The sequence below is a fragment of the Caloenas nicobarica genome, chromosome 4 (genome assembly GCF_036013445.1).
Source record: "Caloenas nicobarica isolate bCalNic1 chromosome 4, bCalNic1.hap1, whole genome shotgun sequence".
Lineage (NCBI taxonomy): Eukaryota > Metazoa > Chordata > Aves > Columbiformes > Columbidae > Caloenas > Caloenas nicobarica.
Genome location: NC_088248.1, coordinates 72,315,786 through 72,459,964, shown reverse-complemented (window position 1 = coordinate 72,459,964; position 144,179 = coordinate 72,315,786). Strand labels below are relative to the sequence as shown.

Below are 144,179 nucleotides of genomic sequence, written 5' to 3'. Positions count from 1 at the left end.
AACAGCATTTAATTTCAACTTTTAAAGGCTACTAGTATGCAAAGTAAAAAAATTCAAAATAAAAACATGCTTCATAATAAAAAGCTAGTGGGATCCATTTCTAAATCTCAAAATGGAAATTTATAACTGTTTTCTAACATTTTAATGATTTTCTTCTGATAGGCACTTGATTGACTGTCCTTTGTGAAATGTACTAATTTTGGAATCTATTTCAACTTAATTTTATTTCTTCAAAATTTCTCTGATCAATTTTCTTCTAGTAAAAGCTGTGTTAATTATGCATATCTGGAAAGTGTTTTGCATGGACAATGCTTTTCATTAATGGTGAAGAGCGTCACAGGCTGAAAATAATTAACAACATAATTGAAGACCTATTTTTATTGGATATGGCATTAAATATGGCACACGGCTAACTTCAAACACAGAATTAGCATCACAAATTTAATGCGACTAACCAGACCCTTTTCCATTATAAAATGAGGCAGCATATGCTAAATGCTTTATTGAGTTGCAACATCAGACCAGAGGCTCAGAAGATCTGGTCTGTGCTTCTACCTCTGCCATAAATGTGACAGGTAACTTTTTTATGTACGAGTGCTACAGAGATGCACAGCATCAAACCAAGTTTAAATACATGAATAATAACAAAGATTTTCAATTCATAAATGTTCTTTAGAGAAGAGGTTTGAGCACATCCACACAAGGCAAGTAGCTCACTAGACAGAGAATAACCTCCAGTTCAGTAGCTGCTTATAAGGAATATTAACACCCCAAATGAGTGTTATGGTAGTTAAAACTGCTTGCTGACCTGTTAAGAGAGAATATTATCTGGGAAATGATGGATCCAAATGATGATCCTGTGCTGAGCCTCAGTCAGTCCAGAACAGTTTTTTAATTATTATTTTTTACAATAAGTTGCTGATTTTGACTTGTAATAATATCTCCAAACTTAGAGTGGGTTTAGTCAGGTTAGACTGATACAACAAAGCACGGTAAGTGAAATCCTGGCATGATCTATATAAGACTCTTTTTAACATACATTTTCCATGCACGGGCTTATATTACGGAACAGCTAATCAATGGAAACATTGTGCTGGCATCTGTGGGTAAAATCTAGACCTTGATGTTGACACCTTTCAAATATTTACAGTGGCTATTGTATCAACATCCTAGTGATCTTTCAGCCAAGTTATACACACGTGCCCACATCTTCAAAAAGCAGTCTTTTGAACAGCGTATTTTTTTGCTGTGGGCTGCTGGGTGTATCAGATTTATAATAAGAATATAGTTGTGCAACTGTTCACCTCAACTTCAGATTCGCTGTGCATGAATAAAACTGCTGTGCACAACATTTGGCTGCAAACATCAAAAGCATAGGTCCTAATTTGACATAAGTGTTTCAAACTACAATGACAGGACTTTTCAGGATGTCTGAGCTCATAGTCCAACTTAACTCGGTGTTTTCCCTCATCTGCACCACGTCAGAGCAAATGCAGGCTATGTTTAGACCACAGGGCAACATCTCCAAGCCAGCACTGCTCCAGGACATCTCTCCACAGCGACAGCACAGCTCATCCTAGCAGTTCATAGAATCATAGAATGTCCTGAGTTGGGAGGGACCCACAAGGATCATTGAGGCCAACTCCTGTTCCTGCATATGACAACCCCAAAATTCACACCACGTGTCTGAGGGTGTTGTCTTCTTGAACACCGACAGGCTTGGGGCCGTAACCGCCTCCCTGGGAGTTTCTCAGTGTCGTGCCAGCACAGCTGCACAAGGAACCATGCAAACCTTCTTCTGCCTCCTCTCGCCTGCCCTGGGGCTCCCCAGCATACAGCATCACAGCTTGAACACATGGTCTGGGAACCAGCAAGTGCTAAACGTAACCCCAAGAGAAGGTGCTGGGTGGGCTTTGCCTTCATCCCCTGCACATGAGGTGCTGGATGTGCTGGCCATCTCCTGCAGTAGGGTGGGATGAGCGGGACAGGAGAGGAATAACTCACCCTCTGGAGGCGTCTCCCTCATGCTCTGCACTGCACAGCAAACCTGGATAACACGGTCAAGCTGGAAATGGAGCCTGCAGAGAGACAAGGCTACAAGCCCATCTGGCCCATGCTGCAGTCACCTGGCTCTGGTTTGTGTTTGCACCCCAGATTGGTCACAGCCTTTTGCTGTCGCCTGGGACAAACTGTTCTCTCTGCCTCAGTTACCACTCATAAAACACAAAGGTAGCGCTCGTCTCCTACCAGCTTTTCCTATCTATTTAACTTGAAAATCCTATTTAGCAGATGCATATTTTGGTCTTTTGCTGGTGTGACTGTGCTACAAACCATATATTACTCCAAAGCCAGGAAGCTTCTCTTGATCACAGACCGGAACATGGAAAAAGAGATATTACAGTCCCCTTGACAAGACCTCATTTGTCAGTTAAAGTCCGCTTCCATTGATTTATTTACTTTTCTACCAGACAGCAAGATTAATAAGGATCTGATATTCAGCATTCTTTGCTTGTTTGAATTTGTAAAGTCTAGAAACATCCCAGGCAGACACATGGAAAACTGCTTCTATGACACTGGTCCAACACTTTTCAAAGTGCTATGAATATTTAATTAGAGTAGGCACTTTCAAAGTACGAACACTTCCATGGGCATTTTGCTTCTGAGCTATAGTTTCTTCCTATTCATATGTAGAAATCAGATGAGTATCCCATTCACTGCCCAGCCAGGTTTTTTTTGTGAGACCTCATAGCCAAAATAACAGCCTTATTTAGGAGCTGCATCAGTGTTTTAACAGACTTACAAAAGGCAGCCCTGTGTCCCATCCCAATATTGGCACTCAAGCTGCTTGGTTGGAAGCAGTTGCCTTGTATACACGTATACTTACAAAGATTTTCTGTTGCTGACAGAAAGAAATCACTGTTCTTCTACTGAATAAACAGGTCATTGTGGATGTCTCTCTTCCATTGCCTCAGCCACTGCAGAAGTCCTTACGTCAAGAGCTAAGATATATTCCTGGGGTATGGGGGTTGCTCTTGTTCAGTGAAGAGCTGACAAACGAAATGTAGCAGGCTTTGCCCTATGCTGAACTTAATTTGTAAATGCATGAAGGAGTGGGGTGCTTGTTTAAGTCCTGTACTTCAGAAAAATCCTCTTGAGATTTATTTTGTGGCCGTATTGAAACATTAGGTTCCTTTGCAATGGTTGAGAGACATCTGCAGCTCCTCCACAAGAGTATGAACATAAGCCCAAGTTTGACTTGGCCATCACATTGGAGTCACCGTCACGACTTGAAACTGTTGCATCTACACACAGGCAGTAAGTTTGCTGTTCACTTTTCATTTGTGGGTTTTGAGAGCAGAACATCGGTTGTATCAGTGTGTCCGTGTGACCTGGACATTTGTTCTCTTGTCCCACGAGTGAGGCCAGGGACTTGTGTTTGTTCACTGCAGGCCTTTCAGCAGACACTGGCGTAAGACACTTCCCAAGAACGACAGGAGGTGGAGAATCCAGTCACTTCTCATGGGAAATTTTCCCAAAGTTTATTTGTTCCTCCGTAAAAACATGTCTGGTTTCAACTTGGCCATGCCTCTGTCCATAAGAGCAGAGGGTCTATCGGTCTCAGTACTTTTCTCTGTGTGAAAGAATGTACAGAGCGAAATTAATTCATCTCTTGACCTTTATTTTCAGTCTTCTTCTGATAACCTAAGATCTTGCTTCATAAATCCCTCATTACAAATTATTTTCTTTGGCTGTGAAAAAAAATTGCTGCAATAAAATCTTTTTTTTTTTTCCTCTTGACCTCTCTCCCATCTCATAATATCTTTACTAAAATGTGGATTATACAAACAGACACAATATTCCAGGATCTGTCTAATTAAAGCTTTTAATGGAGGTAAAGTCACTTCTCCCACTCAGTCTTGCTGCTCCTCTCTGTCCCTTATAGTGGTGTATAGAAGAAATCACTTTCATCTTGACATTCACTTAGTGGAGGTAAAATTTTACACATGCCAATGTGTCTCTGTGTGCAATATTATAGAGATACCATGCCACGAAAAATTATTAGAAGTGGCATATTTAATCGCTTGTAGTTGCAGTTAAATCATCGCTGATGTCTCAGTGACTCTGTGAGTAAAGGCTTGTCAGTGTTTCCATTATATTTGTCTGTATTTTGGAATGGTTTAGATTACATTAAGAAGAAAAATGCAGCATTTCGTTTGCCAGACAGGATGTAAATGGCTTTGCAATTTTCAATAACATTCTAACCCGTATTGTGTGCAAGAAGCAGCATAATGTTCCCACATATGGGGTTAGCTTACTGTGATGAGGACAGTTTTATGGCCTTCTTTATTTCTTTGAAATGCAATGAGAAAATATGAGGATTTTATTTCTGTTATTTAAATGTTGCTTAATCAGCAGTCTGACTCCTGTTTTCGTTGACGTCTCCTGGGAATCACAGAGGACCACAGTAGGCAGGTGCCCAGCTCTTCAGGAAAACATTTAGCATCTAAAATATTTAACAATGGCACATTTTCTCCCAAATCTTTGTCAGCCATTCAAATAAAACATATGATTATACCACAAGCTGCCAAAACATCATTTAAGTAAATTGCTTGGGGAAAAGAAGAGAGGAAAGATGCAAGTCATAAAAGTACCTAAACTGTTGGGGGAAAAGAATGTGACAAACTTCATTTTTTGTTTCTGTGACAATGAACAGTGCCTGATGCCTTTTTGTTCAGCTCTACTAGATTTAGATGGAAGGAAAAAAATGTCTTCTAAGGCTGGAAAGTGAATGTGCAATCTGTTATAAGTACAAAGATGTTCCTTTCGTCTTTATGTCCTTAACACATTCTGTGACTTAGCTGGATATTTTTCTACATATGCATCTACAGGTCTGTGTGTACAGAAACACACTATTATACGAGGTGTAATACCAAATACTGGGCACATGTTTTCAATATCGCATTCACAAAAATTCAAAGCATAGAGATACACACAGGTCTAGAGGGTTGGAGAGCTGGGAAAACGTATCTTACAGAGAAATGTCAGGCACTCTTCTGAAGTCCTCAAAAAGATCAAGGGGGATATGATTTCAGTGTCAAAACCCCTACACTTCTTTTCTTTAAAGACAGTATATATCAGATATCAAAAGGCTTTTTAACATAGCAAAAAAAGAATGAAAATTAAAGGCAAAGACATCCCAACAAGAAATATGGCCCAATTATCTACAGTGAGTCTGAGCAAACAAATTGTGCAGGGAAATGGTGGGTTCCCATCTCCTGAAGCATCCCCCAGATGCTGTCAGCTTCATAAAAACAAGGCATTTGCCTGTGTGTAGAAGTTACTCAGTGAAATAGGATGGCTCTGTCATGACTAAGCGCAGAGGAGAGACAAATATAGCTCCTCTTCACCCTAAAATATGTAACTACAAGGCTGATCAATCTATGCCCTCTACCCTCTTTTCCCTGGGAAACTGTCAATGTTGATTACCAAACTCTATGCTGCTATTTATTATTATTTTTTATGATGATGGGGCCTACAGTGCAGGGCACAACATGATAACCTTTACACAACCAAATTCTTCCCTCTAAGGGTGCTTGCATTTCATCCAGGAGAAAAACCCCCTTCAGCCACGTTATTTTTCACTGGACCTAAAGGCACTCTGCAGAAGCTCAGAACACCTTGCAAGCAAATTCCAAGCAGACATAAGCATCTAGGAAAGCAAGCAAATGTAAAGAGGAACATAATAATCACAGACATTTACACACTTCTGTAAACACAGCTAATGGAAGAACTTGCCCCCCATCTTCCTTTTACCCTAAGGGCTATTTGCTGTATTTAACATGAATCTGCCCTCCTACTACATGCAGAATAGGGGAACTCCAAAGCCGCAGTAACTGTGCTTATCTTCAGATTCTTCTCCTTCAAAATACCAGTTGTGACCAAATGTGTGCAGACACAAAACCTTTTGGATGGGATTTCCAAAAACCTCAGTTTCCAGTGAACTCTGCAGCTACGGAAGCCAGCTGAAGGTTTACGGGACGAGAGCTAAAGGATCACTAAAAATCCTGCTCTTCATATCTACCATAAAACAGACCCTAATCGGGGCATACCTTATAATAACTCATCTAAGCTACCGAGCTTAGGATCACAAGTGGCAGCCTGTTATATTGAACTGGTTAACATTTGCCAGAGCTTGGCTTTGTGCATGGTCATATTCTGCTATTGTACTCTTTCTTCCCTGGTTTTCATTTACAGAATTTTCCCTCTTTCAAATCTGTGACAGTTTATTGCCTCTGTTTCAAGATTTTAGCATTTTGGATATTCTGAAGCATATTTTCAGGATATTGTTTGACCCTATTAAGTAGATACATACTTCCAACTATGTTTAATAGGAGTGAAGTACTGCAATTTTTATTCTGTTAAAATAGCACAATCTGTAAAAGTCTGGCTTTCTGCTTAGAAATGTTATATTATTAGAATATGTTGTATTTAAAACTTTGTTTTAACACACAGTGAAATAGATGTAAAACTATATATAGGTCATTAAAATAACCAAAGGAAAAAAAATATATAACTAGCCTTTCTTGGTAGGAAAACAATATAGATATTTCATCTTGTTTCCAATGTTGTGGTTTTTTAAAGGAATTTTCCTTGACTGCTGCTAAGTATGACGTTTTAATAAGATATTTTTTTCTCTCTTCCTCTATGATGTTTCTTCTCTTTTATCTTTCAGTCATTCACAATGGCATTAAGTCTGTTGCTTTTGCTGTAATTGCTCCAGGATGCACAAGGTTTTTGTGACAAATTTCTGAGTTTGTGGCGAGCCTCAGCACTGGTGATTGCAGAGAGTCTCAGGCTGGAGGGATTGTGGATCTGGAAGCAGCATTGCTGATGCTCCCAATGTGGAAATGTTCCAGTGCAGAAGCCTTTGTGTAAAATGGAGAGCAAAGATATCAAACCTGGTGGTCATGATGGCTCCTTCTAGCTTGAATTTCAACAGAGCTCAATAAGTCATGACAAAATACACACACTTCCAAAAGAGGATTGCCCCACCAAAACATCTGAATCACACCTGGAGGCATCTCTCTCTGCACTATGCACAGGGCATGCTCTGGTAAATCAGGTGCAATAAATCAGAGCTAAAACACGTGAAACGTGATCCAAGTTTCCAGGTAGCACAGTGATGTTCAACGTCACACCGAGGGCAGAGCTCTGGGGAGGCCATCAGCTTCTATAACCATCCTGCTTTGAATTCAAGTCATCCATGAGCTCTTATAAACTGTTTTATAAAAGAGAAAGTGTTGTGTCTCACACATTATAGCAAATGAATTCCTAGACAGCACCTGCCTTTGGAAAACTAATAGATTCTCATAGTTTCTCAGGGTGAGAGCTACTAAAGATGACATCTGAGAAGTGAAAACAAGATGGGAGGGCACCTGTGAAATGCCATTAGCAGCTCCCTTACAAGCTCCTGTTTTGCCAGTCTGAACCCCTGGCAGAGAGATTGTCTGACTATGTGAATCACAATGACACGACAAATGAATTAAATCTGCAAACTCCCATTTCACTTACGAGGCTCAGTTTTCATTATTTCCCATTGCAAAGGAAGTGCAAGACTAAAACATCTGGTCCTGTTGATGGCTTTCAGCCAAAGCTTCAACGTCTGCCACTGAGCTGAAACAACAGCAGCCTAATCTCAGTATTGTCTTTAGGTTTTTTTCAAAAAACTCTTCCTCCACAATGAGACAGGGGAAAGAATCTTCCCTCAGTGTTTTGTTTCAGGCATAACGCATTAAGCTGCAACCGCACACCAAGAGCAGATACTTTTCTTCCAGAATCCTGCCACTTCCTAAAGGTAATAAAGCTTCAGACAGGGAGGTTCATCAGGGATAAGCAATTTGTTTCTCTCAAAGGATATTTTTTACGAAGGTCAGTTTAGGAGCAAGTGGTACCTGTTTCTGAACAGCTGGAAACTGCTCCCAGAGAATGTGGGAGCAAGAAACAAGGAGATCCCAGCAGAAATTAAGGAGTTTTATGTCTGAGACCCTGATAAGATTCAGGGGAAAATATATTTCAGACCAGATCCAAACTTGATTCTGACACTTGAGTGTCTACACAGTGCCTGAATGCAGATAGTGTCATAAATATACACAATTTTACACTTTCGCAATGTCCTGCATGTCACTAGTGGGAATTATAATTGACTTTAGCACCTCAAAGGTCAAAAGTCCATTATAAAGTAGAGAGATGACCAAGCTGGATGGTATTCTGAACAAGAGATACTTGGGCTATTTTCTTAGCAGAAATATCTAAAAAATCTCTAAAAGCTCCCTGGTCCAATCTAAGCAACGTCTGGCTGTTTCAGGAGAGGAGAAAACTCTTGTAATAAGCAGTTTACCTGTGTGAAGTGAGACATCTCCAGCACTCCCTTCCAGTGCCCTGGGTGTTCCCTGTCTCCAGGGGTTAGATGTTGGACCGCATCTAATAAAACCGCCTGTTTTGTCTCTTCCTACTTAATGTGTTTCTAGATGATAATATTGTCTGAAATAGTACCTGCACATTGAGAAAGATGGATACAACTATTGTCCTGTAAAGAGAAGGAGAAAGAGGCGAACTGATGTGATTGGTCCCCAGCTCTCCTCTGTGTAAAATTACATTGGTGGTCCCTTGGATATTTAGGGTTTAAATCTCTGCAACTGATCTTGCACGGAACACAAGGTGGCCAAAAGCAACCTGAAGTGATGAGAAATTACTTCTCATTTAAAACCCCCAGATTCCCAGGAGTTACACTAATACTCAGGTAAGTGCTGTTTAAGCCCCAGTAGCAATCACTTTTCCATGCACTCCACGTGTTGCAGCACTGAAGGGAATTTGATTTGATGCTGAAACAACATTGACATCCCAGTTTCATCACTCACTTTTAAACAGCCATTACTGCTCTGGATGCTGGGAAGTTTTTCTCAAATCAAGCATGCCAAAGCAGATGTGGTAACTCACCCTTTCTGTACTCACAGGCAAGATATTTTTGGGCACATTTTCATCAGATACTTGAAAATGCTCTTCTTCCTCCTTTCACTGTTCCCCCTCAGCAGGCAAAAAAAGCTGAACACCTCCATAGACTCAATTTAGCTCATCCTAAAGCAGGCAAATTCCAGACAATTAATTCCATTTTTATTTCCTTTTTTTAAAATCATTGTTCGCAGAATAGGAAATACACAGAATAGTCCATTAAAAAAAACCAAAAAACAAACAAACAAACAAACATTAGTAGCCTCTTTGTTTGCCCTTGGACAACAATACTTAATAAGTTAAGTTTAGCCTATAGCAAAGCAGCCCCAGATGGCCAAGTCTGCTCTAAATAAGCCACTTTTATGAGACCAGGATGTCTAAAAGAAGCACACTTCATAAAAGGAGAAAATCTGCAAGCCAGAAATCCAGAAAAATAAAATCTCTCTTACAAAACAACTAGTGTTCAGACTCTAGATAAACATGATTGTCAAAGACAAACTTGGGTTTTGTTGGGATTTTTTTCCTTTTTTTTTTTTTTAAGTTTAGAAAGGAACTATTTTAGTCAGATATTTATACGCATTTCCGTTCTTCCAAAAAAGAAAAACCTCAAAGGTTCCCTTCACTGGACGTTAAAACTTACCTGATACAGAGGTCTTTGAGATCCTTAGCAGTGGGATATGCACATACTATTTACAAATTAACTTACTAAAATTGTACCATTTTTCCAGAGACAAAGGTCTCAAGGCTGTGCTCATTATGTTCCTGCTTACAATGGGGAACATCTCCTTTAATCCACGCAGACCTCCAATCTATATTGTACTGTGGCTTTGTAAAGTGGAGATTTAATCTGTTTTCCCTTGCCTTTTACTTTCAGAGACATCCCAGTCTATTCTGAAACTGTCCTTTAAAAAGCAAGCAAACAGAAAAACATTGAAAGGTTTGTCCATCACGAGTGGATAGCATATGCAACGAACCATTCTCCATCCAACAAGTGCTGCCAATCTTCAGGAAACGTGCCCAAAATATTAATTTGCTCCAAATCTTATTTAAAGTAACTCACTCCACGAGCAACACAACTACTGCTATCTGCTTTCCCGTGAGTTTATGTCTTGGAGTTGGATTTTCAAGAGTCGAACAAGATGCAGGGTCTTGCTGACACTTGGTGAGTTTTTTCCTATAATGTGTAAACTCTGTTGTCTAAACTGAAAAGGGCGTGTTTGCATTGCAGCCTGTCCTTCACCACATCTTCTACCTGAACACCTCTTTTAATGACATAGAGAATTTTATTTCTATTCCCTTTAGTTCCAGTCAAATGACCTTGAAAAGGCTTAAATGGCCACATTTTCACAGAGTCTTGGATGATCCCTAAGCCCTTGTTTCTCCAATAAATGAAACAAAAGATGCAAAAAAAGGGAATAAGTTATCATTCATTCACAGAATGACTAGAGATTGAACAAATTCATTTTCTTTTGATCAGCTAAGCGGGAATACTATTTCTAGGGAGCAAAGAAAGGTTCAGTTTTCTTGAATGTGTCTCACCAACTGCCCTAGCTATAGTACAATGTCCTCAACTCTGTTCTCCTAAACAGTAAAGGTAAACCTCATGCTTATTCATCATAAAAACTGTAAAGTTTAGGTAAACTGTTTTTAACAAGCTTCTGATTAATCAGGACTTACCAGCAGACTCAGATGCTGCCAACCTGGGTTGCAACTTATAATTTTTAGGCACCCTCTACCTAGGTGCCTAGGGTTTCCCATAATATCACAGAAAGAAAAAATTAGTTCACAGAAGCCAACAAGCTGAGCAGAAAATAATCTAAATGAGCTATTGGAAAGTACTAAAAGAAGGGCAAGTCTTTAATATTTTTCAAAGTGTATATGCCTCTCTGTACTTGTGTTATAAACCCTCTTTTGCAATAAAGTAGGAAACTCATTTCAGCTCTTCCAACACATGGCAAGAGAGAGTCCAGGGGAAAGTATCACAACAACTATGTTTTTTTCAAGATGGACTATTTCAATTTTTGTTATGCTGTGAAGTTAAGTTTAGGTGTGTAATAACTTAACATCTAGAAAGCTACCAGAAACAAGGAGCAAAACAAAAAATTCCCTTCTGAATAGAATTCTTCCGTTTAGCATGGAGGTACTTTGTTTTAGTGGGGGTAAAGCAGGCACAGTGTTTTGTTTCTTTTGCATGACAAAATTAATATGTTATTATTTCAGGTCAGATTGGGACAATTTTCCTTTTTAATTTCCACTTCAAGCATCAAATTGAAAAATCAATTCTCATAATGGGTCTAATTGCACTGCCTCTGTTCTTTTACCCAACACTCTAAAACACAGCACAAAAACTGGGGTATAGAAATAGAAAACAGAGAATGGAAAATCTACTACCTAATAGTTTATGCTGAGAGGACTAGAAATATGGGTGGGTAGGACACAAAGCTTATCTGACCCTTACACACCCTACTGTGTGCTGGGACATGAGCTGCTGTTGTTCCACCACGGCTCTCTGCAAAGGTTATTGTCAGAGACATCTCACGAGATCCCAGACCTCTGGTTTCCACATCCTATCACCTACATAGCACACAGAGATTTATTCCAAAGGGTGAGAAGATTCTGGAGACCTCTCCTGCAGGAAATCCACTGCCCCATGCCTATTCCCAGCATGTTCGGAGGTCTCGTTTTTCATTTAGTGTTTCAGAGGGTGATGAATAAAACCACCAGATGAAGGTACAAAGCTCGGGTACTATTGACACAATACAAATACAGCACAGAACTGTTGAGCGGGTAGATTTAAACACTGGGAGATGAGAAACATCAAATGCACGAATTACCCAGTCCATTATTTCACCATGTTATGCTGAATGTAATCATTGATTAAATGCTGGATCATCAATTGCCAAGAAATGTTTAGCTTTGTATCATCCTGAAGTATCTCTTATCATGGGAGTATTTGAACATTCTCAGTTGGCAGCAGAAACAAGACAGTTGCGTTAAGTTAAACCCTGAGATTAAATCTGGTCTCCAGGGCAAAGGCAGAGTGATTAGTACTCCTGTTTATAAGCAGAGTTGCTCTAATCTTTTACTTATAAATTTCCTCCTCCATCTGTTATCCATCAGGGAAGCAAAGTTCTAAGAAATTGTGCAGATGGCTTTAAGGCACTCTACTTTTGCTAAGCAATGCCTTGACTTGCTAGATGCATATCTTGGAGATGGAACTTAGTTTACAGAAATTGCACCTTTTCTAACCTCTTCTGTTTTCCGCCCAAGAACCTGTGCTGAAGTCCTGCACAAGGCATTTTTCACTGCCTCTTCTCTGTAGAAAATGGACTTCATTGTGTTGAAAGATGCAATGTGCAGTACTTGTGCCAAAGGATTAAACTTTCATCATCTGGGTTTGATACTTAGATTCATGAGAGGAAATGAGTGTTAAGCATCCACTGCATGCCAGGATATATTGAAAGATCCCTTTAGCAGTCCATGCCAGTATTTTTAAAATAAGGCACATCAGGGTCTTTTGCACAAGAAAACATTATATCTTCTTAAAGCAAAGTTTTCTCACCATGCCTGCTTATTCAGAGAGACAAGGCAATTCCCCACAACTTTTAAAATTGTAGCAGTAGAAAGGAGAAAGCAGGAAAGCAAACGAGGGAAGAGAGACAATGAGGTGATAACAAGTAACTCAACAAGAATGTGTTTGCAACGCATTTTGGCACTAAGAAAGGACAGGACAGCTTTGGACTGCCCACACGTGCACATACAACACAGATATCACATCATTGACAGAACCAAAAATAGTACTAGGCAAGTTATTCCCTTGAGAGACCTGGGGCAAAAATCAGCCTAAACAAAGTCAACGGTCTACCATTGGCTCTTATGGACCTCAGGTTTCACACCGGCACTCACAAAACATTATGGTTAAGGTCTCTTATAGTCAAATCCAGACTTGGAAAAAGTTAGCCAGGTAAGGTTTCCATTACAACAGATATCTCCCCAATGTATGTTTCTCTGCCTATATACCACCTGGTGGGCAAAGTACTAAAAAAGCCATTAAAGTATCAAGGGAACTCCGCACCCTTTGATCAAAAGCTACATGACCTCACAAGACTATGATGTTCTTACTCAGACTCTAGCAGAGAAGATCCCTTAGGATTTAGGTGATGGGTGTTGTGATGCCTGGGAATACCACAAGAAATTCAGATTAATTCAAACAAAAAGCACCATAAAACTCATAAGCACCTCAAGGAACAAGACCTGATGATCTGCTGCAATAAACAGACATTAATCAAATACTTTTTCAATGTGACCTTTGCACATATTTTTCAAAAAATTGGGGTTGCTCTGTAGACAGCACCCTGTGCCAGAATAAAGCCATGTACTTGCTTTGATCACAAAAGATTTTCAGGGCATGTTATTTGAGGTTAGTTACTGCTTACTTCTGTCTGTCACAGACTGTCACAGCACTGCACATTTACATGTGGTCAGACTCTTCTTCATTAAATCTAAACCATTTGATTGAAATCAAGGCTCAAAAAACATGTAACTTCTGCACATTTTTGCATTTCACATGTTACATAGAATACCATTAAAGGAAAAGGCTTTCTTATTACCCATCCATTTTTAGACTTCTAACATGGGTAATTGAATATAGTTTACAGAGAACAGGCATTTACTCAGACAAGATTTATATAAAGATTTTGCTTTAAGAATGTTATTTGAAGAAAAGAAAAAACATTTTTGAGATTAAGACATAGAACAAGGGCAGGAAAGTCAGGTGAAGTTCTTTCTCCTGTTCAAAGTTTTCCATGTCACTCTAGCCAAATCACTGCACCCCTTTCTCTTTCAGGTCTGAATCTCCAGGACAAAGACTGCAGTGGTTCTTCACCTCTCTTGACTGTGCATATGCATATAAAAATGTATTAGAGCTTTTGTTTAGACAAAAAACCACACATTTTTTAATTCATGGAGGCCCCAGTAAAAAGGAGCTGTCTTGGCTGGCTGCTAAGTGTCTCTACAATGCAAATATAAATTACACATTTGAGCCATTAGCACTCCAATTTTTCATAAAGTGGGATTGATTTCACCAGCAAAAAGCTGGAAGTCTAATCTAAACTGGCCATCTAGACTCCAGCCATACGCAATAGAGACAGGCATCTCCAGAGGGTAATTTTTCCCACTGACAGTAGACACCTGGCACTCCATTCCACTGCCAAAATAGTGGCGTTTGTGTCACTTGAGATGCTCTTGCACTGCTGGCTGTTCTCCAGCTGCCACCCCAGATGGGTGCACGTCTCCAGGACATCCCTTGCCATCTCCACTAGTCCTGTGAGTTGTCTCAGCACCCTACTGCTCTGCAAAGGTCCCTTCACCGAAGCAGCCAAATAATTCCACCAAAGGGAGATTCAGCTCGTGGGTTGACACCTAATTTAAGTGTGTAACATCGATGTCTCTGTGGGAATCAAGAGCTCAGGCCAGGCAGAGGTACAACTGGCACAGTCAAAGGAGAGCAGCAAGTGATTCAGCTGCCCTGCAGCAGATGCCAACATCTGCCAGCTGACTAGCTCTGTAGACTCCTCCAGCTGCATAGACCTTAGATCATCTAATGTTTTGGGTTCAGAGGACTTTTTGACCCTTTTTGAACAACACATACTTTACTTAAGAAATTAATTTATTTTTTTAAGAAGTTACAAGCGGTTATTGGCAAGCGAGCTTTTTTTCTCTATTAAACAATGCTCCAAAACAGAAAAATGGCACAATCCCTAATGTGTAAAACTTTTAGCAGCAAGAACATACACAGCAAGCAGATACTAATTACAGAAAAGTGCTAGCAACACCACTGTTATTTTTGAGTAAGAGAAAGGAAGCCCAGGTGCTAATTCCTCCTAACAGAAACATCTGTCTCACTGGTATTCAGGAATTAAATTCATGTTCCTTCTTCAAACTTGCACTTATTTGGTAACATGGCAACCTTAATGGAAAATAGCATTTATGTGTCTGGCAATTTAACGACAATGTTAATGGTAGTGAATGGGGGGTGAAAAGGGGGCCGAGAAGGGTTGAAACAGAAGCAGCAGCATCTGATGAGTTCTAAGAAGCATGGTATAAAAGGTGGGCTCCAAAACCATCTGCCAACGCGTCAAGGTGATGGATTTCTAAATGTAAATAGATTTTTTTTTTACACTCTATTTAGACTATAGTGCATGTGAGAGCAACACAGCAGGCACGAAAAATAGAGACAACTGAACCACACGGCGCACTCTGTCATCAGCCTTGCAGTCTTTGCTCATTTAGTTATGTGCAAACATTCTGCGGGCACCACCAGGTGATAGTCTGAGAGCATCCATCTTGCAGAGACTGTCCTGGATGTAATCTGGTTTTGCTGGGTAGTCTTAAAATACTCTGATAAAAAAGGACCCCTGGAGTAGCACCAACGTGCATAGAGAATGTAGCAGGGTTTTCCACGTCTACTTGAAGGAAATCTCTCTGCCTGCACATTTCTCCCATGTCTACTTCAGGTCATATTTAGCATTCAAAGCAGTTTTTCTGAGGTCTTTGTTAAAGGCGGATGAAAGGTCAAAGCCTGCAGAGCAGGATACAGCTGTTCCCACCCCTGTGTGCTGACCTTGGATTTGTTCACTCTCTCACTTTTAGAGAAACACGTTTTTGTGTTCCTGTTCAGAAAAGTATTTAACTGTGTCTCATTTTATTAAGTGAGTGGGTGGGTGAACAAGGGTCTCAAATTACATGTAAAGGTAATTTTACAGGTAAATTACAGCAAAAGGTAATTGTAAAGTGTTTCAGAGAGCAAAAAGAAAGCTTTCTATTTTGAAGTAATGAACTAACCTGACTACAGCCTTTCATCGTATTATGGGAAAGAGCAGAACAAATTCTCATTATTATATCACTTCCTTTGTGAGGAAAACCACAACCTTCTCTTTGGTATCTATTCAGTGGAATAATTCACTAGTGATACCACAAGTAGAGAAAGAAATCTAAAAAGATCTTTAAGCAGTTGCACAGATTCAGCTTGATCTTGGAGTGTGAACATGCAAGCGGTGCTTTGGCAGTGATGTTCATTGCATTTTGGGCTTCTGGGAAGATATGAAGTGGAAAGGCAGAAAAATGTCATCAAAATACTGCAGTTCTTTCTGATAACCCAGGTTATTCACACTTCTTTCACCAGTGTGAATCATGTGAGGCTTTTCTGACACCAGTTGTGTGTGTACACTGTATTGTTGCTGACTTACCTTCTTTAGCTATGTAGCAATAGCAGCACACAGCTCAGGAAAGACACCAAAGTCCACGTAGGAAGCAGAGCAGCAGGACTGCAAGATCCCTCAGACCTTCAGCCTGCTGTGGTGACATTGCTGGGACACCTGAGCTAGTCCAAAGCCGTCCCGTGTGCATCCGTCTGAGCCGTGATCAAAGCAGGGCCATTGGTGTTGACTTGTAATGGTCCAAATTTACTGTTCCTTCACCTTCCCCATGACTGCTAAGGCAATGATAAATTCAGCAGCAGGGCTGTAGAACTGTCTCCCAGGCTGGGGACATCCAGTGAATCCCCAGAAACTTAAAAGCATTATTTTCACCGTTCCAGAAACACAAATTATTAAAGACCACTCCATAACCACTACAGGAACTGGTTATTCTAAGACCAGCCTTGACTGAAATAAGACATGCCCTGCCCACTCCATTCCTGTGGCTCTTTAATAACTCTGCCGTTTTAGTTAACTGGAGCTACTTCTACCAGCCAAAACAAATACCACACTCAAAAAGGTTTGTCTTGACTATCAGAGTGTTAACTTTTCCCCTTCTGGTAGATAAGTTGAAATAGGAAAACAGACTGTGGCTTCTGCATCCCCTGGTCCCCACACACAATGGGAATGCAATTACAGCACTGCCATGCCCCCAAGGGCAGAATAAAAAGCCTCTTTCTACTCTGTCTTACAGGGTAGGACATCATTACTCCATGAAATATAATAGCTCAACACTTACACCTGAAACACAATCTACTCCCTTCTCTCTTCATTCTCACTGGAACTACCAGGGCTCCCTTGTTCCATTATGCAGGGTATTACTTTCCCTGTCTGAGAGCAGGAGGGAAGACATCAGCTGTTATCTTTCAGCCGATAAAGATCTTCATTCACGCCTGACGGATTGCAATTTAAGGGAAAAAAAAAAATCCTCCCTTGGTCTCTGTGAATGGCAGTGCAATAACATAGTGTTAATAGCTCCCAGTCTAGATAACGCCATTACTTCAGACAGTAGGAAACGGAGTTTGATAGTTGCCGAGATGTTTTGATCACCTGTCAGGGAAATATTATGTCTAAGTTTTGCTTCAGTAGAAGTACACCATTAGCATTTGCACCGCGTTCCTTACCTAGCTTAAGAGCTGGCATCATATACAATCACAGGCTTTGGGCATAAATCCACATTGTAATGATGAAAGGCTATGGACCAAGAAATCCCATTATATTTGAGAGATTTTTTCCCTTTTCTTTACCCAGACCTTCTCCTGGGAAACCTTTTGCACCCCAGGCACACTGCTGTGTCTCCTCATTTCCCCTCACGTTGTCAGGAGTTAAGAGCATTTGCTCAAGAGGGTCTCTGCACCTTGTTAGATTTTACCCCCAAATTGATCACCTTATTTGAGAAGGAAGAAAAATAAGAGCACTTATGTTAAAAGTTCAGTCTACGAATCTCTATTTTAGGACTATCAGTATTTCAGGAGTTACAGGTTTTTCGAGTCTATTATTCAATGATTCTGAGTTGTAAAAACTTCAATTTTCTTTAATATGTGGCAGTGGAGGATCTAAGGCATTCTTCCATTCTCTCATCCCTGAACTCACTGCTTAGCGCTGTGCTTCCCAACACAAAAAGTGTTCTTAGGTTCTGAGAAGCTGTGGGAATAGTGGATATTGACAGATATTCTCCTCAAGATCACCTAAGAGGTGATAAAATCAACTGTTTGTGTGGAAAAATCATCCTGGAAAAATATCCTGCATATTGTGATTTAGGTTTCTGTGTGCTTTATCAACTCCAAATAAAGCACAAAGTTTATCTCATATAGTCAGCTAATTTGTAGGACCGGCTGGACCTTCGGAGACCACACCTTGACCTACAACCGCCACCAGAAGGTCCAAAACCAGACTGCCTCCTGACCACCATCCTTTCAGCAGCATTTTTAAAATGCTTGGATGTATGGCATCACTTCCAAGCTTAATCATCAGTATCAAAAGAGTTTGGATACAACATCAGGAGAAGTGGGAGTGTCCCAGAAATATCTTCTGTGAGAGATCTCCATCTGCACATTGAAGAAATGAGCTGCACCCACAAAGCTTTATCCAGCTTTAGGTGAGCCAAAGGGCAGGCAGAAAGACAAACTGAGCCACCTTGGTAAACCTATAATACATTTGGAAGCCACAGTAATAGCAGACAGTGCTCCCCCTTGCTTGCTAAGATGTATGGCTGGGTGGCAGCAGGAACCTCATCGTTGCTGTTACCCTGCCTGATGGTTAATGCCGAGCAAACCGTTTTGCTGAGGGTGCACTGGATGCCACTGTCAGAGCTGGGTGACACTGCCAGCCGAGCATCCTCCAGCGCTCCTGCTCTCATGCTGGGTCTTACCCACAGCCTAGGATGAGTATTAAAGCAAGTGAACTAAAAGAGATGATCTGCCCAAAACCAGAAGTGTGGAACAGACCATGTTTCCTGCAAACTATTCAAGGGCTGAGCTTTGCTTGCTTTGCCCATGGTGGATACATTTGTGCACACGTGTGTGCAAGCCGGCACAGGTGTGTGTGCTCACATACATCTTCTCATGCTTTGTGGACGCTGTCATGCACAAAAATGACCCATTGCACAATAAATCAGGTCTGACAGGAGGCATGCAGCTGCCTCGGAAACTCCAGCCGGTACCGCTTAGTGCTCCTCTACCCACGAGAGGGAGCTGACAATCCTCCAGCTGAGTTTGACAGCCCCAAGGCTGCTGCTAGCAAGGGGTTGAGTCTGGCTTTTATTTTTTCCCCTGTGCTTTAGATATATCTGACACACATTTTTCATAAAGCTGGGAAAGAGTATATTATGTGAGGCAGGTGAAAGCAAACCAGTAAGGAAACAAATTATGTCTGAACTTTTACACATGGCCTGGAGTTTGACAATAAGCTGCTTTTTCCTTTGCTAAGAAAATGGTTGGTTTTGTTAACCAGTTGCTTGAGTTCCTAAAGGGTTCTGACTTGGTGGGGTGACTCCAAATCAAGGTCTTGCACTAGGCTGAGCCCAGAGTCCGTGCTGAAGGTGTCTGATGACAGTTATTGTCATGTGGTACTTTGTGCTGGAGTCAGACTCCAAGGTACGGCACAATTCCTAGTTGACAACACATAAACCATGCTATAGCTCGTGTTGCCATATGGGAATCTCAGCAGAGACAGCCATGAAAATCACAGATTTTTTACCAAAGCCTGGAAACCCTTGTGTCTGCTGATGAAAACAGACAGATAAAACTCAATCCATGGCTGTCCAGGTCTGGCACTACGTGCCACAGCACTACAGCCGTTCGGCAGCAAGGCAGCAGTTGGCTGAGCTGCATGGGGCCCGTCTCTGAAGATGCACTTAAAAGTGTGGATAAACTCAGGTTGAAATACAAGCAACAGGCAAGCGGCCACTGCTCCCACTCCCTGGACTGAACAAATGTCTTCCAGTACATTTGCAGGGCTGTATATCACTCCATGACGCTTTTAAATCATGATACTGCAGTGCACCTTGCTCTAGGTTGCTGCTTAATGAGAAAAATCTGAAGCTGGTGACGTTCACCGTGGTGTCCTGAAGAGCATGCAGAGATCCTGCCAGCCTGTCTCTGGCAGATGAGATGCATTGCCTTACTCTCTTTACCAGCTGGTTCCTGGACAATGATATTCTTCACACCAGCTTTCAGTCCAGGGAACAGTAGTCTGCATTAGGCAAATAACAAAAGGACTGATCAAACCTTCCCTGAAGAGCAACTTGTGGTAATTTTATCCAGGTGGAAACACAACTACAAGTGAGGAATCGGAGAACAATGTCCTGGGGCCAGGACTCAGGAGTGAAAAATGCTTCAGAAAACTCTGGAGGATTCTGGAAAAGGCTCGACGAGCAGCAGCACAGCAGGAGTGGTGTGGACAGACTCCATGGATGGAAGATTCCTGCTCTTGGAGCCTAAACCTGGCCCTTTTTGTAGTTACACAAACTTCTTTGTAAGGCTAATTGTCCCTTTCCAGTTCCATAGCAGTCTGGCCACCAGGAACTGGAAAAGGCTTGTGCTGAATTTCTTTCTCAAGCAAATTTTCCAGAGCTACTGGGGCTGGGAGATGTAAGCAGGATCAGCCTTTAAATGAAAAATGTACCCAATTTTAAGATGAGGAGGGCATCTGGTGATATTTCTGTATACAGAGATACACTCTCACCAGTTCCGCATATAGACATCAGTCAAAATAAAGTGAGAATACTGCAAAGTAAAAATGTTGTGTTTATAAGACTTGACAAGGGATAGAACACAATAAAGCATATTTCCATTACATATGCTTCCTCGACCCATCATGAATCATGGTAACAGAAAAGATATTGTAGCTGCAGCAGCAGCATAGCAGATTGCCATTTAAATTTCCCACCAGACAAATATCTCCATGATTTAGCACTCCCCTAGCAGCAGACCACTGTAAATAACACCTAAAAGGCTCAGGAACAACCATGATGTCTCTCTTAGGCCAGAGCTCACTTAAGTCAGGACAGTTTGCTCACTGATTCTACCTGGCTTTGGTTCAGGTCATTAAAACAAGATGCTCATCATGCTATCAGTGAAAGTGTTTTGGGGTAAATCCACTATGAGGAAAACTAGTATCAGCGCCTTTGCATACTCTGTGCTTTACGAGGGAACAGGAGACTGCAGCTAAACTAGTGTAAGATATGTTTTATTTTCAAAGCCATAACTGAGCCTAATTTAAATGGTGTTTTCTGATGCATTTTTTGCATTTGCTAAGACCGCATTACATTTTGGGCAAGCCAGCCAGCTGGAAATCCAGCGAGAGAAGTAGGTAGAAATTAGTTCCCCTGTTCACAATTCATCAGTTGGGCATTTTTAGCTCAGGGGCCCTGGTCCCATCTCTTCTTTCCTCACTTATTTTGGAAGCTGAATAAATAGTTCCTGCCCAGAGGAGAGAGCCCACAGGCTACGGAGACAAAAATGGTCCCCACGAGGGTCCTCACGGTCAAACCCAGTCTACTGCAGACTGAATTATGAAATGTAATCTGAAAACTGTCTTTGTCCCTGAGGCAACAAGACTTTGTTTCATGAAAATAAATTGTATTTTCATCATGAAAGCTAGTTACAGGTGGGAGTGACTTGACACAAATGTGTTTATTCAGGGAAATCCTTGCTCACAGTAAGGTGTATTTTCTGCCTTCAGCCAGGCGTAGCAATGGGAAAGCAGAGCCAAGGCATTCTGAATTGTCTTGCGGACAGTTATGACTCTGTTGAGGAGTTTATATTAAACAAATTCTGGTACAGAATTTTCTGTATTTAACAAAGCTCTTTTGCCTCTTCCCTCATTATTTAATGATTTCTTGGCATTACTGCCCATTCTTCAATTGTAAAATGTCTATATCACATAATTATATTAACTTTAAAATTTCATGGTTTTTGTTGTGCACTCATTTTGCGCTTGCTGTTCAGCATGTCTGCTGGGACTGCTGAGACCTCTCACAATGATTTCAAATGTATTCCCATTGATTTAACTGCTCCTCCAAGTGTTTACTCCACAAGACAGCAACCATCTCGCCAAAATAATTGTCTGAGCAACATTTAAACTCAACCCACCAGGGAAACGAAGACCAGTACTCATTAAAAAGTCTTCACAGATTCCACCCTCTCACTTGTCCCCCCATCCCCTCTGTATACACCCTTTGCTGTCTTGGAAACATCTGAAATACAGAACTGTGTGCACATCCCCACTAATAGCACGTTTCTATACAACACCTACCTCCAAAGCAGAATCACAGGCACTTCTATAACAAACTTTATAGGAGTAAACTGTATTGGCCCACAGATCAAGCTGAAATTTTAGAATGACCTATGCAGTTATTCTGATGACCTTCTAGATGGTTTTTCCAAAAAAAAAAAAAGGTGTCTGTATGGAGGTTAATGAATATTTCAGCTGGAGGGAAGCCATTTCCATTGAGCTGAGATCACCACATTCATCTCCATACAGTAAATTTGCAAATAACCTTCTTCACAACTGGAAAATTGTTCCTTGTCTCTCTCTGTTTACCAGCATAGTTTACCACTTGCATAACAAGTTTTCAGGATGAAGAATGGACAAACTATACAGGGTCTCTTAAATGTTACTTTTTCTCCAAAGAACACAGTAAAATTTAATTATTGTTTTTATGAATACACCAACAGATAGTTTATATCCACAAAACACTCAATATAGCACAAACACACTGAAAAACAAGATTTTACCAATTATGATAAAATTCTACATAATCAGCAGCTGTGGTTTAAAATCAACACTGCAAAAATCAGAGTATTTTTCTCTTGGTTATTTCAGCAAGTCAGGCCCAAATCCAAAGGCCTTCCGGAGTCAATGCAAAAGGTTGCATCTTCAAAAGGATATGGTTAATTGAAAGCCACCAAGTAGACCCAGTGGTCCAGTCGGTGATCTTCCCTGGCACCTTCTGTCCCAGAAGTAACAATGCATTATAGTTGATATGAAGTATAACAGCTTGATTTCCACTTCTTCCACCCATGGACCAAAGCGTGGAGATAACAGCATTTACTGTCAAGCAGTGTGATATCAAGATGGTTCCCCTCAGGCAGCGGGGGGCAACTTGAAGACACAGTCCTTGGCAAGAGCCCTCACCACGGTGGTTTCAAGGGACATTCTGTGCTTTAAACAGAACTGGACTGGCTCCTCTCTTTTTCTGTAAACTTTGGCTATGTTTCTTCAGAATTTTGGTTTGGAGCAGTTGTGCAGTTCTGAAGCAACTCTCCATCACTCCCTTTACCACAGAGTTCACAGAGTTTACTCAGATTGCAGACTGGTCTTAGTGCACCAGATTCCTTTTGCGGGAGACAAACCAAAACCCTCTGCTGTAGCACACCCTCGATGTTCTCCTACAGGGACATAAGGGTCCCGAACTACATCCTCCGGACATTGCTTCGATGCACGCACTTGGTGGGGCCTTTCTGTGCAGAAGACCAGACTACTTAGAAATGGAAATAATCACCCTGAACCACCTCATGTGTGGATGTGAGGACCTCAGCAGCAACTCCCTGGACATACCCATCCAATCCTTCTCAGTCAAGTTGCTTGCTATTGTAGAAACTGCTTTGTACATGCTAGGTTAAGAGTTTTGCCCGTTTACATTGGGACAGGGTTAGGGAGACTATTGTGAGCAAGGCTTAAGGTCTGTCTCTGTCCTTAGCACTTTTTCTGTTATAGGTTTTACTTCAATTATATTTCTCGCTCCTGTGAATCCAGTTCCAAGGTGCTTACAGGTCCATGTACACCAGTTAGGCTGGGAGCCTGAGCTCCCTGAAGCAGCAAAACCACCTAATGCTTATCTGCTATAACGCCACATGACTTTTCTGTGAATCTAGCCCACCATCCATGCTACTCCATTGTTTTTCATAGCTGAACACAGTGGTGGCAGAGGGTGGCTGGACAGTTGAATTTCATGCATCCAGGTGACAGCTACTGGTGATTAGCTTGTTGTTTCCTAGGGCACTAATGGTTTCAGTCCTAGTATCAGCATTAGAAAATCTAGTTGGTGGTAGCAGGCTGAGTCTGGGACAGTGCAATGAGAAAGAAATTGTAAAAGCAGATTTTCCTGAAAAGAAGGATTAACCCAGGACTTAGATGATCGTGTTTAATTAGCTTTTCTCTTTGACAAATAACCCTCAAAGGGAATGCTTTTTGGCTCTATACTGAACACTCGGCTTCAAACTACAAGGGATCCCATCAAATCCAGTCTATTTGCACTCTTTTCTGATGGTTCACAGTCTTTTTGTCTTTTTGTATGTTGGCCATATAACCCATGCATTACCTTTAAAACTTCATAACTTGTTGAGTAACTACTTTTTCTTTTTTATCCTGACCTGACTTGCTTTTAAAACCAGCTGTGTCTTTTCACCCGAGGTGAGGCTTTGCAGGTAGCCTACATTATGTAAACATGTATTGTAACATCCCCAAACGTGCAGTTAGTCAACAAAAGATCAAACAGACCAACACGCTTTCATGGTAGCCATCAAAGTCACAGAGACTTTCTCAGGCAAAGCTGCCAGCTTGCGTTTTTTTTTGTCCAATGGAAAAGATAAGGCTATTTGTCTTTCTTTCACAGTTACAAATAAATAAGGAAAAGAAGGACAGTAGTTTAAAATGATATCTTAATCAAATCTGTTCATCTTGGAGTTTCTATTTCAAGCCTTTACCTGCATTCTGGAGTGAAGTCAAATGTCAAACTTTCCCCCTTTATCTTCTCTCCTTGACTTACGAGAAGATCAGTATCTTTACTGAATGAAACAACTGTTTTCCTTAAAATGTTTCAATAGGCCTTGATTTTGTAAAACAAGCCACTTCTCTGACAGGTGCTTTGATTTCAGGGAATTAGAATAATTGCCACAAAAGAGCTGACAAACCTCACAGCTGCCGGAGTAAAAGGAGAAGGAGCTGCATAAATGAACAGAGCGTGTTTGGGCAGGAGAAGAGGTGGACAGGGTTTTGGTATTGACTTCTCTGATATACTTTCTTTTCTTACCATTCAATCCATTTTGGTCCTAAGTGTATGCCAAGATATCATCTGCTTTATCCTCTTCCCTAAATCAGCTTTACCAATTGAACCAATCGTGGATGTCTAGAGAAGAACAAAAAGCACAATAAGATCTGTAGAAAACAAGACTGTTGAGGAAAGTGTGCAGAAATAGGGTTCGTTTAGTTTTCACACCAGGAGACTGAGATGAAGCAGGATAGACTTATGAAGTAGCTGCAGAGGAGAAAAACAAGCAGTTCTTCATGTCCACTGATGATAAGACACGAAGTAATTGGTTTCAATAGCACTAAGAGAACTTCAGGTTGGCTATCAAGGGAGACTTTCCTTTGATCTGATTAATTTTGTGCTAGAAAATCTTGTCCAAGAATCTGTAAAACCTCCACCACAGGAAGGTCTCATAAACAGCTGAGGCAGGAATGGTTTAAGTGTCCCTGAGAATAACTGATCCTGCCTTAGAGAAATGGGCTGTAGGATAAAGCACTTCTTGGAAATATCTTCCAACATTATCTCCCAAGATGTCCTTTTATTTTCTCAAAAAGCCTTGGATTAAGACAGCACTCATGGCTCAGAATTAATTCAAATTTTGGGGTTCATCCCTTAGCCAGGATTTTTGTCTGCACTGTTTTGTCCCTTCTCACCTGCTGTTTCAGCTCATGCAGAGTGAAAAGTGGAATCCAAGCAAGGTACCAGCACTGGGAGCACCCTCAGCCTGCACAGTCCTCACAGGCAGCCATCCCTTACTGTTAATATCATGCTCTTGCAGAGCTTTTTCACCTGCTACTGCCTAACTCCCCCTATGTTTAATCTGAATCCTGCCCCTCTCTCTTTCCTGTTCAGGTTGTACCTCCTCAGGTAGAAGAACTGAGCACCTCAGTGTGTGTGTACAACAGCTAAACCGTTTCAGATGCTCGGCTCAGAAACTATGCCATAGGCAGAAGTTATTAAACAGATGTTTGTTTGTGCACTAGAGAGAAATGATTCCCCATGTTGCAAGAACCCACAGGGCCACTAAGCATTGGCATTTTCCCGGGCGCTTCTGCTTTTTCCACCCAGAGATTTTACGTCTGGAGATTTTGAGGACTTTAATGTGCTTCTCCAGAATTTCTGACCATCTCACATCTTGAACAGGGATAGAGGCCCAGTCATAGACAGGCTGTCTCTCACCTCTCTTGCATCTCCTTGCAGGTAAGGAAATGATCTCTTTATTCTTAAAACTGGATCACCATTTACATCCATGCAGATAGTTCATGTTCTTGGGAATGTGTACAAAGAAACCTTTTTCTGCTTGTAACTAAGTACAACTAACAAATGAGAATGCCAGGTACATAGAAAAAAGTTTCCACTGCTAAAGTGCAGTGAGGAAGAGGTTAGAAAAAATATTTCGACGGCTATGAAATCATCTGAATAAACCCCATTTTGTTAATGTAAGGAGGTTTTCTCTCTCTTCCTGTTTAACACCTTTGAATATATTTTAAACCAGTTTTTCTTCCGAACTCATATTTAAATCACTTGTGTCTCTATAGACAACTTCACTAATGCTAAACCTGGGCCAGTTCTGTGTTCCTGGGTGTGAAGCTGCTCAGAAATCACACTCAAAATCCTAGTGCCAGCCTCATGGAGAGGGAGGGGGAATTAATAATTTTGTATGCATGTAACTGTGGGTTCTATGTGTAAATCCAGATTTTGGCAGTAAATTCTACTGGAGATTACTTTGTATGCCTAAATTTCAGTTTCAAAATCATGTCATGGGCTCCCCCTCCGTACTCTTCTTCCCTGACAGTGTTCCTCATAGCGGGAATGTGCAGAACCTACCTTTTCTTCCAACCATGCATTTTTTCCAACCATCCTTCAGAAAATACTCTTGCAATCTTCCATTATATGTAAAATATACAAAGTACTCAATCTAAATGTTTAGGAAGGCCTGCCATACTCAGACCATTCAGAGATATCAGTCAGTCTGAAGCTGAATGGTTTTCTAAGAACAGTGTTGGTTTCATGTTCTTGCGTAGATGGCAAGATCAGTTCTGAACCCTCAGGAATTGCAGGGTCTGCACCTTTGGAGGACAATCCAAAGGACTATTTAGAGTTGTAGTTTTCTCTGATCTTCAAGATCTTAACTCCTGATAACATGGAAACTACCCAACTGCACTTTTCATTTTTTTGTTTTTCTTTCCCTGTCTTTGCTATATGCATTTGGACACTCCTGCTGGTACCACTCCCTTCCAAATTTACCACCATCCTCTCCTTCCACTCCTTACTTCGTGGTCCAGTTTGCTGCTCCTTTCACATTTTCCTGTGTCTCTGTTGCTTCTGTATCTAAAGTGTCCTGCCCAACACCAAGAAACTTCATAAAAAATTAGGGGAGGCAATTTGGTTTGGAGAATGAGGCACTGACTTTGCTCTGCTTTCGGTCCTACCATCAAGCTGCTAAATGACCTTGAATAACTTTTTAAAACTTGCCTGTCCCAATCTGTCTCATCCTGTGACTTTTTTCAACAAAACATGTAAGCTCCTGGGATCTTGTTTTGTGCTGTCAAAGCATCTTGAACAAAAGGGCCCTATTTTCCCATTGGCTGGCTCAGCGCGGACTTATCCCCTGTAACCACAGACATTTAAGTCATGAATATCTACACTTGAGCTTTTTGCTTAAGTTTCCTAGGCAGTCAGATAGGAACAATAGCAGGAACAGTTTTAGACTGAGGTTCACCTAAGCAAATGCAGACTTCACCTTTGGGATGAAATTAATTGCTCTGTCAGAAAGCTTGCATGTTGAAAACAGTTCCCCAAACTAACCAATTGCAATTTTTTGGTGAGTTTAGCTGAAGTATCCAAATTATTTTGGGACAGCTATATTGCGTTTTTTAATAGATAAGCTATTCAGTAAAAAACTAATCACCCAGCTCTTTTGGGAAACACTAAATATATGAAAGGTGACTTTTCAAAGTCTATTTTAGAAGTTTCTTCATAAATAGATTCTTGAACTTCTGCTTCACAAGCAAGTTTTATCACATATCATGCTCCTGAAGAGCTATAGCTGTGTGCAATGTATGTGACACACAGACACCAGAAAATCAGCACACCAAGCCCACCTCAGAGATCCCATGTTGGTTTATGTAAGCAGAAAACACAAGTTCCTTAACATCTTGAGAACAACACCAGTGCCTAAACATGGATGTAACACCATGAAAATAAGATGTGACAAAGACACTTTTCCTGCCTTAAATGAGAACAAAAAACTTCCATGAAATGGCATCTGCTGAAGATCCCATGGGAAGGAATATTCTGTTTTCCTACGCAAAGTAAGAAGTTTCGAGAGGAGCAGATCTTTTGCAAGGCAACTAGATGGAAAGACCATGCCACTAACCAAATATGCAGAAATGGAAGAGATGAATAACTGACTAGCATGAACATTACACCTATCACTGCTAATCAACATCACCTCATACAGCAGGAATAGCAGTAGAATATTGGAGTGTCTTTGAATAAGACTAAATAACAGAACAAACTTTTGAAAAAATAGCCCAACTTTTGCCAAAACCTATTACAAGCACTCTACAAAGGGGTGCCTGTAGGCAGCTGGGAGGGAAACAATAATAATAAACTGGAGGAATAGCTTTCACAGGTTAATAAATGAATTGCAAATAGCACATGTCAGATACACAAGACCTAAAACAGAAAACTGTTCCAAAACAGACTTAAAATGAGTTTGTGACTGGGACAAATAGCCTCTTCATCCTTAGAAAAGGAGAGACATTTTCCTGAGTAAAGGATTAATTTCCAAAAAAAGTTCCAAAGTAAAAAAAAAAAAAAAAAAAAAAAAAAAATTAAAATTATACATATATATACACACCCCACTTCAACTACCCCAAAATACCAAGTACCTAGAGAGATGCTACACATAATACAGGTCCTGCAATGTCCAGTCAAAGAAACATTTCAGAGCCCACCTGAAACTGGATTAGGCAGAACCAGGAGAACAGATCTAGCCCTAGACTGAAATCTTTGGCAAGGAAGAGAATTCAGGGAATTCCTTCAGTTATTAGTCACAGTTATTGAAAATGCCTGTGCCAGCTATATGAGACTGAAGAAGTCATGTAGGTAGTGGAAAATGGAGATGGATACAGATCCTGTGAAGGAGACAGAGGATTGGGACCTTCCTGTGAGTCTCTTCCTCCCAACACTCCTTAGGTAGGGTGGGTAAAATGTGGAGGCTTAATTATTTCAGCTTGTATGACTTTGATACTCTAGAGAAATATTGGAGTGGCTTGTAATTCTGAAAACTGGAACTTTCTCAGCCAAAACCTTGGTTAGTTTGAAGCCAAGGAAGTCACCCCTGTATACAGCAGCTGGAGATGTAAGGGAAAGGAGATATAAGTAATCAACTGGAAGGAAAGTTTCATCAGTCCCCACATCCTTCCGATCCCATGCCACTGCACTGACCTGTAGATCATTGCTAAGGCAAGAGAGGATTGTCTGGTTTTAACAGCTCTGTCGAGACCACTGCACTACAACCGTGTCATGCAAACACCTGGTAACTGAGGAGAGAATGGAGGCTAATCATCTCATTTTGAATGGGCCACCAGCCCAAATACCATCTGCATTTATTATCAGGCTAGACTGGACTTCAGCTGGGCTTGGAAAAGAAAATTGGATCTTTCAACAAGCCCCTTGAGCCATCCCATTCATGACAGAAATAGCACTGAGACATCATAGTAAGGTAACGGAAAACATAGTCTTCTTTCTTGAAGTGCATGTCTAATGTTTAGAACAATCCTTCTTTGGTAGTAACATTGTGCAGGCCTATAGAAAACAAAAGCTATGTGCAGGTGCTCAGAAACAATCCAGGAAGAGCCACAGATTAATCCAAACTATGATCCTTCAGAATTCTTTGAGATAGAGCAGTGACAACCTGCATCTTCAGAGACTTGCATTGACATGTCTTTGAAGAGGATCAGCAGTAGTCTTCGAATCACTTAAGAGTCCTAATATTTATTACAAAGGCTTTTAGAACTCAATAGGGCTAAAAAAAATATTCCTTAGAAATTAGTCTGCAAAATAACACAATGCCATAGAGAGTGAAAGCCTTTATATGGCAAACCTCAAAATCCTGCATTGGGGATGTAATTCTGTATGAGATTCCCCAGAAGGATTTAACCTCTGGTTCCAATGTAATCAGTTTGCACTACTTGGGGTAGTAAATAATGTTCTGCTGCAATGCCAGTGCTTGTGTCTGCTGTAGAATTACTGCTTATTTCTTTTTGGTCAAATTGCAGTTCTGATGGTGGTCACTAATGGAAAGAGATGCTTGAGAAACAGAAGTTAAAGGGTGGCTTTGTAGTGAAGATTCATTTAGACAAATTGGTGTCTATTACAAGCTGAAGACAGACAGTGTCTGCCTGTAAGTGTGGGGAGGTAGTGAAAGGAATACTCATGCAGTGAGAGGGTCCTTTTTCTTCATTAGCATTTATAAAGTAAGTAAGTGACACAGATGTGGGATCTGATGACTGGAAACACACTGGACATGCCCTGCATGTCACCGGGCTCTCAGGGCTCTGTGCCAGCACTGTCTGCTGCTGTCATGTTCAGGTGCTCTCTTCATCCACTTGAAATTAAGGATTACCATTGTGGAAAGGGTCTGTAATCTCACATCGGTAGGAGATGGCTGTCTGCTGATGCACACAAGGAAAACTTTTGTCCTTTAATTCCTTGTCCCTTGAGCAGAATGGCTGTGCTCAGGGGAAGGTAATAAGGATATTCTTAGATGCCCTGAATCCTTTGTCATGCTGTCTGCAGCTGGAAAGCAAGGAAAACAGAAAAAGGGTGCAACTCAGAAAATAACAATGCATACGCAAAGCCTGTCACTATTTAAGAGGCTTTTGGACAATGTCCTTAATAATATGCTTTAACTTTTGGTCGGCCTTGAAGTGGTCAGGCAGTTGGACTAGATGATCATTGTAGGTCCCTTCCAACTGACATTCTGTTCTGTTCTGTTCTGTTCTATTCTATTCTATTCTATTCTATTCTATTCTATTCTATTCTACTCTACTCTACTCTACGCTACTCTACGCTACTCTACTCTATCCGTGATAAGGGATAGAGGCTGTATTCCAAGAGGGGGTTAGTTTTCTTTGCCTTCACATGTCAGGAAAACAAGCCACACATTTCTCACAGAGCATGACGGTAGAAATTACCTATATAAAATCACTTCTGCCATTCTCTCTGACCACTGTGTGTGTGAGAAAGTTTGTGAGCAAGGGAGGAAGGCAGCAATGGCCTTGCACCAGGTCGGGTGATTTTGAGCAGCTTCCAGATGGCACCGGCATGGTACGTTTTATCTGTCTCATGAAGAAAGTGGATCTGTCATTCAAGTAATTTAGACAGAGTCTCTTTTCACTCTCCTGGAAGTGTTTGACTTTACCTGATGGTTTTCTTTCTGTTACCCATGAAATAAAGATTTTTATCAGTTACAGTGGAAGAGCCAGAACTTCTTTATTATCAGTTCTGTTGAAATAGGAGGCGAGTGATGACTGGAAGAGCTGGCAGCCTGTGCAGGCTGATGTGAAAAATTATTTACTGAGCCCTGTCATTCAGGTAAGGACAAAGGACCAGGTCCAGCTCTGTGGGAAGAGTGCGGCTTAAACAAGGGGCTGCGATTTGGCAAGAGCAAAGGCAGCAGAGGGGTATGGGTGGGGTTACATTTCTGAAGTGAGGATAGTGGAAAAAGTACCTAAAAGACCAAGCAGAGGTGGAAGGTAGCTAAAAAACATTTACAAGATTTCCTGCAGAAAGGAAGGGACAGGAAATCCATACTACGAGATCAAGTGCGCAAAATCTTCCCACAACTCTCAGCCCTATTATTGCACAGAAAAAAGGGAGATATTTTCAGGACGGCTTTAAAACAAGCAATCATTTGCTTGAAATTGCACACACCAAAAAAAGCTGGTTTTAATTTCCCTGTTGAAGTGCTTTCTTTTGCTTGATGTCAGTAAGTGGCCAGAATAAGATGGTTCAGAAGAACATTATGTTACAGCTTTGTAATGTATGATTGCAGAAAGGAGTTTGCAAGGACAGTAATCTGAATGTTTTTAGACCTAATATTAATTCCCTTTAGCCTAGCAGTGTAATCGGAATATACCGTTAGCAAGCGTTTACATGCCATACCCTAATGACAGTACTTGCGCACAAGAAATATTGTTATAATGCAGCAGCCCCTGCCTTGGCCTCCTCATGCACAAATACATGAGACAATACGCTTCCCACGAGTCTTTCAACATGCCAGACAAATGGTTTTTTCCAGAGAAAAGACAAAAATGGAAATTCGATGAAGGCTGGGGCAGAGGAGACGAGAGGAAGGAGACCGAATGGGGAGTGATAAAATGGTGATTACAGAAAAGCACTGGCTGTGCAGAGGGAATAGCAGGGCTGGGACAGCCCCTTTTTTACAGCACATGGTAGCATTTGGTCACTTAAAGGATGAGAAAACCAACACAGGGACCCCCTCCTGCATATCCCACCCCACAGACACCATCACTGCTGCGCTGGACCATGACAGCAGCAGATACTGATATCACTGCATTTAAAGCATGGGTTGAAACTAAACTGCTAAAAAGCTTTTTTTTCCAAATTTTAAAATCTCAAAATACTCCTTGAAGACAGTTCTTCAGCAGGAGCTGAAGGAAAATAGGCTGCTTATGGTCTAACAGACTAGTCCCAGAGAGCTTTTCATAAAACAGTTACAATATTGTAAATGAGAAATGTTGTAAGACTGGCTAAAATGGGCACTTACACAAAGTATGGTGCCTTTTATTTGCATATGACCTCAATGATTATGTGCAAGATTTGGCCCTCTTCACAATAAGTGCCACATTCTGGTTAGAGAAATACGATGCCTTTGTTTTGGCAGAAAATAAATCTCTTAAGGTAATCAAAAATTCATGTAACATATTCTAAAAATATCCCCTTCAAAACTCTCTGTGCCAGACAAAATAGGAGAAAATATTTGCCTTTGACAGGGATATTGATCTGTAAAATGTTTCTTTTCTTCTCCCTGCTTTGCCCTCTTGATTTTCTTCCAAGCTCCCCTCTTCTGGTGCTTTCAACAGAGCAAGGGCTTCTTCTGGGAAGGAACATCTTGAAACACAACTTTGCCAGCTGTCTACTGATCTTTATTTACACTGTGGCCCTCTGGACTGTTCTGGCAATTTAGAGAGCAATTAAATCCATGTTTAGCTCTGTAGACTTCCCCCAGCATGTATAAGGACCTTTGCATGAACAAGGACTTAATATGCACATTATTGCAAAGTTGCTTTGGATGCCCTCTTCCCTGCACAGAAATAAATGGAAGTGAACCTGGAAAAAATGTTTTGCTTCCTATGAAAGTCAATCCACCTAGAAAGGAATCCTCATAAAGAGGAATACTGCTCAAGGCAGGGATTTCTCTGAATAAAGTAAGTGTCTGGGTGCTCAGGAGGTAGATTTCCTATTCATTGGTGTACACTAGTGGCTTTATAATGCTATGGTGACGCAAAGCACCTATGCGGGTTTAAAAATACGAAGTTTAGGATCACTGGAACAGCAGTCCAAAGTAGCTGGCTATACCAGCGGGTCTTGCACTTGCTATACTGGTTGTGTAAGCTAATTTAGACCAACTGTGGCTTCCTCACATTGACACTGCTCACCTCTCACATCTTTTTAAGCTGGGGTGAGGAGAATTGCACCATTACAACCCTCCAGGATCAGGATTTTGATTAGTGCCCACTTTTCTTCAAAGGCCAAACAGTGTAAAAAAAAATTCTGCATGTCTCTGACTGATATGATTACAAAACAGGGTGTGTTTTTTCAGTGGAGTGAGGTCGTTTCTTGTTTAGCAGAAAAAAACAAGTCCCTGGGGAGATGGGCATTTCCAAACAGCAAATATCCCACCTGTCTCTTTGACCTGGCACTCTGTCGCACCAGAAGAATGATGGATTAAAGCTTTTATACAGTTGACTGCTGTTTCTGAGTCTCATTTTTCCACCAAGGGCTCTATTTCCCCATTAGCAAATGTTTTTATTTCGAGCAGACTAAAATGCTTTGTTTGTGTTTTTTTGGCAAGCCATAGTTATGCCTGGTCAAAGGATGGTGGAGACACAACCCATCCCTTATGTCTTTTAACAGCTCTGAAATGCTGCTGATGAGTAGCTGTCCCTTCTGCTCCCACATTGTACTTCAGGCAGACCATTACTGAGATAAATAAATACAACCTATTAAGCATAAGTTGACATACGGCTTTTGAGGGACAGAATCAGATAAGAAAGTATTTAAATATTGAATCTACTTGCATAGACTTATAAACTCTCTGTTTGTAAGAGGGGGAGGCTTACTCTGAAATCAGTCAATCATTTCAAAATGCAGGAAATAAAACCAGCATATAATAGCTGCTGGTAACCACAACCATGTGTCAAATGAACCATCATATTTTCTAGGAAACAGGATGTTAGAAATACTGGTCATTGGACCATTCTTTTTCCTGGAATACTGTACATCTAAAACAGCAGCTTAACAAAACACCACAAAGATCAAGGGACATTTGCTGTCAAAGGAAGCACAGGGTTCCTAAACTGAGGGGCCTTCGAGGCCTGGAGGAGCACTACAAATGGACTTTCAGCTTCTCTTGCTCTCCTTTCTGGTCTATTTTTTTTATCTGTAGTTGTTTGTAGTTATTTGCAGAACTAAATCTTTCTCCTAATTCTCAGTTCGTGCTTTCATACAGAGTAGTCCTTGTTCAAGACCCATGACACAAACTGGCCTTTAGAAATCTGAACATACACATCCATATCTTTGTGGATACAAATAAGCACATGGAGCACAGGTAGCCAGCTACTCTACTAGCAGTTCCAGGCTAACGATTTCAGCCTTAATATTAGAAGAACTCCTTCAAGTGTTCAAATTTAGTGACAGGGCTTATGGTCTTCAGTGACCTTTGAGAAATGCTACCATGTTCCTGGTCCTTCTTTCCCTGCAGCTCTCAGATATGACAGGTCAGCTCCCTAATTGCCAGTACTTTCATATTTTTCGGAGCCATCTATGACCTCTTATAACCCTTCAGACAATTGTTTCTGGTTTTTATCCAGTGCATAACTTCCAAGAAAATTCAATTAAGAGATGAGTGGGTCATCTACACCCTGTAACCTGTCACGTTCTCCAGGCAAGACCAAGCCTGGGATCCTAGGTCAGGTCTATGCACAGCCCCATGCAGTGCCAGTTAGTTGGAGTCACATCATTCAGAGTTATATTGCTGCTAAATCCAGGCTTTTGGCTTTTGATGAACAGAATGTACATTTCCATCTCCTTCATGAAATCTGAAAGCAGCCTACGCTGTTGACAACACATCGGCATAATTCTTCCCATGGGTGGGCTGTTGGACATCATGAGAGGGTAAGCTGGACAATATCTTTGAAATGTAGGCCCAAGACCCAGCTGATCACACCTAGACCTGAGATAACGGAACCATCTGAATCTGGTTGAGCTCCCGCCTTTTTTCTCATCAGAAAGAAAACACTTCAAATTCCTCCTCCGAAGAAAAGGGGAAGCCATCACTGCTGCTCGTGAAAATCAGTCATGGAAAAAGAGCTGGGAATCCATGAGCAGTAAGAATGATTACATGTTGTCACATTGAAATGTGTTCCTCTGTCGGGGAAAACACCCTGCATGCCACCGTTTGGGGCAACACACATCCAGTAAGCCAGTCAAATTGCTTTGTGAGAGTGAAAGGGACTGGGACCAGTATTATTCAATATATTCATCAATGACTTGGATGAGGGAATTGAGTGTACTATCAGCAAGTTTGCTGATGGCACCAAGCTGGGAGGAGTGGCTGACACACCAGAGGGCTGTGCTGCCATCCAGCGAGATCTGAACAGGCTGGAGAGTTGGGCAGGGAAAAATTTAACGAAATATAATAAGGGAAAATGCAGAGTCTTACATCTGGGCAGGAACAACCCCAGGTTCCTGTATAGGTTGGGGAATGACCTATTAGAGAGCAGTGTAGGGGAAAGGGACCTGGGGGACCTGGTGGACAGCAGGATGACCATGAGCCAGCACTGTGCCCTTGCGGTCAAGAAGGCCAATGGCATCCTGGGGTGTATTAGAAGGGGGGTGGTTAGTAGGTTGAGAGAGGTTCTCCTGCCCCTCTACTCTGCCCTGGTGAGACCTCATCTGGAATATTGTGTCCAGTTCTGGGCCCCTCAGTTCAAGAAGGACAGGGAACTGCTGGAGAGAGTCCAGCGCAGGGCAACAAAGATGATTAAGGGAGTGGAGCATCTCCCTTATGAGGAAAGGCTGAGGGAGCTGGGGCTCTTTAGCTTGGAGAAGAGGAGACTGAGGGGTGACCTCATTAATGTTTATAAATATATAAAGGGTGGGTGTCACGAGGATGGAGCCAGGCTCTTCTCGGTGACGACCAACAGTAAGACAAGGGGTAATGGGTTCAAGTTGGAACACAAGAGGTTCCACTTAAATGTGAGAAGAAACTTCTTCTCAGTGAGGGTGACGGAACACTGGAACAGGCTGCCCAGGGAGGTTGTGGAGTCTCCTTCTCTGGAGACATTCAAAACCCACCTGGACGCCTTCCTGTGTAACCTGACCTAGGTGTTCCTGCTCTGGCAAGGGGATTGGACTAGATGATCTTTTGAGGTCCCTTCCAATCCCTAACTTTCTGTGATTCTGTGATTCTGTGAAAGGAAATAATATCCCTCCTGAGGAGAGCATGAGGTCTTTCCTGAAGACACCATGGTTTTTCCTTAAACTTGGTGTCCAAATCAAATAATTTACAACTCCGTTGCAAAAGTAGGAAGGAATGAGATGTAAGAATCACTCACTGCATAGAGATAGGAGATTTTGCACAGCTTGATTGAGTTCCTTCTTCCACCCCCTCTCCTGACAGATTCTCCTGAAAAGAGCTAAAATAATAATCTCATGAGACTATCTATTAGTGACCATTCATCACACTAATTTGAATTAGATTCTTACTTTTAGTTTGAAACTGGAGATTGTTTCACCATTCATGAATGGTCTTCACATCTCCAGGACCAGTGTTAATAAATCAGTGGAACAGATTCTCATTAGATGTTTTGTTAGTTTCTACTTTCATTACTAGAGCAATGTTCTTCTATAAATTTGCAGAAATACAGCCATGTTCAAAACTCTTCTTTCAGAGATTTGACAATTTATAAGTAGTTTGTATTCTGTAATTGTAAAATAGCTCCTTTTTTTGCCTGGAGATACCAGTATTTTTAGTAGAATTTTGCATGTGTGTATAAGATCTTGTATATGTATGTACAGAAGCACATACTGTTGTGTGATTTGCTTTTGAATGGAAATTTCCTACAAATATAAATTAAACTATTCCACACAAGTGAATACAGTATGAACACAATTACATCAATGTGCTTGTTACATATTTTCTCAAATTAGTAGGATCTGGTTATCAAATTTATGATGTTCTGCTCCTGTAATAAATCATCTGTGAACCCATTAAAACTGTATTTCTCATATGTCATTAACTGCAATAGACCCAGCACACGGACAAGCATAATCTCCTTCCTAAAGCCAGATACTGTATATCAAACTTCAGGCTTCTCTATGTGGCCTGTTGCAATATTCTTGGAACCATGGGAATTAAAATGTTTGCTATGTATTGGAGACCTCTCAAAGATTGGGGTCATTTCTCCAAATAGGTTTGCCACTCAACTGATCCATCTGAATTTTCATTCAGTACCATCCACCATCAGACGCAAGCCTCGATCTGCTAATTACCAGCCAAAAGCAACTCCTCCATTTTTAACTTGCTCAAAATGACAGGTAGGCAAAATATTTTCTGCTAAGAGAAATCTTTCAGCTTCAGCCACAACTCACAAATGTCAAACCAAGTCTGTTCTCCTCTGCCCTTATATCCATTTTACAGCCACGAGCAGTTAGTTTTATTTTCTCATCATCCTGCAGCAATTAATCTCCAGACAATTTTATATCCTTTGCCTCTCCCATTTTAAAAAAAAAAAAAAAAAAAAAAAAAAAAAAAAAAAAGTACACCTAACAGGGTACAGAAAGGTTAAAGAATTTGCTCATGGTTGCACTGGAGCTCTGTGGTTAAAACATCTTGCAGGAGTGCCAGTGCAGTACTGAAAGTCGCCCTTCCTTTGGGCAATAAATACTAATGCTTTTGCAAATACACTTTAAATCAACGTAAGAACAGTGGCAATCTTCACCAAAAAGGTTGTTGGAACAGGCTGCCCGGGGAAGTGGTTGAGTCACCATCCCTGGAGGTGTTTAAAAGATGCATAGATGAGGATCTTAGGGACATGGTTTAGTGGTGGAGTTGACAGTGATAGGTTAACAGTTGGACTCAATGCTCTTAAAGGTCTTTTCTAACCAAAATGAATCTATAATTCTATAATTCTTCCCACCACCTCTCACTGCAAAAGAAGCAAATTGCAGTTTGAACAAAAAAAAAGCAAATTGCTGGTAATTGTCAGTACTCTGCATTACTGCACAGCAGTGAATGTTGCACTCGTCTCTCCCTCTCGCCCACATTCATTTGTGAATTCTCATTTGTGAGAACATTTTCACCCTGTTCTGTTTCTGACAAAGCTCAGAGAAGTGTCAGGGATATTACAGCCATCTAGCATACTGTTTACTAAATAGTTCTTCATTACATCCCACTGACTGTTTTCTTTGGAGGGAAACAAACATTCTTACAAATACAACAGATGACATATGAAATGATAAAAGTGCCTATTGGGTAAATGAAAGATCTCTTTTATTCTCAAAAACATCCAGCTTTACAAGTCTAATGTGGAGTGCTGTACTATGCCAGATACATTTGGAAACCATCCCAACTATCACTTTGAAACTCTGTCTATTTAAAAGTTTTGGCAACTTTAATCACATGCACAAAAGCTTCAGCAAAATTGCTGTTTTAATGAGGCCAGCTCTGCCAGGAAGCGACAAAACAACCAATGCCATCTGTTTGCATCTACCCACATTTAATCTATTAATGTGAGTCAAACTTACAGTCATCAGTATTGTTTTACTGGTATTATTACATGGCCTAAAAATAAGCTATGGGTCTTATTCATTGGTGAAGTAACTGAAATCAGCACTATTACGCCAGATATAAGTTTAACGCAAAGCTTTTTTGGCCAGGAAAGAAAACAGGAAAAGTTCAGCTCCATATGCTGTGAAGGCAAGTGAACCTTGGTTAAGCAGACAAATGCTTTTTTCACATATGGATTACAAGCTGAGAACTAACTACACTTGTGGGTCACAGTGACTGTATCATGAATCTCTGTGGAGTTAAAATACGTGGAATAAAAACTAGTTTAAAAGATGTTACTATGTTCCTGCGCTACTATCAAATTTCTATTCAACGATCCAACATGCAGTAGCTAAATAAATCCAACTGGCTTCTCTTCTGTGCGAGCCCCAAGTCCCTCAAGATTTTTTTTTCCATCTGTTTTCTACAGTTATAAAACCTTTGGACAACTGCAATGATAAAACATGAATATGGACATTAGTGTCTTCCTTATACTTCAGTGCAAAACTTAAAACCATGAATTGACTTGACACTCGAAAGAAAGACACTGCTGAGAAGTGTCAGCTTACATTTCATGATGTCTCTGTTACACATTGAGAATGTGTGAGCTGTGAGCTGCAGGAACCTGAAGCAATTCTTGGACTCTCTGAGTATGAGCTCTAGTTACGTCTCTGCTCCAATACAGGGACTACCATAGGTATAAATCTCCACTCCCCACCTCCTTATCTGAACCTCCCCCAGTTTGTCTTCATTTTCTAGCCTCTGGGAAGAAGACCCTGGTGCATGGATTGAAAGGAAGACACAGCAAGATCCACCAAGATCCCTGCTCTGGTCAGCACCAGGACTGTGGTGCCTTAATCACACCTGTCCTGCAGCCTAAGGGAGTCTAAAATGCTTCAAAAGACATTGAAGAACACACAAGGCAAAGACCTGTGCCAGCCTATGTCATGCATGTGAAGATTAGTCTAGAGATATTAAACAACAATATGATCCCATTGACAATGTTATTTCTGAGCACCACCTTCCAAAGAAGAAGATGACTGAAAAAATAAAGTTCATTGAAAGCTTGATGATCCGTCCAAAAAAAAACAGTGAAGGTTTTCAGATAGGGATGATGTGAGTTTCTGAGGAACAGAGTGTTATCTTCCTTGGTTGGCAACCACCATCCTTCCTGCTGGTATATTTAAACCTAGGAAGAGGAATTTATTTCATTTTTGACAGTATGAGACTGTATACATGCAAAAGGAGATACACAATGTCTACATGTTGTTTAACAAGTGCTAACACAAAACAGAGATAAAGCAAAGGAAGAGAAACCATAATCTTTTTAACTCCTATAGGATCTGCAATAGGACATTTCTAGTGGGTAGAGAGGGAAATTTTCTAGGTTTCCTACTTGCTTCCCACATGTAAGAATGAATGTGTGTGGAATCACTGTTCTCTAAAACTCTTAAAAATAGTTTACAACAAGAAAGACGTTAGTTTCATATGGTGACTATAGACATCCTCCTGCAGTACAGATAAATCTTCCCAGTTCCTTGGGCCTTTCGTGACTTTATTTCTCACTTGTTCAAAAAACTACTTATGATCACCTATATCCTCTGAGTTAATGGTACGATTTTCTTTGTTGTTTTGGGTAGCTTATGTTATGATCTCTGAGACTATACTGGATTTAGGGATTTCATTTTGGTCTTTAGTGGCTCATATCTATCACAAGCCTAATACATATCACAGGGTACAGACTAAAACAAAACGTGTAACTGAGGACGGCATTTCTGTAAAAGCCCAGAGCGCTGTAGTACATTGGGAGGGTAATCCGTCATGACTAAGAATTATTACGTTCATAAGTCTCTGCCACACAAACCGAATCCTCTGATCCAAATGAAATTACTCTGGTTTCATGGCAGCACTACTTAGGTTGCATTATAGTCCATTATCTGTGGCTTTTTTCTGGCTATAAGTGATGACAGATTCTGGTGCCTTACATAGCTATATTGCCCATTTACTTTTACTGCTAGAACAATAGGCATAAACAAGTCTGTTCTGTAAAGATTTGGTACAGCTTGATTCACATATCTACCTTGGCCTTCCTCTCTGGCAAGTACTGTATTCTGCTTTTTGATCCAAGTTTTTGAAGGTATCAGTCTTCACTTTTTTCAAAATTGCTCCTTTTACCATGTGTGCCTGATTCTTGATCATTAGAATTTCACTAAGCTGTGACATGAGCAAAATTTTCCAGCATTTTCTGCCCCCTTAATGCCAAAGTTCACAATGGTTTATAGATGTTAAATTACTGTGTTTACTTCACATTTTATTTAAGATACCAGTATCATGTTCTGACATTGCAGAATGCTGTAGGGTTTATTGCTGACTTTTCTTAAATACAATAAATCTCACTCCTCAAGCCCAGATTACCTTAAGCATCACTGGGCTGGACAACCCCAAAGGCATCAGCACTGCAGCACTCCTGGAGAGAAGCACAGCGGCCGCTGTGTCTGCTCCAGCTCTGACTCATGGCTCTAACACCAGCTGCTGTGGAAAAAAAGGTGCAAATGAGCAGAAAAAAATTTCCAAAGAAAGTTTTTTCCTAACCCACCAGGCCTAGGCATCAGAATAAGCTCTGAAAAAGATGCATAGCAAATAATTATGGAGAATGAGAAATGGGGTGGGGGGGTGTTTGTTTGTTTTGTGGGGTTTTTGTTATTGTTTTCTTCATTTATTTAAAGTTTTAGTTCCATATTATTTTCTCAATGGAAGAAGAGGTTTATGCTGGCCTTGGGCAGCATGGTGATGGGGTGGCAGCAGCAGTGGCAAGGAAACACCATGTACCAGTTGCATTCAGAAAGAAAAGTTCTGATTACTAATAACAAACACATTTCTGCGTTTTGGATGCTATGCTGCTGTACAGGAATACACAAATAATTCCCCTAAATGCATTGACACAAGCTCTGCTGTCTAACATCCATAAATACACACCTTCGCCTCCAAATACAAGAAGTGAGATAAACTGTGACTCGCTGGATTTTAAAATAGCAGTATAAAAACCTTTATAAACGCCACGTATATTTATTTTCCAAAGCCAAATCCAGACCACCAGCCATATTTAGCAAACGCTGGAGCCTGAGCCACCTCTCCAGCGCCCGTTCCCCGCACGGAGCTGGAACGGCGCAGCAATGAATCAGTTACACGCTGCCGACCACACTCCAGCTGTCGTACAATAAACTAAACCGCGGCAGCTCCAGAAGTTCACAGTAGCGGCACTAATTTTTACCAGCTGAGGACTTGAGCCTTTATCTCCTGTTTAGACTTCAGAGCAGACCTCAGATTTCTGCAGCGCGAGTCTCTTCTAAACAAAGGGCTGATCTTTGGGTTTCCCCTTTTGCTCCGCCGCTCCAAGCGCTGCAAGCGCAGAAAACCATTTCCCGACAAGCGATGGGGCATTTACACGATTTTCTCAGCCTCAGAGAGCACTGCAATAGCGTGCAGCTCTGGTGACAAAACAACATTTAATACCTGGAGCGACAGTGTCGTGGATGTGGGAAATGGAGTACCTACCACACGGGTGCTACTGAAATGAAACCCGTCCCATGCGCCAACTTTGCGAAAAAGAACACTTTGTTTCTGCCTGGCTTTGGCAAGCTTTTAACCCTGGCTAATTCAACATTAAAGCTATGCTAGCTGTCTCAGATCCATATTATTAAAGGCAGCTGGATATGCCAAAAACTACAAAGAGAGCAAGCTTTTTGCCTAAACAAATAAAACTGACTGTCACTTTGTATCAGGACTTAATCCTGTTAATGAGCTACAGGTGGGGCAATTTCCCTGATTGAATGCATTTTTCAGAGCCCATTCCCATTCCCTGTATTGCTTGCTGGTAGCCATAAGGTATGTACTGTAATCCGGACTTGACTCTTACTCAGCAGTTCATTATTTAGAGTGCTTTTTGCCTTCACATCGACTCAGCCCTCCTCTCCCTACCATGGCTGCAAGGAAATGCTGTTCGGGTTTATTGCAGGGTTTGCAAGTTGTGTTCAGATTTGCACCAGGCTGCAGATTCATAGTTTGTGTTGTGGAAAGGGTTTTTGTGAAGTTTCAGCTAGTTTCAGACTAGATCCACCCTGCTGTACTGAATATTGGAAGTTTCATGGGATTAAATTAACAGCAATGAAAATAAGGTAAATTTTTTGGTTATTCCATTTCAGTTCCTAAGATCTCACTCTGTGCTGCATAGAAACAGGCCCACGGTTTGGATAGTTTAACATCTGATCAGATATGAAAATTAGTTCAGAAATGCTATTTATATTAATAACAAAATATGGTTTTATTTTTCATGTATGTTGCTTTATTTTTTGTTCCTGTGCGATCCCACCATGTTTTCATGGATGTAGAAGAAATAAGAGGAGAACAAAAGTTGAGAGAGGAGAACAAAAGCTTCCGAGAACAAAAGTTGAATTCATTTCCCTCTTTATGTCATACAGACATTCTTGGGAGGAAAATCCAGCAGTGCCGTATGTAAAGATGCCACTTTTGTCTCAGGAAGGCCCTACCCCACAGCACCTGGGAAACCTGGTGTGCATCCGATCCTGCTTATGTGCAGCAGGTCGGGTGAGCAGTTTTTTGACCAAGCTCTTGTATGTGACCCCCTGGTTTTCTTAGTTCCACTTGGTCTCCTAGGAAGAAAAAATGCGAGAGACGGCAGCCAGGGTACCTGGTTTACTATCCTCCAAATAAAAATGTGCTATTTCAGGTAAAACATTCTGTGTTTATGATCTTCCTTTTCTGGTTGACGAGTGGGAAAAATATGAAAACCCCACATATTTTTCAATGAACATGAATTTTTAAAATATCGCCTATCTTGGAAAACTCCACTGAAAACCAGTTCTGCTGCTGAAAAACTACGTAAGGACCAAAGCTAGTTCCAGACATAGGACCTGCACACCTAACTTCCCTAGGCTGCTTTGCAGATCACTACCGCAAATCATTTGCTGCTTGTTTTTTAAATTAAGTACAAGACAAAAAGGGCTATTTGAGGTTAAATGAACAAGCACCTCTTTGAGTACAGGAACTAATAAAAGGCTGGCCTCCAGCAGACCGCTATCTCCTGCTTTGTTTGTTTTGACCTGAATTAGATTAGTGCTGCAGTGCGATTTCACCCTCATTAGACACCAGGAAGGCTACGCAACATAGCACTCAGCTCAAGGAAAAGTTCAGACAGAGTTTACAGCTAATTAGACATCCCAGGCTCCTCACAGCGAAGAAACTTTGGTGGTGGAGTGGATTCTTATGTCTGATATGTCTGAGCTGCACGGACGTGGATTTTTACTGTCACCAGCCCATGGGGCTTCTCCATTGCCCCAACACTATTGCATCTACCTGGTGCCTTTCCCTCAGTGGTGAACGAGCAAGTGCCGTCTCTCCCTTCTCAGTCTGCACAAAATGTTTACTGGAAAATCACTGAGAATTCTGTTAAAAATAGCAGAGTTGTATGTCACATTTATAAATATTTATGATAGAAACACATAACGAGGCATAACTAAGACCCCAAGAAAAGATATACATAGCTACTACCATTTAGTGTAACATTCTGTCTGCCTTTTTGAAATAAATTGTAAAGTTTAAGTGAGTTGCATTTGGGGGGCGTGGGGGCTGCGGTTATTTTGGGTTTTTTTGGGTTTTGGTGGTTTTTTTGGGTTTTGGTGGTTTTTTTGTTTGGTTGGTTTGGGGTTTTGTTTGTTGTTTTTTTTTTTAAATATTATTTTTAGGCTAAATAATCAGATGTTAAAGATACACTTGGTATTGCCAAAACAATAATATCAGGTTCGCAGAAAATAAATCAAACATAACACCTACTAATTGTTGATCAAACGTTTGTATTTGTTACCTTCCCATTTATAACAATCCGATTGCCAGAGGCTGGGTCACTTATGAGATTATGTGGCAAAAAAACCTGCACGTATCTCTTTTTAAACCACCAAAACCTGGGATGTGGGTAGGAACTATGAGCGTGGTGTTTCACCCCGGCTTGACGTTCATACAAATTGTTTCTTACTCTTCGATATAAAAGAGACTTGTTGCTCTATTTTAAAAGTAATTGTTGGCAGCAAGTAGTTATATTCCAGGCACCTCTGCCCAAAAAGCTTCACAAAGAATAGAATCCCCTGTCGCTCAGATGGTCGGGCTCACGTATCACTCCTGCCCTGCTTGGCTGTGTTTTCGGCGCCTGACTGGGAGACCACGGGCTCACGAGCTGTTGGCTGACAGTCTTTGCTGGAGTAAATTCACTACTGGGTTCTGGGCTCTTCAATGGCAAAATCTGGCTCGTACCCATAGACTCGGTTTCGCCATGCTGTTAATATACTCTGTCAGATCTGCTTATTAATGCTTAAAGGGAAAACTAAGAGGTTGTATTCCCTGAATAGTCACAATTTTTACTGTCTTGGGATATAAAGAATGTGGATTAAACACTACATAAAGTTGGGGAAAATAGATAGCTAGTACAGCACTATCTCACTAAATGTGATCTATGCAGTAATATGACATTACCTACAGTATATTCAAACAGTTCAATACTGTTGAATGGTAATTCAGGTAAAGTGAAGCATCAATTAGCATATCATGAGAAAGCTCTCAAGCATTCTGCATAAACTTCCATGGTTTTTTTACTCATGAGCTAATTATTTTTTTGGAAACAGGCTGCATTATGAATTTTGGAAACTAAATGAAGCACGGCAGGGATTCCAGTTTATTGCCTAACAAAAAGTATTACTCTTTTAACAGTTCTGACAGGCACAGCTGAGTCTTACAAGAGCTATTCCCTTCTCTCCAATCCTTTTTTTGTCCCCTAAAACACTCTGCTGCCGTTTTAAAAATCAATGTAGAAGCTTTGCAATTACCTCAACAGCATATTGTAGGCAGCTGATTTTCTGATTTATATCTTTCTCAACTGATTCTCAAGGAACAGTGTATGAATTAACCACTGCAAATCACAAGAAGGCTTTCAATGTATGTGTACTTTATATACAGTGTACATATATGTGATATTTATTTTCTAGCTTGTATCTTTAGTGGTAATAGTTGTAGCTCTGTCATCAACAACTGAGGTATGAGTTTTAAGGGAATAGTAGTTTGAAACGAAGATTGCCCCAAAGAAAGAGGGCTTGAGTTGCAATGCTTTAAAATGTTGGCACTTATGAAAAATACATATGAAGTCACCCCTTGGTCTGAATTACAGGGCCAGGACGTGTGGAATGGATTTCACTGCTGAAGTGTTACAACTGTTAATCATAGGCTGTAGGAAAGTCACTCGGAGTGTTATGGGAGGAGAACTGCATGGCCACCACCATACGAGGACTCCAAAGCTGTTTCCACATGTCGGCACAGAGACAACTTTCTGCCCCATCCACATGCTCCTACAAGGACTACCAAAAGCTGCCAACTTCAGCCCGCCAGTGAGGCTCTGGAGTCCTTATTCCCAAAAGGCTGCTCTCTTGTCCAGTGTGCAAAAAAGCTTCAGTAGTCTGATGCCTTAGCATTTTTAGACATAGAATCATCTTCAATAGTTTGGGTTGGAAGGGACCTTCCAAGCTCATCCAGTGCCCCCTCTGCCATGAGCAGGGACATCTTCACCCAGCTCAGGTTGCTCAGAGCCCCGTCCAGCCTGGCCTGGGATGTCTCCAGGGATGGGGCATCCACCACCTCTCCAGGCAACTGGAGCCAGGGTCTCACCACCCACACTATAAAATATTTCTTCCTCATGTCTAACCTGAATCTTCCGTCTTTTAGTTTAAAACACTACCCCTTTTCCTGTCCTAACAGGCCCTACTAAAAAGTTCCTCTCCACCTCTCTTATAAGCCCACTCTAAGTGCTCAAAGTCTGCAATAAGGTCTCCTCAGAGCCTTCTCTTCTCCAGCTGAACACCCCAACTCTCTCAGCCTGTCTTCCCAGCAGAGCTGTTCCAGCCTCGGATCATTTCTGTGGCTCCTCTGGCCCCTCTCCAGCAGGTCCATGTCTGTCCTGTGCTGAGCACCCCAGAGCTGGACACAGGACTCCAGGTGAGGTCTCACCAGAGCGGAGCAGAGGGGCAGAATCGCCTCCCTCCACCTGCTGCCCACGCTGCTTTTGATGCAGCCCAAGATACAGCTGGCCTTCTGGGCTGCGAGCGCACGTTCCCAGCTCATGTCCCGTCTTTCATCCACCAGTAGTCCCAAGTCCTTCTCCACAGGGCTGCAATTTCTAGCTGACTATGATTTACGGTATGAAGAAGAGGGACTGCAGCTGGGGTGTCACTTGCTAGTTTCCAATTGGAGCTGAACTGGAAATATGCAGCAGCTTTCCCCTAAATCTGCAACCATGGCATCAATATTTAGGTGATCAAATGAAGATACAGATCCACCACATCCACATACATCCATGGCAGGGTACCAGTCATTCAGCCTATGCATATGAACACCCGACCTTGCCTCACAGACGTCCTGCAAAATGCGAACGGATGGGCTCTTTGAAAAAGAAATTACTTTGAAGGCTCAGGTAATTCTTTTAGGAGGACAATACTGTACTACCCAGCATATCGTATACAGCATATGTTGTGAGAACATCAGTTAGGTTAAAGGAAAAATCCTTGCTGTATATTAAAACTGCTTTACATGTCATTCACACATTTTCCAAAAGAATTATTGAATACCCTGACAAAGTGATGTATGAGCAAATAAAATGTGAGTTTACTGCATACAGACTCACACTTTCTGATACATTTTTTCTCAAAACTTAGTGCCAACTGTTTCCTTTGCCATTTTTCTCAAAACCCACTGTGCCAACCAAATGTCATTGATATGTGGCTTTCCACACAGATAGATAGCATTGCAATTTTTCAAAGGCTATTAAGCATATTGCTTTAAACTTGCTCCAAAATCAGAGGATATGAAGCAAACAGACAACTGGCAGAATTATCCTTTCCACCACATATGTCAGCAAGACCTATAGCTTGGCAAAATGATGCTTTCTGGAATATAGCACTAATGTATTTACCGTATGCTGTGCTAGAAGCTTTTTACATTCATGCTAATAATCTGCAAACTTGGTAATTCACACACACAAGCTGGAGCTCTCTTCTTATGTTTCAGCAAAGATTTAATGTATGGTGTCGTAGCTTTACTTGGCTCTGCTACTTTTACCCACACACTCTATAGACTCTATTGGTAAGCTGTGAAATGGTGTTAGAAATAACAGTAACTGTACTATGCTTGTGAAAAAGTGCAAGTCTTGCTCGTTATGAGGTTTATGGGCCTTGCTTATCTCTTAATCTACTTATTCCTCAGTTAGAAAAGCTGCATAATTTATAAAAGGCTGCTAGCCATGACCAGGAACCACAAAGATTCTAGCAGAAGGGGAAATAGATACATAGAAAGTTGGAAGTGCCCATTTCAGAGTGCACAATGAAAGAAATAGATAAGGCAAACCAGGTCTATGTATCTATTGCAAGAGTAACGATGCCAAACCACAAAACAGCGGAAGTCTTGACCAGGGACATTCAACCAGCTCTCCTTTAGGTCTTCCACAGTCTCTCCTTGCTTTAAACACCTCCCAGAATCAGTCCGCTGATAGCGCTGCATGGGCAACAGCAGAAAGGAGAACATGCGTGAACATCTGAGAATGCACAAGGAGAAAAGCTGAGCAATACTGGAGCAAGGTTGTTCATGTTCGAAACATTGCCTGATGCTCCAGCCTGCTTTTCTCCTTCCTCCCTTTATCCCTCCCTCTCTCTCCCAGCTAGACTTTCCTGCCCCTCCCTTTCACCATCCCCAATTTATAATTCTCCTGTGCTACAGACAGCAGCTAACATCACAGCTAAGGCACACCGAGCTGTCCCCCTCCCAGACTGGGTCCTGAGAGGTCAACAACATAACTGAGACCGGACTACGTGATCCCAAATGGCCCATCAGTTCCTCACTCCCATCGCACAAAGCTCTGCCTACCATCACCCTTTGGGACTCTGGGAGCTCTGTCAGCCTGTTTGAAATCAGTTGAGTACGGAGGAGCTGGAGATGGCTGACATGTTTTTTCACCATATTCTGTGCAGCCAAATGCATAAAGACACAGATGTACTTAGACCAACTCCAAAGTCAGCTTCTGTTTGGCTCAACACTGAGCTGGGCAAGGATGTGAAACATGGCTAAAATGTGCGCTCGGTTAAGGCAAGGGCCAGAAAAAGCTTTCGGGAATGTCTAGTGGGATTGATTTTCCTATTCTCTTTTGTGTTGTTTCCTCCAGATGACTTCACATGGGGATAGACAGTCCTTGATCTTGTTATGGAGGCTGCTCTGATAGGAAATGTGTAGCATGCCTTTCTTTGAGAGGCCCTGTGTTGGGCGGAACAAAATACCACTTGCATGGGGTGATTCTCTAGAGTGCCAGAGTTAAAGTGGATTCTCTTCGTATTGTTGGTCTGCAGAGTTTGGGGTTTCTTTTGCTTGTGGGCCTTGGCAGCACAGCTGGAGTAAGTGCCTGGTTTCAGAGTATTGCAAGATGGACTAGGATGCAGAGCGGCCTCTTTCCAAGACTTGGTGACTTCTGAATAGCTCTAGGGCAGCAAGGCCAAGGAACTGCTGTTTGCTATGAGCAGGGCTGTGAGGGGCCTTTCCCATGTCCTGCATAGAAAAGGAAATAAACCCTTTTTTCACTTGTAGAATAGAAAGAATTTTCCTCTTTTGCTGGTGATAAAGTGTGAGTAACTTGATATCACGGCTTGTTCACTGACTCCTAACCCTGAAAGACCTTTAACACTCACAGTCATGTCCTTCCCCACCTCATCACCACATAAATACCACCTTGTCCCTAGAAAGTTCCTTCCCGATCCTCTCAAGACAGCTGGTACCTTAGTCCCTGGTCCTGCTGTACTCTCGTGAGTCCATGACAAATACTTGTTATCTCTCCAAGGGACGAAGTATCAGGGCTTTAAACATAATCAAAGAAAAACCTGACCAGAGCTCGTGCGGTACACCAGCCAAAGGACCCCTGGGGCAGGAGATCACTAACCTTCTCCATGAAGACATTCAGCAAACCGACCCTTCTGTTATGAAGGGCACCCGTGTGCATTGGTGCAAATCAGACAGTGTTCCTTGCAAACTGTTGTAGCAGTCAGGAGTTCTAGTGACTGTGTAGTCCTAAAGCTTGCCGGAGCTGATGGGATACCCAGCAATCCTGAAGGTGCAATATGGAAACGCTCACAGCGTGGACGTGAGCAGCTATCCACACAGGGGCTTCTGTCTGCCCAGGAGAGATTTGTAGGAAGAGTCCAGCACAATGGCACGTGTCTGACCATCAGAAACACCGTGTGCTCCAAAGGCACAAAAAGCTGATCTACAGGCTGAGGTATGTGGGTGCTTTTGACACGGACACCACAGAAGGAGAGAATTATCAAATTGCATTTCCTCAGGTCACGAGCAGGTTAAAGTCTAGCGGAAAAATAGGACTATCACAGATAAGCCAGCAGTGCTGCTTCTTGACAAGTTATGGCATTCTTTCCTGACTGCCAGAGCATGAGAGTTCAAAAATAAGTGGTAGCAATTTCACATTTTAATTGGCACAATTGTAGAAAATGCTACTTGGCAAGTATCAGGTATTATGTCTAACAGACCAAGCATTTGTCTGCAACAGACTTCCTTTGTATTACAAAGCAATAAATAGACATGATGCTACCTTATATGGTATAAACGTCACCTTGTGAAAAAGATACGTGATGACTGTGAAATGAAGCTGGAGTTGGCAAGGATAACACAAACAGGAGGATACCTTAAGCATTAGTGGTGACCCCGTTGCATGAATAGCATGATTCTGACTTGTAATAAAATCTTATGCCATTATTCGTATGTGCATAAAATGCCCTTGTAGTGAAATATATACTTTTGTGTTCTCTCCCAGAAAACTGCAAAAGAGATACTAGTGCCATTTTATGACTTAAAGCCAGAAAGCTGCAAGCAGAAACACAGAAAAGGTGAGGCTAGTTCAGGCTCTTTCTCAGAGCTATACATTACAGCTTTACAACTGGCATCTTATCTCTGAAGTCCTGAATACCTCCTGTGATTGCGCGCTGACCCTACCCTGAGAGACCAGCACGTGGCCAAAGTGCTCTGTTAAGAAAATTTCTCAGCATCAAGCCTAAATAATTTCTTCCTTCACACCACCACTGCTTACTCCACCAGCATGACTAATCGCCGCTTCCATTATTTTTTGTTTTTCACATATTTGTGGCCTGCTGTATCTGAACAACCCTTTTAACTTGCAGTTTAGTTTGTTCAGTCCCTCTCCTTTGTTGTTCAAGTGTTTTTCTGATGTTTCTTCTTCAGCCTCTACATATAATACCTTGTTGCCCTTCTTTTTGTTATCTGCAGCTTTTCTATAAAAATACCAAACTGAAAAGGCCGGAAAAGAACAGATTTTACTCCATTTACCCAAAAGGGTGGTATAAGAGGTAAGTTGGCACCCTCTGGTGCATCATTAGTGTACTGCAAATTTTCTTAAAGATTAAATGACATTGGTTCCTTATGAAAGCAAGAAAAATTCAGTGAAGATGGATGCTAAAAGATTAATACAAAAACTTTTGTGATAAGTGGCAGAGAGAGGAAACTTTTTTTTTTCCCCTCTCTTCTTGAAGAAGGAAATTCTGAATTAAGTATTTTTAACTTTTTTTGAACGAAAGATAAAAGCTTTTATCTTGGCAAATTACATTCCTCAAATGGCTTTTTAAATTCCTTTTTCCTAGCAATTATTTTTCATTATATCACAGACAGATGTAAGTTTTGAAAAATTTCACATGATAGTCTGTTCATCAGCTTGTGTTTTCAAAATTTTCATTTTGTCTGAACTGGGAAGCATGAAGGTGTCATTCAAAGGTATTTCTACTCAGCATGTATAGCTCCTGTGCCTTTTTATTTCATTCAAATTACGTTCTCTTTTCTCTTCAAAATGTATTTCAAAGCTGTAAGATCTCCAAAGATGAGCGTTTTTCTTTTTTTTCTCTAGGATTGGACTGTGGGCTCAAATTCACTACGTAGTACCTGTTAAGTAGAAGATACTGGTAGATACTGCTAAGTAGTTCAGAGCAGAAGTAAAATTATATAAATACTCATTTTTTATACTATTCTTTTTTCTTTATTCATGTGGTATTCCAAGTTCTCTCCTCAACCTACAGCCATAAAACACTCTCTGCCTGTGTTGAGCTTTTATCACAAGAACAAGAGGAAATGGCCTCAAGTTGCACCAGGGGAGGTTTAGATTGGATATTAGGAAAAATTTCTTAATGGAAAGGGTTGTTGGGCATTGGAACAGGCTGCCCAGGGAAGTGGCTGAGTCACCATCCCTGGAGGGGTTTGAAAGATGTATAGATGAGGTTCTCAGGGACATGGTTTAGTGCTAGAGTTAGGTTATGGTTGGACTCAATGATCCTGAGGGTCTCTTCCAACCAAAATGATTCTGTGATTCTATGAAAAGATGAACTGGTGAAGATTACCAGAGCCAGGCAGATTGTTACTGAATTTGTGTGGAAACCACTGTGGTGAGCAGCGTAACAGAAATCATTCAGCTCTCTGGGTGTACTTATTCACATCTTTGAACAACAGGGTGAACTTTTTATTATTGTTAGTGCTGTAGAACTTGCATATATGACTCCTTCCCATACAATTCCTTCTAGAGAACCTTCAGGCAAGTCCCATTTATAGACACAACTTTGCGGGTTTATCAACCTCAAATTCTGTCTTCATTCAAAACCACACAACTGGGCAGGGGGCAAGTGCGAGGAAGGAGAAACAGAACTGTTCAAACCCAGATATTTCACCTGATTGTAGCATGCAACTTTCAGCAATTATAAAAGGTATAATATAGCTTCACAGTTGTGGACGGTGGCTCCACAGTGTGATAAAATAGAAACTAGAATGAATAACATCTTGTGATCCAAAGAAACAGAAACTATTGGGGCACAATGAAGATGAAAGATGACAATCATATTTTCCTCACCTCATTTTCCAAGCTATTCTAGATCATCTGGAACTAAAGGAGAATAGAAATTTTTAAAAGTTACACCACGCTCCTTTACTTGTATGTTTGTGGTGTTGTAAATTTAAATCTTTCAAATGGAAGTTGCCTTGGAAGGAAATTTACTTAGAAATTCCCTCTAAAATTGGAAGTATAAGAATATCAAGAGGAGAAAACACAAACTTTCCCATGGTAAAAAAGCGAACCCAGTTTTACATTGAAATAAGGGAAATGTGAAGCTTAAAATTTATTACAGAAGCCCCTACTCCAGCGATGTTCACAAAACGGGTGTTTCTCCATCCATTTCACTCTTACTCAAGGCGCACACTTGCCAGTTAAAACTCATCCCAGTAGGTAGCTAGGGAGATGATGTAAGAACCATAAAATCAAATTCAGAGATAGTAAGAATCATTCACTCTCTGTTTTCTGGGTCAATTAACGCTTTGTCTCAGCATCACAAAGAAACCCTCCTCATTTATACACTCCTTTCTGTGCTAATTTTTCTTTTAGGTCAAGCACAACTTTTCAGCCCAAAAGAAATGTATCATGTACTCAGACTTTATCTCAACAAAACAGCTTTCAATTTTATTATTTTTAAAATAGTCCATGTAAAATTAGGGCCAAAACAAAACAAAGGTGCGTATTTGATGACTCAGCCATACCAAAATTTTGCCAGAGATACATAGTAATGGTGGGAATTTCCAGGTAAGAGTTATTCTTGAAAGAAAAAGGTTGTTTTCTGGCACCCTCCATTCAGAGTCTCCAGTTGCTATTCCTGTGTGAGTAAAGGTGGTCTCCTCTGTCTCTTCATCCCAGATTCCCCATTTCATTTCATTTTGGGAAGAAATCACTGCTACCTATATCCAACAATGAACTTCTTGGAGTTCGGAATACATACGAGCTGGGCAGAGCCTGCTAGAATGTAATATCCCTCAAACTTTACCCCTTTCAACAGTGCAAATAAACGGTCATCTGCTGAGTAAGAACCAAAATTCAAAATTCTGGAATCAAAAATCCATAAATCTGTACTTTTTTTTAGGGGTGGGACACATCTCTAATACTGTAGAGACATAACCATTTAAAAATATAGTGCTGCTGCAACTCAGTGCATTCACAGCAAGAAATGCTCATTGAATATATAATCATGTTTCATCTTAACACTTAGTTAATAAAGGCTGTTTATTTATACAATATATTTTAAGCCAACATTTCTAAAAACAGCGAAAGGATTTTGGACTCCCATTCAAAAATACTGTAGATGTTAATCAGCAAGATCAGTCATATTTTAAATACATTATTCATGCTGAATAGTTGACTGGTTTATGCCAATTTGACATTTTATTGAAATTACAAATACTTGGATGTCCAAAGACTGTGTAGGGCTTCTCCAGATGCTTATTGACCAAAACAATTCACAGTTGTTGGCTTATCTTTGTGTTGAATGTCCTCCAAAATTAGTCGATCCTAGAATAAGAATAAAAGTACAAATTGAAAAAAAGTTAGAAAGACCAGAGGAATGCTTTATTCATGTAAATTATTTTGGGAACTTATTCAAGGAAGAGAGAAAGTGAAAACTATCAAACATTAAAAATAAAACCTATGCATTTTAATGAGAATTTTTGTATCTAAATATATGAATCTAAATATGCTCGTTTGTATTTCTATTAAAAGATTAAATTTCTCTTCCTGTAAAAGCATTTTTGCCATATTCCAATTTCAGTTACACAAGCAAATGTCCAAAGCATTGTTCTGCATATGAACTGCAATTCACTTGTAAACATACAGCTCAAAGATGGTTTTTGTCGCTTAATTTATTTCTTATTTACGATTCTCCAGTAAATAAGTAATAAGCATATGTTATGCTGAAATTTTTTCAGGAAGTCTTAAATGCTGTTGTTTTATAAAATATACTTGCCTAAATGCTGTCTTTGCAGAAGTCCAGGGATGGTGATTGGTTGTCTGGTTACCGATGACTGTGGGGAAGGTGATGTAAATGTGTACAGCTGAGGGGTTCTTAAATCGGGAGGAGCCCATGATCCCCTTCTACTACTTTGTGATCCAGATGATGGTGTAGCTGAACATCCACTATGTGGTAGTCTTATAGGTGTGGATCTGCCAATGAAATTAATTCATAGATATGATTTGAGGCTACTTTCATAGTACAAGAGATTTCAAACCCACTTAAATTCATAGTGTTAATATTTTAATAGAAAATGCTATAAGTTTTTTTGTTCTACATGTTCCTTATCAGATTTTTACTTCTTTAGGATTTTTAAATATTTTAAAAAGCAGAAGGACAAAACAAATTATATGAGAATCGGAGATAGGAAAAAAAAAAAAAAGAAGAAATATCTTTTTCTGTGTATTTTAAATTTGTGCTAGAAATATGTATTTGGCTTGATGATTACAGAGAACAAGAGTTTACTTTTTCTGGAACCATTTTAAGTTTTTTCTTTATGTTAATAATTCTCACAATTTGAGACCTTTTCAATGTTTAGATCAAAACCTGAAACACCTGCTACATGTTGCATGAAGATGTTCAGGTTACTCAGAGAACAGCTGTTGTGTAGACGTTTTGTTGTTATCTCTGATTTTTAGAATTGTAAAGCAGATAGTTTGTTGCACTTCCTTACTATAAAATTACTACTCTTAGTATGAAAGCACCGTGACTGTAGATGTCCACAGCTACAGGAACTCAAATTATCTCTGCCTGCATTTGAAGAAAGTGATTTAAAAATAAAACCTTCCAACAATAACAAACACATTCATATAGGTGACAGCTAGCCTGCACAATGACAGTTATTCAGATATAGACTATAATCTTTAAATGTGTAGATTAATACAGGCCAGACAAGAGAAACTTCAGCCTCTAACAGGAGACAGTAACATCTTGAAAAGGTATTGAATTACCTTGTCGATCCTGCCCTGCTATTTTGACTTGACATAATTCCAGATGACTGAGAGCTTCTGTAAGATACGCTACCTGTACGAATTGAATTTTTGAAAACAGGGTCAACATTAATTAGCCATTTTACTTAAGAGAGAACTTTGGAAACAAAGATTAGTACTTCAGTTGCATTATTTGGGACAAATTCATGATTGGTTTATTCAAGAATATAAATGGTGCACAGTTACCATAGACAATGACAGATAAGGAATTGGCTGACAAAGTAGAGTCACCATGTCAGTTGATAAAGGACCAAAATAGGCATAAAAATAATAATATGTTTTTACAATTTTACACAGATAAGATATTTGCTGAGGCATGAGTTATCTTCCACTACCTCTTGCTGGAAGAAGATCCAGCAGAAGTGAGAGCTATCAAAAGTCCTCAGCAGTACTCCAACAGATGGTAAAGATGAAAAATTTTCTTTAGTCTCAATAGAGCTTGGCTGTCACAAAAACATGATATTGTACCATTTCTGCAAATTTTTATCAAGTTAAACACATTTGTTTATTTCACCTTCTCTCGTTTATTAGACTATTATTAGACTATCAAGATAGCTCTGCTGAGGTGCTCCAGTTTTCAGCTGGTTTTTTTTTTTCCCCCATCCATCTCTGAGAAGGAAACTCTCCTTAGTGCACCATTAAATCATTGCTCCTACTTGCCCTTACTTTTACAAGTATGCTTTGATTCATTCAGCTTTGACCACTACAAAACTTTATGGGTTGATTCTGAAATGTGCTGAATACATAACTGTTCTACATATAATTTTACTATCCAATTAAAGATCTATTTACATTTAGACAATAAAAAATAGTTAACCTCAACTCTCACTATCTTGTTATCCATAAATTTATGGGCAAGCATGCATTTAGGAAGGATCTGAACATATAAATCATAAACAACATAAGAAAAGCAATTTTTGTTCCTTCATTGCAATTTCATTTTTTTTGTTTTGGGATGTTTACACCGTGTAGAAACAAGAGTGCTAAAAGCTCCATATGCACTGGAGACAGATTCTATTAACTGCTGAAGCCAGTGGAAAGTCTGCCTGAGAATGGGCTGTTACAGAAACATGCCGAATGTAAAACCAACAAGAAGGACATTTTTAAAATGACATTATGGACAATGTTAATCTCTGGTAACTATAAGCAAATATAATTATGAAGGTTAATAAAGGGTCAACAACATATATTGCAAGTATGCTTGTTCTATTCAACCATACACATCATTACAGTATTTCCTTTGCAACTGTTGATTATGATTGCTCAGCAAAAATCATTGTGGTTACAAGTAATTATTCACAGAACAGAGTAAGTCAGTACTCGGATGACTTATTTCATTCTTCATTTTTAACCATTTCCCATCTGCTGGATTGATGTCTACATTATAAGTTCCTTATACCTCAAAACATTTAAAGTTTGTCGAGTAAATTGCTAATGTATGGATTTAAATTTATTAATCCTCTTAAGGTAATGCAAATGTTATCCAGTTACAAACTGTATTTGTACTCACCCATACGTCCATCTCGTGGTGGAGTTATTAATGATAATCTTATCGGACCAGTTGGTGTATCAGGCTAAATGAATGGCAATGTATTAATTACACTGTAGTAAGTATCTTAATTATCAAAGTATTTTAAGCAACAATGTTACATTTGTGAGGTCTGTAAAGCCTTCAGATTTCTGGCGCTCTCCGCTGGCAATTTTGTTCATAGGCCTAAGATGTAAAACCTCAGAATGAAGTTACTATTTTTTGGAGATTTACAGCGGGGGGGAAAGTAGGTGTATCTTAGTTTTACTGAAAGAAGTTGTCTCTGTCCCATTCAGATAAGAAAAATACTGGATACTTACATCATTTTCCTAATCAGAATACTAATACAGTGGAAAGCTCCTGCCTTTATTCTCATATTGGAGATGTCATTCAAAGCTTGCAATTCCCTATTCAAATGTCAAGGTCTAACACCACTTTCAGATCATTGATTTCTACACCTGTCTTTTTCTTAACATGTGAAGATACTATACACAAGTCGATGCCCCTGAGCATCAGCAAAAGAAAGATCAACTGGTCAAGCAGGAAACAAAACTGTTGATGAAAGATGAAAGGTAATTATTGGCTTGATTTGTGGCTTATAAGAAAATTTTATCCATACTAAATGAAATTTCAGGAGTGTTTTGAAAAACAGTGTAATGTGAAGTTGAGTGCCAAGTGATTCACCTTCACCATTCAAATGCAACGACAGCGTTTACATCCCACCTGATCCTCTGAAATTCCCTTTATGGCCAAGGAAGAGAAACAGGAATGAGACCAATAAGTGTCCTTCAGAATGAGATGAATCACACATGCTAATCCATAGGTTATATCTATGGATGTAGTTCTATCTATGGATATAATCAATTCATAGGTTATAAAGGAAACCCTGCGATGACAGCATAGATCTGCACTGCAAACCTGGTGAAGGTGGAAATCTTACATGTATTTCCATTTCTTAATATATTAGAACTTAAATTTAATTGCAACTCTCAGTTTCATACATTAGCAACATTCATTTCGGAAACAGTTACAATATTTTTATAGTATAAACATAGTGAGATTTCAAGAATTTGCCATTTAATTCAGCATCAGAATTTTAAAAGCCTGTATATGGCATGTGGAGAATATAATTCCAGAAAGCCATGTTGTGATTTTTTTCCTTTTGGTTCCTTTTTGAGGAGCATCTGACTTTTACTAAGCATCAAGCATAGCTGAAATCAGCTGTTTTAAAGTGGGGTAAGGGCAGAGTGAATCCTATTTTTGCAGTATTAACAGAGTAGGAGAAGTCAAAAGCATATATATGTATTTATACATATATAAAAACATACATACAAAAAATCCACTTACTTTCCTCATTGGCGATGGTACAGGATCAATCTCCATTGGCTCCATTCTTACAACAAATTGAAATTGTAATAAAAATAGCATATTCATTATAATGCTAAAATTACATTATACCCTTCATGTTAAATTTGACTAATAATGGAAAAGCATAATACATAATGCATAACATATATGATTATTAAAGACTTGTTCCAAAACTCACTAGAAGTAAGAAAAGTCTATTAATTGATTCTGAGCTTTGGTTTAGACATGTACAGACAAATTTATTTCATGATTAGCATTGTTGTTCTTCTATTCAAGTCAGAATAAATACGTATATTTATATATTTGTTACTTGTCTCCACAACTAGGGCACCTGAAATTTTACTTTCTATAAAAAATAAAGTCACAGTCTTTTAGCCTGAGCAGGCTGTATGTGCAATTTATGTAAAACTTAATGAGCCCTACTGGAGTTCACCCCAACTAACTTTAAACAACTACAGTGTACATATATGTGTCTGTACAAGTCATTTATTTTTTTTCCCTGCAGTCAATGGGAAGAGCTCCTCACTAATTAATCTGTCTGTCTATCCAGAAAGTCTTTAGAATAAGGAGAGCAATGCCTTAGAATTTTTTTTCTGTGAGTACAATGTCAGTCTATACTAGTATTTATAGTTATTATGTACACTTGGACAGATAAGACCTTCCCTGGTTCTTTTATATTTACATACTTTGCAGAAACAAAACATGAAATAAGAAAATATACTAATTCTAAACTCACTACCAAAAAAAAAAAAAAGCTTTGTGTATGAAATATCAGCATGTTGTCATTGTTAAGAATTTCATTGAAAACTAACAGATATGTACCTACATTTCAGAAGTGGAAGGATGACTAGGATGAAGATAACATGAAGAATAACCATTCTGTTTTCTTGAAGGAACTAAAATCATTAATAAATTTAATATTAGAACATAGCTATATCCAGTGATATGTGTTCCATAGCTAGCATCTTAAACCAACACTTCTTACTAGAATGTGGGTTTCTACTTGTACTGGAAAATGGTAGTTGTGGAGTTTGTTCAGGAGGTTTCATGCTAAAGGGGAAACAGAAGAAACAACAGATATAAATTGAAAGCTGGTTTGGTTAGTTCATTTGTCTAACTGGTCAATAAAGCATAAAATAAAAGTATTTTATCCATCAATAGCTGTTTTTAACATGGCACTATTTGCCATGAAGCAAAATAGCAATCTATTTGATAAGCTATTAACTTCTTTATGTTGTAATGTCTGTATTAGTCATTACACACCCAACAGTCTCAATTTAGGATAACATTATGGCAAAGTACTTTATGGAACAACAGATGTTAAAATACAACTGTTGACTACAATTCAGTCAAAAATCTTCATTTTGATGCATACATTTCCCAAACTATAAAAATCTAATTATCAAAGGAAATGTTGGCATATTTATGCAATTCACCAACAGCGATATAAAACTGGTACCTTTGCCAAGAACCATAAACAGGAGGAATATGTCTACTAGGCATGTAAGGAGAAGCCCTGGGTCACACTCTTTTGGTAGAACTCTGGAAATTCTGAAATTCAGTAAGAACTCTTTATCTGGTATAAGCAAGATGTTATTTATTTGAGATGCAGACAAGCAAAAGGAGGCAGTGGGTAAAAATATATAAACTATGATAATCTACCAGATACGTAGTTTCCTTTACACTGTTTTTCTTTCAGTTATATTACACCAAGCAGCAGAAGAAAGAATAATACAGTATTATGTGAGCGTCAGAGTCAAAAGAAAGTCTATATTGAAAAAACACATAAAAGGAATAAAGATAAACAAAATTTTGCGATTAAATTGCTGGCTTTATGGACTGGCTTATTAAGGAGATTTCATCATGGTTGAACACTGGTATTCATAAAGGGACGTTTGTGAAAGGCTTCTCTCAAGATGTATTTATAGGGAGAAGTACATTGTAACTCTAAGTACTCTTCATACCCATATTCACTAAAAGGGAAAGCAGACCAAGCCTGCTAGGGTTTTTTTCCCAGTAGTTTTCAAAATCTTAAAAAATAGGAAAGATATAATAGGACAGAGAAATAAAAGTTATATGGAAAATGTTATAATTTCACCATAGGTGGATCGCTGTAGATTAATCTGATCATTTTTGTTTTGTTTTATGTTCTGGTAAGCAGACATTTTTAACAGTAGTAGTGTAGTATAATACATTTTTTCTGTGTTAGTTCAATTTAAACATTAGAGTGCTGTACAGGCCACAGCAGATAAGAGCACTTAATTCAGATAAGTATAGCAGAAATAATTTTTAAAAGGAGACAACAACAAAAAAGGGTGAAGAGAGTGCAAAAATATTATTAGTCATGTCCCCTTCAGTTTAGACTTGCAACTGATCCTGTTTAATCTACTCCGTGATGACTCAGGGATAGCTCGCAGCTTGTGAAATCTGAAGACAGAAAGTTCTGAAGACAGAAAGTTACATCAATCTTGAGAACCATATAATGATTTAAAAAAAACTTGATCTTTTCAAGCAAATTATTGAAATAAAATTTAATTAAATGAAAACTAATAGCACAGAGTGCACTTAGGGACCAATAACGAATTTGGGTTTAAGTTGGAAAAAACATGAAAATATTAAGGTGCATCAGTCAATGAGTGGAGGGATAATGATGGGCTACCTCTTGACTCTGTCTTTGATGCATTTTTGAGAAAAGACTAATTTGAGATGAGTCAAGAAGCTGAATTTTACTAGAAACAGATAAGATGAGAATCATGTTACAAAACTCTCCTAGTTTTGCAAATGGGCTAGGTACTAGGAAAGAGATCATAGTACTTTCCAGGCTGATGCTGGGAAGCCTAGTGTCAAAAAACATAAACGCGTTCATGTAAGTGCAAATTAAAATTTTAAAACTGAATATCTATATGACAGAGATTTCTAAAAGTTCATTTTTAGAGTAATTATTGGCTTGAATTTAAAATTAAAAGGATTTTTTTCCTGGCAGGCTTGATTAATGTGAAGAAAATTGACCTTATGACAGAAATCACCGTTCATTTATTTCTGTAAAAATATGCTTCTTCTACGCATTAAACACAATATATAAGACAGACACAAAGCATGACTTTTAAATGGTTTTATCAATTAAAATTACTGTTGTCTCTTTACAAAGACTATTCGTCATTTACTTCTGCTGCATTAAGCCTCTTACCATTGTATCTGATGAATTTGTTGAGTTAGCTTCTTGAGAGATTCTTCCAACTTCATCGTCTGTGAGATAGTAATAGATTTAAACAAAATCTGTTTGTATGATATACAACTTCATTTTCATACAACTAGTATTCTAAAGTGTCGAAAGGATGTTTTCTATTGGTTTTAATCTTAGATATCATTGCTATTCCAGATTTATTGGGGCAAGACTATAGCTGTTATATGGATCCATTAGTTTGAAAAAGATATGCTGCTTTTTGCAGTTACAGACTTAGTTTGATCACCTTTCATTAAGTATGCTGGTAGTATGGGATAAAAAAATACTAAGAAAAGTGCTCAAAATAATTTTTCTTCTGTTTTTCCATATCTGGTATAAAACTTATGATGCACTTAATATGGAATTATCTGGCAATGATACTAATAACTGTATGAAATACCAAATACCATGTTCCCATATTGCTCATTTCAGATTCAAAATTTATTCAGTTCTTCACGGTATACATTTGTAACAAGCTTATGTGAAGAGTATTTCCTATTATGTTATGGACACCACCAAAAATCTCCATTAAAGAATGTTATGAGCTTGCAGAATTGAAGAACATTGAGGTCAAGAACACTAGGTCAGCTTCCTAGTATGTGTATTTTTTAGTCTTTCATTCCATTAGCATATATCATATTTTATGAAGGATATAAAAATTTACTCAATAGCATCAATCTGTATCTGTATTTTGTCCTTAATTTCCATTGTGTGACCTTAGTCCTTCGTTACTTCATGCTGTTCATATTTTGATTTGAAGAGAAATTATTAATTTTCTTGTTAACTTTTCATGCTTCTCCTCGCAATATCATTTGAATTCTTTAATACCATCACCTGATATACCTTTGTATTGTCAGTGGGAGATATTATGCTCTTTTTGCAGATGTGAAACTCTGCAGAATAGATTAAAGACAAAATCTAATTTACATTAGATCTGGGGATTTTTTTTTTTATTCTTGTCTTTTCTTTTTCCTAATGAGAGCTAGGCTTGAGTAAGAAAGTGACTGGTACAGATGGCAGGAACAATTTACTGTTACCTGTTACTCTGTCACTCTGTAGGACTGGATCATTTTAAGGCCAAAATGCCTTGAAGAAGGTGAATAACAATTTGCTTGCCAATATCTTTGGGTCCTAACGCAACACGGGGTCCAGACTTGCCAAGAATATGGACAACATGTGCCTACACCACACACCATGATCTGCACCCTGGGATCTCTGCAACTCACAGAAACAGCAACAAAGGAGCTTTTATCAAGGTCATGAGAGCTGTTGGTTGACAGTGAAAAGGTTGACATAGTAGAATTAAGGAAGGGGACCACAAACTAGAGAGCCAAGCATGAGAACCTGGTTGTGAAGTTCCTTATGCAGTGCTCTGCCTTTCCCAAAGGCCAAGACATGCAAAGTGGAAAGCAGCAGGAAGCAGCACTTGTATCAAAGGGTAGATTTGTGCTTCCTCACCTCCCCGGAGGTCATTGCTGTTTGCCAAACTGCTTATACCATAAATCATTCTTGCTCCATCCTTTTCCCACTCACCTTCAACAACAAAACTACCCAAAACAGTGTGCCACTGAAACAGCACCCAACTAAATCTTCAGCTCTTTCGATACTGTCACCTAAACACCTTCCTCAGGTAGCGCAGCATCCTCACGTACTTTACAACCACTGTTAAATGAATATCTCAACAGTAAATAACTTAGTAACTTACCAACAAAAAGTGCCAAAACTCTGCCCAGATTCTTTGGAGATAATATTTCTATTTATGCAAAGTTCTACGAAGATCTTTATTTTCCTCACAGGTCTCAGTTTTACCATCCAGAGTTATTACAATAAATTAGAAGGGGGCATAAAATCAGGATTCCTCCAAGGCCTGGCTTTGAAGGCAGAAGGACAGGACCTTGAAAGATATACCCACTCCCCAGTACACTAAGACTGATCCCAAAATGCAGTCAAGGAAAACAGGGGAGAATGGGCCACAGAGAACTCAAGTTTCCAAGCTGTTCTATCCATGAGAACCACATGAGATGCTCTCTTCACACATAAAATAGCCGTTTGGGCAGCTCTATGAGTTTACATCTATCATATCATACATAGGGCACCTACTGATGGGTTGATTCACCAGTATTTCCAAGTAGCTTTAAGTGATATACCTAGCCATGTCCTTGGAAATGAATGAAACAGTCAGCTATTTTATCAAATATTTAGAAGCAGCAGAGAAATGAAAAAAAAGAAATTTTCTTTCCAGCCTACAAAGCAAGAGGAATAGTCACAAATTCAGTACCTGTTTTCCACAGAACAGTTAATTCTATTCCCCTTCCTATTGAGGTATCCCTAATTTGGGTACTGGCCCTTTGTCTTGTTCTCCACTTAGTTTCTCATTTAGTTTATCAGCCTCAGTCTTCTTTTCCTCTGGGCTTATTATCTGAGTACCAATCTCTCCACACCTCTTCCACTTTCTCCTCCATACAGTGAATTGGTCTCTTCTCTCCCTGTCCATTGACTCTCCATTTAATCTTGGTCACCTCACAACTAAAATCTGTTTTATTAAATAGTAGTAACCATAATTAACAAAGTCCTCACAGATTTTAAACAATTAAAACCTGGTATTTATAATGATAGAAGTGAGGCAATACTGAAAAATTCTTCTAAGTATTCCAATGGAAGTTGAACATATTTTTTAAAAATAAACCAAGGCAAAAAGGTAAACATAAGCAATAAAAATAAGAAAATCACAATTAGAGTTACCTTTTGTCTGTGGTATGCTAATAAATGTTTACGATGTTTTTCTTGAAATTCTGAAACCTAAAATTAAATGCCGTTAAGTCAAGTTTCACCTGATTATGTTTATGCAACCTCAGCAAAAAAAAAAAAGTGATGGAGAAGAACTGTTTCATGGTATTAAAATTTTTCTGTATTTTAATAAGTATTTAATATCTCTTCTTTAATTCTTCTCCAACAAAACATTCCAAGTTACTAGCACTGATAGAGAAAGCCTTATAAAGTTTATTTAATCTAGTATAACCTACCCTCAAGTTAGTAGATTTATTTTGCTGAACTTATATTTTAACACTATGTTTAATAACAAGGTAAAGACATTGGAAAACCAGTTTAGCTGCAGTGTTTCTTATTCATTAGTGCTAGGCAAACACATAAAATTAGTGGCAACATAAAAAGTTATGTGGCTTACTGGCAATTATAACTTGCCTTGTAAAAATGTCCTGATAATTAAAATATAATTTTTAGACACTCTGGTGGTGTGTAAGCACCTCTTGTGTCCAAATGAGGATCATAAACCCTGACAGGCTGAAAGTAAAAATATACAATGCAGGCAAGACAAGAGCTTGAGGGACAAATTACAAGAGGTAATAACTTACTAATAAATCTTTCTTCTCATGTGTAAGAAAACTGCCAAGAAAATGTGTAGGGATAGAGACAACCAAGAAGAAGGACTCAGAGAATATGAACCCATGGTGGAGTATCTAATTGAAATGGTTACTTTTTATTTGCTGAAGTGTCTTCAGAAGAACTGATGGAATAAAGAGGCAGTCAGAAAGTACCCACCACACAGAAATGAGGTCTTGGGTCTAAAAAGGAGAAATCTATGAAAATGTTAATTCAGTGCTCAGCGTCAGTCAAAAAAAGAAAATCAGGTCTTAGAAGTGGTTTTAAAAAAAAAAGAATAGAATAGAATAGGAAATATCATTATTCTACTCAAAAAAAAAAGTTGCTATATCCTGAGTCTATTTAGCATCTCAGAAAGGATATAGTAGGTCTGGATATAGTCAGATTAATCAGAGGCATGTACAAGCTTCAGTAAAAGAATGACCCCATAGAGTATGAGTCTTCAAGGCTGAATAAAATGCAGTTGAATAAGGGATGTGTTAGCAGTCTAATACTAGTGATTAGCACAGATGGAGTGCATGGGAATGGTTACTGTTTCCTCTAGAATAGGATTCAAGTGTATCAAATGGAACTAGCAAGTAGCACGTTAAAACCTGAAAAAGGAAATCATCATCACATATTGTATAACCTGCGGACCTCCCTTCCATAGTATGTGACAGATATTCGGAAAACAACTTGACAATTACAGGGCAAAAAATATGCACCAAAAGCTTTTGAACGCAAAGGCACCAATCCCACCTTGAGAAATCTATATGCCACAAACTGCTGACAGCTAGGAGGCTATTCAGAAGACAACATTATGTGCCAACTTGGCTCTCGTACGGTTTCCTAAGTGCTCATAGAATCATAGAATCATTTTGGTTGGAAGAGACTTTTAAAATCATTGAGTCCAACCATAACCTACCTCTAGCACTGAACCGCGTCCCTAAGAACCTCATCTACACATCTTTTAAACCACTCCAGGGATGGTGACTCTACCACTTCCCTGGGCAGCCTGTTGCAATGCCTGACAACCCTTTCCATTAAGAAATTTTTCCTAATATCCAGTCGGAACCTTCCCTGGCTCAACTTGAGGCCATTTCCTCTCATCCTGTCATTTGCTACTCGGAGAAGAGACCAACACCCTCCATGCTACAGCTTCCTTTCAGATAGTTGTAGAGAGCGGGAAGGTATCAGAATATGAGGTTACTAAAACTTTGCCCTAACAGAACACAAGTTGCTCTTATGTCTTTGATGCTGGCAGAAGTTCTGACCATACCTTAATGCTTTAATTACTCTTCAGTATGTTTCCCACAGGTTATCTCAGGCCACAGAGAACCCACTTCAGTCTTTTGAGAGTATGCCCTCTTTTTCCTTTTAGAAACATTAGAGAAGGCTGTAGTCATGTATGATTGGTGGTATAACTGTCTGGATTTGTTCAGTTTGCAGAATAATTGCTGATCATCCTACATGCTGTTAAAAAGTGTGTATAGAAGGATGGAGGAAGGCTTCTTGTTTACCTTGTGTCGCCTATGTATCTTAGCAGGATGAATGCTGAGGAAAGGAACCATGCTCAGCTTTGGAGAAGTTTGTGAAGCACGGAGTAGAGCAAATGTGAATTCATAATCACCAGTGAAGAAAGCAGGTGATCTTCCCTGGGTTACTTTTCTGCGGGATCAGCAAACTAACCTACAGGTCAAACAAGTACCGGCCCAAGTGAGACGAGAAAACAGAGTGAAGGCTGCAGGTGTGTTCGGGGAGAATTTACTACTGCAGTTCAACCTCAAGTTGTTGAAACTGTCACTGACAAGCTAAGATGGACAAGAAGAATGACAAGTTCCAAAGCCAAGCTGAAGAGATGCAGAAAATGAGGTGGCAAAAGGACTTTATATGTATTCATTTAACCCAAACAGCTACTCAAGTTTTGGACTGGAAACTAAGCCTGAAGGAAGGCATTCTGCCTGGGGCTCACACAAGACAGGGAGGAAATTTACCTTGCAATCTTTTATTGCATTTGTCTGAAAAAAAGCAGACCTGCCTTGAGATCTTTTGCTTTTCAGGAATTACATTGTTCTTATTTTTAATAAAGACCAGCCTTTGAGTTCAGGGATCTTTGTTAACTTGCTTACTTTGGTTAAAAAAAAATAAATAAAATAAAGAGAAAGTGCATTCAGCTCAGGGCTTCAGCTCAGGTTTTCACTGTGTAACTTTTTATTGCTATAATTAGGGCACACTATTTGGACACATTTAAGGTTCTGGCAGATCTAATGTTTTCTGCATGGCATTGAAAGTGATTTTACATCAACAAAATAGCCAGACTAGGAGCCCTCAGAGAGAATTTGAAAACATAAGTAGTGACCGCGTTGAATAATTTACGCTTTCTTAAGAACTTTGAAACTGTGGAATTAAGGAAGTGAAGACAGTAATGCGCATACATTCATTTTCAAACATTCATTCATGCATTTTTCCCATTTATATAAAACTCAGTACAAGTTGCTATTTTATAGAGTTTTAAAGTTTTAAGGCAGATTTACCTGTGTTATTTCTTCTGCATATTTCTTGCATAACATATCTATTCCCATGAACAGTGACTGAATATCAGGACTTGTCTACCAAGAAAAGAAAGTATACCAAGGTTAGCATTTTAATTTGCAAGTTATATTAAATAAAGCATTTTATGAAGTGTTCTTTAAATTGATTGATGCATATAAATAAAAAATGGACAGATGAAGAGTAGGATGATACAGAAACAGAAAATAAGCCCGGTTTTATTTCGTGTCCTTAATAACCATCTGCAAAGCTTTGTGCTTTTGTTTAAATATATTACACACATTTATACTTCACATAACTAAGACAATAACAACTTCCAGAGGACATTCAGGGGAGGTGTTGTGGTCCCCTGGAAGAGGCATTGCCTTCAGACCAGCAGCCAGGTTTCTGGCAGTCCCTTTCTGCCCTTTGTGGTTCTCACCACCCCCAGACACATGGATGCATCTTATAATCAGCTTTGTTTCAAAGTCCTTTTTTGGAATGGTTCCAATGCTGACTGGGATCCCTTTATCTCTCCTGACTGTTGGGCAGCAGAATGCTATCCCAGCATAACAAAAGAGCTATTAATGGTAGCTGAATTTTTCAATTATTTCATGACTGAGACTTTTAATCAGAGACCATGATGTGACCTCACAAACGGCCATCTGTGTTTTTAGAAAATGCTGAGTAAGTGCTCTGTGCCTAAGCTATCATTGCAATAAAGATATATTTATTATTTATAGTGAGAAAGAAATGCTACAAACTGTAAAGTGAATTTCAGAATGATAGTGACATTTTGACATCCATCCAAATCTACAAAGCAATGTAGACAGCTTAGTTAAGTGCTACTTTAATCCAGAATACATGTATTCCTAACATATTCATAAGAAAAAACAAACAAAAGACAACCCCAAAATAGTCACACAAGTTATAGTGCTAAGTTGAAGTTTTGTATTGCTAAGAACTAACAGTGATCACATTTCAATCATCTTCTACTGTAACAGTAAACATCTTTTAAAAGTGAAGAATCTAGCCAAAAAAACATGCCACCTACCTGTAAACTATAAGGTTCTCTTTGATATATTGTGATTGTGATACATTGTGTGGAAGGTAGATTTACAACTAGCCAAAAGTTGAATAAAAAAGCAAAACCAATCCCGACATACTTAGATGATAAAAGAAGATTGTCTCAGAAAAAAAATTGTCCTTCATGTAAGGAACTGCCTTTCAAAATCCAATCAAAAAGAACCTAAATCGTTGCAGGCAAAATGTAAATTAATCCCAGAAGTACTAAAGAATCTCAAAAAGTTTAAAATTTGAAAAATTAGAGAAAGGTGAATTATTGAAAGAAATAGGAAGTAGACCACCTGTGAATGAAGTAACAGTTTTCTAGGCTACTAAGAAAATTAAAGATGAGTACTAACACTTAAATGAAAAATCTTGCATTGAAATCGAAAAGCTTTGCTACATTTGGAAATGCACAAACACATAGAAAGACAATATTTTTACCTAACCCAAAACCAGTATACCACTAGTATAAAATCAAATATCCAAGCCTAAATAACAGCTGCCTTTGTCAAACTTATTTTCAATGTGTAATTATATTCTATATTTTAATAATAAGAGAGAACTGAGTCTCATATGTATGAAAAATAATTACATAAGGAGCTAAATTCATAATAGATTTGTATCTTTATTTCCCCATATTCTGACATCAGCAGCTCCAACGTCCTATACAGCAACTCATCTGAGCAAAGATGAGATGAGGTTTGGTAACCGTAGAATCGTTTGTGTGGTTGCCAAATGTCCCTCTGGTTATTGATGGGCTGTTCTTGCATTTCTCAACACCATGGGAACTAAACTGCTTTTCTTTGCTTCCCCCAGCTACTCCTTTTTATAGAACTCGCAGGAGGAAATTAATTGTATTTGAGACTTCCTCTGCTCTTTTGAATTTAGTTGACATTAGCCAAAGCATTCACAGGGTGAACTGGCAGACTGAGAAAGAGAAAAGCAGATAGACACCACAGTCTGATCCATACAAACAAGACAATAAAATTTAATCTAGAAAAAATAATGTATACATAAAAATACCTTTGGCATCTTTACAATGTACTCATAGGAGGCAAGCTGTAGAAACCTATCTAAGGTCCTAACAAAGCCACGACTTTGGATTAAGAATTTATAAGATCTCAGAAAAATAAAAACCAACCAGCTTCATTGCTGATTTGAAAACTCTTTAAAATAAAGGTTTGTAGAACACTGTTTATATTTCATCTGTTGCATGGAGGAGTAGCGGATGTTAACATGATATTCTGAAATAATGAACAGCGATATTCTGATTTATCATAGCACTTAGCCATCCTCTGGGAAAAAGCAAGTGAGGATCGTGAGACACAGAAGGAAGATATAAAGGTGACAAGCATACATTACGGTAAAGATGAGAATATTTAATGTGTAGATGTTGATTGCCCCAACATACAATTTAATGAGGAGTTTTAACACATTTATAGGACCTCCTACTCATTGGGAATTCTTCCACAGCATCAAGCTCATAAAGGTTACCAGGTATATTTCCACTCAGGTTCCTGAATTATAGAGCCGTGACTTTTTTATATGCATATTTAATTATCATTCCAATCATTTTATCTGTTCTTAATCAAGGCTAAGCAATCATCATAAATGTCTTTTTTTAAAGAATATGGTAATTTGCTTCCTTCCAGTCCTCCAGAGCAGTGGCAGATTCTAATGCAACATCTAATATTTTTGCTAGTACCCCAATCACCGCATTTTTAAACTCCTTCTGTATTTTTGAAGCAAAGTGTCAAGTTCTGTTCAAATGCTGCTATTTCAGACTGATCCAACTTCAAAATTAGCTTTGTTATGAGCAAGGTGATGGACAAGACGACCTCCAGAGGTCCCTGACAATCTGAATTATTCTTGTAGCCAGGGCAGGCTCATATTGAAAGCTTATTAAAACACCTCCTTTAGAAAGTTTATGAGAAGCTTTTGTTTTGTTTTGTTTTGATTTGATTTTATTACTGTGTGCATTGTTCCTTTGTATTATGTTTGCATTCTGTTGTTTTGCTGTATTTTTTTTGTATCATTTCCTTCACCCTGCTTCAGTTCTGCGAGATTCTATGTTTACAAATACAAAATATAGTGTAACAGTTTCTTAGTTTTTTGTATGCAGTATTTAGAGGTAGAGATTTCTATATTTAGATATACATCATCTCAGTTTTAAACACATCTAGAGAAATTATGCCCTCCTTCAAGGTCACCACTTCAGGGTTAGTCCCAAATTGTCCGCTATTTTGCATACATTATTGTCTTATAGCCTTGTAGGACTTTACGTGTTAGATGTATCGAATGCTCCTTGTATTTTTCTTTTATCATTGTAAGTCAAGCTTGTCTCGTAGCTAGGCATCAGTCTAGGAAAATATAAATGTTTTCACAACCCATTTATGAAATCAGCTAAGGAGAAGATGGTTCCTGGAAGAAACGGGAAAATTAAATCTTTCCGACGATTTCTCAAGAAAAGGACTTAGAAGCTGCTCATTCTCTAGTGAATAACAAGAATTCCCAACAATATTTCAGATCCTTTCTTAATCACATAGCCATGAGGAAAACAGTTAAGCTTAAGAGCAAATGGAGAGATAAACCCAATACACTTGAAAATATTGATGCGCCACCATGCAGGTTTTCAATTCAATTCATTATATGAAATAATCCGTTACAGTCTAGTTTCCCTGATGTACAAATGCTGAAGTCAATAAATACCACATTTTGAAAGTAGTCCTTGATGTTACACAGTAGCCAGGCATATTTCTTGAAAAGGTTGGAGTGATCTACAGTCCAACCTAAATCTGAAAACCTAAAGAGTTTCCATAGGCTTTTGTTGTAAGAAATCCATAAAAATAAAAGGTGTATTGTGCAGAAGTATCTAAGTTACCTATCATCAGTAAGTATTCATGTCACAGTTGGCAAACAAAAGGGAAGTATGTTGTAATGTAAATAATGTAGCTGCTAAATAAACTACAGATTAATGTAATACAATAACAAAGCTTCATTTACCTCTTTTGAGAGGAATAATGTATGACAAGGAGTTCTGCAGATCAAACATTCATCTTTTTTGCCTGTAAGGTAGAGACACAGTTAAAATATACATCAAACTCAATAGATCTTGAATACATCTTTAATAGAATTTGGTACCTAAACATTCGTTTGGAGCTTGTGGAAGGAATCTGAAGGTTAAGCAAGAAATGCAAATAAACATGAATAAAGAATTTTATTCTATAACCATTACACACAGTTGCAGAGGGAAAATGTGTGTGACTATTATCAGGTCTTACTGCAAATAAGGATTCATGTAAATGATTTTATGAATATCATTAGTGTCACTGAATGCAGGTGACTTTTAGTTCCTCTGATTTAAATAGGAGTACTTGCCTGGTTTAATTAAATGTATGCTTAAGTGCACTAATGAGTTAGAGTCAACTAGATATGTGACTTTTTAGATTGGGGCCTAGTGTGGCTTTCTCGATAAAATATATGAAACCTTAACTTCAAAGAATTAATCATTCTACCTTGTGAAAACTTCATCACATCACTTTGTAAAACTTGATCATTTTTTAAAATGTACCTTTGATTATTTGCAAACATAGCAGCAAATATTTCTAGTAGATGCATATGACTACAATATTAGTAACTGATAATTTTACTAACTACTTCTTTTCTAAGGGTTCTCAGGTTCGATGTTTATAAACATCTTTAAAGAGTAAATACATTTTAAGCCTGATATCATCATCATTATTTAATTAACAGCAAAAAACATATCATGTGTCAGAGTTTTTTCTGCCAAACAATATTAACAGCAGAAAGGAAAGTTGTTGTTCAGCTTCTAGGAGCCTGCCAGTTGTATTTAGATGATACATTTTATGATCCTCTCTCCTCAACAGCAACCTTGTGAAAACTTTCAGTCAAAAGTTTTTAATGCTAAAATACTGATTGATCATTTATTTTGTGTGGCCTTACAAAAACCAAGGCAATTAGCATGACCTAAAGGGAAAAAAACATTTATATTTGGCTGTTATTTTCTTCTTTTGAGAAGCAACTACCCTACTCCGCTATCTTTTCCACAAATGATTCTAAGCAGTTCACAGGAGTCCCAGAATATGACTCAGGAATTACATACAACACACAGGAGCTTCACAACATCACCTCCAGTCCTCCTAATGCTGCTAAATCTTTCCTGGTGTTTCATCAACAATACTGACATTTAAAATGTCTTAGGACTCTTAACAAAACCTGCCCTAAACAAAGCCTATGTTTTCCGAATTGATATTTCACTAATGAAAAAGCATGTCACTTCCAAACTTAGACAGAACAGAATGCCATCTGATTTTTTCTGCAATGCAACCATGGATTCTAAGCATCCAGACCTAAGTTTTATTAAAGCTTGGAGTTTTCTGTCTCTAAGTCTTGCTCCCAAAGCCCCCTTGCTCCAGCCACATTCAACTGGAGGCAGACAGAGGTGGTTTTTCCCATTTAAAGAAAATCAATAGCAGGAATTGAATAGGTTTATCAATAAGATAAAGAAATGTTCGGGCCTTTCTTTGTTCCACAGTGAGTCAGAAATGGTAATGTTTAAGGTAAATTTGTACACGCCAGAGCTGCCTGACCTGCTGGCACAGAGGCCCGGGCCACCAGCTGCCATTACCTTTCTGGAGGCAGATCTCACAGATAACGTGGCCGCAGCTCGTGAGGCTGAACCGTGGTGTGGGCTTATGGGGCTCGCACAAGCAAACGTTGCAGAAGACCTGGAAAGCCATGGGCAGAGGGGCCTGGCAGGGAGCAGGAGGCTGAGGAAGATGCCGCCTCCCGGGGTGAGGCCTACAGGGCTCCCGCCGCCATGTTCCTGCGCTCTGAGGTGAGGGGTGGCTGTTCCACTCCACCACCTGGGAGGGGCTGATGTGAGCAGGGTTTAACCTTAAAAAAAAAAAATGGTTTTTTCTGGCCCCCTGCTATCAAACTGGAGAGAGTGCCCACACGGGGGATGCCCTCTGAGAGATTTCCCCACATGTGGGTCACCGAGCTCTGGGCAGGTTCTTCGCCACGAGCCCCGTCCTCCTCACAGGGGCGGCCATGGAGCCGGGGCCGCCATCCAGGCAGCAGGTGTGTGGAGAACAGTAGGGGCTTTTCGCCCTTTTAAAGGCAGGAATCTGGGAAGGTTGTTCATTCGCCGTCCCAGGTTTGTTCTTGCTTGTTTTGGTGGAGAAAAAAGTACAAAGCAAGGAGTCTGGATTTTCATTTTTCAGATCGAAGAAAAAAAATGCTAATTTCCCTTGATGAAAATTTTGAGAGAAAATTCCCTCACAGACTTGCCGTGCAGGCTGTAGCTCTGAGTGTGACAGAGCCACAGACCGCACAGGAGGTACCTACGGCTTTTAACTTCATAAAAACTACTGCCCCTAAAGTGCTTCCCAAAAGAGCTATGATTCAGCTTCTGCTTTATAGAGTTAATTAAAAACCTTGAAGGAGACTGAAAACATTTAATCAAAGCAAAGATATTTAATTATTATTATAGATAAAGAATGAAGGGCTCTCAAGGTGTATTCAAGGCTCCAAGTCTCAGTGCTGGTTTGAGTATAAACCTAATTAATACAGAGAAACATAATCAGCTCCTTTATAAATTCTGACATGGAACCTGCCCTTTTGGTTTAAAAGCGTAAGTGTATTGTGAGATAAGTTTATCATTGGGATGTAGTTAGGAGCCTTACACTAAATATCAGCTAAAGTCTGAACCGCAACCTTGTGGCAACACTTTATTAAATTTCCTTCCAGGACTTCATATACCATATGGTTGGAACACATCTTTCCTTGTTTCTTACCACCAAAGATTTTATTACAAGACATTTTGTGAGTGCTCTGTAAAAGTGAATTTAATAACATTTATTTACTGGACATTTCAAGTCACAATTTTAAAGTAACAGAATTTTTAAATATAAGACAAACCTCAGTGAGTAGCTTTATGAGATTTTATTTTTATTTATTTGGTCCGTAGAGCATCGCTTTTTGTCTCAACTTGGTATCAACTTTATGGATTCTTACATACTCACAGCTGTATTTTCATTCTCATACTGTGAATATAAGTGAACTTAAAGGGCAATGTCATTTCCTTGCTAATGAAAACGAAGATGAGAAGACAGAAAAAAGAAAGCAAGCAGTGCCTTTAAAATAATAACTGGTCTACAGATATTTCAGCTTTCACTAACTTTTAGACTAGTGAAGGGTCTGGAAATACAAGCAGGAAGCCAAACCACAACATTCTACTATCACAGTGCTCTCTAGAAACTTCTTCATGAGTGTCCCTTTACGTCTTAACCAACTGCTGAGATGGGTCGTGTTATAAACAACTCCCACTCCTTCTTACACAATTACTGCTTTGTTAAGCTAATTATCTGAATTTTTAACTTGACTTGCAACTGCATGATACTGTAGCTACTATGCTAGTTGTACAAAAACTGCCTAAGTTAAGGCATACAGATACATTCAGCCAAGCTGCAATAAAGGAAATCGGATACACGATTAAGTAAAAAACTCATAAGTTTCTTAGGCAGTCATTTTACAGTTGCTAAATAATTAAAAATAATTATGGAACACAGAAACAGACTGAAGAATTTAGTGTAAAAATAACTTCAAATAAAATATATAGGCACAAATTCAATGTTTACCAAGAAACCTGTAATTTGGTTTACTTTGACATACTTCATAAAGACTATAATTTACATAAACAACTGTGGGAAAGGTCAGATCTTAGCTCTATACCCTAATGTTTGGGGCCTATCTGGGAGAAGAAAAGTAAGTGCGATTCCAAATGGTTTGTCTGGGTCTCTCTCTTCCATGGCAATTGCTGCAACCACTGATCATAATATTAAGGGTGAGCTCCACTGTTACTTCAACTTTGCATATTTTAAAAGAAAACAGTCACAATTATATTTAAGGAAAAGCTAGGTGTTAAACAAACATAGGTTGAGTTCAAGACATTCTCACCAAATTAACCCTTACATCATATTGTTATTATTACTATTATTATTATTAACTTATTAAATTTTTTTATATCAACCCATAAGTTTTCTCACTTTTACCCTTCCAATTTTCTCCCTTATCCCCCTGGGAGTGGTGAGTGATTGAGTGGCTGCTTGGTGCTTAGTTGCCAGCAAGGATTAAACCACAACAGTAGAGAAATTTGAAAAATTAGGAAAATTGGTTTAGATTTCTATTTTAGATTTCACGATCCTGTGTTGAACTTAAATGTTGCCTTACTCATGAAGCCTCAATTCTAGATTTAGCTTTACATCTGCAGACGAAAAGAAATGGATAAAAGATTCAAGGAGTAAAATATAAACAGATGCCAGAGGCTGCGATATAGGTTGAGAAACCAGACTAAGAACCAGAGTAGAGGATGAGAGAAGCTTGAGAGTTATCTACAACCAATTTTCTCATAGATACATGGTCACTTCGGAGGTTAGGTGTGAAATGGTATGCAATTATTTAAGCTGTGCATTTACTTTATAAGACTTAAACAAGCTTCTTAGATATAAAGAAATCTCTGAGAGATTTGATTTGCCAGATTCCAACTGAGATGAGGATTATTGTTTGTACGATGGCCCACCACAAAATATTGCTGTTGGTTTCTTCACTTGTCTTCCGAAATTTTTCTTCACGCTCCTGAAGAAAAAAAAGGAAAAGCATAATTACCTTCTGGCATCTATATGTTTCATGCTGCTGTCTGGGTAACTAGACAGGCATCCCTCTTCTGCATGGTAGAGAATAAACATGTTTTTCATGTTGATAAAAATGAAAGCTTATCCCTATCCATTTACAAATCAAAACTGAGAAGCAGACACACTGTATCCTGAAGCTGAAAGGCTAACAGAGCTTTCCCTTGTTCAGGAAATATATATTGTACTAAATATATTCCATTAGTACACGCTTAAGCATTTTTAGGTTTACAGTCACCTTCATACTGCAGACAAGAACCTCTTTGCAGCCTATATATATATATATTTTTTTTTTTGGTAATTAGTTGATACATTTCAAATACAGTCTGACTGCTGGCATATGTATAGAAAAGTGAAGACAACAGGCGTACAGTTGTTTGAAGGAAGGCTTTATTTCTAACTGCATGGAGATATATAAATAGGTGCTCAGTCATTTCCTTATCCACCCTAATAAAGTTTATCCACACAGACCAGCATGGAAACAACAGCTGGCGACATCACCAGCAGTGGTACCTGCCACCTGCTCAGCTGCTCTTACCGACTCTGACAAAGAAAACTGTATTTGGAAATTCCTTCTTTAAAATAACACCTGTTGCTATAAGCATGAGTTCACAGTGATTAATTAGTTTTTACGTGACAGCTTAAAAATGTTTTGCAAGGTACTGTAGGTGTGTTGGTTAAATAGATTTTAATGAGTTAGTTAAAAATAACACTGCAATTAAATAATAAATCTCATAATACTTTATAAATCAATCAGCCTATGTACAATATATCTAACATTTCCATTGGAAACATACATACTCTTTCGTAGTTTTGTTCTTTAGATACATGATGAATTTGCTCAATTAGATGTTCCAGTCTCACGTTAACTTCATTCACTTTGTCTTTGGCTTGAAGAACAGATTCATCCAAAAAATGTTCTCCAACTCTGATGTCCAGATGGATACGCTGCAAACAGAAAAAATATTTTCCTTACTGTGTCTTCTGTGTTTTCAAAATTACTTAAAAAACCAAAACAAACAAGCAAACAAAAAGTGGATAATTTCTGTTTAAGCATATTATAGGAAAATAGTTTCAATTGTTTATAGAAATCCTTCCTAAAAGTATTTGACATTCCGTCCTAATATTGCAGAAATGACATTCTTCAATACTACTGCAGTTAGTTTTTTATAGATGCACTTCTAGATTTCCTCCACTAACAGGAATAAAGACTTGAAGGAGACCAGCTGAGTCATTATTTGCAGTTTATCATAGGTATTAAAGCAGAATCATCCATAAGGTATTCTTTTTCTTTTTCCACACATTTTATCTGGTATGAAATACCTCCTATAAACTATCGAATGATCTATAGCAAAAATGCCCCAAACCCACCAAGCGATAAACACAGAGAAAGAAAAGAATGCAACTTGCAGTATCATGCAACTTATTTTGACATGAATTAACAATTTCACTAAAACTAATTGGAAAAAGTTCTCCTAGAAGCCAGTTTGTACCTAAGAGGAGATTAAAAAGTTTTAGCCAAACAGATAATCGGCGGAAATCCTCGAGTTTGGTATTACCACGACAGAAGCTTCATGTACTCAGACATCTACCACAAATGAAGAGCACATCCACTTTCAGCTCTTTCAGCTCTTTTAGAGTTAATTAACTGAACATTCAGAAATCCACCTCACAACCTTACGGTAGCCTTTGCCCATTAATTTATTAGACTTTGTTTTGAAGCAGTCATTACATCTCGTTCTTACAGAAGACCACTTAAAGATTTAATTTACCTAAATAATGGGTTTTTTTCTTTTGTGATCTTTATTCCTGCAGATATAATTATGAAGAATGATATTTTCCTTGATTTACTTCTGCGTTCTTAAGCTAAACAAACACCCTGTTTAATATCTGTGTTTTCAATGTTCTTCTTCCCTGTACCTGTTCCCTTCATTTAAGCTGGATGACCAGAACTGTACATGGTGCATGTGTCATGTAAAATTATATTAATACAGCTCCATCTATACCAGACAAAAATCTCCGGGTGTATCCTCAGAAAGACATTCATGGTGTGTAGTTAACTATGACCAACTGATGCTTTATCCCCCTTACCCTCTCAAGTTGATGAGCTCCACAAATTTTTGTATTATGACAACCTAAGTGCTTTTGCAATGTGTATGATTAAATTTCCAGTAATTTCCATAAATCAGCGCATAAGAACACCTATTTATTCCAGTGTAATAGCCCCACTTCAGTGCTGTTAGCTCTTCTTGGTTCTGTCATCTACATGTTCCCAAAGCATATGTCTAGCATTAAATTTGGCCTACCTCACTTAACACATTTATGGGATGTTTATATCTAGCTGGTTATCTAACTCTTGCAGTCAAGTGGAAGAAAAACACCTCTACAGAATATTTCTTCTCATCTGTTCAACTACCTTTGGAGAAAAGGCATATAGCTAAAATTTTCAAAACAGTACTAATGAAATTTTTTGCTGAAATAGATTAGAGTCATGATATCACTTCTGATGTGCTCTTTTTTTTCAAAATCTCCATAAAGACTAACTTTCTTGGTAGTAGACAATGTAAAGTATGGTAACATATTCTTAATTTGAATACCTTTCAAAAATTAAACTATTATATTTTCTTCAGGCATTCAGTCTCAGTTAGTGAAGATATGAAATATCTTTATGAAAAGTGCTTTTGTCAGTCAATCTTACATATCTGTCTGTTTGAAGCAAATAGTGAATCTTATTGATCAGAATTTTTCATATTCAAAGCACCACCCTAACATTAAATCACTCTATAGTCTTGACTGCTTAAGTATCAGAACAGTCTTCTTATCTCTTCATCTTCATAATTCTAGGTTTGTTTTCTTTAATCACTAAGAAATGTTGAATTACCTGTTGGAAGTTAGACCAACTTCTAATCTAGTTTGTAAACTCTACAGTTTGGATATCATTGCTATTATGACAACAAAGAATATTTAAGAAATACACCTACCAGTCTACTTCCTGGAAATGCCACAAGTCTTGTGGAGTTAGACTGTAAACAGATAACGTGCTCCCCAGATAGATAGGATGTAAAAGAAAATGTTCCTTGTGGCCCATACAGTTTTGACAATAGTACCTGTAATTTAGATGTTATATATGTCGGTTATGTACATTATAAATGCCAATAAAACAATCAAAAGACAGTATTGTGAATTGGATGTAAAAAATAATCAATTAACTTCCTGAAATCATCCCATTTATCTGAATTTCAGAATAGACTTAGTGAAAAATAAATTTAGCTCACAGCGAAAACCGAAATGCTATAGATTTCTGCAAGGTACAAAAGCCAATGCTCTCTAAAGCATTTAAGGTTTGAAAACTAAGACCTCGTCTAGGCACAGAAATAAATTGTCCATTGCTGAAAAAGCTCAGGACCTCACGGCAATGCAGACAGTTGCTATGCATGACATCTATACGCAGCCTCATGGTAATTTTGACTTTTGCAGTTTAGTTTATCATCAACCTTCCTTTCTGCTGCTCAAGTACATTCTGTACCATTTTACTTCATTAGTGAATTTTCATTTTTTTTTAAATCTAAACCTTTTTTTTCTCAGTTGTCACTTACTATTCTTAATGACACAGTTTCCCGAATCTGTTGGTGATGCAAAAATTGTCCATACGAATATCAAACACTGTAATTTCTGTTTACTTTTATAGCACTCACAAGGTGCTTATACCTTTCAGCATCAAAATTCTGAACTAGCTGGTAGACTGTGGATTTATGTTTTCTGAAAAAGTGTCTATTATTTTTAGATAGTGCTGCCTGCCAGTGCCAAAAGTCAACTCATAAATCCTACAGAAACATTCATAAAGCACATTTACCTCAGCAGAAGGACTTCTGACAGTCACAAACATTCCCAAACCAGGAGCAGATTCAAGAAAGTCTTGTTCATGTATGTCCCAACGTTGTACTTTGTAATTCCCTGAATAAAAACAGAGATGAAAATCTGTTAAATAAACCATAGCTTAATATTAAACCGCTTTATTGCTTTTTCAGCAAAAATATAAAGATAAATTATTAACAATAAAACAATATATGTATTTCATGTGCTTATGATTAAAATTGCTCAGGGGGCACTTTATGACAGAGTGAAATGCAATAAAGTTTTACTACACTAGAAAATGTTCTAGAATACTACAAAAACAGTTGATTAACAATACTTTCTAATTACTCCTAATGCTCTGACAAGATTAGCATAGAGACGCTATGCTGAGACCTCCAAAAGCATAAGTGGGCTGTATTCAAATTACGTTTTTGGATTGCCTTTCACATTTATCACATTGTTTAAAAAAAAAAAAAGACATATATATATATATATTATTTTTGCTATCCCCTTTCAATCCTACATTTATAGTCTTGGAGACTAATTTAATGTGCTTGTGATATCACAGGTGAAATGGAACTTTAGTACATCTTGAATTGCTTCTCTCCTGAACAGTGTTAAGCAAAAAAGTAACTCTCTCATTCACATGGGGAAAGCCATGTTACAGAAATTCTGGTGTGAATGAGTAAATCTGTCAGAATGTATAGAAGCCCCCATGGAAGCAGCAATTCCGCTGCTGTAGAATTAGAAGAGATTCTTTTTCTTTGTCTAGTCAGTTAAGCGCTCTGGAAACCTGCATTTCTTTGTGTGATGGGTACACACAACGTGTGAGAACATTATGACTAGCCCCTGCTGTGGGGAGTTATTTTCAGTGTGCCCTCTTTCTTGTCACCATGTTTTTGCTATATTCATCAATCACAGATTTTCCTGTTAGATTACAAGCTATCTTTATCATTGCACAGGTTAGATCATCATATAGCATTGAGAGGCACCTACCGATTACCAGTGTGTCACTGGGAATGTCTTCAATTATACATTTCTCTTCTCTTTCTGCACTGTGAAAATACAAAGCAAGTGAAAACGAAATCCAAGAGTTCATAAGAAATCCTATTAATTGGCTTTTCATGTTTTTATGTATCCCAGTTGTACTGCTTTTGAAGAAAACTGTTGACAAATGCATGTAGTCCTGTGGTCGTTCCTTGTTTGCTTCTTCTCAGTGTGTATTTGAGAGAGAAAAAAAACTGTGAGAAAAGGCAGCTGGTGGTTACACATTTATAAATAACTACGGTATGTTTTGCAGAATGAGATAACAGGAAAAAGATAACTTGCAAAATCCTTCTTATTTCCCAGCACCTAGATCAAAAATTTATTGTAAATACATACAAGAACATGAAACTGGAAAGGACCTGTCGGGTACTTGAGATCAGTTCCCTAGATTACTTTACATTGTCTCTTTCCATAAACTGCACAGTTTTCAATTTAAATGAAGTTGTTAACTTATATTTCCCATTTATTCTGGGTGATTATTCCGGAGCTTCACTCCTCTTCTACTAAGAAATCTTGTACAATCCTGTACAAAACCCACAGGGACTACATAAAAGGGCTGAAAGAAATATGAAGAAAGCCAAAAGAAATTGAACAATAAAAGAATCTGAAACACTAATGAATATGAGACCACAGGGAAAATAAGAAAAATCTAACACTTTCTGAAAACAACTTTTTACAGAAGACTGTCTTTTTCTGAGAGACTGCCTAATAAATTCTGTAAAGAAAGTTACAGTGTAAATCAAACAATGATTGAGGTTTTTATTTTTATCCTTTGTACTAATACAGACCAACCTATATGTCCAATGATTAATTCGTTCACCACTTAAGGTTTCTTGTCTTACAAACTGAGACCACTGGGTCTGAAAGGTTGGTGTTGATGTGAGATAATACGTGGTCATTGTCCAGCAGGGAGAACCCACCTGGGGGATCATTTCCAGTAGGGAGGACCCACCTTTGAGCTCATTTTCCCTTCCACAAGCTCTACACTCCTGTGGAAGGATCTGTATTTTGCTCACTGGCTCTCACCACCCCTGCCATGCTCCTCAGCAGCACGTGGCATTTGCAGATGAAATTGTTTGGTGATATCCCTGAATGTGCCTTTTATGGAACTCTCAGTCCACTTCAGAGTCCTTCCATCTTGACTTCAGGATATGGGATACAAGCCAGCTCTACTGCACACACACATGCCATATATGTGGCTCACAGTGCTGCAAACAGGGAAAACACCGTTTCCTTGCTAGAATTTTACCAGCATTTGTTTTTCTTGAAAAGGTGGAAGTTGGATTTTATTTTACGATTTGGTTTTATATAGCCATAAAATGCTCAGCTGCATAAGTTGCATCCTCAACGCTATGCACACACCAAGGGATCATGACTAGCTCTTGTCTCATATTGTCCAACACCTCCTCTGAACTTTTCTTTCAATTACCTCATTAAATGCCCCATTTGCATTTACTGTTTTTTTGTTACACCTGTACTAGTAAATAAAATCATGTTGGTCTTCCTGTTCATTTCTGAGCAGCCCTTCTGAGAATCTGCTTTGGTAGGAGACGCATTCTGCTAGCGCTAGTAGCTGTAGAACTGGCTCCATCATAGCACAAGTACTTGTGTTTTCCTAGAGGCAAGGAAGAATATCTGCAATATCTGCAACCTAAATATCTAAAATTTCAGGAAGGTAACTCTTATTGGATTAATTCACATCTGAAAAAAAACAATACTGATTTATGTTTATTGCCCGTATCTGCGCCTTCTATCTGTGAAGTTATCTCACTAAAAATATGTAACACTGGTACAGGCTGACAACCATCATCAGTTCAGTCCATTTGGCAGCATGAAGTATCTTCACACAAGTTCTAGCACAAGTATTAGTTCACCTCCAGCAAAATGCAACATCCCTATACTGATGAAGAGATTGTCAGACAAGGAGACTTGATTCCTTAAACATTGCTTCTTATTTTTTGACTCCATATGGCTAGGGACAGCGGGATACAAATTGCATCTCATGACCATTGAATCCTTAGGAGTCTCAAGGGTGATATTAGGGCTCCTTTACTACTTCAGCATTTACCCATCAGAAATAAATTTAGATTTTACAGAATCTCATCATATAACTGGACTCTTAACCCTCCACAACAGGGAAATCTTGGCTGACATGCACCCGCATAGATGCTCATGCCTTACTACACCTGCAGGAAACACAGGTTTTGATTGACTACTTGAGGTTTCAAAAATTCCATGTTCCAATGGCAGAACACAAACAAGATGTACAAGAGGATGCCACGTTATCCTTCACCCTGTCCAAACCAGTTGGGATAGACACATTCTCTACATTTGGCTAACAAACACTAACATAGTAGGGCTGCTGGAGTTCAAATAAAGATAATCAGCTTCCTCGTGGTTGGGTTTTCATGCAGCATATTGAGAGCTTTTTTGTCTCAGGTATTCGCAGTACCTGTAAATTATCATGGCCACAACTTCTGTATACTATATCCCATTAAACCGGATTCAGGTGACTTCAGAATTCCTGTATCAAGTGCTAGATTTATTTTCTGAGTACATTAAATATTGTCATGGAGCAGCCTGAGTTACTTTATTTTGTTGAATTATTCATGACAGATCAGATATTCCCAATGTACTTCAGTTTCCTGGGACTGGGAATATAATGAAATGGACTTCTTTGCTTTTAATACCATTGAATACTCTCAGATCTTTTGCTCACACTCCAGAAGGGACAATGCTCATTCAGTGATCAGAAAGGCTGGCATACGCTTTGCCTCCATTCTAGAAGTTTGCAACACATTACTTTCCATGACCATGCTCAATTCAGGCAGTGTGGCTAGGGTATTAGAGCTATTTTTCAATGAATCCAAGACTGTCCCTCTCCAGAATCATCTTTAACAGCAGATTCTGCACCATTTTGACAATTGCCTGCAACATTTCATAGCAGACCTGGCAGATGAGATTGAGTCACTTAAGGCAGGTTCACTTACCTGCTTCCCCTCAGTTGTGGGAAGGCATATTTACTTGGCAAAATAGAACAGGGTCTCAGTTTGTAAGTCTATTTCTCTCTCACATGCACATGCATACCCTGGGCATTCATCCCAGGCATTCTGGAGTATCTGGTAGAACGAAATATCTGCCCTCGCCTTTAGTCCACCTAAGGCTCACACAGCAAACGTTCTGCTGTGGTACCAGGGAGAGCTGTTCAGTTCACAGATCAAATCAGACCTTCCTGTGCCTTGACTTCTCTACAATATTACCCTGTTTTTTCCCTAGTCATGCACCACCAAGGTGCTGTATTGGTTGCCTGCAGAGGAGCCACAGCCTGTAGAAAAGCATAAATATATAGACAGCTTCAGCTGGCACTCCTATCTCCCAGGAGACAATAGGAAGATCTTTCGTTTGCTCACAGCTAACTGTCCTTAAATTTCTTAAGGTACTGAACAAGTTGTTCTCAGTAATGAGGTACCCTATTCCATTATGGGAATTGAATTTGGTGTTCCCGATTTTTGTAGGACCACAGTTCAAGTCTGTGGTGACTCTTGCTGCTACACTTACCTTTAACCATACCTTCCGTTCTGCAAGGATATCTGCCAAGGCACCAAAGCTGATTCTTCCTGCAAAAATTCTTGCTAAAAAAAAAAAATCTTTACAAATCCATTTCAAGTTTACTGACAAAGTGTTTCCTGAGATTAGTTTAACACAGAAATTAATTTACCTATTTCCTTCCCTAAATCTCACATATTTAGGACCACAGCATCTTGGCAGTCAGTCACCTGCAACACTGGATGTAAGGGAAAAGGAAGGAAGAGCTTCTCTGTGTTTCTTCATTGTTCCAAAATTTTTAAGATAAATCCATGTCCCGGACATGTGAAGAAGTAAAATTCTAGTTTTCAGATAACTTCTCTGAAGGTTCCTCCAAGGATACCTTGTGGTTTGTAGGTTTGTTTTCCGTGAGTTTAAACTTGCATCTGATTTCTACCCAAGACCTTTTCTGAGTTTAGTATATGACTTGTTGATCAATCAGTTTGAAATCAGTTCCTGTCCTCAGAGAATATTTAAATATATATTTCAATATATGTTTTCTGAGACAGTGATAATTGCGTAACTATACAGTAAATAAGTTTAACAGAAAACATAGAGTGGGTAAAAATTAATATAAAAAGAAGAAAAAATTGAAAAGGCAGAGAATTTCACTAAACACAAAATGTAAAAATAATACTGTAATAACACTGTTCCCATTATAGACTGGAAACAGAGGAACCTGGAAAAAAAAAAGTATAATAAAAGGAGTAATTAAAACGGGCAACAGTGGGAATCTGCAGAATGCAAGATGTAGATATTCCTAAACTTAGCTCTAACATCTCTGCATTTATCAGCATTTGCAAGACCAGCCTAGCCTAGTGTATAAAGTTTCAAATTTCTTTGAGTCTTTGCAAGATTTGTCTCCTGGAAGAAAATTACCCTTTAAATATTTCAGCCCTATAGAGAATACGGCGTGCCCCTTTAAGTACATAACAAAATTTCTGATATTTGGTACATTCCAAAAGGAACCTACTCAAATCAACCCTCTTGTTCAATATCTGTGCTGCATATTTGTAAAATTGCAGTGTGCTGTAAAACTTTTGTGGACTGACTGTAGACATATTCTATTGAACAGCGTTACTCAAAAATTCTTTTCCTAGTTGGTAGCCACAACTTTTTATAAGCCATGTGTTTCATTCATTTTATAACAGTTATTTGAGCATTAAAACTTGCAGGCAGGACAGTTTCTGGCATATTGTGTTTTGTTACATGTGTGTATACTTCAATTTTAGGTAATATTAAAACATTGCTAAGATTTCTTTATAGAAAGGTGAGGAACAGAAATAGCAACAAACACATTTAAGGAACCACAGACACATTTACTGCATATATATAGACAATGATATAATTTATGTTATGGTCAACAGTGTTAACTTTGAGATATTTGTCACATGAGGGACATACAACCAGTCAGCTTTAAAATCTCAGAAAACACTTTTCATTCAGTTCTGAGGTTTTCTAGTAGTATCCATATTTCTGAATTTTTCTAGTAACTTTGCTGGCTGAGTGTCCTCATGACAGCTATTCTCAGTTTTGAGAAAGAAAAAAAAAAAGGATATTTTCATGTATTCATAAGTCTCAAGACAGGTTTACTCAGTTATACCATTGCCTTAACCACACCACAAACATCTCATCACTCTGATTTATGTAAATAGTTTCTGAAGAAATGCATGTTAAACGTTTAGAAAGACAACAAAAATGCCAATAAATTATAAAAACATAATTTAGAGAAAAACTTAATTTCTAGGTATAAATAGCTGTAGACCAACAAATTACAGTATTTAAGAACGTTATTAGTTTAGATTTTGTCATTGAAAGATTTTTACATGTGTGTATTTCCAAATGTCTTTTCTGCCACTAGAGGGTACTCCAAGAACTTATAGTATATTTATAGCCAGGATTTATTTGGGATTTCTTGGTCTGTGAATGATCAAGTACTGTTGTCATACCAAAATTTAGGAATTTAACCCCCCAAAATCTTTATAGTAAACAACAACTTTCAAAACCAGTCTAATACACCTTTTCAGCAAAATAGTGCAGCATACCCGAATTATAAGGAACATTGACTGACATGTAGTTTAGATTTAATTAAACTTATCCTACTTTTAAATTATCTAAATTATCATATTTTCTTTATTTCAGACACAATTCTCTGGTTCACATCCTGTTTCTTCGTCCAGATTTGGACAAGGCATCCCATTATTGGCAGGCTGAAGAAGTACAAAACGAGTTCTGATCTTGGTCCCTGTTTTTCTGCAAGGACCTCGACAGAGACCCCAGGAAGACCATTGGGAAACCTCACAGTCCAGTGGTGTTTCTGCAATATACACAATAAAAAGGTAACTTTACATAAATTTGTGCTTAAGGCAAATACATAGTTGGCAAAACATTAAGGGATGATGATCAAATACTGTCTTTCTTATCCAAAAATACATGTGATATTAATATAATCCATATGTTGTCTCGTAAATAAAAATGTCTGTTTTCAGCTCCTAAGCTCATCAACACTAGTAGTATTATTATTATTATTACTATTATCGCAGTCTAGCCACTGAGGTATTATATTTTTTAATTGAATATATAGAATTGCTATCAAAAAACCTCTATGCTTAAAATAATTACATTCAAAAGACTGCATTACAAAACATTTACTGTCGATTTTATAACTTATTTGCCTTTGCATGGCTTACTAAAAACACTAGGTCTAAAGCATTTCTCTGGTTTATTTTGGTATATTTACATTTCTTCGCAACTAGATATTGTTCCAGTAGTTGTTCATATTGTATTCCATTTAACTTTTGTTCCAATTCACTTCCGAAGTAGAAAAGTCCAATTTTGTAATCATTAAATCATCTTCCTGTTGTTTAGTATGTACACTACAGTTCCCTTTGTCAACGAAGATGTTTCACCACTAGAAGCTTTTTAATGTTAAGAGTTTTCAATGTAGTTTTAATTTACTGCAAGAAGTCAGAAACTCTGAAGTACTTTCCATAATGTATGCTTCCATTTAAAATATCTTTCATAAAAACATAGGTGACTATTTCTTAGCAGGTTAAATGAAGATATTGCTTGCCACAGGAAATCACATGAAAACTCTGTATTACAGCACTTGTGGGTAAAATAGGTGTCCACAAAACTGGCTTTAAATGCCGTAATAAACGTGTGACCTCAGGTATAAATTTCTGGTATTACAATGGAACTCTCCACTTCTCTTGTGATCACTCGTTCCCATGTTTGTAGAGGGAACGAGGCACAGTTTCATCTGTACTTTTGGTTTTGGAATATGTTTTTAAATAGACTGATTTACTGGTGAATATACAATCAAGTGGGGATATATCATTAAAAACTATTTCTGAAAGACCATACTTTACATGCATTATTTTAAATTTATATGTTAAAGAGGGCCGAATATTCTTTTCCAAAGTTGTGGGAAAGGTCTATGACTGCAAATGAGGTATGTAGCACTCACTTTGAATATTTCTTGTTTACTAATAGAAATACATTCAAAAACTACAAATTGATAGAGAAACACATTTGTTAAAGTATAAATCATGCATTATTCACTGTGTAGGGAATGAGCTTTGTTTTAGTGGCTGTGAGGTGACCTCAGCACAGAGCTAGAGACACGTAATCTTCAGATATTCTGGAGAAGCTCTTGGAACATAGCAGCTCTTCTAGGAATACATTGGGGATTTCATCTACTGCTATCTCTCAGATAGTATTTAGGTAGTGAGTCTTCTTATTTTTAACCCTTCATCTTACATTTTGTAAAAATCCACAAGAAAAGTGTAAAGAGAAAATCTTAGTGGACATTGTCCAAGTGCTGTATTTCCCTTAGAGCAAATATTATGTTAGTTATGTGTTTGTTAATCTGGAGATTTGAAAATTACCCTTAACACTGACTTGAATCAGTAGTTTACATGTCTTCCTACCTAAACAAAGTTATTAGCTAATATTTTTCAGAAAGAGAAATGAGCAAGAACATTATTTTTGTTGTCAGGATGTATGTTTCTATCACAAATATGTCCAAATCAATTGAATAAAACTGATTCTTATTGCACATAACTATCAAATCCTCTGACCCAGAAAGATACAACAATAATAGTTCTTTTGCTCTATCATGTAAAAACTAAAGGATTAATATTAACTTCAAAGTTGCAAAGCATTTGGGAACCCTGATTCTGACCAAGTGTTGTTTATTTCTCATAAAATTCACTGTTCTATCCCGATAATAAGGCTTGAGTAACCCTCACTGTGGATATAACCCAGACCTTTGAACCATCGTTCAAACATGCAATCCCTTCCTCATTCTTCCCGGGATTCTCTTTTATGTCAACTGGCTTGTTTTATTTCCCATGTTTGAGTCTGGAAACTATTCCTATGCAGGCAGGATAATATTCTGCCCAATCACCTGCCAGATTTCAACATATTTTCTTGAGAGAATGGAAATAACAGCATTGAGCATATCAAAGTACTAATCACTTACCTAAGACCGAGTCTATTACTTCATTGCTTTTAGCTGGAAGATTAAAATAAGGTGCAGAAAGACCCAGCTGGTTTTTCCTTAACTTCACCATTTTTACATGAGCAATAGGTGGCAAAATTTTGAGTTTGGGATAATAAAATGAGTTTGCTGGGTGACTTGGAGATGAACAAGTGATCTGTGAAGTAAAAAGGGGAACCTTAAAGAAACCACATGATATTAACAAGAAGATAACCGTAAAATCGTGTTTACACACCATGCTAATACTTTTTTGGCAAGTAAAATGCATACAACTGGTTTATATGAACCTCAGTTCACACAACTACTGCTGGTAATCCCAGAATTTTTAATTTTTGTTCATAATGCTTTAAGACTAGGCACCATAACTTGTGCCAACCTTTGCAGTGGGAGGTACTGAAAACTCAGTAATGTATGGAACAGTTTGATGGGAAGTGGTGAATGTTATTGAAAGGAAGAACACAAGAGTATTAAATAATAACGTTAGGTCTGCTACAGCAGCTGTAATATGTAAAAAGGAGGCCAAATGTACTGTTTCCCAGCTTCTCTGTTCCTTTTCTCATTACTCAATAGCACAGCATTTCGCTCTAGAAAAACTGACCTTAAAGGAAGGATTAACTGAATGCTTGCAGCATTCAAAACATTTGAATCAACATCCTCTGCTCTCCACCACCCTTAATGGACAAGAGCAAGTATGAGGCATATAGAGTAGCAAACAAGCAAAAGAGATTGAAAGTGGGGTCACTGCAGTAGCGATGGAGATCTGTGCTTTCCCTCAGCTTCTTCCCCTGAAATGTCACAGTCTCAGGTTTCAGCAATGCTTTGAACTAAAAACTCCTCCCCACAACAGTATTCACGACTAAGAATTTTCCTGTCTAGATGCATATTTAGGAATGCCAGGACTTTTGTGAATATTTTTATTTTCCTGGTGTTTTAAGAATTGTTAAAATAATACTAAAATAGTCAGCTTTTACAGAAAAATACTTTAAATATAGAGACAAATTTTCATGAACCATTTGCATATATCTGATACATTTGAAAGATACAGAAAAAAATCAAAGCAGTAGGGTCTTCAGCTATGTAATAAATCCATACATAGACATTATCAGCACTCTAAAATACTGAAATAAGTTTCACAAGAGTCTGTCCTGTAGTCGTAGGGCCTTTTTAAATGGAGGACTCAAAACATACAGGTATGAAGTACTAAACTATGTACATACACCTACCTCTGTAACTGTGTCCTGTGGAATAGTGGCAAAGTTTGGGGAGGAAAATGTGAAACCACTATCAGTTCCAGCATCATATGGAAATAGATCTACTGACACTTCTTCCATCCAGTGGTCTCCTTCACAGAGATTTAGGCTGTCAATACCCACAAACCAGTCAGGGCTTGGAACAATTCGTACAACAAATGAGACCTAATGAAACGAAATCCATCAGGATTGTGTCACTTATTAGGGAATGCTCCAGTCCTGCTTATGGTCATTTTAACTTAAAATTTTTGAAAGAAATGTCATTATGCTCTTCTACTTTATAGAAGCTGCAAAGTGCTCCCTGTAATGTGCCATGCTTTTTAGTAACTCTTTGCTTTATATTGTTTCTAAAAGTGAGAACTCAAATATTTAATTTTGTGCGCTAGTGACATAAAATAAACTTTGAAAATGAATATGTGCATTTACTTACTAAGGGATGTCTTGGATGCACTTCTAATTCAGTGGACGTTTGTCCTGTACCACTGGAAATGGCAGGAGCAGAGAAGATTCCATGTACACTCTGAATTTTCTCTCCAGCTTCTTCTATTTCTTTCATTAATAGCCATGCTTCACCCTTTTCAGCAAAATCCCGTACACCATTGCTGGCATATTCATTTTTTTTCCACATGCTGTAGTCAGAACTATGAGTAACACCTATTTGAGTGAATACATGGCATGACATAAAAGTCTGGTTTAGATTGTCTTTATTTCTTCAATTTCTCGTTTTTATTTCTGAGGTTAAAAAATGTGTATAAAAATGAGTGAACACTGAAACATTTGGCTTATCACTGTTTATTTCAGCTGCAGCCAATTGAAAACAGAATCCAATCGAAAACAGTTGGAGACTTTTGAAAGCATTGTGGATACTCCAATTTCTGCATTTCACCCGTAATAACTTTGGCTATTTTTTTCCCTTTTCATTAGTTATCTTAAAATTGACTATTAAGAAGGAAAAAACCCACAACAATATCACAGATTTATCTGTTCTTAAAACTTACCTAACATTGATGACCACTGTGCTGGGGGCCTATATAGTGGATACTGCTTAGGGAAAGCAGTCTGACTCCATTTCCCCGTGAATATAATGCTGTACTTGGCAAGTTCCTCTGCTGCGCAAATAGAATCATCACCCACAGGCAAGCTGCTGGCATAACCCAGGATTGTTACAAGTAACGTCCAGATAACTTTACAGGAGCGGTAGACAAACATCAGGTTTTCCATTCCCTTCCACACAAAAAGAAAAAAAAAAGAAAAAAAAAGAAAAAAAGTTAGACATATTAGTCACTTTAAACTCAAAATTGAATAAGAGTTACATAATGTTACCTACTGTAAGTTATAACCAAAAAGAAAGCATATATCTGAAACATTAAAAATTATTATGCTTCTAAAAACATTATTATAATGCTTTCAGGTTTGATGTCTCCATGCTATATACTACAAATCTGTAACTCTACCTGGGCCAAGTGTTTCTAATGAATATAAAAATATCTTAACCCTGTCCATAGTACTACCTCTGAGAAAAATCTGTTTCTGATTTTCTTTTGAAATCTTATTAGAGTCACATCTTGAATTAATTAGAGTAGCAACTGTTTCTGTGGAAAAGATTAGTGTTATATTTTTTCTTCTAAAGATTAAATTGCAGGTTACGTTGCCAAAAGAAATGATTTATTTTAATTTTGTATTCTACAAAGGCTGTTTTATGGCATAACATTTAAAGTCAAATACATTTCATATTTATATAAATTACTTTGCTGTCATAACTTGTGCATTAAAAAATAGATTGTAATTACTTCAGATTGTTTAAGCTACATAGTTGTTAAAGAACAATATTTTTTTTTAAATTGCTGTCATAGGTTGTACAAATTTTGCTTTTAAATTAATATGGTAATTGCATCAGACTGTTGAACTCCAGCAATTGTTTAAAATAACAGCCTTAAAAACTTATTTTTAAATGCTTTTGTCCTTTGAGAAAACTATAAAAATATAACTCAAACTCTAATAATATATTAATTTGTAAAAAGAGCTGTGAATACTCACTAAATATTTCCTCTGGAGCACTGGTAGGGGGAGAGCACCTGCTTTTGCTGGCAGCTGAGTTGGTCTGCAAGAGAAGACAGTAGGAGTCTTGCTATTTATGCCTGAAGAGGGTCCCTTTGGTCCAACAATTATTGTAATCTTTAGACTTTCCAGGTTTGCAAAAAGCATGCCATCTTCTCCTTTGCAATCTTTTTGGAAGGACTACCAGAGGTTTCCTGTCTGTCAACTGGTTCAGGTTCCTATCAGAAGACTGTGATGCCGAATAGAAGAAATGCTTTAAAAAAAATACCTTGGATTCTTAGCAACAGTTCGAGTTTTCTGGTGCCTTTACAGTTCTCTGCTCTTATTAATGCCTCCAAGCTATACAAATGAACCAATTCCAGCACTGAAATAGTTCTGGTGAATACGCTTTAAATGAGAAGCATGTTTTCTTGTAAGTTTTATTGTCTGACAGATGCTCCTTCCAAACATTTACAGAGAGCTTGCTCACTCTCACACACCATATGTATGTGTTCAAATAAAAGGGGTGAGGCAGCTAAAAAAGTCAAGAGGAAAAAAAAGTTACATTTCATAATTGCACATACTCACACAGACTGCATCTCCTGCAAATGTGAATTAAAGTAGTACAGTGTATATTTTTGTGTTCTACGGTACCATATGCTGGATGATGAAAGGGCTCTGTAACATTGTGGTTTCTTTGGAAAGAGTGGTTTTGGGAAGCTCTGAGATTTTTCTTAGCTGTCTTCAGAGTAAAAACCCCAAATAAAAATGTTATTATTACAGTTAAATCATACATCCTCTGAAGTGCAGTACATATACTTACATCATTAATATTTTAAAAATTGTATATGAAATATTATGCATAATACGGTAACCTAATTAATAAATAATGTTTCGTATTTATTTTCAATTATTTCCCCACCACCTTTTAAATAAGGTTGATCAGCAAAGGAAATCAAGTTGAAAAGTTTAGAGAACTGTGAAGAAAGTCTTTCATACAGGCTTCTTTTGAAATTGTGAGTAATGTCACTTAATTACTTCCACAGATCCACAGATCTCTAATATAATGGTACAGCATATGAAAAAAAAAAAAAAAACACCACAAAACAAAACAAAAACCATGTTATTTTTCAGATTAAACTCCCAGGCCATCATAGGTATATAGATTAAGTGACTCCCTGAGCTTTGTGGCACTTTAACTGGAAAATTTTCCTTCCCTTCTGCCCCCCGCCCCATGGTAAATCAACAAGAAAAGCCAAGAGATGAGTAAACTGGGATGTCTGAATGGAATTTCCATTGATTATTCTCCTGGCAAAATGGAATCTATTACAAGTTTCAACATAGATGGATTGACCACCCAGAACCACAATTCCTGTATATCTGGATAGAATATAGGAATTCTGTGGCAGGTTAAGCCATCTGGACATGGGCATGCCCTTTATTTCTAAGGCCCCTTCCTCCATCCTATGCTAATGCAATATTTTCCATAATTTATTTCTGTTCCAGGAGCCAGACTCCAGTGAGAAAAAGAGCAAGGAGACTGTGTGGGTACTTTTATACAAGTTCTTTGAGTGTTTGTTGAAGGATGGTATTTGAATTACATCCAGCTCACTCCCTCCTGCGCACAGAATTCCGTATCCACAGGTTCCGTAAAGAGCTGAGTCTATTTATATGAGAAGTGGATGATCTCTCCAGCCCAGGCAGCCCTCTAGAAGAACTGTACAAAAGTCCCACAAGTTTTAAAGTATATTGCTCAGAGCACTGTTAAAAGTGCTTAAGGCTTACTTATTTTTTAGTAGGGAGATTTAAACTTCAGTAGGTTTTCTTGTTTATCCTCACAATTACTGAACCAGCTAACTTCACATGTTGAAACATACTGTCACACTTCCAGGACAACACTTAAAATGAGAACAAAGCAATTAGCTCCGGATCCAGCACAGAATTATTTAATATATCAAACTAGCCTTTTCCTTTCGAAGAAAAATTACTGCCAAAAGGCACGTCACCAGACTAGATCATTCTGGTTCCATGACTACATGTTATGAATGTGTCCAGGAACAGGACAATACATGCAGGCTGCATAATTTGGCACAGCTATTACAAGAAAAACTTACTGAATGATAAAAGAAAGGGAACCATTGGAAGTCATTAACTTGGGAAGTCATTTGAGGTTTCTAAGTGCAGAGTAGACAAACGAATATCAAAAATCACAAAAGTTGTAGTTGATTCTTCCCTTGGAATAGGAGTGCATGATGCTTTGGAATGAGCATCCAAGAGGCTTTTGGTTTATCCTTCTTCCAGAGCTCCATTACTCCAACTTCTTGAGGTTATCATGGTCTTCAACATCAAATACAAGGATAATGGAATACAACTGAGTCTTGATCTTTTGTTTTCCTACCTTACCAGTGTGGGAATGAGATACTTTGAAGCATTTTAGTTTGAAAAAACAAAGACAGATTCTTTCCTCGAAGACTGCAGATACTTACAGGAAAACCGGATTAGAGTTCTTATTCTTTTTCTCTGATCCTGGTCCAAAATGAAGGTTTTCTTGCTTACCATTCCTGCATTGGACCTTTCCCTGTTTACAGGGAGGGCCGTAACCATGAGGGCTCTACCATGACGAGTTTCTCAGGAAGAATTAAAATCTTCAGGACTGACAGCCTCATTCTTTGTTGGATTCATAATGAAATTGTTGGACAAAATACAGTGACTGTAAATTCATTTAATTATCTTCTCTCTTCTCCCCACCCTCCCACCCTCACAGCTGAAGGAAGGTGAAAACAGAGAAAAACATATGGAGTAATGTTGTCAGAAAACGCTACCTTCAGGATCCCAGTCCTATTTCTTTAAATAGAAACTGTGCTAAGCACAATCAGTCTCTGACATTGTGTAGGACATCCAAACACCAAATGTATCTCATAGATAGGGAATAAAATAAAATAAAATAAAATAAAATAAAATAAAATAAAATAAAATAAAATATAGAAAATGTAAAATAAAATATAAAACAAAATAAAAAATAAAATAAAATAAAAAATATAAAATAAAATACAAATCTGCCCACAGATTTCCACTCAATGGATTACTTTCATGGCTGGGAAGCCACAGACACCAGCTTTCTGTGGGCCAGCAGCTGGAGAAAAAAAATTGCTGTGGGATCAGAACCTATGCTTGCATTCCTTCTTCAGTCTCTATGTCCCATTAGAAAGCAGCTGAAAACTCATGGAAAACTGGGAAAAAAAACCCCTTCAATTTAGACACTATTTTGCCTGTATACAAAACTGGACTTTTTCCTTCCTCTTTCAAAGCAAAATAGCTTTTATTTTTCAAGTTTTTGTCTCTTCAGGTACACCTACTTTCTATCCACATGCATACCTCTATAGTCTCTGAATGCTAGAGGCAGCAGGCATAGAAAGCTTGTTTTACAGAAGCATCAGTGCCAATGTGTGCCTTGTGTTTAATTTTACTTGCAGAAGTGTGCAGCTTCTGCTGTTTCTCGTCAATCAGACAACAGTCCTACAGTTCCTGCAGGCTTAACCAAGATTCACAGGATGAAAGCTGGAAAGTATAAAACAAAAATGGTATCCAGTTATTTTTGGTCTCCAAATAACAGTCATAACTGGGTCTAAAATGTTCTGTATTTTTGCCAACCAAAAATAAGTCATGAAACAAGAAAACAAGGAAAAAAGCCCTATTTATAAATATAGCCGTACAGTCAATAGAATGTTGATTCTCAAATCATTTACAGCGTACGAAAACATTTATATGAACATGTTTAGGCTATCACAGAGGAACATAGCACATTAAAAGGGTGTAAATTCCATTGTGATTCGTCAGAGAATAATTTAGCCCTTTCTCTGGTAAGCAACAAGATTGGCATGATTAGTTATGACTTTTCTATTAAACTGTAAGGTGAAGAGAAAGGAAATTCAACTAAAATGATTGATCTGAAGTTAGGTTGCCCACCTTTATTCAAAACAGAAGCTCCAGAAATTCTGTATTAATACTCCTGAAGTATTAGCACACGTTACAATTTTACAAAATCAACTTCCATTTTGCTGGTAAGGAGTATATTTGCAACTTTGATATTCACAGACTGTTTAATATGCTTCTGTCTAGCTAGCACCTCTTTGTCTACCAAGAAAAACATAATGTTGTGTTACTTAAGAAGGATTATACACCCATACTTTCTCTCCTGTAGTTACCATGGATACACAGATGATTATGGACACACAGCAATGCCAAAAGGTTTACGTTCACTTAACACCCTCTGAGCACTAAATTGTAAAATCTCTAGTACCAAATTGGCAAGCAGCAGAATATTTTATCATGGAGAAATTGTGGTATTGGTTCAGAAGTTTTTATAAAATAAAGCATTGACATAGGAGAATAAAGCATTCCCAATATTGGATGGTACAACTGTAGTGACAGCAGCTTTAATTTCTATTTATCTTTTCGGATAAAAATTTAGTTTCCAGATTAAGGTACTTAAAATGAGTGTATACATACGAACTACATATGTAAACCGCTACTATATACAATATATAGTGGAGTCAATAGAATTTAGAGAACTATTCAGCTCACCCTTTAATCCATACCTATATTTGACTAAAAGAATAACTGCTAAGTAGCTCTCTGGTCTCCAATAACTGTATTGATAAGCTCTCCATTGATCAGGTACACATGTAAGCATCTACGCTTAAGTAAGACACTTCAGGCTTTTGCTGAATCTGAAGCCAAACAGGCTCCATTAGATGTTCTCTCTGACAACTATAATCAAGGTTCAACCTGCTAGTAGGGAATTGCAAATTTACTCTGTATTTTGAGTTTAGAAATTCCCTTTGTAAGGGTGTTGGGTTTGGGCTTGGGGGGTGATTTGGGGCGTTTTTGGGTTTAGTTTTGTTTTTTAATTCAGGGGTCACTGAGAATTCAAGCCAAGATGAGGAAAAGGATAAATAATATCACAGTTTTATTGACCTTGATGACACCAATCAGCAACAAAAAGCTCTTCTGTCATTTTCTGTAATTAAGTCACTTTTAGTACTGAAAAACCTGCTATGTGGGCCAGCACTAGATAACCAAATCAAGGTTCCCTATGATAGTGACTAGAGACTATGCTTCTCTTTGGGCTTGTTTAATATACCCATTTTAATTTCTTGTTCCACTGTTTCCAATGTGAAGAGGTTTGGGGGTTTTTTGTTGGACTTAATTCTTCTCACATCCTGTTCTTTCTAACGGAATTGTCTTTATCTCTAACCCTCACTTGTTAATAAATTCAATAGTCTTCTATTACACCATATATGATATTTAAGATAGTTTTCTATACAAAGGTTTAAGAAGAAGATAACTGAAAACTGGCTAAGGAAAACGGGGGACAAAACTACAGCAGGATAATTAAAATAATAAAAATTTGTTCTCGTTATGTGGAAAATATGGATTGCATCTCCCAACAAATCCAATCTTTCTATTATATCTTTCACTTCATTTGTAAAGTGGAAGGAACCTGCACCATTGATGTTTGTATTTTTGTTTGCCATTGAAATTCCACTGGATTTAAACACTAAATAATTCTATTCATACCACTACAAAGACTGCTTTTTTTAAGTGTTGACTTTCTAAGACCAATTTGATGCTTTCTTTTCCTTGTAGAAATGTCAGTCCTCTATCTCTGTGGCAACACTGTAGAAGACCACCTAATTATATTTCTAAAGTAGACACTATCAAGATCACTCTTTGCTTATATTATTTCTGGCTTCACAGCCAGTTTTGTTGATTTTTCTTGTATTTTTTTCAAAGGTCTTAAATATATTAAGTGATAGTTGTGGAGTTATTATAGTTACGTCTTTAATTCATGTTGAATAATGAGATACTGTAAAAAATGAATTGATCTTTTCCAGGAAGCCATCCATATAACACAGTCTGCGCACAGCTCTAATTTAGTAAAAGATCCATTATTTGCCACCATAGCACAGTATCTTCTTCCCACCCCAGTATTAGTCAGGAGTCAATGAAGACTTCAGAGTAGCATTAGAATGAGGAGTCATGGTCCACTGACAGTGGAACCACATTTTTGGGACAAAGATAATTTTTTTACCTTCCCCCATGGAATTTTTTTAGGGAAATCAGTACAAATTGCCTGTTTACATATATAATTCTGTCATCATTCTTCAGCTTGGTTATAATGCTATCTAATCACAGTAAGAAAAACTATGAATCTCCAATTTAATGACAACTGATTTTAAAAGATTATGTCATTTGAGAGCAGAAGAAGATATTAGATAAAGACCTCAGGGACTTGCAATATTGCACTCAGCATTTGTTAGACCTCATCTAGAATGTTATATCCAGTATTGTCCTCCACCCACTTAACCTCCATACAAGACACTAATAGAAGGCTTTCAAGGGAACCTGATAGTGGCCTTCCAGTGCCTATAAGGAGGTCATCAGGAAGATGGAGCTAGACTCTTCACAATGGTGATCATTGGGAGGACAAGTGACAATGGCCATAAATTGAAGCAAGAGAGGTTTGAGCTGGATATAAGGAAAAACTTTTTCACCATCATAACAGTCAAGCAGTGGAGCAGTTGGCCCAAAGATGCAGTGCAATCTCCCTCCTTGGAGGCTTTAAAATGAGACTGGATAAAGCCTTGAGCAACCTGATCTAATCTCAAAGTTGACCCTGCTTTGAGTAGGAGATTGGACTAGAGATCTCCTGAGGTCCCTTATAACCTGAACTATTCTATGATATTATATTAATATTATGAAGAAAATTTGTTTCTGATCTTATTCCAATGCTTCAGGTAACAGCAAAAAGATTTCACCTGCCTAATAATCTCATAGGTTCTCTCCACATCTGGGATTTCTTTTTCATAAGTAATATCAGGAATGTAATTGCAAAACTAGGGTATGTAAAGGAGGAGGATGTAGTGCTGAGTTCTGTGGATGACGTGAATATATGTCTATGCCATACAATGGAATTCGGTGCAGAATTCCCTGAGTTAGCGCCAACCAATCTCTCTCCAATGCACAGAAAGAAACTACTGACAGAATTACCAACTCTGACAGCAGAAAAAGTAGCCTTCATGACATACATATCCAAGAGCACAAAACGTCTTAAATTTAGTACAGAGCAGAAGAAACCAGAAATAAGACATTACGGTTTCTAATCACAGGCCAGTATGTCTTGTCTACTACAAACAACTTGCTCTTCTCCAGAAATAATGAATGAAATAAAATGTTCTATTTGCCCTTTTGTTCACAAAAACTCAAGTGAATGTGAAATGTAGGAACAGGTTTTTTTCTAATTCAGTATTTTTGCCAATATTGCAGAAAGTGATATTAAGAAAAAAAAAAAAAGCCAAGAAGAAGTAGTTTGTTATTTTGAAATTGAAGAAAGCTGCTGTTTAAATAATGGGCTACATAATTTCTTGTAATTTTACTGCTGTTTCAGATTCCTACATTATTAATAATCATAAGTGCCTGAATTTTATTTATCAATTATTACAGTTGAAAAAGTGAACCTAAAGAGATTACGAATTTAATACAGAATATAAAGGAGAGAACTTAACTACAAATTAAGGATAAATTGATATCAGTTTGTATTTCAGGAAGCCGTAGTGCTAATTTACTTTTTTTCTTCTAAAACTAAATCAATGTCGAGTATCATGCTAGGAGGCACTGTATTGCCAGAAATGCTCAAATGGATTTTTAATTCTGAAGCACTGGTATAAATATGAATTAGCATCAGCAGAAACACTCTACAATTATGCCAATGTGAACATAATCAGAATCTGACCTAGTCTTTTAAAAGATGTAAAGCTCATATTGTAATTTCTTTTGTCAATAGAAAAGCCATTTCCCAGAACACATTTTAAATAACCACTCTGAATTTTGTTTGCAGATTCAATTAAGAAAATATATTATTCTTCACTTCTTGTCCTAACCTGTTCTTCAAAGCTACAATGCAGTTTACTGAATATATTTTCAGTTGTGGGTTCTGAGAAACAATTCTAGCAGTTGTCAGGAAAACATTTCATACTTATGAATAAAATGCATTATTAGAAACCAAGAAAAAAAAAAAGAAAATTGCAATAAAGTATTACAGTTACCCTTAAAAGTAAGTGTAAATAAGTGAGGAACTGGGGCAAGACTTCAGTGATCATCTACATTTTTCTCTTTCTCAGTCCCCACATTTAGTTTGCTATATGAGCACTAATAGCCCTATATGATCATTATGCCCTACGTGATCATTAGAATATGATACATTTTTGTCTCTATAATTGCTATAATAGAAAAAGCCAGAACAGTCAAACTAAAAAATTTTAAAGCATTCATTTACTCATCTAAAAAATGTGCCCAAAGTTCTGTAATGAATGCTCAGTAAAAGCAACAGAAACTAAGCCCTACTCTTGGATGTAAAATCATGTTCTTTAATTTTGACTCAGTACATCTATGTGGTAAGCACAAACATTTATTCCTAAATGTTTTGAGAACAATATTTAATCAATTTATTTTATGGAATCATAGAAACACCAGCTGGGAGGCACCTTGCAGGTCTCTCGTCCAACCTCTTATTCGAAGCGGGGCTGTCACCTCACTAGTCCAGGCCAGCTCTACCTTTGGCTGAGCCATGAAAAGCGCTGTGAGTGGTGATTTCCACCACCTCCATGGGTTACCAGTTCCAGTGGTGTGGCACCACACTCCTGTGGAAAAGCTTTTCCCCCTCAGCAATCTGAACTTCCCAAGGTGACGTCTGTGGTTACCACAGCATCTGCTATTACCAAGCAGAGTCTTGGCTTTGCTGTCTTTGCTTCAAGTGCTTGCAGGCTGCTATTAGATTGCCCTTGACTTCCTCCTTAATAAACAAGCTCAGATCCCTCAACCTCTCCTCATCTGCCATGTACTTTAGTCTGGCTTGTCTCGACAACCCTCCACTGCAGCCTCTCCAGTCTCTTAGTATCCCTCTTGATTTGGGAATGACCACGGTGTTCAGTGTGGCCTCACCAGTATGGAGTACAAGGTGTCTCAGTCTGCTGGCCTTGCAGCTCCTGATGCAGCCCGGTCTGCATTTTGCTTTACTCACGATGAGAGCGTGCCACTTGCTTTCATTCTCCTTGGCGTCCTCAGTAATCCCCGGGTTCTTCTCAGTATTGCTGCTATTTAGCCAGTCGGCTCCCATCCTGAGTTGACGCATGGGGTTATTTTGCCCCAGGGGCAGAACTACGGACTCCTTGTCGAAGTTTTGGATTTTGGCTGCCTCCTCAAGACCATGACGGTCTGCCTGGAGAGCAGATTCATTGTTTGTCTTGTCAGCCACTCTGCTGATTTAGTATTGTCATCAAATTTCACTATGGGTACCCTGTTGCACCAGGTGCTATAGGTTTATAGAATACTGTAGTATGATATAAAGAAAAGGCTTTTACCTTTTTTTTTAAGTGTGAATCCTCTGCCTTTTCTGGAAGTCATGAAGCCTTTCTCTGGGACTCCTCCTTTTAACAAGCCTTTGACAGTTACCAATACTCTGTTTAACACATTTCTGTTGCATCTCCTACTTTTCGCGTTCACTATTTTGAAAACTACATCAGCATTTGCTTTCCCTCCTGTCGTAGTGCAGAAGCAGATGTCTTTATCTTATTAGTGATTTTGACACTTCTCTTGGCTAAATAACTTTATGTAAATTAGATTGTATAAGCAGCTTACTACTTGTGAGTAAAATAGAGATACCGTGATGCCGACAGTGAAAGAATTCTCAGAAGCATCAATCTGTCAAACTTTGGATCATCCCCAACAGCAATATCAATATTTGTCCTTTAATAATTATCCCAGTGTTATAAAAACTGATATAAATACAAACAGCCATTTCATTGCATCTGCAGGTAAGTAGATCTCTCCTGAATCTCAGTGTGAGAAGCCACCTTTACAGATGCTTACAATGGTGACAGTACTGCCTGAGTTGCCTTTTTCCCCATTATTATAGAACAAAATATTTCTGAAAACGGAAGTTTGTAAAATCTACTGTGAACTGCATAGTCATTTATGAAGGTAAATCTACACGTTACATCACAAACCTCAAACCATTGCCACAGGAATCGCATAATTTCACAGTATCAACTTATTCACACACTTTCTTTTTTGGATACCTCAACAAAAAGCCATCAAATATTGCAAATCAGACAATCAGAATTATACTTACTACCAACCATTACTCTCTTACACCAATCCATCAGCATCTCAGCTAGTTAGTGTAACATAACACATATAATATTAACAAAGCAAAATATGGTGCAGATGGGCTCAATAAAGACAACGCAGATAGGATTAGGACACAATGCTGCTGCAAAGCATGTAACACTGCCAATTATCCAAAAACAGGGAGGGAAGAGGGTTAAAAAAAATGCAAAATGCTTCATGCTCAGTTTACATAGGGTTCAATGTCATTTGTTGATAGTTTGGTCCTGTAGCTTATACATTTATTTTCCTGGATTGTACTAGGATTGCTCAATGATATAGGACAGCAGAGAACTTGGCTGACTGTATGGGGGCCCACACATCTACGAATTTGTAATGTTGAAACACAGATTTTATAAATAAATGATGTCTTAAACAGAATAGAAAATATTCTTTGTTTGCAGCATGTATTATGTGATAGTTGCTTTCTTGGAGAACAGAAATGTTTGTTTAGCATCTAGAGATAGAAAAGCAGGCAAAAGTTGAGGGAAACAGAAAAAGTGTTAGAGTATGCTCTTAAATCTCTTGCGCTAACCAGGCACTAGTTGTCATCACTAATTAGATCAACTTCAAGAGTTTAAACAGCAAGCTCATTTTTCCATGGTTTCTAGTCCCTTGTAGTAGCTATTTGTCTCCTTCTACTAGCAGGACTGGCCAAATAAATTACGCAAGGGATAATTTACTAATATTTCTGTAGTCATTTCCAAAGAAGGAAGAGAAGCCCTCCATCCCAGAAAGCTGATATATAAACATTTGCTTTTACGAGGTTTTGATGTGACTCTGAGGAGGTCTGAGCCTTGAGGTAGTACTAACCAATCTTACTATGAGCACACCCCAAAACACTACAGTAATTCTAATCTCTGTGTTTTCTTAGAGCACAGACAACCCCTTAAAATACAGCAAATGTAGATCTTCCGGATGATGCAGATAAATAAAAGTTTCGAAAACAAATCTACCCCCATTTTCTATTTCCTTTCAGAATGAACCTCTCCTTCCAGCTGCTCTGGAGTCCAGCAGCTTGCACGGCCTTCCTGGGCTGCAGCAACATTCACAGGGTCCCTCGGGGTCCCCAGGAATGCAGCCTCTCCTTGACCTCTGAGGCTTGGCTGTAGATCTGCTCCTCAGCAACAGGCAAGCCATGTGCTCGGTCAGGAGGCTCTCGGTCCACATGCAGACACTGCAATCTCCTCCTCTCCCCCCGCTCTCGGCCACCTGACATGAGTGCCGCAGCCAGGAAAAGCAAATGAAAAGTTAAAAAAAACAACACGACCATAAAACAAAGACTAAACCATGAACAAAAAACTCAGTTTTGTCATCCGTCAAGGCAAGAAGCAGTAGAAACTGGAGACACTCTCTAGTGCCTCCACCTAAACTGCAAAGTTTTCAGGCTCAGACGTGCACCCCATTCATTTTCCAGCTTCATGTAAGAACTAAAATGAGACCTGGACTCATCAGCTCTCCTTAGGCCCTGGTTTCTGGGGAGAGAAGATGAAGGTACATGAGCCAGACTGGTTCAGGCTTATGCTCATCTTTCGGAATCTAGATGACACTAGCATAGTCCAGAACGAGGATGATATAAATATACTTGTATTAGGCAATATAGAAAAGAGCAGATGGATAGATCTTACAAAATAATTAAAAATGTGTCCACCTCTTTGTCTGACCTCTCTAGTCACCTCTCAAAGACGTTGTTGAATAATTGTCTGCCCAGCTTCTAACACTGCTAACTGTTACCATGGCACCTGTCTGCTTCCTAAAATAATAAATAACAAGATTAATTCTAATCTGTACAGATGAAAACCAAAGCATAACTTCAGAAAGTTTCTTCTTCAGGAAAACTCAGCGAAAGAATTGGTTATTACTGAATGTAGGGTTTTTTGTAGGAATGTGATATTATTACGAGCTGAAGTTCTCACCTGGAGCAGGAACAGTCCCTGGGATGAGCCACTGTTGAGCGTGAGGGGAGAAAATAAACAAGAAATAAGAAATGAATCCTTTTGGTGATACAAATGGCTCTCCCATAACCACACCTCACCTTTTTTGTAAGCTCTTCTCTTCAGTAACATTCATTGGCTCTGTCAGATTTCAAAAACTTTATCAGTTATGAAAATCTACACAAAACTGAGGAATTACAAACTCTATTTTCTACTGTTTACCATCTTAAACTTTGCTTAATCATGAAAGACATTACCACTGGTGGGATTCGCCATGGCCTGTGTGTCAGTCCATACCCTATTCATATCCATACACAATGCATAAATTAGATTCATCATGTCTGCATGGTGTCTTCTCATAGAAAGGCTTTTTCCTTGCTGTTTTCCTTCAGATACATTGTAAATTCTTCCTGAAGCTAGCTTGAAAAATCCATTCCACTCTATTATTTTTTTATCCATGGTAACAAATATCTTGCCATATACCAAGTCACTGATGTTCATGCACAAAATGCCAAGGATTGCTGTATTTTTCTATAGTGATTTTTTCACTAAAACCACTGTGGTGCTGCCATTATGAAGCCATTGATAGTATTTAGGATATATGTCAGGTTGCATCAGCCTTTAATGAAACAGATTTCCAACTCCTACTTTCACATAGTAACAGCCATTCATTAGCTCCATACACTTCTGAAGAGATAAAGGTTATTTATTAAAAAGTTTTAAAAGTCCCCATAAGTAGATGTTTGTAAGATCTGTAGATATCTTATTTTCTCTTCTCAGCCTTCCCATTTCTCAAGGGAAATCCAAGAGAGAGGTTTCAGATCTCAGACTGGAGAACACAGAAAATGTCCCACCTTTTATCCCCACCTGAGACAGTGTTTCTCTAGAGCAACTAGAACAGAAACCTTTGGTAGAAGAACACAAAAATTGTATCTGCCCTTTTAATTTTTTTTAGTAACATCTAGCATAACAGGAATACGGAAAAGCAATCCAAGAAACCTTGCTGTTGATAAGTAACTTTCTCTTTCCCAGATGTTTAGAGACCCAGTTTTCTGCTCAGCAGAAGAGTTAATATGGCTAACCAATAGAAAGACAGTGACTTAAAAATAAATAAATAAATCAATAACCTTGGCCCCAATTCTGGAAGCCTTCACAAATTTAAAACTGGAGGGGAAGAGACACCATGAGAATAATTTCTTGGAAACATTGTAAACTTAAAGTAAACTGTGGGTATTGTCACCAATTATAAAGAAAACTATATATAATTTATTTAAAAATATTTGCTTAGACAAGGTAATGTGGAATATTAGGTTTGGACCTTGTAAATTACCTGTCAAGCTATACTAACAATGTAAATGGAAATATAAGCATGGTAGCACTCACATTAAAAGGACAGCTGTGGTGTTCCGCATATACAGTACTGAGAGGAAAGAAGAGCAGGACACTTTTATAAGCCTTCCTCCTTTGATTTATCCATCAGACTAGCAGACTCTGAAGGGCTGTATTATGATATCGCAAATTCTTTTGGCAGTAACATCTGGAAAATTAAGAAGTATCTTAATTTTCTAGAGTAAAAGAAGACTCCCCTGAGTCATCCACAGCATTTGATACAAGTCATCAAAGCTCTAATTTTCCAGTCAGAGAAAAAGATAGGGAAAGGATGTAGATTAAGACATTTTTTCTCTCAGGAACATGGCAAAAAATACTACAAACTTAGCTATAGCTATCTCAGCTCTGAGGTCCTAGAAAATAAATAAACAAATAAATGAACAGATAAAATCCAGATACAACAAAATAATTTTTTGGTCTAAAATCCATATATATTTTTCCTGTTGCATTACTAACCTCTGACCCTATCCAATGCATTTGAGTGTTTTCAATATCTGTTGTTTATATCCTGTATTTTTAACTCTGATGTAATATTTCAGGACATTAAAAGGCTATTAGAGCAACAATGAACCTTCTTTTTTTCCAGCATTCTTTCACTGACCTCTCTTGATTAATGCTCCTGTGTATTTATTGCTTAAGTATGTCAGCATTACCAAAGCACAAGAAAAAAAGGGAGGATATCTAGATAGCTTCAAAAATCTTGGACGCCCACAGTTGTCACATGGAGTGTATTGGGCTTTTGATTTTTTTTTTTCCATAGGTACAGCAATAAAAGTAGTTCATTTCATATTTTGGAAAAATAAATATTTAGGTTAGAATATCAGTTCACAGAGCACTTCTCATATGCCCATGATATTTCTCTGGAAAATGTAAGAGTGACAAAATTGATTCACTCAAAAGAATGAAACAGAAGTTAGTGGATTTAGTAATTCCAGGAGATCTTTGAAACCTGGCTGAAACTCTCAATCATATTTGTTCTTTAAAATTTTAATCTCTCTTTCACCTTATTGCATGGAAGTGTATTTAATTTCACAAATGCTTTTCATTTTACTCACATACTTAGTAACATTGGAATGAGACATTTTATCTTTCATTTTCTCATCATACGGAAAATTCATGAAAATGTGAGAGCAATGCAGTGCATGGAAAATTGTTGCTTTGTCTTATAAACCTGGCCAAGAGAGGTTCGGAATATTTACAAAAATAATCCCAGAATGCAGCAATATTTTCAAAGTTGGACAGGTGCTAAGTATTTTGTTTTGTTAAGTTGGCTAACCTTCCAGGAATCAAGTATATCCCTTTTCACGTTAGTTTTAACTGTTTCCACTCAGCTTTTCAGTGAGCTACTTCAAAAAGTCTTACCATACTTTTCAGATGACCAAATCCGCTTACTAACTTTTCAAGCAAGGGCATCACTATTCTCCACCTTTGCGGAGAGAAATGCAATTACTTATACACTTGTTAGCTTGTTTTGATTCTAAGAATCGACACGTCAACATTTTAGCTCAGGTGTCATCTTTTGAAGCAAATTTCCTGTTCATTCCCATCCAATAATGCTTTTGTTCATATTATGGACTTGGACCCCACAAAAACTGGATTTTGGAATGAAAGTGTGTAAAAGGTGAGCTCTGGCAAGAATTCAGCCCACAGCATAACTAGAACCAGCCCAGCATTAAAGTCTCCTGAAATGTGTGAATGCCAGATCCTTAGTATAGACTCTTCCATTTTATCAATCTGCTTATACTGGTCTGTGCTACTTGCTAAGGTGGACACAGTTTCTAACTGGTCTTTGACTCCACAGACCCTCACAAGATGCAGAACCAAATTCTAAAGTGATTTAGTCACCTAAAATGTAATTAAAATGCATATAGGACTTAAGGATGTGATCTTCTTTGGGACTTACAAAAATGTCTTTAATTGCTTATCCACATCTTTAAATGCCTACGTGTCTTTGGCAATCAGAACCTTATATTTCTGTGCTTCAGTTTCAATATCTTAAAATGAAGATAAGTAATAATATCCAGTTTGACAGAATCTGATGAGGATAAATAGATCAAAAATTGTGAGCTGCTCAAATCATGAAATAAGAGGGTTGAATCAATCCGTAACATAGTTTGCTTTCATATCTCAGATCAAGGTTAAACAAAGGCTAAAGCTCTGCATGCATGATTTGCAAATGCAGTTATGCTAATAGCATGATGATCCTAATTAGATGATCAGCTGCATATCTGACTTTTGATAATAAGTCCTAATGTGACTTGCTAATCAATGTCAGATATGGGAATAGAATGTAGAATTTCTGACTTGTGAATCCATGCACTAATTGCTAAACCAGACTGCCTCCCTAATGTCATCCATTTCAAAATGTTCTGTCTCCTGCTTGTACTCATCTCATGTATCATTTGAACAGCATTTTGTAGATCCACAGACTGTTAAGACCAGAAGAATCCACTAAAATCACATTATCTGACCTCTAAATAATAAGGGCCAAAGATTTTATTGTTATTTCATATTGAGAAATTAGGTTTTTTTCTTTTTAACACAAATTAACATTAGGAGTCTTAATTTTTTACTAGGCTACAGAACATTTTTTTCAAAGACATCTAATTTTGATTGCAAGATTCCAAATGATGATGAATTTGTCACTTTCCATGAAAAGAAATGTCAATTATTAATTGCCCTCAGTGTAGTGAGCTGTTCAAAAATGAGGTCAGATTCATCCTGGTTTTAAAAATTGCATTTAATTGCCGGCTTAAATGTAATATGCTGTTATGCCTTCAACTGCTAGATTAAAGATACCTACATCTCAGATCACAGATTGCTGTATAAAGGAGATTTTGAAAGAAAATTAATCACTTTAATCATATCGCTTAATTCACTGTGGGAAGTAGCTCAGATAGCTAAGAAAATAATAGAATTATTTTAGCTTCAACTGGTTTGGTTTTCTTTTTAGCTTAGCTATATTACAGAAAAATCTTTAAAGGAACTATTACAAAAACAGATTTTAGAGTGAAACTGAAATATTTGCCTGGATTCATTCTCCTTTCCAATGGACAATCCCTGTATTCTATATCTGAAAAGTAGGGGGGCGAACAAAAAAACACAAAGAAAAAAAGAAAGAAACCATTTTCCTTCCTGAAACCAAAGTGTGTCAGCTATTTCTTTGGGTTTTGTCGACACATCAAAAAAATCATCTTAACAACTGGGATTCCATTAATTAACTCACTGGGATAAATATAGCTTTCAAAGCAAAATAGGGTACTGTGGAATTTCCATACACAATAAATCATTACCCCTTCAACAGATGTATGTTAGAATTAATAAAACTGAAGAAGTGCACAAAGCTGACATGACAGCACACTGAATCAAAGCTTTGTCTATATAAAAGTATTACATGAAATAGTAGCAAAATTTTATATCAAGATGATGCTTGTGTATAAAATCACTAGCAATTGAAAATAGTAATGTAAAACTGAAGATTAAGAACTTAGAGAAAAGACAGGTTTTTTTACTTCTGAATACATAGTACTACGTACAATGTTACATGTGCGATAATATGTGCAAAAACCAAAATATATGAAAAAAATCTGTTATACCTGTATTTAATTTTATCTCTAACAATTAAATATTAATAGATTCTGGCCTAACTGTAATGTGATATATTTTTTTCATCTTACGCAAAATTTTACTGTGGGGAAGGGAAAAAGAGCACAAAGGTTTCTCATTTTAAAAGTGCATGTCTGCTGCAGCAGCTGCAGCTTTGGCTTTATTTCATAGTTTGAGCTCTCAAAGGGCACAGAAAGGAACAGTAACAGCCACTATGGCCCCAAACTTATCACCTCCTAAATACAAATGGAAAATTTAGACAGGAAGAAAACAAGACTTGGTTTCTCTTCTAGCAAAAAACTTCCACTAAAGAAAAACCACAAATTAAATAGTTAAGCCATTGTTAATGAACCAAATTCTAGAAAATAAAATAATTTTTCAGTAATTTTGAAAAGGTCTGATTTTCCTTTTCTCCTTTCTTTCCTTTTCACCAGGAAAGCCTGTATGATAAAGAACTGTACAAGCAGAAGTTCAGCTCCTACAGAGGAAAAAATCCACCATTTAATTCTTTGGAATACATACATACATATACTAAAAGATTGCATCTAGATAGCAGTTATATCCACAGTATAAATTATGGAATAATATAAGAGCATTGATTTATCATGAACTTTCAACTCCTCACCTTTGCTCTGCTCAAGAAACCATTCCTCCTGGGATGAGTGGAACAGTACCAGACAGTCAGAAATCCGCCAAAAGTGGGAGTTCTATGAGACTGAACAAAAACTTGATTTGCAAAGCAAAAATAGCTGGGAAAAAAAAAAAAATCTATAGGGAAGTTCTGAAAAGTAAGGGGAGGGAAGGTTTCTCCCGTTCTTTTCCTAAATGGAAGATTCATTTCTTAGGATTTTTTCCTAAGTAAAACACGTGAAATAAAATAAATGTTAAAATCCTGTCAAAACTAAATACTACCAACTCTGGGGCAGAAAATGGAAAAGAATGGACCACAGATAAGCAGTTAACCAGCCTTAATCACAGCTCTTAACTGTATACTGGAAAGTCCTCAGTGGTGCAAGGTTAGTTTATAAATTTGAATGGAATTGAATTAGATCGTATATTAAATAATAAATGAGCAACCAGAAAATAGTTAGTTCCTAAGACTCTGAAAACAAAAATTTTAATAGCTTAAATAATTTAAGGTCAAGAAGTTTTATTTAAATAAAGTAAAATCACTTTGTGTCCTGTATTAATATATCTGGTAGTTCCAGTGATTAATATTCTAGAGAAGCAACATCTTTGTTCAAGTTTCATTATGCTACAGCATGAAAACTAGCAACATGCATCCTATTATTATCCTTCCAGCACACTCTCAGCCAAACCAGAGATTCGAGTTATGTTCCTAATATTTACAAGATTAAAAATAAAACACATTCTATTTTTTTCTCTGCTGGCAAACGAAAAAAGATGGCCCATTTTAAAATGCTGCCTTCTAGAAAATCCCCAAAAGGCAGACACATTTCTGCATGAATTAAACAGAATTATTTTGTATATAATTAAAACTCTGAAACCACTGCTTACTTACCAAATTTGACCTTGGTGCTGAGGGATAACAAAAGATGCAATATTTCCTTTGTCCATTCATTATAGACACACATCAAATATTGCGGAGGGAGCATCTGGTTTTAAGAGGCACTTACTTTGGAATGACAAACTCAGACATGTAGTGTACTGAAGTGATACATTTTGATTTCTATTACTGGCCTTCACAATTATCATCAGTATCTCTATAGCGTGTTTTTCCCATTCTGCCAAACAAACCATATTTCTGTTAATTATATGACTAAATTGCTCATTCCGAACTTAATACCTCCTAAGCCATCAGCAGATGTTCCCTTTATAATCATTGATGTCATTCCGTAAATGATTGAAAAGGAGACAGTAAACGGAGTGCTAAACGCTAACTTTGGCATTCTTGTCTAACTTTAGCTCTTTAACAGGGGCACATCTGGCCTGCCTTAGCAAAACGGGCTGTCTCCATCAACAGGGACACTTCCAAGAGGAAATTCATCCTGCTAAAAAATACACAGATAAAACAATCACATCACACTCCTCATCATCTCTAGAGGCAGCCTGATTATCTAGCCCAGGCAAAATTGCTGCCTTTTAAATAGCAAACAGGTGAGATTGACACCATCTTTTAGCTGACTAGGGTGACAAGCTGCAGGTCAGAGGCAGTTTGTAGTTTCAGCTGATGTTTCATTAAGATCAGGAACTTGCCAGATGTTGCCAGGAAGAAAGGTCTTTCTTCATGGTAATACTTCTCTTGGCCACTTCCACAGGTGGCCTCCCAATCAAATTCTACAGTCGCATGAAGTCAGAGATAAATATTCTTAGACTGACGATGCTGATTTTGAAGCCAAAATCAACAGTAATAAAGTTATCTCACTTATGAGGTCAATATAAGTATTTAATGCAATATTTTTAAAACACAGAGGACACAGAGCAGAGAGGCAATGGGAGGCAAAACGATTTACTTGGACTTTCAATTTTATCCTTTAAGAATACCATGTCTTTTCTCTTATTTTTCTTCCTGTTCTATCAATCTGTACCACAATTTACTACTGAATGATTCTGCAGGAGAAAAAAAAACAATACTGTTTTCCTTCTAAATAGCTACCAGCATGTTCTTTCTCTATAAATCCTAGTGAGATCCCCGGTGGTGGCATAACTGTTAACAAATACAGAAAGTGATATGGAATAGCTCCATTTCCCCAGCATATTAAAACTACAGTTGTCAGCATTTAATGTCTCTGATATCCTTAACCCCCTACAAGTTGTGGAATTAGCTAAAGCTTTGCCTCTAGGTATCCCATCAGGATGCTCCAATACAGAGATTTACATTCAGTGTAACTCTCTAGGAGTAAAATATCTTTTTTGACATACTTAATGTGTCATAATAACTGCAAATTTATTGTATCAAGCATTAAACACTTTCTCCTTCATACATGCCTGGAGCAAGGAAGAAACACCACTATTATCATAAGTATGCTACACTGAATGAGCAAATACGCAGAAGCCTTACTGCATACTTCAATCACTTACATTATTTTTAAATGATATAATTTTAAAATATGTTCTTTTTAGAATCATAAATGAAAATGGAACAGATGGTTAGAGCTTAATTTAGAGTAATTTGTCTGTTAAAATACACTGCATTGGCAGTGAGTCTTCATTAGAACACTAACTCATTACAAGGGAGTTGCAATTTATTGGGTAGACTGAAAGGTACTGGACCTTTAGGAAAAGTTTACAATCTTGGAGGAATGAACACAGATGAGCATTTCAATATAAGATATTTGAAGAAAAAATGGGAAAAGCAAGAAAGACTCAAATTAAAATTTATGGTCCTATTAGATATCCTAATATTCCTATATAGAAAGGATATTCACATGCGCAAACAAAAGATCCTTCTTTATTTAATTTTATACATGGACTTCTTAGTTTGCACTGACTTTTAACTGTTTATTAATGTAAAAGATTAACATTCCACATTACAACAATAAAGACATTTTTATAAGTAATGGCTTACATGTATTTTGAATAAGCATATGACGCAAATTGGAACTCATTATTGTATTGCTCTCTGTGCTAAAAACTTATTTTAAAGCCTTTTCTGTTTAATACAAAAGCCTAATAAGGCTGTTAAAGTTTTCAGTCTGTATTAATTTTATGTCAATTATCTATCTGTAGGGAAAAGGAATGAGCGAAAATTTGCAAAAAGCACACATGGGATACAACAATTTGGGTTAATCAAAGCTAAAGGTAATGTGTTGGACTTTGAAGACACATGGAATAGAGAAAACATAAGTTTCAGAGAAAATCAACTGCTGATATAGTCAAACTGACATCAAGTGAAACAAACCCTTTGAGTTTTCATATACCTTCCCCATGTCTAAGTTATTTTTTATTCTAGGGAGAAGATCCTTGTGCTATAGTGATTAGAGTACCAAAAATTTGTTTCATTTTTAGCAGTTGTTCAAGAAATGGTGAGTAAACACATAGTTATAAACAAAATTCTGTCAAAAATAATACTAAATCCATTATGAAGCTCATATTGCATAAGTCTACATACATATGCAAATATTCATGTAAATATATAACTTCTTACGTGGAAATCCATTGTCTGTGCGTGTCAAGCACACCTCCCCCTGCTGAAAGCACCAGAAGCTTCTGGACCAATAGGCCAGGTTGATCATGCACACACCCCCCCTTGGGTTGACAGACAGGAGTCTTGATCAATGAAACACCGCAGCTGAGGGAAGTTTCCAGACTGCTGCTATAAATGACCACAGCCCAGGTTCTACTTAGGGCATAGATGGAGGCTTCTGGAGGTCCATATGGAGTTGGAGGTCCATATGGAGTTGGTTTCTATTGAACAAGTGGGTCTGCAGTAGGAGGCTCTCCTCCTTAGATCTGGGGCACCATCTCAGTAAAGTTCCTTGAGGATTGAGACACCTTGCCTTCTTGGTAAGTGATCTTCTGGGTACCCTTGAGCATCCTCACTTTGTATGAGTGGGAAGATACACATTTTGAAATATCATCCTAGAGTTTTTGGGATCCCTTGTGTCTGAGTTGGCTGTGTAGTAATTGAATGTCTAACTGCTATCTGAATCTGGTTCTTATAATGTTGTTGCAGTGCTGAATAATTTTGGATAAATGCTTTGTGTTCAGAGCTTATTGCCTGACTAAACTGATTTTTGGGGTGCCTCTGTGACATCATGGACTAGCAGCAATAAAAGAACGCTGACTGATTAAAAATACTGCAATCTGCAGTGTTGTGTAGACTTAAATAGTCTCCATCTTTCTGGTTGAGAGAGACTCAATCAAACAATGCAAAACTCATTGGGACTTAAACAAGTATGGTTTGGTCTGTAGTGGTTAGAGTCTTGTTGTAATGTGTTGTTTAAATTTAATCTGTAATGAAAACTTATTATGTCAATTTTAACCATTTTCTCTGTCATACATGCCTGGAACAAGGAGGAAACAGAATCTTAGGACAGAAGAGTCCTAAACTCTGGGTGCTCTCAGCACTGGTTCAGTATTTTTTTCATAACTGTCTAATGCCTGAGAAATATCCACCTATCCAAAGGCAATTAATTATTGAGAACTAGGTTATTTTAGAACGAGGTTACTGATGAAGAACTGCTGTGCAATGTCTACTATTCTAGTCTTACGTGAATGTATTTTATTTGATGGAAACACAGTATTCTGCTTTACAAAATTACTGTAAAAATTAAAGCTTTGCTCACTTTAGAAGCTCACATGCAAATATTACTAATGTGAAATGGAAAAAAAGAAACTGAGTTCCGTCTTACAAGGCTACAAGTTGAGGTTTTTGTTAAACAAAACACTAATAAATTTCATATAAAGTCAGTTTCAATTGGTAAGAGGAGCCTGATGTCCTGGATTGTATAAAACTAGAAAAGGGAAGGAGCAAGATAACATTGTATGATTTCCTCTTCTTAAATTACTCTGAAGCTTGCCAAATACGTATCTCCTCAAGCCTGCTCCAAAACATCAGTGTCTAATATTCCCCATAGCTTCTATCTAATTTATCGAGTATATTTTATAAATATTAGTAGATATGTTTGTATCTTTTTGTCAAATATCCAACCCCTTTCTGAAGTGTAAGCCATGGGTGATGACATCTGGTACTACAGTAAGATAAACCATTGGCAAAATTTTATATGTAGTGTGGACTTTCAGTTTTTAAGTAGAAATGAGCAAGTAAACACGAACAAGCCCCAAGCAGCAGAACTTGATGAATGAAGAAACAGGTTTTAAGATTGTTATGAATAAAATTTCCAGTCACTTCTTGGTATGCATAAACTATTTTAATAAGATAATGATAAGAACTAATTTTTGAAAATGTATAAAAAGCAGAAGTCAGAAATCTAGACATATATCCTAATGTAATAACTTCAGATTTAGCATCATAACTCCTAGCTGGTCACCAAAATCACCCCTTCTACCCTGATTTTTTTAGAGAAGCAGAAGTTGTTTGATTTTAAGTTGGGCATATAAAAGCAAGTATCTCTTCCAGTCCAGTTCTGTTTCTCCCTGTTGATGTCAAAGGGAGCTTGAGGTAACCAGCTGAAACTTAAACATCTAACTTCTGGGTTCTGAAGCTCTGTGAAAGTAATTCCACCCTAACTGTTTTTAGAATGTGGTTGTGTTACATGTCTTCCTTGCAGTATATCTCAATACTAGCTTTTTAAATGAACAATTTTATTATGGCATGAAGTTCAATGCAAACTATTTGGCTTTACTAGGAAATCGTTGTGCTCATCTAGCCCTGTCACTTGCACATGCAGGGCTCTGACTACCTGTATGATTTTTCCTATATGTGTTCCATGCTTACCGGGAAAGCAATATCTTCTACTTTAAATTTTGAACTTCACTGACCTTGGCTACCAGCAACTGGATATTGTTATGTAGTTCTCCTTTAGCTAAAACATGTATATATGTATTCTGGTATCACACATGGTTCTGCAGATACTTTAAATTCAAATAACATTTTCAAGCAATCATGTAATAAACTGAAGAGTTCCAGCTGTAACTGTAGCTATTCTAATATTAACATCTGTAAAAATTCTTTACATGCTATTAATGCCACAGTGAGACACAGTGTTCCTTTAACAGTCTTATCAAACATCTTTGTTCAATATAAGATATTTGAAGAAAAAATGGGAAAAGCAAGAAGGACTCAAATTAAAATTTATGGTCCTATCAGATATCCTAATATTCCTGTATAGAAAGGATATTCACATGCGCAAACAAAAGATCCTTCTTTATTTAATTTTATACATGGACTTCTTAGTTTGCACTGATTTCGGTCAAGCACATTCAATTATCTTTTTGGAGCCTGTGTCTTCATACATGAGAGTTCATTTCCTAGAAGGTGGTTCTATATATAAGGAGAAACAATTAGTCTGAAGGGTATTAGATTGCTTCCAGACAGATTTAAAATATTTTCAATACTGGTCAAGAAGCTTCATGAAAAATACATTCTGTGAAACAATCTTGATACCATTCTATAACGAGATTGGGTCTAGTAAAACATTAAACTGTGTAAGTTTAAATGCATTTAGGTTTTTTTCAGATATACACCTGTCTTCAATTGCTGTCTTTAAGGCACATTGAGATCCTCAGGAAAAACAGACAATTTTTCAAAAGTGCAAAAATACTTTGACACTATCTCAAACTTTGCAGAATTCTCAAAAGAAAACTATAATCCTCTGGTAGATGACAATATGTTATAGGATTTGTTACACTGCTTGGTAAAAATGATGGCTCTGGGCGATTAAATTAAATGTGTAAATATTAAGATTTTTATATACTGGAAACTTTTCACCTAGCAAAGCAGAGATTTTTTTTTTTTGTTTGAATAGCAAATATACAATATGATCTACTTTCAAAGTATCTTAGAAAATGGTCAGGCTAATATCTCATAGAAATCATTTGAATGTAAGACCAGTAAAGCACTTCTTTACTCAAGTATTACTTTCCAACTGCTAAGCAGTTTCAAAGCTACATTTTTCTTATCAATCTACTCCGTAGTTTATATCTTAAAACATCAAGCTTACAAAACCTTTACTTTACAGAGACAGACATTAAGATTCATAGAAGCATATAATTGTGTAATGGATGGATGAATATTTCTTTGGTCTATGACTAAAATTAACATATCTGCCTCAGATTTTAGTTGAAAAATTATGTATTTCAGTGTGCAGTGGGGCCAGCAGCTCCCTCAGGCACTGAGAGCAGTGGAGGGTCCCCATGGGGTCATCCCACTGCCAGGGAGCAGGGCAGGCTGGGGGGGGCCCTGGGGGAGTCCCCCAGTCCAGTGCATCAGGCATCTCCCTGGGGACAGGGACAGGCTGAGGCCAGGCTGGGACATCAGTCTGCAGGTCCAGCCCAGCTCAGCAGGACCCAAGATAGGACTCTGGCAGAGCTTGGGACCAGCATCCTACAGCATCGCTGGGGCAGGGGCTGATGGCCCCAGGGTGAGCTGAAATGGGGTCCTGGGGTCATGGACAAAGCATGGCTGGATGTCCCGGGTGAGGTTGCTCAGGGACATTAACACCTACTGGTGTACTCAGGGCCCTGACAGTGTAGATCAATTTTTTAAAACGAATAACACAATGGAAGAATGGAAAAAGCAAAACACTGTTAACAAGAGGAAGGCTTTAAGTGTTGCAGGTCACCTGATTAAAAACTGTTCTTTGTCCTTGAAAGCATTTCCTGTTCTTTTTGCTAACAAGAGTTAAAATTTTAAGTTCTAAACATAAGCCAAAATTTTGAGCTGAGCACTGAAAGTATCATTAGCTGCAAAAATCTCTGTGAATGAAGCCTTATGCTCTCTGCGTACTCAAACTGATAGACCATTAATGAACTTATTTACATTGAACAGATTAGTAGCTTCTGCTCCAGCATTTCTAAGCAATATCTCAGTCACTTGTAATGAGATTCAGCACTGTTGACTGCATCCAATGACCTGAAAATACATTTTCCCCACAGCTTTCGCTAAAGCCTTCAAGCATCAACCTACATGCTTTTTATGACAATTGATCTTTCTCTGTAACATCCATCACTCTAAAACATTTTATGGTTCCTTATGTCAGCCCTAAAGAACAAAGATAACTGAGAAAGCCAACACAAAAAGTACACAAATTCTCAAAATACTTCACATCTTCAAGAGCTGCACCCAATAAACAATCAGTACAAATTACTTAGAGGTGATATGAATGCTCAAGTTTTTTGTTACAAGCAACATCAAATACATTAGAAAACTTTCATTTGTATATTCAACACTAGACATACAATTTTAAAAGATGGGGATTTTTACTTAAATTTGGAGGAAATGCTTTTGAATGGCAGTGTAACTTGGAAGTCTTAACTCATTCCCCAGGAGAAGAGCTACAGTCACACTTCATTCACCTCCAAACAACGTTTGTGCATAGGTAATTAACTCTTAAATGCTTCTAGCGGAAAAAAAAAGTTACAATAGATTTTCCTCTTCTGCAGAGGCTATAAGAACACTTTTGAGATCCTGGCAATGCAGTAGTGTAAAAATTTGAGGTTTGCTCAAGTGTCAGAAAATTAATTGAGGCACTTCTTAGCAACTCTTGTGTTTGCAATTTAGTACTTTCATAACTGTGCTAGCTGGCCAAGTCATAACTGGAAGGAAGGATCTAGAAAAGGATATAATTTAGGTTAAGAGTCTTGAAAATCCCATCACTGTAAGATAGGCAGTCTGACTCTTGTACCTTTCTCAAGCCATAGGAGAATATACACAAGGTCAACAGGGGCATCTAGCAGCTTCTTTTTTTTGAGTATTTCTCCCACTCCTGAACCAGTGACATTCTCTAGATAGCTCTGGTTTTTAATAGAAATCCAGCTGTCAGGTTTGTGCTGAAGTGCTCAGAATTTGAGAGAGCTGAAATGTCTCTGCACCTGCCTTATGTCTGCAGTGTGGCTGGACCAATGGACTCAACACTCTCTGATTCATCTTGCCTGTCCGGCAGCCCTGACAACATACAAAACGTAGACTAAAGATGACAAGCCTCTGGAGGCTTGAATGTTTCTTTGAGATGTACTTAGTCTAGGATCGGATAGATCAGATAGAGTATCTACCTCCTTGCCCCCAGTGCTCTCGAAGCCAAATTTATTGATTGGATGAGAAACAACCCACCCAACATTTTCCTGGGAACATACAACTGCCTGGAGTGTCTTTTGGACAGTCTGTGTTCTCCCAAAAGAGACACTTATCAAGTCCCCTAAAGAGAGTGGGCAGGAATAAGTAGTGCCCACTACTAGAAACCTCATGAATCATCTGGTGTATAACTGAATGCATCTTTACCATAGCAAAAAGAGTGAACGCTTTCCAGGTCTCATTCTGCTTCTGATTATTTTTCAGAAACATAAACATAAGAGAGGAAAATAGTACAGCCTGCTTAAATTGATATCAAAAGAAAAAGAATCCAAAGCCTCTGAATATCTTGAGCTGCAAGGTACATTATTGTGCACGTTACTTTGTAAGAATGACAGTTCTGAAGATAATGTTTTTCAGGTGGGCGAAACAAAAAGTGTGAATACATAGATTTAGAAGAGAGAAAATTCAGCACTGGGAGGAAACTTCTGCTTGCAAAAAGTAATAAGGGTGTGATCAAAGTACTCTGGGGAAAAAAAGTCATCTGTCCAAGTGTAAGAGGGAGAACTGATTACAGAGCAGCTCTTCAGAAATAAAGCTTAAGAGAAATTACAGACTACAAATCATACTGAAGTCAATAATATACAACAAGATAATAGTAGACATTAGGGCTACTAAGCTGGTGAGGGGTCTGGAGCATGAGTGTTATGAGGAGCGTCTGAGGGACCTGGGGTTGTTTGTCCTGGAAAAAAGGCCGAGGGGAGACCTTATCATTTTCTACAACTACCTGAAAGGAGGTTGTAGCATGGAGGGTTTTTGTTCTGTTCTCCCAGGTGACAAACAATAGTACGAGAGGAAATGGCCTCAAGTTGTGCCAGAGGAGGTTCAGACTGGACATGAGGAAACAGTTCATGGAAAGGGTTGTGAAGCAGTAAAACAGGCTGCCCGGGGAGGTGCTGGAGTCACCATCCCTGGAGCTGTTTAAGAGACATATAGATGAGGCTCTTAGGGATGTGGTTGAGTGCCAGAGCTAGGTTATGGTTGGACTTAATGATCTTAAGGGTCTCTTCCAACCAAAATTATTCTATGTTGCAACACATGTAGAGATATTAAAAAGTTACATAAGCCATGCCTCACCACTCTCTGAACAAAGTCCTCAGTTGTTGTACTACATCCCATTTTTGACATATTATGGAGTGTTTCAAAAAGATGGACCCAATTTCAAAGCAGTACTGATTTCCAATTGGGTCCATCTTTTTGAAGCACCCTTTAGTTCAAGAAAGCTACGGATCAGCAAGACCACATGGTTATGTGTATCCTGATGCTACACTACTTCTAATTGCTGACGTGGCTGTTTGGCCTTAATTTGACAGCACGCAGAGCTACACTGATGTGCTTCTAGGGACTCAGTGCCCCAAACCAAAGAAAGTGTAGCTAATATGTTACATGTGTGAATTGTCTTCTGTCCACAGTTATCTATAATGGACTACATGGAACAGGAGTTCAACATGATGTTTTCCTTAACAGGCTTCTGCAGTTCCTGACTTGCAAGATATCTGACTGTGCAGCTCATAAAAATGCTTGTCCTGCAGATAAGGACCTACCCTTGACAATATTGCCGCTTGCTCGTCTCAAAGAACTATAATTTTTTTCTCTGTACCTTGCAGTTCTAACAGTTCATAAATAGCATCCAGATTTACATTAACCTTGCCAAAAAAATTATTCATTAAAATATCATCATAACGTAGACCAAATTCAAGTATTTCTAAACCTCTTCGCTTTGTTAGGTCTCAAGGTCACGAAACAAACATTCAAGTGCAGTGAAAATCTGGGCAGAAGAGCACTGAGGGACTGAAGGTCGGCAAGTGTTTATCTCCTGTGAGACATAATCCAAAGAGCCACAAGTCTCTCTGTTCAGATGCAATCCCATCTTTCTTGAATTCTTAGAATCAAGCTTGAGCCTATCTTTTTTACATCCCCAGATACAGTATTCTTGCCCGCTGGCAAATTTCAGACATTATCTCAGCTTTTCAGATGACATTTCCACAGATTATTATGCTGCAAACCCTTCAACTTCTAGTGTTCATGGTCTCTCATATGGATATCGTCCAACAGTTAATCCTTTCTTACAGCCTCTGAGAATTGGAAATACCAATAGAATAGCCTGGAGCAGGTTCTGGAAAATTACTCAAGTGTCTGAAAATATGGTTCATGGAAAAAAAAAAAAAAAAAAAAAAAAACAACAAGAAAACAAACAAACCGTTCTACCCCCATCAGCTGTTCATCCTATTGGAATAATGATAGATATTTATTTCTACAAAAGGAAGTGGGGGAAAAAAAAATCAAACCTAATTTATAGACCCCAGACTGATATCAGATAAAGACTAATGACTGAAAACCTAAATAAGTGCTTTGTTTACAACAGGGTTACAACTTTAGCTATTAATCCAGTCACATAAAGATTGACTTCCAGCTGCCTCATGCAGACTAAGACTTCCTGACGTATATTCAGGCTCCTTCTTTTATTACCTTTTAAATACTACTTTTACTGTGTCTTGTTTCAAGTGTTTGATAAGTTGTTGTGACTACAGGTTACTGGAATGCAGATGATGTGAAGCATATTGACACTGCATATTCTTAACCATCACAATCCTCCCAACCTGACAGTCTTCAAAAGGTTTCACATCTGATGTTGCAAGTGGGAGTCATGTCTTCAAAGTGTTTGGTGGTATCCTAGTAGTTCTTAATATAGATCACCTTTTATATTTCTCCTACACAAAGCCAAGTGATATCCAAGACTCCTCCTGGTCATTTTTTGATGCCCTCTGGCTGGCTGCCACTATTCTGCTGTGGTTTTCACTCTTGCAGAGAAGTTAGAGGATTGGCAACATTATCTCATGTTCCATTGTGTTTTCCATGCCCTGGCAGGTTTGCCCTGTGCTGTATTTCCACCATAAGCAGCTTTTTTTTTTTGTAGCTTTTATTCTACCTCACAGCACAGAAGCTTCAAAATTGTATATTGTAACCATTCAGGTACACTTGGAAGTGCTTTTTTATAGTCATTTTCAAAGTACTCTGAGATAAGACTCTAGCTCAAATTATACGGTTATTCCAGATGCATTTTCTGAGCATGCTGGGTATCTACTAGCAACAGCTTTGGCCTGCTAGTTTTAGATGACTATTTTTCCTAATTTGCTTGTGAAAAGTACACTTTCACTCTAATAACTCTGCAGGATAGTAGCATTTTAGGGTCCAGGTCATGATAATGATTTCTTCTTTCTTTAAAATATCTGGGCTTTGAGCCCTTGACAATTTACATGAAGGATTTCTCACCAATTGTAGACACCTGTGCTGAAAATATCAAGGGTTGAAATGATGCTTTTTTTGTAGGGAGCTGCATCCATCTTTATTAGTTACATCAACATTAAAGATGCTCTGTGTTCTTGTAGGTTTACAGACCATGTGAGGAACTATTTCTCTTGCCTCTGTACCAGTTCCTTGGTTTCCTTGTCTGTTCATTCATGGGCTTCTTACCAAGAGTCTGTACTTGGCTACTGGCTCCTGAGTTTATTGCAGATGAACAACACTTGGCCTCACTGCTCCAGTTTAATGTTGCTGCTTCCTGGTATTCTTGGCATTAAAATGCACCTGGCTCCATAAACCAGTGGCAATTGAATTTAGTCATTGATCGAACAGCGTGGTTGTGAACATAGAAATGGAATCATCGGCATTCTTCTGGAAAACTTCATATTCAAGTGTCTCTTAGTCTGTTGAAGTTACACTGGAGTTATCCTTCCCCTTTCTAGAAATCTTTACAGCCTTGATGATAGTTACTTACTTTTTCCTTCTTGAAATAGCATGACTTTAGAGGATAAAGTGATTCTCTTTCCCACACATTGTGCTTTATTGCCTAAGGAAAGGGCATTTTTTTTCTTTCTGCATTTCTGCTCATTGTTTTCCACATAATGTGCACCATCATAAATACACCTGTATTTCAGGTCATGTGTTGCCCTTCTTGATTCTCATGGTTTGAACCCTTGTATTTTGAATTTATTATCTATGTAATTATGTTGGTGTTAATATATATTTCGTAGTAATTCATTGTCTTGACTCTTTTGCTGGGCCTTCTATTTAATGTCACATAGCTTGGAATGACATCTCTTTTATAATATCATACCTATTTACGTATTTTAATATATTCAAAGTTACATGTAGAAATTGGATTTCTCAGTGGTGAGAAATCCTTTTTTAGCTTCTTGGCTGTGGCTATGAAGTCAGTGTTCCCCATACTCTTAGTAGGTGCACGTTGTTAAAATGGGATGATCTTAGATCCACCCCAAATACAGATGAGGGACCTTGTCACCACTTGGGAGCATTCCTTCCTGATCGCATACCCACAGGGTATTAGACTGAGTGTGAAGCATCCCTTGTGCTGCATCCACATCGGGGTCACATTGGAAAATCCACTGATTTGGACATGAAGTCTAGATTGGAGTGCTGCTTTGCAGAATACCTTTAACTACAGTATAGGTTTATGTAGATATAGATGCATCTATAGGTATGGATGCCTGAAATTTAAGCCCTATATAAATGTCTTTGCCAGATTTGTAGGTATTTTTCCAGATAATGACACGTCGCTGACTTATCCTTTTCATATTTTCCTTCATTTTCCTGTCTTCATCCCTCATTGTCTTTGTACAGACACCAGTCCTGCTTCCCCATTGCTTTCGCATTTGTAGGAGTAGGATTTATTCCTCTATATCCTAGCCTTAAGGAAATAAAGTAACGCTTCACTGTTTTCTGTTTTGGCTGCCGCAGATCCAGAAGGCTGAAGTTGAGCTAGGGATTATCCAGAGGACAGTAACAATAATCATCAGAAATCTGGTATTGTTGTTAGTAGTCGTCTTGTTCTGTTTTACATTTAACCACTCAAAAAATAGAAGCAATAACTAAAACTCTTCCAAACACCTAAATATTAATTGTGTACATTACTAAAATTCATATACAAACCTTGCACAGTGTTTGTGACAGGGCTATGAAACACTGTCAGTCTCTTTTCTCATCTTGCCAACTGAAATGAAAATACATATCTTTTTCATCTTTCTATATGCTAAAGAGGCAACATCTTGTATTACTTCAGCTTAACCTCTCTTTTTATAGAATAGTAGTATTAGTGGACATAAGAAAAACTTCGTGCCAAAATTATCTTGACTACAGTTTTATCTAAAATACAAGGCTATAAAAGTAGAAAGTACAAAGACTTCTTGAAGGTCCATATAATGACACACAAGGAGGAAACATAAAGACAAAGGATGTACAGTACTATTAAGAAATGCATTAAAATGACATTTTTCTTTATACATACTTGATATTAATGTTTAATATTTAATGCCAGAAAAAAACCCTCTTATTGTTTGGTAAGCGCCTACAAGTTTAGATGGGTATAAGAAGATAATAGGAATTCAACAGTTTGACAGGGTTCCTTAAATCTAACGCAATCTCAGAAAGGGTTATCTTATTTAGTCTTGGCAACTTCATACTTAGGTCGATTTTATTTAAATATATATAGTTCAAAATTCATATTACAAATCTTTAAAAATGTGTACCTTTTATATTTCTCATGATATATATTTCATAATGTTATACCACAGTGTTTTAGAGAGGCTGTAATCACAAGAAAGGCAGCTTAAAGCAAAAGATATAATTTAATCAGGATATATAATAGCAAAACTTCTTGTAAAAGACTCGAGGAAGAGAAGGAAAAGGTAAGGACATGAAATATTATGTGATGTCCAACACCCAAGCAGAAGAAATTATAAAAGAGCAATTGCTTGAATTGTTCCATTTTGCAATCATTCCGGAGTACAGAAGTGCCTAGAGTAGTTACCATCAGTAATTCTGGTAAGGAAAATGTAGCACCAGCAGCCTCCAACACATGTCAAATTTAGCATCAATTGCAGAAGGCAGCCAATTCACAAACTAGCTCAGATATTCAGAATATCCAAGTCATACCATTATCATTAGTGGGTTAAGATTACTTAAAATCTGTTTGTTTCATTTTTAACTCTTCTGGGTTTTATAGTAAGCAATTTCTAAATGTTTTAAAATGTTAATTGTTGGTAAAGATGGCTTTTACTGATCTGGCATGTCTTAAGCTTTTCATTTCTTTAAGTGTGGCACTCCCTGAAGGCAGGTTACCACAGCACCCTTGTACAGTTCCATATTTGATGTAATATTCAGGAGATAATGGAAGTTCACCCACTTCTCTGCACAGAAACTTCTAGGTTTGCTCATGGTCATTACCAGTTTGGAAGAGACATCTTGTTGTCAGTAACATTAGTCACAGGCTCCTTAGCAGGCAGTAGCATACACAAGACCCTACAACAATCTCGCACTTAGGTTGTCCAAAGAAAAGACACATTTGTATGGAAAAGGTGGAAAAGTTGTTATAAAATAGTTCTTCCATTTCCCTTACAGGGAAAATCTTTACTGAGGTCAGAGTTTTCTTTGATTTTTGTCTATTTCACTCCTTCCTCCAATTGAATATTTGAACAAGATCATTAGACTTAAGGATGTGGGGTTTTTTTCAGCATTACTGACTGAATGATAATGGAAAAAGGTTTCAGGCTGTGCTATGAATAGAATGAATCACAGAATCTTAGTATTTCAAGATGGAAAAGACTTGTTAATTCATGTGCTTCATCCTTTTGATCAAGAGATGATTCTTTGTAAAGCAAGGTCAGATTCTTGGATACTATATTGAGCTGTTTAAACTATAGTACCTTCAAAAATTTTTCTCATGACTGAAATTAAAGAACCAAAGATCTCTTCTTTTTTTAAAACAAAACAAAAACAAAACCAGTATCTCCTAAAGGCTTTGTTTAGTCAAAAGTAAATGAGAGCCTTACTATCAAAGATGACATTTATGCTATGTCAATAAATATGAACCGGAATACTTCTGCTACTAAGAGAAATGAGACATTTGTTTATCTACACATTCCTTTTGCTACATAAGTGTTGAAATACAAAACAATGCAAAAACTTTGAGTAAACCATTAAAACAAAGCACATATTTGTTTTTAATTTTGTTTGGTAGAACAGAAGGGAACGGTCTCAAACCCCTGTGCTTTCAGTTCTGTGAAGCAGATGTGTTCGCTCATGATCTCCCACTTCAAAGATTTTTTTTTTCCTATGATATTTATTTATATAAATTGCTGAAAGTTTTCTAGCTGCCTTGTACTTAGAGCTACTGCAAAATACATTTTCAAACATCATAGGAAAGACGAGATGAATCATTTTCATTTTTGCTGGTTCCAAAATATGTCATAATGACTTTAACAGTGCAAGAATCTCTGGATTACCTCTGGCAGGGGCAGAGGATGGAGGAGGGAAGGTGCTGGGGTTTTTCCTCTGTATTAACATCAGTGGAATCATCTGGAGTTCATCAAGTATAGGTCTGTTTCTAGCATCAGTATTTTGAAACATGCTTTATAGACAGTATGAGGCTACTCAATTGGAGCTTTTTTTTTTCTCAGCTCAGCCTCATTTACTGAATAAAATAGATCGCTGAGATCTTCACAATTTTTTCCCTATAGCTGCCATGTCTATATGACTTGTCCATCCACAGAATCTTTCTTATGGCATTTGTCAGTACCAGTAGGCAACAACATTTCAGCTTTCTTTCAACAGTACTCTGCAAAAGAATGAGACAATATTGTCAGCTGAAAATTGACAACATTTGTTTGCCTCATAAAGCCACTCTGTTATTAATATACATCAGTTTATCCAAGAGAATTGCTGGCATAAAATGTTTTGAACCAAACTGTAGCCCATTGTGTACAAAATAAAAATAAACTTGTGGTGGGACATAGCTAGTACCATAGTACTGGGAATCAGAATTATTAAAGATTCCACTAACCAGTTTGTCCTGTTAAAATGGTTGTATTGGAAAAAATACCACAACTAAATGAAGGATTTTCAAGGCTTTCTTGAAATCCAGCAGATTTCAACAGTACTGGAAGAAAGCAAATAGTTTGCAGTGGTATCCAGGGCCTCTCCACACTAGTGATACTGGAACATGGATCACTGCTGCTGTCCGCGTTGTACACATCTGTCCTGAATTCTGATTTACAGAAAACATGAAAAAGCAGAATCCTTACTCTCTACCACCCCATGAGCCTCAGAAGCCTTTTTTTTTTCCTCACCCTTTCCCATCCATCAATAAACTGATGGGAAAACTGGATATTTCAGCACAATACCCTGGTGATGTGTTGAGCAAGTGTTGTATCACCTTCTCCAATTAAAAACATGGAGAATCTGCCCCAGAAAATTCTTCTTTGCATGTGCAGGTCCTGAAGAACTTCCATTAGCTGACTATAAACTACGGTAAGTTTTCCTGCCCTGAACACTGAGAAAGGAACAAATCTTTGGCTGCTGTTGTCAAAGGCTGGGACTTGCAGAATAGCTGAGGTGGGAAGGGACCTTTGGAGATCATCTAGTCCAAACTCCCTGCTCAGAGCAGGACCAGCTAAAGCATGTTGCTTGGGGCCATGTCCAGTTTGGTCTTGAATTCCTCCAAGATGGAGACTGGACAACCTCTGGACAACCTCTTCCAGTGTTCAAAGACTCTCACAATTTAAAAGAAAAAAATAGAGGCAATTCTGTGAGGTTCTTTTGTTTATTTCCATTTGTGTCTCTTTCCTCTTTCCTTTCACTGTGCAGCACTGAAAAGAGTCTGCCTCCACCTTCTTTACATCATCCCATCAAGTATTTATAAACATTGGTAAAATCCCCCAGGAAGCCTTATCTTCAAGATGAACAGAAACAGGTCACTCAGCCTCTCCTTCAAGTGTCTGGTGCTCCAATCCCTAATAATTTTTGTTTACCTTTGTTTGACTTGCTCTAGTATGTCCATGTCTGTTTACTGGGGAGCACAGTGCTGGACTCTGGATGCCAGATGTGTCTCCCCAGGCTGAGCAGAGAGGAAGGATCACCTTTCTCAACCTGCTGGCAATGATCTTCCCAAGGCAGCTCTTCCCGATGTCCCTTTCTGCAAATCTGCTTTCCAGATGGTTAGTCATGCAGTCACGCTTCAAACAGTCAGGATCTCCCCTGGCACTGTCATTGGTGCCCATGTGGAGGAGCAGCAGGAGATAATAATCCAAGGGCCATTCAAGCCTAGGCAGCCTCTCTGGAATGTCCCAGATCTGAACTCCCAGCTACCAGCAAACATCCCTAGACAGCAGGTCTGGTCATCAGGTGGGGCCTCCATCCCCTAAAGTGAGGAGCTGCCTGCTGCTGTCACTTGCTGCTTCCTCCTGATGGAGGACTCAGGCTCATCAGACTTAATCGCTTTGTTGGAGACTGCTCCTAGTCTCCATTTCCCAACCTGATAAGCACAGATTGTGCCTGTCCCTCCTTTGGTGTACCTGGGGGTTTGGGCTGTTGTCTCTGCAGGATCTCTGAGAAGCTCCGATCAATCCCTTTCTCATTCTCTCTGATGCTCTGCAGTCTGCCGACCTCCTCCCATGGTTCTTTCATGTGGGGACACCATTCCTCCACCAGTGCACAGCTCCTGCAGGCAAGGAGACCATCTCCCCCCACCTCAGGAAGACTGGAGCTTGTGGTTTCTGCCTCTTACGTCTCACTTGAGATAAAGAGGGTGTATAATGTGTTAACTACAAGACAGCTATGTCCTGCAGAATACAGATCTGGTGATGGTGCTGCACACCAGTTAGTGGTAACAGGATCTCCATGATGTAGCAATTGTAATTCATGTATTCATTCACAAGAGCAAAATGCTTATTAAACAAGCAATGCTGTGAACATACCACCCCTAGTCACAAGCAAGCATCCCATGATCTAGTAAAAATTGCCAATCCCATTTTTTTTATTTTACATTTTTTTAAAACCAGCTGCCTTGATTGCCTGCAGCCTTCCTCACAGATGGAGATGTCACCTTTTCTGACCTCTGCTCTGTGGTCTTTGTCTGTTTATAGAATCTAGGCACTGTGAATGTGAGCATCTTCTTAGATGTTGTTTCATATAACTTTATTGCACCCATATTCTTTTCATTTTTATGTCTCATCCCTGATGACATTTCTAACCTTAGAGGAAATCACATGTCTCATCTTCCTAATTTCTGTTTCCCCAGGGTATCAGTTAAATAGTGTTGGGGCGAGACTTTCTTCTGTGTTTTTAATTCTGTGAAGTATTTTAAGATATGGCTTGTGAGAAGGAAAAAAATACTATGTGAAATACATCTGTTCTCTATCCTCTGCACTCAGACTTGTAGTTTGAATGTAATCTTATATTTTGCTGATTATAAAAACCCATGATTTTATTAGTCATTGTAGTGCTGCTAACCTCAAGCACTCAAACACTGTGAGTGAAATGCCAGAAGTCCTACAGTGAAGCTTAAAACCATGAAATCTAAAATTATATACATGAGGACATTTCATTTCCTGGGTTAAAGCCTTTAGGGCATATTGAGGTCAAATTTTCAAACTTTTTGTGCAAACAGGAAGGCTATAAATAAACCTCTTTTAACTAAAAGTTTATCTATCTCCTTCCTTTCAGGAGCATAGACAATGAGAATCATACTAGTCACAGTATCATAATAAAAGCTGACAGTGTTGCCATTTTCTTGCTAGTAGGCTGAACAGTTTGCTATTTTTGCTACATGCTGATTTTTATTTTATTTTTTTGTTTTTACCAAGCCAGGATTTGCAGGTAATGTTGAACCAGGCTCTATTTATTTCAAGTGCGATGCATGTTAGGTCATGTTCCAAAGGTGGGGAATAAACCCACAAACAAAAATTACTTCAGACTGTGGAGAAATGAAAATAAATACCCTCTGTGGTGGTAAAGATTTGTATCTATGGAGATGAAGCTCAACAGTACGGCCATTCAATGGCACAAAAGCTGAGACTGACGAGGCTTCTGGAGAAGTAAGAGAGGGGAAAAGGGTCAGGGAGGGGAAAAGCTAATGTGAAGTAGTGGAGTGTCATTTTAGAAGCTGTTACTAGTAGAAAATTGGGTCTACATTTCATTTTCCACCATCTCAAGTTCTAGCCATCATCATTTGTTAATATAATTGGATATTCAAGTTACGTACTTGGATGTTTTTGGCAGTTTTGCTGTCACAAATACAGCGCTCACAAGCCACATGGTCTCCCTGCACTTGAATGACAACTAACCAAATGGCTGCCATCCAGTCAAGGAATGGAAATTATTAGGAATTGTTTTCGGATGTATATATACACATAATAATAGCAATGCTGCTTCTGTAAGGCCGGCGACTCTTGAGTAACAACAAGATAGTTATTTTTATAAAGGGGGAGTAGAGTTACAGATTAACAATAGCTGAAGTATATCTGAACATACCTAAGCGGAGAAAGCGGGTAACAACAAATGCAGTGTTTCGACACACAAGGCTCAAATATTTGATGAAGATTCAGATCTGCAGAAATCAGCCAGAGATGTGGCATCCTTCTGGATACCGTGGGTCTAATCTGAGCAAACACATCTTACCTGCAAGATATAAAATACTCTTGGATATCTTCATTACTCTCAAACGCTACTTGGACTGAATCTATTTCTTAAGGGATATCCTGCCCATGCTGCTTCACTTAAATAACATCTAGCTCAGAGGATCACCAGGTATAAAGGAAAAAAGTAGTCTATTTGAGCTAGAGCCACAAAATAATTTACGAACTGTGATAATGAAGCATCATAAATCTTATTTTAATGGCCAAGCCACATTCACAAGCCTGTATTAGGTGACCAGACTCTCAAAGAGATGCCAGGGAAGTATTAGACATCTCAAAATGAGATTCAAAACAGTGAAGTCTCTGGGGAGGGAACCATCTAGAACTGAGCAAGAAGAATACGTCCTAAATCTTGCTGCTTTTTAAACCTGTAGAAAAGTACTTCCTAAGTTATGGGTCATTTCCTGAGCACAGGTAACTACACTCTCTCTGTCAAAAAGACTAGGAGAATTATTCTTTACTTTTTTTGTCCAATGGGACCAAATTACCCTACCATTACTCCTCCCTTCACCTCACACTGTAACCCTCAGTACAAATCTGATTAGTTTCCTCAACCAGGATATGGAGGAGACAGGCTCAGATTCTCTCCTCCATCTGAGGACATTTCAAACCACATCCTCCAGCTTCTCTGGAGGGCATCTTCAGCACAAGGCAGTTATGAACCAGTTACATTCTCTATTCCTCTGGTTGAAAATGCTCTATTGCACAAAAATAAACAAATCAAGATGCATTGGAACAGAAAAAGCAAAAAATGAGTGATTCTTCATCCTGGTGTTCAGGACCATCACAGGAAAGGAACGTTTTCAGGTTCTGGGTTCAGTCCCAGCCTGCTTCTGCATTTTATCCAGTGTCTGCTTCAGGTAAAACATGTTTACCATTATGAATTCACATTATATTTGCCATTTAAACAAATGATTCATTCAGTTTTCATTCTTTAGTCATTTTCCGTGTAAGGAATCAGGCACAAGTATAGCAACATGTCACTTCTTGCAGAAGCAGCATGGAAAAAAGCATGGAATTCGTCTACATCTAACTCACTCCTGCTATCAGTGAGCCAGCAGTTGAAAAGAGGCAATAAAAATATCCACTAGCAACTGACAGAATATAGCTCAGTTCCTACAACGAAGACCCCACTCTGACCACACATGGTTTTAGAGATTGCTCCCGTCTTTTTTAACCGTCTCTTTGTAATACAAACCAAGCTACCATACAACATAAAATTAGGCTTAAATACAGTGGTTAAGAAAAAGGAATTTGCAAAACACTGAAATTCAAGCACAAATTTTGCCAAAGTATGTAGTTTTATCTCTTTTTCTTTTAATGTACTCAAGGATATTTCCATCAATGTAACCCAGCATCTTAAAAATCTAGGGATATATTGTGGTTTATTCCTAATTCACATTTGCAATATTAAAAAAAAATCTGAGAACAAAAAGCTTATTAGATTTTTTTTTTAGACCAACTAAAAATTTGACTTAGCTGATTAAAGCTGGAAACAGGCATTCTGACCTCAGCATAATTAAAACACACTGCAAGTTATATAGTGAAAGACTGCTGGCTCTAGGTAGTGCTTGTTAAACGTATTCTGTTCTTTCCATAAAAATGTAACTTAATTTTCTGTATATGGTTTCAATTTGTTCAACTGTCTGTATAAATTACTGCTATTACATTTTGTTTTTCCTGGGGAAAATATAGTTGAACTTCACGTCAAGAAAAGTTGACTTTTTTATTCTTTTCAATTCTTTACCCCACCCTGCTCAGTGGAACTGCAGTTTTTCCTTTTGTGTTTCCAAGTCGATGCCATCCAAATACAGGCTTTGCTTTGTTGCCATTTTTATGTGTATTATATCGATGTCTTCTAGAAGCAGTAATAATCCTTGTTAGCCCATGCACAACCCCTAATCAAAAGGAGCAAATTATTTAGGCTTGTACTTCTTGGCTCTCACTCTCTCCTTCATAAAACATCGGAGTATCTCAAGGATCAGGAGATGAGCAGGTCTTTGCTCATTAGTCTGCCCTTAGTTCCTCACATCCAAATCTCCTCCTTCAGCAGGATTCTGAGAATTCTTAGAATTCTGGCCCTAAACCCCCAAAATTGTTGAGTAAACCCATTGATATGAATGAGACTCCTGAGGTACTGAAAGTAAAATATGTACTTAAGTGCATTGCTAGATAATGACTGGAACACAAAGCGCTATATGTGACTAAATTTCCTGTACTTTTTATACCTAGAGAAAATGGCTTAATTCCTTCATGTAACATCAGAAGGATCAGCAGAAGGGTCCTCTGTCTGAACTAGGAAGTTCGGGAGTAAAGGCGTGAAGAAGAAATAGGATCAGTGTTTTTCAAAAGGGCATGTTGGTTTAAGCTGTATAAGAAAATTAATGGTAAATCTGAAGTTTTGGATAGCAATGCTTATGAAGTGAGAGGTTTACTTTGGAAATATTCCCATGTTACACTCTTTCATTAAATAAATAAACGCCTCTGATTTGAAAAATTTTGCCTTAGTCAGTCCTCTAGCTGTTCTTTTTCACAGTATTGGATGTGATGTGTCAGCCTGTGGTCACAGGACACATTGAAGAGAAGGTGCTGAAGATGCAAATGCAGAGCCCTTAGACCACTAACCAGCAGTTAGAAAAGCAGTCCTTGGATCTGTGTTACAGGATTTTCTCTAGCACGAAATGAGAAACTTTTAATTCCACTTACACAGATGTCAGCTGTCTGCATCTTTGACTCAGTTTGCTGCTTTGCAAGAGGGGTACAGCAGTCCTGATACCTTTCTCTATTCAGCATGGGATTTCAGGGCAAAATCACTATAAAATGGGGACAGGCTTCCCGTAAACAAACTTAATTACCTGAGAAATATGGCAAGAAGAATTTGACACAGGAGGCAACAGCATCTAGAGATCTGATCCTGCCAACACAGAGGACCTGCTTTTCCACTTCCTTATGCTTTATAATATCATGCTTATGTGAAAAAAATCAGATATTGCTTTACTCATGCTGGTAGCATTTTGCACTCATTTTTCACAGAGGTAAATGATGGTTCATGAGTGGAGAATAAGGTGGGTGTTGTTGGGCTTGGGCTTCTGCTTTGAAAGTGTTAAAAAGTTTCCCCATCTCACCAAAAGGCCACGGCGATGACTTAGTATCTGTGTTCTTAATCCCTTTCATATATTAGGTAGATACATTTATGACTCTGTCTATGTATATTTATATAGAGAGGGAAAAGACAAATTATTTCTGACCAAGGACTTCATCATCTGTCAAGCAGAAAAATACTCATTGACTTCAGTATAACGATCAAACCTTATGACAGTAGCATTTAGAATATATATATATTTGTTTAATAAATGAAAATTATTTTACACATTTCTGCTTTTGTAATACTGCAGTTCTTGTAGTTCTTGCTGGTTTGTTGTTGGTTTTTTTTGTTTTTTACTGTCATGCCCACAAACTTATTTTGATGTTTTAGGTTCTCAGAAGGCATGTAAAGCTTGGTGACATTTTCCAAGATATTTCAGGGTCTCGCTTCTAAAAAAAACCCATTAAAATACAAGAGGGAAATGAAAATGCTTTTTCTGCAATTGGCTTTCCTTTTAACAAACATGCAACATCCATGACAAACAGAAGACTTGTCTTTTGCAGCTGATTTAAATAAGGCAAATCCGTGTTTACAGCAATGCATTCATAGTACATTTTGCTAGGAAGGTACAAAAATACCTGCAGAAATTTTCTGAAACAACTGAGAAATTCCAGGCTGCTGATTGCTTTCTGCCTTGTACTTTATGTAGTCACTGTACTGAGCAGGCTGAAATGCTACTTCTTTTATTTGGTATTGATTCAAAGCCAGGTTATAATGTATATGACCTCTTGAGTGTTTTAATTCCCCTTCATAGGGACTCTATATCTTGAGTCTCCAAACTGTACCTGTCTCAGCTGACCATTCTGCTAGATATTTTTCAAATAATGACCTGATCTGCAGATCCCCACAGGATCTAAGACAGTCATATATGTGGGTATTACAAGGTGACAAAATGAATTATAGAGGAGCAAAGAGATGTTTAAGTTGCATTGAAAATTTTTGTTAGCTGACCTATTTAGTTATTTGAAAATCCTCCCCTCATGGAATTCTTTTCAATACAAAAGTAATTCTATGTATATTTGCAATACTATAGTCACAGAAAGTAAATAAATAACTGATCTCTAAACGTCACCGATGAAGTAATTCTTATCCAAACTGGCTTATTTCTACCAAGTCAGTCCCCAGGTACCTTGAGAAAATACTGGTTCTGCATTAACCAGCTTATGCCTCTGGACAGTAGTTCAGAAAGTAGAGCACATTATTATAGCACAGGGAAACATTACAAACTGATGGAGATTCTTTACCCATAAATTAAATATAATGAGCCAGTTATGTCCCTAATATAAACCTCTGAATGGTAGGATTAATTTGATCATGTGTTTATTTGTTGAGAAACTTAGGCAGTAAGAATAAAAGGGTAATGCCGAACTTGGTGTCAATAATATATCAGTTGTGCAGAATACTTTCTAGAGATTGTCCACAACAGTTTACTTTTGAGAAATTATTACCCTAGCAACCGTGCCAAGACTGAGGAGAGCACAGATTGTGTGCTACAGATGCATAAATTAGACTAAAGGCTGGGAAGATTTATGTACCTGGGGTGCTATTCTTACACCTACTGAGATTATTGACTTTGGTGACAGCACAGAAAATGCCTGTGCTTTTATGAGTATGTGCTTTGTGTCCTCATCACAAACTGGCCTTGTCCTGTTGTTCCGGATGGCTCCCGTTGTCCCACCATGCACTTGTCCCCCTTCCAGGTGGCTGCTCCAGCCCTCAGCCCTGTGCTGGGCAAGAGACCCGCAGTACGTTAAATTAACCCTCTGCTGATTACCGCCATGTTTTACACAAGTTGCATTGAGACGGCATTAGATATTTTCCCATTCAGGTTATAACTTGTCAACATACAGATCACGTACAGGACTTTGTAAACACAGAAAGCAACAGTTGTTCAAATCTGATGGCTGATGACTTTCCCATCTGTTGGCTGGGAGTCAAGGGCAGTTTGAACAGCACTTAGCACAACCCGTAGAGAGCACGAACACCACCCAGAAACTGTCCTTGGTAACTTATCAAACAGTTTATCCAGATATGCAGCTGTTTCAGAAAACCACATTTGCAGAATGTTTGATTATATCACTTGTAGCTTTCTCCGTATACAAAAGACAATGAGTCTAAGTAGGCTTTTTCTTAAGGAAATTTAAAGGAACGAGCACTCAAGGACTGTGAGTTTTCACGTCTCCCAGTTACCACTGAACTGCGGTTTATTTGTGGAACTCCCACAGCAAGTTCTTGCAACTGATAGCTGCTAAAAACTGTGGATTATCGAATATTAAGCAAAAGATTGGGTGAATCAAGGAGAATGTCACAGGGTTCAAGCACCCTTACATCCATCTAGAAAAATGTGTACTTAGTGATAAAAAGCTTGAGAGTCACTGATGATTTCCTGCATTCATAAAATTTGTTGCAACATGGAGTGGACTGACAAGAGTTCAATGTCATTTCAGGAAGGCAGAATCATTCACTGTAAATTCATAACCAGGACTTGTTGGTGAAGTTTTCTTTGCTCCTCTATAAATACTACATTTTGTGACCTGACTGCTATGCAAAGCAGATCCACATTTTCTCCTCAACTTTTTCTTCCAAAACATCAGACATCCTGCAAGACATTTCTATTCTGTAACTCTGTCTGAAAGAGCCATCTCCAAAAAAACAAACAACAAGCTTAGAAACATTTGTTTTGTTTTTCAAATATATTGTTCTATTTTTTTTCTAATGAAATTAACTTTTGCAATAAAGGAAACAGGAAGCGGGCGAGCAAAGGGGTCAGAAAGGTGAAAGTCGTACATATCTGTGTCTAGTCAATGTTGTGAAACCATTCCCAATCCCCTCCAAACTACCACAAATCAACTCTGAAAAAAAATTGCACAACCGTGCTTGTTTTGAACTGGAAAGATCTCTTTCAGATGAGCAGAGAAAGATACAAGAAGATGTAAAAATAACCAATACAAAGAGAAATGAAGTGATGTATGTCTGAGCAACCACACCCAAAGCCCTAACCCAGTGTGTAGGAAATTAGTGCTTAAGTGAAAGAGGCAAAGGAATGAAGACAGTTTCCATTTCATGCAGTGGTTTTGAGTGTACACTAAGAAAAATAGGGAATAATTAGGGAATAGTCTTGTAGAATGCAGGTTATATTCAGAAAGTAGAGATGCAAATCTTAAGTTCAGGACAACGAGTTGTGAGTGAAAAGGAGAAAAATATAAACAAAAAAAGGCCAAAAAAATCACAAGGAATCACTTTACAAGAAAAAACAGAAGCAAAATAAAAATATTCCAATGTGCAAAAGAAGAGTGAGTTCAGAATAAAACTCAAGTTGTTTGCATGTTTTATTCTAAAAGTTCTAGCTATCTCCACCCATTTACTAATGTGCTTTCCAGGTAAAATATATCTGCACAACAGTATCTCTGAGAGACTTCATGGAGCCAGCTGAACTTTTCCCTGTCATAGGCACCACTGAAATCAGAAATCTAGATGTGTAACATATGGCCAGAAAGTGGATTTTTCTGCTTTTTGGTGCCCAGGCAGATTAAGAGAAATAAAACAGGATATTAGATATTTTGACTTTCCATTTAAGCTAGATTATATTTATTTTTAAGTAAGCTTTTTGGATTCTTTCAGGGAGTAGTGCCATCAGACAGGGTAAAACAATGTTAGGAGAGCATTAACCACAACATGAGCCCCCCCCAGAAAGGCACCACAGAAATGACCATTTGCTGGTCCAGCCGCATTGACTAGACTTGCCAAAAGAAGCTGCAGTTGCCTGACAACTCGTCTCACACAGTAAAACCCCCACACAACCATTTTTCTTCACAGTGAAATTTTGGTTCAGATGAACTATTTTTCACCATCGGTTATAAAAAGGCCAGTAGTTCTTTGCCCTTCCAGTCTTCCACAAGTGGGTTGATCACCATAGTATCTCAAAGGAAAATAACCAAATTCAGAGAAGGCAAATAAACTCATTGAGTTGTTTCCTTCCTGATTTATTTTGAAGCAGATAAAGGTATTTGGTTACAGCTTATTTGGTTACAACTGTTGTTACAGCTGTTAAGGTGGCATGTGTAAGAGTGGTTTCAAAGCAAGGATCAAGGCTAAGTTCTTCCAATACCCATATTATTTATGTATTTACTTTTTATATATTTACAAGTACATACATACAACAAAGAAGGCTTCAACAGGCTTGATAAATTTCACCAATAAAATCTTGTACGTTAAAGGATCTTTGTATGCCAGACTTTAAGTTATACTTCATTCCTTCTCCATTTTTGATATCCCGTAAGAAAGCATCTAATTCCTTTTGCAACTCTCTTGTTCCAAAAACTGCGACTAAAAATAAGGAAAAACTGTAAAACTTAAAACTTTTTTTGCTTGAAGTAACAGTGACGATGGCAGTGGATGGTTTGGTTAGATCCAAATCTGATTTCTGCAGAGCACAGCCAGAAGAGTAAGGACCTAAATCCATAGAATCAGTGCAATAACAGCAGCAGTCTTTTAAATATCAGACTCGTAATACAAGTTCATGGCAAGCAGCTAAGGTTCTTATGACCCATTAGTCTTTGAATCATTTTATTTTTCTAGTCTTTTGAAGAGCTTCAATTTACCGCTGTCTCCACAGTTAGTTTTTGTTGTTACTGGAGACTTTTTGTTTCAGTAAGAGCATCCCATCATGAGCTCTTCACTCATTTTATTGAAGGATATTTTTTGTAAATCATCTCATGGAAAAACTCTATTTAATATTTTTAAACCGTCCTTAGGAAGAATCTCTTTTGCCCTGAGGATGCATCACTGGAGTCAGAAAAAAGAGCTCCGGAGTTATAGCTACATCCAGAGTCCCACACACTGCATTCTCCTATGGGGTCCACATTACAGAAACCACAGTACAGCCATTCACTGATACGTTCTTAATTATTTATATGTTTTACTTGGCTTTCTGGTTTTCTTGTAGCTTTTCCTTCTGTGACATCACTTCTTTATATGAAAAGCCAAGGAGGGAAGGGGAAGCAAAACCAATCCGCCAGAAACCTTGGGAAGGATTTTTCACGTTGAGACAAGAGTTTGCAACCTTTTTTTCTATACAATTCCTGATGATGAAACATATCACCCCGCCTCCCTCCCAGACTTTTGAGTTATGTCTCTTTGGACTGTGCATCTGTACACCTCCTAGCACAGCCAGTTCTAATAGCTTTAGGGATATTAACAAACAGATTAAATTACGTGTTGTCTTTAGGAACTGATTATTTAATGCCTGGAGAAAAAAAAAGGGGGGGGGGGTGCTTTTAGGCTGTTATGTTAAATTTTACTTACAGAGTAACCTGAAACAAAAAGCCTGCTTGCTTGTGAACTTAATATATTTTTGCTGTGCAAAGGGAAGAAAACCCAGGATAGGTGCCATAGGAAGTACTTTACACTGTCTTTACCTGGAGAGCTGCTCCTGCACTCATTTCTCTTTTTACCTGCATTCTTGCTGACAAAGGCCTTTGTCAGACACGTTTATTCCCATGTGATAAAAGCCTGAATAGCTGTGGTTGCAAGGAAATGTTAAAAGTCTGTAAATACCAAGTGTGGTTCCCATCACACATAAAAGAAAACAAACTCAGCTCTATCTGGAAAATATCCGTCTCGCTGCGCTTGAAAAAGGAACATCATGTCACAATGATTCACTGTTACATGCTGATTTTGAGTGAATACATGGAGAGTGCACAAGCAAAACCCTATTATTTATGTACCGTAGCACTGAAAAGGCGAGGGGCAGGCTCTGCTATTAAGACCCACGTACGGTGCCCCAGGACCTACACAGGGCGTTGCGGTCCACGCGCCGTCCGCGTGCTTTCCATTACACTTAGTGTGGGGCCCAGCGTGTCCCCCAGCTATTTCATCATATCTTGCCATTACTAAGTTCTCCGAGCCAACAAACTCGTTTTGGCTTTTGGTTGTTTTATTTGTTGGGTTTTTTTTGTTTTTTTTTCCCCTACTCTTTGTGATACGACATGAACTTTCCTTGTTTGGTTTATGTTCCAAGAGACAAATGATGGGGAAAACATTTCTGAAGCTCTTTCATTTGTCAATGACAAACGCAGAGATTTATATGAGACACCAGCAAAATGGAAATACTGACTCTGATCTTTCAGTTCAGATGAAAAGTGCTACCTAGGTGAAAAGTGTCATTATTGTTATGAGTCAACTGCACACAAGTCACAGGCATAACAAAGTAAATGTTTATTACTGGTAACCTTTTTAATAATCATATTTTCCAACGACGACTCTTTAGTTAATGATCAAACTCTACCATGAGATTTCAAGAGTTGTCCAAGTAAGTGCGGTGCCAGCTCAGATGGAAAATTGCTGGGAAATGGGTGCCTGACTCCCATAGGGACTTTGAAAAAAGGCTCATCTTGCATTAACTGGAAGTGGAGAGGAAACAGAAATTCAATATAGTATCACAACAAGAGCATGAGAAAGAAAATGGCCTATTGAGCAACTTTGAAGGAAAGTTTCTGTGTCACTGAAGGACAAATTATTGCAGAATCTTGTTATTTGCTGGCATTGTACTTCACTTCACCGCCAGGAGACAGCACAAATTTAAAAAGATGTCTTGCAGTGTCTCAGATCCTTCCTTTCAGTTCTCCAGAGCCCATAGTGGCAAACTCCATTGAACCACAGTCCTATCTCCAGCGTTATTCAACATCTGTAGAGAGTGAAGAGGAGAAACACACAGATACTATGGGGATGGGATGAGGACAGCATTACACGCTGCTGCTCAAGTTTCTCTGTGCCTCACATCACAATATCATTGTCTATATTTTTCAGTATATACCTGGAGGGAAGGCAGTTGAAACTGTTGACTGTAGAGAAGACCATCTCATCAGATTCTGATGAGATACTTTTCAAGCAAAACAAATACTTTCCACAGCATCACCTAATACTTAGGCATCTGTCCTCAGATTGTTAAGTATCTCTTCAGGCCTTCTGTGCTCCTTCTGCTTCTGAAAGTTCATCAAATGACAGCAGAAGACCCACTTATTTGCATCTAAAACGGGACTGAATATTGCATGAGACCAGATATTGACCCATGCTTAGTGACGGAAGGTTTTTTACTCCCCCATGTTATTTCCTATCATAGCTCGGTCTCTAAAACGTGTTGGTTGGAGTCTTTTTAAAACAGTATAGAAAGCACCAGAAGTCACCACAGGAGCCACCTGAGGCTTTCATCCTCTGCACTTGCTCCCTGCACTGCACTGAATAGACTGAATCTTGCCTTGACACAAAGTCCTCCCTGGGTTTCCCCCTGACTACCAGTTCTCTTCCCACTAAGGGCTGTCCGAGGACATCTACTCCTCTGTGGAAACACCAGTGAATGGGGGCACCACTTCCCGGGCAGGACTGGAAACTGCTCAAGGACTGTGCACAGCTGGGAATGTACCCCAACAAGAACTGAAGCAGCAACACACCCACTAAAGCAACCACGTTTCTTTGAGTAGACGGAGGGTCGAGTGAGAGTATTACTGCGCTATCTAGTTGTGAATACTTGGTGGGTCAGATACCACAAGGAACGAGGATGCACAAACGAGCACGCCCTGGGGCAGAGTTTTTCATCTGACTTAATAAATGAGAATAAACAATGGTAGCCACAAGCTCTTGGATAAGGGTCCGCACTTGAACTGCGCTTGCTTCTTGGTCAAAAATTCAGCTATGACAGTGAGCTCCAGGCTTTTTATTCAACTCCAAAGACCATTTGCACTTCTGAGTAGCATGAAGGGCCTGATAGATAGTGAAAATAAGCCGTGTAGTAGCAATTCATAGACCACTGTAACATTTTATGCAGTTTGAACTGTTTTTACTAATTTTCACAACGTCCAAAATAAAGTACATCCTGAGTTCTTGTTCTGCATCCATATGTTACAAAAATATAAATTTATCAAAAAAAAATTTAATGATTTGGTTTTCTCATCTTGCGGAGTTATTTCTTAAGTCTCCAAGTTAAATTTGTGGTGGAGCAGTGGGTAACAAGGATTGTGCCGTTTATGTCAGGAAACAGCTGGCTGCAAGACAAAATATTTCACGGGAACCTTTGTAACTCTGCAGGTGCCAACCCTCTCAATTATTCTTGACCTTTCTCTTGCACACAGTTCCTCGGCACGTTCTAGGAAATACTACAACTTTGCACAAGAAGAGCTGGAAAACCTAATGATGACCAACAGGCTTTTCTGAGTGTGTTTTTTTCAGACTTCTTTCATTTCATGATCATTTGTTTCCTCCTGTTTTAAGTTGTTGAACTTCTAATTTCCCCCTTAGTAGGAACCTGCAGTGCAAGTGGTCTGGTGCCAGAGAGTGGAGAGAGACAATGATGTGAAGCAATTTCTTGAGACCAGCAGACTGCAATTAAAAGAGAAAATCATGAGTTACTATAGAACCCCAATCCTAGCATTTTAATTAGGGTAGAAAGATTCTTCCGTTGCTGAAATTGAAAGACCAGGTAAATACCATTTCTTTTGCAACAGACCTCTGTTTTGTCTTCAAAAAAACCACTTGTTTAGGTTGAAGGCAGGTGTTAGTCAAAGAAAATTGTCCTCCCTTCCAAGTTCAGTATAAGGTTTTGGCATAGCCTTTGACTTACAGGTTACAACAAGGTGGCAGAGATGCAATGTGACGAAAGGGTGGCAGCCCCGGAAAACCGGAGAGCTGGATTTGTTGTGACAACTACATGATTTCCATTTTTTTTAACCCTGCTGCAGTGGTGTAACAACACCAAGGTGGAAAATGCTGAGCTTGACCTTGCTTAGAGCATGTGAAGTCCCCAGTGCTTGTGGGCTGCTGCATGAAAAGGAGAATGTTACAGACTTACAAGGAGACTGTAACCATGCCAGAAACCCCAAATGGCCTCATTCAGATAAGGGAAAGCTTTCAGCTGGAAAATAAACCCTGTGAGTATGAACCTGGAGCATTTGTGAATCACCCTGCACATAGTGATCTGAGACCCTAAAGGGGCACACAACCCCCATATTTCCAGTATGAAAGAGGTCTCTGGGAAGATGTCTGGTGTAAGAAAACAAAATTGGTCGGTGAGAAAGAGGTGGAAAAAACAAAGCTAAGTTGTTTATTTATTTATTTATTTTCACTAGGAATTATCAAGAGTCTCAAGAAACCTCAAACCACTGTCTGTGTTTTATTTGAGCTGCATCTCCTGATACATATTGACTACACGGAGCATTTTCTAAGCAGTTTCCAAAAGTTTGTCTATACATTTATATACAATATACCAATATGTTGTAGTAAGGAAAGACTGGCAGCCAAGTTTGAAAGGCGAGATCAAGGAGTTGAGATCCCACATTTGCAACAATGTGACTGGGTTTGGGGTTTTTTTTAAAAAAAAAAAATCTGTTTATTTTGCAAATAGTTCTTATTTCTAGAGCCAAAAAAAAGATTATAAAAGAATTAGATTAGTAACCAGGAGTCCAAAGAAGCTTATTCAGCTTATTTTACTGCTTGTGTTGATGACACTCTCTTTTGTCTTCATCCAGTAGTGGGAAGCGCTTTATCATCTTCTGGTTTGGAAAAAGACCCAAGCAGCTAAAGTAAAAAAAATGTATTCTCCAGTAGCTGCAGCATGATTAATTTTCCACCCCACGAGATCACTGTGGGTTTGAAAGCACCCTAGAGCTTTATTTGCTACATTATAGTCATCAAGGATCATAAAGCATCTTCTTCCTTCCGCACCGCTAGCACTTCAGAGAGCC

At 38.2% G+C, this 144,179-nt stretch overlaps 3 protein-coding genes across 3 annotated transcripts; all 3 read right to left on the bottom strand.

The window, feature by feature from the left end:
* Positions 1 to 54,336: 54,336 nt before the first annotated feature.
* RNF212 (ring finger protein 212) lies at positions 54,337 to 73,713 on the bottom strand. Its single transcript, XM_065634877.1, has 12 exons — positions 73,602 to 73,713; positions 71,957 to 72,018; positions 67,891 to 67,965; positions 64,721 to 64,777; positions 61,943 to 62,001; positions 59,741 to 59,805; positions 59,582 to 59,651; positions 58,735 to 58,780; positions 57,370 to 57,433; positions 55,821 to 55,893; positions 54,826 to 55,022; positions 54,337 to 54,374 (listed from the first exon to the last, which is right to left on the bottom strand). Exons 1-12 carry the CDS (start codon positions 73,711 to 73,713, stop codon positions 54,337 to 54,339), a joined length of 918 nt encoding a protein of 305 aa, XP_065490949.1.
* Positions 73,714 to 76,462: 2,749 nt separating this feature from the next.
* On the bottom strand, positions 76,463 to 81,646 carry LOC135988561 (transmembrane emp24 domain-containing protein 11-like). Its single transcript, XM_065634612.1, has 5 exons — positions 81,517 to 81,646; positions 80,519 to 80,619; positions 79,647 to 79,772; positions 77,467 to 77,613; positions 76,463 to 76,612 (listed from the first exon to the last, which is right to left on the bottom strand). The coding sequence occupies exons 1-5, from the start codon at positions 81,644 to 81,646 to the stop codon at positions 76,463 to 76,465; spliced, it is 654 nt and encodes a 217-aa protein (XP_065490684.1).
* A 4,701-nt stretch (positions 81,647 to 86,347) lies between these two features.
* On the bottom strand, positions 86,348 to 93,313 carry SPON2 (spondin 2). Its single transcript, XM_065634107.1, has 6 exons — positions 92,944 to 93,313; positions 91,905 to 92,130; positions 91,337 to 91,560; positions 90,880 to 91,071; positions 89,639 to 89,813; positions 86,348 to 87,469 (listed from the first exon to the last, which is right to left on the bottom strand). The coding sequence occupies exons 1-6, from the start codon at positions 93,109 to 93,111 to the stop codon at positions 87,291 to 87,293; spliced, it is 1,164 nt and encodes a 387-aa protein (XP_065490179.1). The 5' UTR covers positions 93,112 to 93,313; the 3' UTR covers positions 86,348 to 87,290.
* Positions 93,314 to 144,179: the final 50,866 nt, after the last annotated feature.

What these genes read in the sequence shown, in the direction of transcription:
- SPON2 (XM_065634107.1), bottom strand. Translation starts at nt 93,111, where the DNA reads ATGCTTTTTGCAAACCTGGAAAGTCTAAAGATTACAATAATTGTTGGA. An exon ending in CACAGGACACAGTTACAGAG is followed by an intron (nt 89,814 to 90,879) that starts GTAGGTGTATGT and finishes TTTACTTCACAG; the next exon opens with ATCACTTGTTCATCTCCAAG. An exon ending in AGTAATAGACTCGGTCTTAG is followed by an intron (nt 87,470 to 89,638) that starts GTAAGTGATTAG and finishes TGTATATTGCAG; the next exon opens with AAACACCACTGGACTGTGAG.
- LOC135988561 (XM_065634612.1), bottom strand. Translation starts at nt 81,646, where the DNA reads ATGAAAAGCCAATTAATAGGATTTCTTATGAACTCTTGGATTTCGTTT. An exon ending in CAGTGACACACTGGTAATCG is followed by an intron (nt 80,620 to 81,516) that starts GTAGGTGCCTCT and finishes GTTTTTATTCAG; the next exon opens with GGAATTACAAAGTACAACGT. An exon ending in CATTTCCAGGAAGTAGACTG is followed by an intron (nt 77,614 to 79,646) that starts GTAGGTGTATTT and finishes TTCTGTTTGCAG; the next exon opens with CGTATCCATCTGGACATCAG.
- RNF212 (XM_065634877.1), bottom strand. Translation starts at nt 73,713, where the DNA reads ATGGCTTTCCAGGTCTTCTGCAACGTTTGCTTGTGCGAGCCCCATAAG. An exon ending in CAAATTCATCAGATACAATG is followed by an intron (nt 59,806 to 61,942) that starts GTAAGAGGCTTA and finishes TTTCCCCTTTAG; the next exon opens with CATGAAACCTCCTGAACAAA. An exon ending in TCTGCAAAGACAGCATTTAG is followed by an intron (nt 54,375 to 54,825) that starts GCAAGTATATTT and finishes TTCTTATTCTAG; the next exon opens with GATCGACTAATTTTGGAGGA.